Source organism: Cucumis melo, chromosome 2 (genome assembly GCF_025177605.1).
Source record: "Cucumis melo cultivar AY chromosome 2, USDA_Cmelo_AY_1.0, whole genome shotgun sequence".
NCBI classification, from domain to species: domain Eukaryota; kingdom Viridiplantae; phylum Streptophyta; class Magnoliopsida; order Cucurbitales; family Cucurbitaceae; genus Cucumis; species Cucumis melo.
In genome coordinates this window covers 5,550,397-5,694,575 of record NC_066858.1, presented here as the reverse complement: position 1 = coordinate 5,694,575, position 144,179 = coordinate 5,550,397, and the positions used below count along the sequence as shown (strand labels likewise).

The 144,179-nt window shown below is 34.5% G+C and overlaps 10 protein-coding genes and 1 long non-coding RNA gene across 22 annotated transcripts; 7 read left to right on the top strand and 4 right to left on the bottom strand.

The window, feature by feature from the left end:
- Positions 1 to 1,569: 1,569 nt before the first annotated feature.
- LOC103492032 (nuclear transcription factor Y subunit A-1-like) lies at positions 1,570 to 6,729 on the top strand. Of its 4 annotated transcripts, XM_008452200.3 has the most exons (7): positions 1,792 to 1,877; positions 2,064 to 2,184; positions 3,614 to 3,893; positions 4,409 to 4,524; positions 4,710 to 4,781; positions 5,461 to 5,622; positions 6,049 to 6,729. In XM_008452200.3, exons 2-7 carry the CDS (start codon positions 2,134 to 2,136, stop codon positions 6,238 to 6,240), a joined length of 873 nt encoding a protein of 290 aa, XP_008450422.1. In that variant the 5' UTR covers positions 1,792 to 1,877; positions 2,064 to 2,133; the 3' UTR covers positions 6,241 to 6,729. The 4 variants fall into 4 exon arrangements, with proteins under 4 accessions (XP_008450423.1, XP_008450422.1, XP_050936564.1 ...); XM_008452201.3 differs by lacking the exon at positions 2,064 to 2,184 and having other exon boundaries at positions 1,570 to 1,877; XM_051080607.1 differs by lacking the exons at positions 1,792 to 1,877; positions 2,064 to 2,184 and adding an exon at positions 1,898 to 1,980.
- Positions 6,730 to 8,609: 1,880 nt separating this feature from the next.
- Positions 8,610 to 13,707, bottom strand: LOC103492034 (uncharacterized). Its single transcript, XM_008452203.3, has 5 exons — positions 13,348 to 13,707; positions 11,284 to 11,598; positions 10,573 to 10,774; positions 9,399 to 9,627; positions 8,610 to 9,139 (listed from the first exon to the last, which is right to left on the bottom strand). The coding sequence occupies exons 1-5, from the start codon at positions 13,444 to 13,446 to the stop codon at positions 8,890 to 8,892; spliced, it is 1,095 nt and encodes a 364-aa protein (XP_008450425.1). The 5' UTR covers positions 13,447 to 13,707; the 3' UTR covers positions 8,610 to 8,889.
- A 30,962-nt stretch (positions 13,708 to 44,669) lies between these two features.
- Positions 44,670 to 48,433, top strand: LOC103492035 (pentatricopeptide repeat-containing protein At1g08070, chloroplastic-like). 6 transcript variants are annotated; one of them, XM_051081180.1, is made up of 4 exons: positions 44,672 to 45,133; positions 45,899 to 46,065; positions 46,626 to 46,961; positions 47,067 to 48,433. In XM_051081180.1, the coding sequence occupies exons 2-4, from the start codon at positions 45,939 to 45,941 to the stop codon at positions 48,236 to 48,238; spliced, it is 1,635 nt and encodes a 544-aa protein (XP_050937137.1). In that variant the 5' UTR covers positions 44,672 to 45,133; positions 45,899 to 45,938; the 3' UTR covers positions 48,239 to 48,433. The 6 variants fall into 6 exon arrangements, 5 of the variants coding, with proteins under 5 accessions (XP_050937137.1, XP_050937136.1, XP_016900885.1 ...); XR_007818917.1 differs by lacking the exon at positions 45,899 to 46,065 and having other exon boundaries at positions 44,670 to 45,133; positions 46,419 to 47,132; positions 47,812 to 48,433; XM_051081179.1 differs by having other exon boundaries at positions 44,673 to 45,133; positions 46,626 to 48,433.
- A 2,034-nt stretch (positions 48,434 to 50,467) lies between these two features.
- LOC103492036 (xanthine dehydrogenase 1-like) lies at positions 50,468 to 69,543 on the top strand. 2 transcript variants are annotated; one of them, XM_008452210.3, is made up of 14 exons: positions 50,473 to 50,995; positions 51,591 to 51,690; positions 51,787 to 51,895; positions 52,244 to 53,749; positions 54,483 to 54,725; positions 56,908 to 57,222; positions 57,894 to 58,133; positions 58,754 to 59,038; positions 59,158 to 59,379; positions 59,474 to 59,635; positions 66,269 to 66,403; positions 67,492 to 67,728; positions 68,467 to 68,640; positions 69,165 to 69,543. In XM_008452210.3, exons 1-14 carry the CDS (start codon positions 50,860 to 50,862, stop codon positions 69,405 to 69,407), a joined length of 4,107 nt encoding a protein of 1,368 aa, XP_008450432.1. In that variant the 5' UTR covers positions 50,473 to 50,859; the 3' UTR covers positions 69,408 to 69,543. The 2 variants fall into 2 exon arrangements, with proteins under 2 accessions (XP_008450434.1, XP_008450432.1); XM_008452212.3 differs by lacking the exons at positions 68,467 to 68,640; positions 69,165 to 69,543 and having other exon boundaries at positions 50,468 to 50,995; positions 66,269 to 66,457; positions 67,492 to 67,641.
- Positions 69,544 to 79,527: 9,984 nt separating this feature from the next.
- Positions 79,528 to 83,768, top strand: LOC103492037 (uncharacterized). The gene is made up of 2 exons (XM_008452213.3): positions 79,528 to 79,780; positions 82,795 to 83,768. Exon 2 carries the CDS (start codon positions 82,838 to 82,840, stop codon positions 83,393 to 83,395), a length of 558 nt encoding a protein of 185 aa, XP_008450435.1. The 5' UTR covers positions 79,528 to 79,780; positions 82,795 to 82,837; the 3' UTR covers positions 83,396 to 83,768.
- A 1,306-nt stretch (positions 83,769 to 85,074) lies between these two features.
- On the bottom strand, positions 85,075 to 87,742 carry LOC103492038 (zinc finger A20 and AN1 domain-containing stress-associated protein 4-like). 2 transcript variants are annotated; one of them, XM_051081649.1, is made up of 3 exons: positions 87,576 to 87,742; positions 87,379 to 87,414; positions 85,075 to 85,930 (listed from the first exon to the last, which is right to left on the bottom strand). In XM_051081649.1, the coding sequence occupies exon 3, from the start codon at positions 85,916 to 85,918 to the stop codon at positions 85,400 to 85,402; it is 519 nt and encodes a 172-aa protein (XP_050937606.1). In that variant the 5' UTR covers positions 85,919 to 85,930; positions 87,379 to 87,414; positions 87,576 to 87,742; the 3' UTR covers positions 85,075 to 85,399. The 2 variants fall into 2 exon arrangements, with proteins under 2 accessions (XP_050937606.1, XP_008450437.1); XM_008452215.3 differs by having other exon boundaries at positions 87,379 to 87,447; positions 87,576 to 87,741.
- A 2,392-nt stretch (positions 87,743 to 90,134) lies between these two features.
- On the bottom strand, positions 90,135 to 92,810 carry LOC127148082 (uncharacterized). The gene is made up of 2 exons (XR_007818707.1): positions 91,316 to 92,810; positions 90,135 to 91,184 (listed from the first exon to the last, which is right to left on the bottom strand). It is a non-coding gene; the product is annotated as an uncharacterized LOC127148082 (long non-coding RNA).
- A 1,015-nt stretch (positions 92,811 to 93,825) lies between these two features.
- On the bottom strand, positions 93,826 to 95,104 carry LOC103492039 (cytochrome c-type biogenesis protein CcmE homolog, mitochondrial). Its single transcript, XM_008452217.3, has one exon. It carries the CDS (start codon positions 94,906 to 94,908, stop codon positions 94,129 to 94,131), a length of 780 nt encoding a protein of 259 aa, XP_008450439.1. The 5' UTR covers positions 94,909 to 95,104; the 3' UTR covers positions 93,826 to 94,128.
- Positions 95,105 to 99,463: 4,359 nt separating this feature from the next.
- Positions 99,464 to 104,853, top strand: LOC103492040 (pentatricopeptide repeat-containing protein At2g22410, mitochondrial). The gene is made up of 3 exons (XM_008452218.3): positions 99,464 to 102,327; positions 102,413 to 102,477; positions 104,309 to 104,853. Exon 1 carries the CDS (start codon positions 99,656 to 99,658, stop codon positions 101,699 to 101,701), a length of 2,046 nt encoding a protein of 681 aa, XP_008450440.2. The 5' UTR covers positions 99,464 to 99,655; the 3' UTR covers positions 101,702 to 102,327; positions 102,413 to 102,477; positions 104,309 to 104,853.
- Positions 104,854 to 113,861: 9,008 nt separating this feature from the next.
- Positions 113,862 to 120,002, top strand: LOC103492041 (E3 ubiquitin-protein ligase BIG BROTHER-like). 2 transcript variants are annotated; one of them, XM_008452219.3, is made up of 8 exons: positions 113,862 to 114,318; positions 114,967 to 115,142; positions 115,587 to 115,818; positions 116,296 to 116,330; positions 116,448 to 116,492; positions 117,096 to 117,223; positions 117,958 to 118,066; positions 119,527 to 120,002. In XM_008452219.3, the coding sequence occupies exons 2-8, from the start codon at positions 114,996 to 114,998 to the stop codon at positions 119,575 to 119,577; spliced, it is 747 nt and encodes a 248-aa protein (XP_008450441.1). In that variant the 5' UTR covers positions 113,862 to 114,318; positions 114,967 to 114,995; the 3' UTR covers positions 119,578 to 120,002. The 2 variants fall into 2 exon arrangements, with proteins under 2 accessions (XP_008450441.1, XP_008450442.1); XM_008452220.3 differs by having other exon boundaries at positions 113,891 to 114,318; positions 114,985 to 115,142.
- A 5,587-nt stretch (positions 120,003 to 125,589) lies between these two features.
- LOC127148168 (extensin-2-like) lies at positions 125,590 to 128,814 on the top strand. The gene has a single exon (XM_051081189.1). The coding sequence runs from the start codon at positions 125,590 to 125,592 to the stop codon at positions 128,812 to 128,814; it is 3,225 nt and encodes a 1,074-aa protein (XP_050937146.1).
- The last annotated feature ends 15,365 nt before the right edge of the window (positions 128,815 to 144,179 follow it).

The window sequence follows — 144,179 nt, the reverse complement described above, 5'->3', positions numbered from 1 at the left end:
ATGTTTTTTCTTTAACTAGTCACTACTTGAGCTTTTTCAGCTCACTCTTTCAAATATTTTCATTTCTCATTTTTCCATGTAACAATCGTGATCCCAAAGTCTTGAAGCCTCTTCAAAGATTTTGAGCACGTAATGAATCCTCTTACATTCTTTCACTAAGGCCTTACAAAATATTAAACAATCATGAATGAAGAATAAATTTTGAGATGGAAGAACAATGATAATGAATATAGAGGGTAGGAATAAGAGAGAGATTTTCCCTTCTTAGGATCGTAGAAAGACCCTCAGCACATATCATAATTAAATAAGGCAACAAAAGATCTCATTAGCAGAGCCCTCGTTGAGGCAAGAAAATAGGTTGGCGATAATCATTAATAAGCACCGAAAACCGATCAAATTCAACACAATTCATGATAATCCAAACCCATTTCAAACCAGAACCAAGGGAAAGAAGCATCGCTTAACCACAACTCTGTTGTATGTCAAAGCTTGAACATAACCCTACCCAACCCTCTTTCCTTTTTTTTAATTATAATAAATAAATTTATTTTTAAATTAAAATTTTCAAACTAAAAATGCAACGTTTCGATGATAATTTGCACTTGAATTGAGAAAATGTAATGTTTAAAATATCCTTTTTTATTAATATTCCCTTAAAAATGACAAAAACAAAAATTTCAAAACATAAATTTGAGGTTTTTTTTTCAAAAGTAGAGCAAAACATGAAAATATTTTCACTGTATAAAACAATTTTGAAAATAAAAAAACCCACAAGTCCACCATGTAAAATAACAAAAATACCGCGCAATTAATCCGCTACACACGCGCGCAAAAAGATTGGTACATGATCGTTTAGATATTGGTACACAATCGTTGTGATCTTAGTAAAACAATCATAGTATATGATCTTGTATCAAATCTAATCGATATATCTTGGTACAAGATCTTGGTAATATCGGGACAGATCATTCAGATCTTGTACCAATATCATTTGGATCTTATACCAAGAAGAAAAAAGAAGATGAGAGATAACGAAGAAGGAGAAGTAATAATACGAAGAGAAGATGAATAGATCGCATTGAAGAAGAAAAAATGATGAATCGACCTATAATATTAAAAGCCAACAAGGGCAAATTGAGGATTTATGAAAAAGAGAATTGATTTCATAGAATTTTTCGTTACACAAGACCATAAATAATTTTGGATTTTATTAAATTTAAATTAATAAATAAAGATGTATTAGATTTAAATAAGGAAAGATGGTTGTTAGTAAGATTGTGAAATTTGGTATAATAGAATGAAAATGTTGATTCAAGCAAAAAAGAAAGGTAGAAATGAAGTGGATGAGGGAGAAAAATGGAAGATTGTGGTCCAATATATAAAATAAAAGGCCGAAGAAGTGGAGGAAGAGCCCACGTGGGGCAGGGGAAAGGAGAAAGGAAGGGAAATAGAGCTTTGGTAGGACCCAGAGTTGGGTGAGATTATCATATCCATTAGCTTTGTGATTTAAATACCCTCAACAAAAGTTGAAGCATAGAGTCTTCTTACTTCCAATTTTTCATTTTTGGAATTCACCAAAAACTGGATTAAATTTCAATCTCCCTCTTTTTTCCTTTCCCTTTTTCTACCCCTTTTTTTTTTTTTTTCCCTTCCTTTCATTATTATTATTATTATTATTATTATTATTATTATTATTATTATTATTATTATTATTATTATTATTATTATTATTATTATTATTATTATTATTATTATTATTATTATTATTATTATTATTATTCAATCTTCATTCTTATTTTTTAATTCTCTCCCATTTCCCTTCTCCCCCATCACATTTTTCCCTTCTCTTCATTTCCACCTTGCTCCAATTCCTTCCGGTAACCTATTTTTCTTCAATTTTCCTTCCTTTTCTTTCGCAATCTATGTCTTCTGTTGCTGTGTTTACTGTGTATGTATTATATCTGGTGTTTGATTTCTAGGGTATTCCCGCAATTCCCTTTTTTACGATTTCTTTTCATCTTTTTCGGGTTTTGGGTTGATTGATTTTTCTTTTTCGGATTTAGTTTTGGTTTTGCGATTGTTGAGGAAACTGGTGCTTGTGTTTTTGAAGTTTAAAGCTGATTTGTGTCTGCTATGGATGACAATTCCTGTGCTTCTTTGGGTTTCTTTCAGGGAGGATTTGAGGTGGGTTTTCTTTTCTTTTCCTTTTTTTGGGGCGGGGTGTTACTGGATAATTATGTGTCAGATGATCACCGGTTTGAATCTGGATAAAGCATTTTGAAGATGATGATGGATATAGGAACTGAAAATTGTTTTGTTACTTTTGTGTCTGTCTGGATTTCCTGATTCTAGCTAGTTTGAGTTACTGCAAACAACACTTAGCGGGTCAAATAATTTAGATTCTTTAACTTATGAAACTAGATATTGCTGTTGATGGGAATTTAGTGAATGAGTGTATTTGTACTTTAGTTTCTACTTTAACAACTTAAATGCGATATGAAAGGGGGACCAGAACTGAAGTTATGTTACCTGAGATTAATTTTTTGTCTTCTTTGTTTATTTTAATTCTAATCATGCACCAAGTATGCATGATCTGGCACTGTGTACTGTTGGATCTCTAAACGAGGATAAATAGTTCTATTGGAAGGTGAAGCTCTATCAATTCTCTAGAGTTGTGAATTTTTCAGGTTTTACTTCGTTCATTCATTTGTTGTATTAACTGATTGTAAGAATGAGATCTATAATTTAGTCTTACTTATTGGTTTTGTTGATTAATTTAAGTTTTAACTTGGAATAGATTCTGGGTTAGCTTTACATTTGCTTTTGTTGGTGGGAAATGAGCATTTGGTACAGATCTCAGTGATATGATGTGGTTACTGCTTAATACTTTTTTGTTAAGTTGTGTTAGATTTTTTCTGTCTTTTTGTTTCTCCAACTTAATGTGCTTTGCATTGTTAAATTAATTTTGGGAGAATTCAACCTTGAATTTTAAGAGATGTGAAGAGGGGATTGTAGCCATCCAGGGATCTAGATTGTCTTGTAGCCATCCAGGGATCTAGATTGTGTCTTACATATTGCATAAAACAAATGACACGTGGATAACAATTTAGTCAAAAGGCATTGAAAAGATGTAATAGTACTGGATTGAATCATGAATAATATTGTTATTGGAAAGATTTAATAGTACAGGACTGAATCACGAGAAAATGTGCTATTTTTTTGTTTATGTTTTTATGTCTCTTGCAGCTGCAATTACTTTTTACTCCCTGTACCTGCTAAAGTAGAGGTTGAAGAAAACTTTTCTCTAAAGAAAGAGACTAAAGAGTTTAAAAGCACCCCGGCTACCTGTGCAATTTGGTTAGATGGGGTTCTTTCATTTTGAACCATGATAAGGATCTGTATTACCTTAACAGTCATCATAAATTAAAAACCTCGAAACAATGAGCAATGGATGATGTCAGAATCTAAGATTACAATTAATATGGAATAATACTTAAATTGTAACTGGAGTTAGGAAAGGGTGTTCTATTTTATTATTATTTTTCTTAACCATTGGTATCAAAATTTTCATTTTGTGGTAATTGAGAACTTGAGGCTCTTTTGTTTGTTTCAGAGGGTTGAAGGTATGCAGTCAAAGTCTGAAACCAATAATCAGCTCGATCCAAATGGTGCACCATCGACGAGTATCTATTATGAACCCTGGTGGCGTGGCATGGGGTACAATACTTTTCCATTACCTGTGGTTGGGGGAAATGCTTCCAGTTCAACTTCTCTTGAATTCCCTAATGGTGGTTCAGAGTCAAATGATGGCCAATCTGTGTCTAATAATGATGTAAATGATGAAGAAGATGATGTTTCTAAAGAAGTGCAAGCTACTGGATCTCCACATTCTGGTACATCTTTTAATCCATATTTATTAGTGCAAGTTCTCTCTCCAATTAGCACCTCACAGTCCTTGAGTTTCTGTTTTGTGTCTGACAATATTGAATCTATCTTATTTGAAGGGGTTATTATGAAAATGGAGATAACAACTTTGGAATACAAAAGCTAACTTTGGTAGAATTATTTGTGGAAACTCTCTTAAGAAAAAAAAAAAAGAAAAAAAAATATGTAGCAAGAGATTGACTTTTGGCTGTTCTCAGATATTTGTGTTTGATGGTATCACAAGCAGCTATTCCATTCACAACGAAAATTATTAGGTTTACCATATTGGGATTTATTTTTACTACATTGTAACTTGTTAAAAATGGGTAACAGAGGAATGTGCAGGATAAGAAGCTTTCATATGGATGGTTGAACTCACGAATCGATGAACTATTATTATCATTATATTATTTTATTTTATATATTTTACAAAAACACTGAATGCCCCCTAAATTAACAATAACATACATCTCGATGATTTCAGCGGGAAGCTACAGACAGGATACTCGGAAGATGCAGCATGTTTCGTCCACTTTGCCAGCTATGCACGGTGAATGTCTGACGCAGTCTACACAACTCGAACTTGTTGGTCACTCTATTGTAAGTTCAATAGATGCAATCTTAGAAAGTTCTTTATCTTGTTATAAAAACTATTGTGCTTTTATTCCCAGATTTAAAGTTCCCTCCAACCCCCACCCCCCCGCCCCAACAAAAAAAGATAAGGTCAAATTACAATTTTGTATATTGCTGAATAATTTCTTGTGTTTCTTGATATACTGTTGCAGGCTTGTGCATCAAATCCTTATCAGGATCCATATTATGGAGGAATGATGGCCTTCTATGGTCATCAGCCCTTGGTATGTAATTATCTCGACTTCATACATACGAGAGACTGGTTTCACTGTCATGATCTTTGCCATTACTTGCCTGTGCTCATCTATTATACTGTTGAAATCAAAAGAAAAATGACACTTCTAATTCACACATGTAGCACTCTTGACCCTATTTAGAAATGGAACTTCAAGTCCCAGTGCTAAAGGGTTCGGGTCCAACTTCATGAAATTGGTGCTTTTGCTTCTATATCCGTGGAATGAATGTTGTCATAAATCAGTTAAAATTTTGTATTTACTTCAAAGGTTGTTTTCGTGGATGTTTCGTGAAATATTGTATTCACTGTTAAGTGGTAAATGTTGTTGATTTGAATTAGGACATACACTTTTACATCCAGTGCTCTTCAAACCACGATTAGCTTGCTCAAAGGACAATGCTTGTGAAATTTATACTCATTCAAATTTTATTGCTCACTGTGTAGTTTGTCTCCAGGGGTTTTCTACATTTTGTTCTTCAATTTTCATTTATTTAATGAAGGCTGCTCTTTTTTTATTTTTTTATTTTTTCTAAACCCTAAAAGGAACGTATCATTAGATAATTTATTCTATCCAATATAGCTTCGGAATACACATAGCGTTGATGTTTCCATTGCACAAAGTCTTAACAAAATTTTCATGCTTTGTAGTTTATTTTTGTCATGGACAGGGCTATCCCATGGTTGGAGGACCACATGCTAGAATGCCATTGCCCATTGAGATAGCACAAGACCCCGTTTTTGTGAATGCAAAGCAATACCAGGGAATTTTGAGGCGAAGGCAAGCACGTGCAAAAGCTGAGGCTGAGAAGAAATCGATAAAAGCCAGAAAGGTGGATTTTGTGTCTTTCGAGTGGACTAGATTGTTTTTATGCATGCATGTGTGTGTGCGGTGGGGGATGCTTGACTTCCTGAATTTTTATGAGTGATCTTTTAAGCAATTATCCAATCAAGATGTATATGCTCTGATAGACAATATCGATTGGTAGAATTGGGATATAGATTTAGCTTATACTGGATCATGTTAATATCACATGTTATTGTTCTAGTTTTCTTTTTGCAATTTAAACAAGTTAAAAAATCGACCAACTGCCAGTATTTTAATTAATAAACATGGAAGCCCAGGAGTTATTTTATAGTTGCTTAGGCTTAATTGCTTATCATAATTTACAACCACTGAATCAATTATAGTTATTAATCTCACTCGCAAAAATCCATTCTTTTTTTTGGTTATGTTGCTCACTTTTCTTATTTAACAGCCATACCTTCATGAGTCTAGACACCAGCATGCCATAAGAAGGTCGAGAAGTAGTGGAGGCCGTTTTGCAAAGAAAAGCGAAGCTGACGGAAAAGAAAAGCATTCTGATAAAGTAAGCGAGAGTGGTTACCGCCTAAATGACGGTTCTGAACAGCAGAAAGGAAGCTCCTTGATGAACAAGGCCTCTGAGTAGCAAGGCAACCTGCACTGAATGCCAAGACAATGGCCTGAATTGTTCAGTGGGGTAGGGATCGATTGCTTGTTTGTTAAAAAGTACCGAGTTCCTAGCAAAGCATGCTAGGCGGCAAATCATTCTTGGCTTTGTTGTTCTGTTGCTTTGTAGAAAAAGAAAAAGGGATGGTGAATGACATGTGACTTATAGGATCTCGTGGCTTCTTCAAAGGATTCCTCAAAAGTCCAAGAGATTTCTTCATTCGATTCTCTTTTTTTGCCTTTTTTGTACAGAGTTTATGATGACGTAAGGGAGTGGGAACTTTGGTCTCTTGTATTATATTAGCAGAGCGTGAAACTAAATGAATCATAAGGCTTAGGATAGATATAGTGATTGTGATTCATAAAGCTTAGACTTGAAAGATTTTAGATTTGAGTATCTAAAGTTTGACGGATTAGTGATGCAAATCATAATTTTCAGATACATAAATGGATAGAGTTTAAATGGCTACCTTCAGCTTTGACTTTGACTTATTTTAAAGCCTATTTGTGTATGGAAGGGAGGATTAATGGATGCTTCTCGCCCCCTCAACCTTGAAACAGGATGGCTCATTCTATTCTTCTTCTTTACTATTTCATGGGTCTTTCCACATTATTTTTATTAAAGATTTTACATTCCCAACCTTCTCTTTTACATATTAGCTGAGCAACTTTTTTTTTTTTTTCAATTCTCTTATTATTCGTTACTGTTAGTTTTTCTTCCATGAAAAGAGTACAAGTTTCTATTCTTTTAGAGTGTGTATAACAGGATTCTACTATTTGTGAAAGACAATTTTCCATTCTTTGAAATTTAATTTTTGTTTAGTTTGTTAAATATTCATTATTTTGTTAAGGTAAAATATTTTTATTATATTATACATACAAATAAAGAGTATAAAGTTTCGTTTTTTTTTTAAATTGTTTTGAATAACAAAAAAAAGTCCGAAACTATTTTTATGTATAACAAAAAAACAACTTTCATAGGTTTTATTATATTCGTAGATTTTTTTTTTTTCCCTTTTTCCAGTTGATTTAATTTGATTTAGATTGTTTTATTTTTATATTAAATAAGTTGTCAAAATAAAACAATTTTTCTGACAAGAACACAGAGGCAAAAACCCCACTAAAATAGTTAAACATCACTAGACATAAACTGTGAAGACCAAACAGGATAAGGAGAATGGAGAATTGAATACACAACATACTCCAAAGCTTTGTATGCAAACACTACAATAGATGTGGTTATAAGCGACGACTTCAACACATTGTTGCAATTCTTCACCTTTATAGTGAAATCTCCTGACAATCTTACTCGACCAAGAGTATAAATATAACCTTACTCTCAAACAAAATATTAACAATATAAATTTTAAAAACAAACTCACTTTAAGAAAAAATGGAGTTGAAAAACGGAATGATATTCTTTGTATGGAACATCCTCATTAATTAGAATACAAGAAACATTTTTGAGCTATAGTGTGGGTTAAAATCATCAACAACATTCTTTTTTTAAATCATGTTCACAATATCAATTATAACTATAAATAAGATAATTAGGTATATAATACTTATATCATAAATTATAGTTTTAAACAATCTGGTGCTTATATAAAATTTGTAACGATTTCTATTATATAAAATTTCAATAAGTCAAATGTATAAGAACCTTACTTACATTAAGTCCTAAAAAATTTATCAATCTTCATATGAAAAAGTTATAAATAGTTGTAAACATCGTTGTTATATTTGAATAAGTGACGGATTATAATAATTCACTCCACTATTAACTTAAAATTGATTTCTATAAAATACAAATATTATAATGTTATCTATTAACTTAAAATTGGTTTCTATAAAATACAAATATTATAATGTTATAGATTAAAGTTCAAAGACTAAATTATCACATCTGATAAAATTGACCCATGTACAAGTTTACTAGTGTTAACCTACAACATATGCTATTGTGTTCCATCATATTGTAAGTTTTGTCGTGACTATGTTCTATAGATCGTACAACTATGTTCTTGAAATCTAACTATAGATTGTTAAAAGTTCTATCCCTCACATTTTAGATCCTTGAGTGTGAGAAGAAACTTCATGGAAACAACAAGCTTCACCAAAAAATTGTTTAATGTTTCTTATTCCCAAAACCTCATCCAAGAATTGCGTCCTATGAGTGCTGTATGAGTGAAACCTGAAGATAGGTTGGGAGAGTGGTATAAATCTGGACATTTAATAAAATTACAAGCCAAGGATATGGAAAGACAGGTTCACAGAAGAAAAACTCAGCAAGGACTGATTGAAACCGGGGCAAGGTTGAAGAAACAGCTAACGGACACTGAAAACGACTGCCACAAAAGAAAAAAGAGGTGATTTGATTGGAAGGGTGATTTCAAAGAAAAGTTTTACATGTACATGTCACAACTCACAGATGATTTGTGGTGTAAATCAAGAAGGAATTTAGTAAGAAAATATCACTTTAGTTTAGATATAAACCAACTTCTGTGACTCCTAAAAAAGGTTATAAGTAACAAAAACCAACTGTTTTTTAAAACAAAAAATAATAATAAAACAAAGCTCATATAGGAACACGTTTATCATGGTTCTCTTCCTCAAAAGATTCACAGGCCTACTGATGTGTATGATCATCGTCGTGATTATATTGATCAGAATGCTCTACATGGTCGATAATTTCGGGCTCAGATTGGTCGGGGATAGAATCTGGACCTGTACTGTCACTTGCTGGGTTCTCCGCCGTGTTGGGGTCCGGATTTGTGGCATTGACCACTGTTTGCTGCTTCTCCATCATCCCCGAAAGGGCAAGTCTTGGAGACCATTCGAGAACATCATCGATGATATTCGATACACGCTTTTGGTATCTGCATTGGCCAACGCAGTTCATGACCGAAAAAACAGAAAACAAGTGAGAAATTAAATGGAGCAGATGCCCACACAAAACAGAAAACTTTCAAGTCAGATAACATTTGGCTGTCAAATTGAATTTCTTATCCTACACCGAAGTGCAACTGATCCACATTCTAACCTGCTAGGCCGGTTCTTAAAAGATTGTTATTATAGACTTCTCTACCCTATCTTCAGTTGTATGAAACTTTAGAAAGGTACGAGTATGACACTAACCTTGCTCTAGCAGCCTCATCGGGAGCATGGTGCCTCAGTAGCAATATGATGAGTACAGCCACCACTGCATAGAAAAGTCTAGTTGTCCATTTTGGTTTCTCTTCTTCATCTTTACTCGGCCAAAACCGGAATAATTCTCGCAACGTCGCTTCCTCAGCGAGAATATTGGGGAAAAACCACATACGTTTGCCCAGAAGAATGTACGATAAACCAAAAACTGCTCCCCTCACTACAAATTTAAACGAAAACATAAGATGCAGCATAAGCACTTCAAAGGTATGCTGATGTTTAATTCATCAATGCAACAATTGCTGTCATATATAAAAGTTTCTAAGCCATTTTGATAAGAACCACACAAGGATAGTAAAGGCTAAAGAAGTTCCAATTTACTTAAGCAGTTGAGCAATTCAAAGCATGAATTACTAATGCTCAAGCCAATTGGAAACCCCTAAAATAATAGAGAACCTTTTATAGTGCTAGCGAAGTGAATGTTACTCGTATACGTACAAAGAATAACCACGATAAATCAACAAATCAACCAAGACCAACCAAGCAACCACAAATAACAATCAAGAATTTAGAAAGAGTTGCAATCATTTGCTGACTTTGTCACCCAAGCTATCCAACAATTATTACTTTATGATATTGTCCCATCCTTAAAGGAACAACTTAAGGAGGTCAAAAGATTTGTGTTCCTCCCTTCTTATTTTTAAAATAATAATAAATAAAAATATAAAACAAAATTATGCTCTTGCCGTACACTACTAGAAAAGTACCAAAAAAATGTTGACTCAAAAAAGGAGAAGTCCATACCCGAGATGCACATAAACTGAGCCAATCACTCACAATATTTTTAAATTTTAAAAAAATAATAAAAAAAAAAGAGAGAAGAAAAAAGAGAAAGGTCAACCAACATAGCCAATAAAAGCAAACATTTATAACTTAAACATAGCCAATAAAAGTAGACACATTTAAAACTTTTTGATAACATCCTACGATAATGCTTCAGATGCAGCACTCCCAAAATTAAGTTATTAACAAAACTATATGATCATTTTTTGGGTAGAAATTGCTTTCATTGAGAAAAAAATGAAAGAATACAAGGGCATATGAATGATTTATCGATATATAAAAGAACAAAAAATAAGGCAGCGAAAAGGGCTGTATGACCTACATAAGAGAAGTGAGAGTATAAGAAGCAGAACCCCAGCGCATGAGTAAAGTATCAAAAGCTTGCACTGATGAGGATATACAGGAAACAAGCAAATTGCAAGAGTCAACACAGGCCAACAAAATGAAAGAAGTGTCTGCCAAAATGGCCTCCGCTTAACAAATGTCCAAGCAAAAAAGGCATCCTGTTCAGAGAACACCTGATCCTGCAAGAGTGAGTTGCACATTCAGAACCTGGAAAATGGTCGGAGAATATGAATATATGATATTAAACTAAATTATTGATATTAAACTAAATTATGAAACAGGTTGGTAATTAACTTTCTTGTTCAATTGCTTAGATTTGCATCAAGAAGGCTGAATTTATAAAAATATCCATATCAGCAAGTATATCATCTATTTAAGAGAGAAGCGTGGCTTGTTGGTGTGGGTGCATTATATGAGGATCTTTGAGGGAGAGTAACAATAGAGTGTTTAAGAGGCTTGAAAAGGGATATGATGGGTGTATGGTCCCTGGCTAGATTTCATGTTCCTATTCTTACTTTAGTTATCAAGGTTTCTCATAATTATTAAATAGGGATTATTTTACATGATCGGAGGCCCTTTGTGGGCTTTTTCCTTATGAAAGGTAGTTTCTTATTTCCTTTTTAAAGAGAAAATGGATGAGACCTCCAACTTTAAAAGAAATACATAATGCAAAAAAAAAAATCCGCACCGGGAATATCTCCAGATGTGCTGGCCATGTAGACAATTTTCTCTTTCCAGGACGAACAGTTTTCACCACACGATCACACCTAACTAAGAGATTCTTACTTAGCAATGCATTGCCAATATCTTCAGTTTCCAAATTTTTATCTGAATCAAGAATATCCTTGAGCTCTGGATGATTTCTCAAAAAACTAACAAAATCCTTGCCTCTAAAATACTCAACACGTGTCTCTTGTAAAACAGCCCATCTTGATTCTAAATCCTTGTGGTCTCTCACTTTCTCAGCAAACAACTGAAACACATCCTTCTTTGCAGCTTGTTTCTGAAGATTAAAAGAATACATGTGAGGATAACCATAATGAGATAACAGCAACAGCTAAAATGAAATAAACAAATTTAGAAACTTGATTTAAAAGGAAAAAAAAAAAAAAAAAGTAGAGACACCAACAACCAATTCATGACCTGCAGCTACTTGGAAACTCTTGGAAAGTTAAAATTCAGAAAAATAAACAAAACCATCCTCAATCTTCATCATACTTAGATAGTCACACAAAGATTATTAACTCAGTAATGTTGGAGATAGTTATTTTGTAATTGATAGCCAAAAGGCAGAAAAATCCAATACAAAAATGCAGCAGATAGAGGTTGTAACAAACATTATCCTTGCTTGTCTTAAAGGCTTTTGAAAACTATCCCCACAAACCAACACGGGCTCTTCAGCATACTTTATCCTCACTCACATGCATCTTAGGAAAATTCTCAGGAGGTCACCTAACATAGAATTGTTCCAAGATAAGCACGCTTAACCTTGGAGTTCCTATGATTGAGTCACCGAAAAGGAATGTGCACCTTGTTGGTATAGGTAGTAATTTTTAATTCTTTTAAGCCTTTCTTAACCTTACTTTCATGTCCTCAAGATCCCTCTCATGCAAATATGACATTGGTTTTATTCATAAACCCCTCCTAAACTCAAGGCGTGGGCATTACAGAGGTGATAGAACTTACTAGAAACAAAAAGCACACATTTCAACCTTACCCTCTCTTTTAACTCATACAAACTCACTTCCTAATAACCATCACACTGTCATTTAAGATGTTTCTCATCAATCTAAGGAAACTAAGAAGATTCAAGGGCTATTTAGGGAGCTAAAATGTCATCAGGATTACTAGAAATTAGAGGAGTGTTGAAAAATGTCAACAACCAAAGATGGAACGAAAATGAGATCGTGAAGCATGAACATGGTGAGAAAGAGGTTAGGTTAAAAATTGTTGGAATAGAACGAGTTTTGGATCACATTACATGACAAACCAATCCTATTATGGATCCCCAAACACACCATAATGTAAAAAAAATGGCCGCTTTCAGCACAATCATATCAGATTGTTGCTTGTTGCTAAATTACTATATGACAGATAACAATTCATTTCTCGTAACTAAAACATAAAACTACGTTCAAATTGCAAATTGATTCAGAGTGATGGAACCTCATAAGTCACACTTTTTCTACATTCAAACCATAAAATAACAATTAACAACGCCCATATGGGAGAAAGTAAATCTGATCCATTGTGGCCCAGGCTACTTTTACTTTTACAATTTGAACTTCTAGTTGCTCATCTACCTACACTACAAAGCAGCAAAACTGAGAACTACAGAAACCCTTTTGCAGTTCATTCACATTAATCATTCCTTTTTTCTTTCTTTTCTTCGCTAACGAACCAAAACAAAGGATGCTCGCTAGCACGATCATGGAAATGGGTGGTACAGTTAATGAATCCTCCAACCACACGCCACTACCCATTTCAGATTATGAAAACTTTACGTCCATCAATCATTTCTCGGAAAAGCTAAAAAGGCAAATATAAGAATCTAAAAGAGAGATTCATAGAACATGTCCAAAAACACATCAAATGCCCATATGGCAAGGATACGGCAATTGGGTCATGGTAGAATCAAACAAATAATCATACTGAAAGCAATGTTCTCTCTAGAAGGCAAGAAAAACCCAGATCAGAAAACAAAAAATTAGAGGAGAAATGAAGATGTTAGAGGGAAAAAAAGAGGGCAAACCCTAGGAGGGGTATCGGAATTGGGATCTTTGGCAGCATTTTGAACAGCAGTTGATTGCCTTCTGACCCTCTTCTTCTCGGTTCCTCCTGTTTTCCTCATCTCACAAACCGATTTGATTCAAAATGAAGAAAAAAGGGGAATTTTTTATTTGTTCCCGTTGCTTCTTCGCCCCTGTGGGTGCGTTTTGGTTGCGAAGAAGAAAAATTGGGGAACGCTCGTGAAAGCTTAACGAGGAAATGAAAGGAAAAATAAAGTTAATGAATTGAATTTCTTCTCTTTCAACCCTCTTTTCTCACCACCAACAAACACCCACAAGCATTGCCCCCTTCTCTTCATCACAACCAATCAACTTCTGCCATTTCACCATCTTGTCCTACCAACATTTCCTTTTTATATTTCAGAATATCAATATTATGATTTTCAAATTATTTTCTAAATCTATTAGATGAATATTGTAGTTCTAATTTTCCAAGATATCGTGTGGAGTAATGTCATCTCTTATCACTTGAAGCATTATCGTCTTTTGACGATATCACAAAGTAAAAGGTTTTAGTGCATTTCAAGATGACCTAATCTGTTCTTAGAAAAACAAAATTGTAGTGCTACTTTGATTTTCCATTCTTTCCATCCTTTTCTCTTCTCATTTTAATTCCAACGATTTAACTATTTGTCATTATATCGATGCTTATCAAAATTAGAAGGTTTGACATATTGATCACAGGGTTTAATGGATATTTGGTATATTATAAATACACATCATTAGTTACCAATATAAACAAAAATACTTACAATAAAATCTATTATTTATGTGTTAGTAGATTAAGGATTAGGCAATCTTAGGAATAAGTGAAACTTCCAACATGTAGAAGGATGACAAAGATATGAGATATTTAAAAATTAGCAAGTCACCCAACCAATCATTTTAATTGAACTTATGATCAAATTGGATATTTAAACTATTAGAATTATCCTTGTCTTCTATTAGTTGTCTTTTGAGAACCTTGTATCCTTATGGATTCTATTAATCAAAGGCATTAAAAGAATGAACTTTTGAATGTGTTTGGTACTTTTAGTGCTAATTGTACTTATTTTGTTAGGGAAGGACAACCATTTAACAAAGTTTGAAAAGCAAGAATGTTAGAAGAAGATTAAACATTTCTTGAGCAAAACACACGAGTAATTCATATGTAAACAAAAAAAAAATTCACTTATGAGCTAGTAGATACATGCTATGTGAACGATTTGACCTAATTAGCCCAAAAATAACTAAAGAAAACTGTTTTTTGAGACAAAATACGTAGGTGAAGTTTAGGACGTAGAAAAAAGAGCTGTAGAACAATGCTCCAAGAAAAAACTTTAGTTATTACTGCGGTAGCAAAAAACTTAAGTGTTTCAAATCTTTAATTATATCTATTTGTCATTATGAACTTGATGACATTCTATGTTTTCAGGTTTTTTTAGGTGACGATTTAGATGGTGTTATTAATATGAGTTTATGATTGAAGTGTAACCTCTCAGTGTAAGAAGGGGATATGAATGAACTAGTATCACATCTGAATAAGATGGATCCTAAGGACATGAAAGTAAGGTTAAAAAGACTTAAAAAAAATAAAAGTTACTATCTATACAAACAAGATGTACTTTCCTTTTCAGTGGCTCGACCATAAGAACTCCAAAGTTAAACGTGCTTAGCTCGAAACAATTCTATGTTGGATGACCTTCTGGGAATTTTCCTAGGACGCATAGGACAAACATGCTGAAAGGACTCGTGTTGGTTTGTGAGAATAACTTTCACTCTTATAATCCTTTAAAACAAGTGAGGATAATGTTGTTAGGTCGCAGAGGATGCAGAGGAATTTTGGGGATCCGATGTAACGACCCAACTTTCCGGACTAAGCTAAGGTCACTACTCAGTGCTAAGACTCGACCCCAAAACACAAAATTCAAAACGGACCAGTTACGATTCATTAAAAACGTTAGAAACATTACAAAAAAAACAGTTTCGGGCCCTATTTTAAATCACAGTCACAAAAGTTTCAAATAAAAACTCAAGTCATCAGTTCAAAATCACAAACCAAATATTCTAACAAAATACATAGCGGAAGCAATAAGAAAACCAGACGCGTCCATATGGCCTTCACGCGTCCTTCCTGCCTCTCGTCGGTCTGCCCCTCACTGTGCCCTTACCTGAAAAGTTTAAGAAGAGAAAAGGGGTGAGTATAAACATACCCAGTAAGGGACCCACTACTGGGCCCGTTAGGGAACAACAGTTAACTTCCTATTCAGGGGTACCCTACATAACAGTCTAGTGATTCCATAGAACGCACACATCAGTCTCATGATCCCGAAGGATACACCTATCAGTCTAGTGATCCCGAAGGATGCACATATCAGTCTAGTGCTCCCGAAGGATGCACATATCAGTCTAGTGCTCCCGAAGGATGCACATATCAGTCTAGTGCTCCCACAGGATGCACATATCCGTAAGGTACACTACCCCATAGATGAAGCTAACCGTCACCCCTCGGTCCATACTAAACCGTCTACCACAGTCATACCCCATCAACACTCATATTACAATTTCGCCATAGGCTTTGCCAGTCAGATAGTATAGGATTAAACAACTACACCCTCAGTTGCTATACGCGTTTCCAATTCGCACACCATTATGGTAACCCCTAGACCCAATCAACTAATCAATCAAAATCGGACTCACTGTCCTTCCCCGTCCAAACTCCATGATCAATGTCCAGACCAATGACTACCACGTACCTAACCGTAACTTTAAGGTCCATCGACATACAATTCCAATCTACAACGTAGCCCATTAACATAACCACACTATACCGAACATCCAGCATCGGGGTCTACTAGCAAGTAACTCCTTATACCCGATAGCACACAAGCTACAACTAGCGGTCGCGATACCTTTACATCAGACAAGAGTATAATAACAATGCTTAAAAGTCAAACACACATATATTTATTCGGTACAGTTACTAACGTGTAATCCCCTGTGGACTAATACGTTTCCAGCCTCGCTCCGAGGTCCAGTAGTAGGAAAACCCTTACCTGATTCTCGGTTATGCCCCTCGATCGAGTCCACGCTCAACGGATCCACCTAAACGAAAACACGAAGGTTTTAATCGATGATACTAGTAGGAGTCATTTTAAATGGTCCTAAGCAACGTCCGTTGACTTACCCAAGGAAGGGAGAGCTATCTCCGAACAAGCCTGGCGCGGAATCCGAGAACTTAAACGTCAACTCCTTAATACCTTCAAGGGATGGAAGATAGGACCAAAGCTTATTCCAAAATTCAACTCGAATCGGATATAGCAACATTATGGAAAATCATCAAAACAATCCTTACCGAAAACTCACCGTGACCCGGAGTGGAGGAAGGAAGGCTTAGGTGGCTCGGTGAACAGGGAGCTCGGCTTGGCTTGGAGGCGTTCGGCTCGGCTCGGCTCGGCTTGGCCTCGGCTCACAGCTCGGCTTGTGGCTCGGCTCAACTCGGCTTGCGGCTCGACTCGCGGCTCGGCTCAACTCGGCTCGCGGCTCGGCTCAACTCGGCTCGCGGCTCGGCTTGCGGCTCACAGCTTGAAACACGGGTCGGACTGGAAACGGGTTCTCGGGTCGGGTCGACTTGAAATCGGGCAACCACAACGACAAACCTTCGGGTGTTCGACGACGGAGATGCGTCGCGGCTAGGTGGAGTCCGACGACTGGCTCTACTTCAACGCGGCGGAGGGCGACGGTTTGACGGCGGACACGGTCGGACGAAGGACGCACGGCGGCGTCCGAGTGTTTGAAACCTAGAGGAGACCCGAAATGGTAGGAAGCCGCGGTGGACGAACACGATGAAGTTGACGACGTTGCCGACGCTGGAGACGGAAATGGAGACGGAACGTGACGGAGGAGATGGGGACGGAGGCGACGACGTGTGCGGAAGAGATGGTGGGCGGCGGCGCTGAAACGAAAAGGAAAGGATAATAGGCTGCGGCGGCGCGAGGGAGAGAAAACGAAAACGGACGAGGAGGGTGTGCCGCGCGCGCTTAGGGTTTTTTAAAAAAAAATTATTTTTATATATATATATATATACATATATATATATATATATTAACTTATAATTAATTTTTTTTTATAAATAATAATAATAATAATAAAACTAATAATAATAATAAAAACTAATATTAATATTACATTATATATAAAGATTAAAATAAATAATAATAATATTATTAATATAATTAATATTATATTATTATTATATAAATTTACAAATATTAATTTAGGAATTTCAAAAATTACTCAAAAATTTAAAATTTCCGAAAAAATTTACGCAAAACGATAAAAGTTTACCTCGAAAATTCGAGGCGTTACATTCTTCCCTCCTTAGGAAACTTTCGTCCTCGAAAGTTTTATTCCTCGAACAGTTCGGGATAACGGGACCTCATGTCATCTTCTCGCTCCCATGTAGCCTCTTCCACCTGGTGATTCCGCCATAAGACTTTAACTAAAGGAATTTCTTTATTCCTCAACGTTTTCACCTCTCTAGCCAGCACCTTAACGGGTTGTTCAGTATAGCTCAAGTTTTCATCAATCTCCAGTGGCTCGTAATCCACTACATGGGATGGATCTGGCACGTACTTCCTCAACATAGAAACATGAAACACATCATGAACTGTCGAGAGTGATGGTGGCAACGCCAAGCGATAAGTTACAGAGCCAATCTGCTCCAGAATCTCAAACGGCCCAACAAAACGGGGACTCAGCTTTCCCCTCCTTTCAAATCGTAAGACACCTCTCATAGGTGCTACCTTTAAGAACACCTTGTCCCCTACCTCAAATTCGAGATCCTTCCGCCTCACATCTGCATAACTCTTCTGCCTACTCTGAGCAGTATGCATGCATGATCTAATCTTCTGTATCGCTTCGTTAGTAGACTGAACTAACTCAGGACCCATCAATCTCTGCTCACCCACCTCACCCCAGCAAACCGGGGATCTACAACATTTGCCGTACAAGGCCTCAAATGGTGCCATGCCAATAGTAGCCTGATAACTGTTATTATAAGCAAATTCCATCAAATGTAAGTGGGAGTCCCAGCTACCTGGAAATTCCAATGCACACGCTGGCAACATATCCTCTAAAACTTGGTTCAGACGCTCAGTCTGACCGTCAGTCTGTGGATGGAAAGCTGTACTAAAGTCTAACCTCGTGCCCATAGCCGTCTGCAAACCCTTCCAGAATTTGGAAGTGAAACGGGCATCTCTATCAAAAACAATCGACACTGGCACTCCGTGTAATCTCACTATCTCAGACATGTACAGCTGTGCCCACTTACTAGCAGTATAGGTGGATTTACCCGGAACGAAGTGCGCTGATTTGGTAAGTCTGTCCACCACAACCCAAATCACTGTAAAACCCCTCAGAGTTCTCGGCAGTCCTGTAATGAAATCCATAGACACATTTTCCCACTTCCATTCCGGTATGCTCAAGGGTTGTAATAAACCCGCTGGTTTCTGCCTTGGTGCCTTAACCTGCTGACACACCAAGCATCTACTAACAAATTCTGCTACCTCCCTCTTCATGTTACGCCACCAATAAACCCGCTTCAGGTCCTGATACATCTTCGTACTACCCGGGTGCATGGAAAATGGGGAACTGTGAGCCTCCGATAATAATTCTGTCTTAACCGCACCATCTGACGGCACACAGAGGCGTCTCTCAAACAAAAGTCCACCATCAGAGGATATGGAGAACTCAACCGCTTGCCCTGCCTCTGCTAGGCCACGTTTCTCAACCAAATAAGGATCGTTACCCTGAGCATCAATGATCATTTGCCTCAAAGTCGGCTGTACCGTCAACTGGGCTAACTGCATAGTGACTGCCCCCACTGACACTGCAATCTCAGCCCACTCGAGATCCCGATGCAATGGGGCCTGTCGGGTAATAAGTGCTGCTGAATGTGATACCTTTCTACTAAGAGCATCAGCTACCACATTTGCCTTGCCCGGATGATACAGTATCTCACAATCGTAATCCTTCACTAACTCAAGCCATCTTCGCTGTCTCATATTCAATTCCTTCTGAGTAAAGAAGTATTTCAAGCTCTTATGATCCGTGAAGATCTGTATCTTTTCATCATATAAGTAATGCCTCCATATTTTCAAAGCAAAAACCACTGCTGCCAACTCTAAATCATGTGTAGGGTAGTTCTGCTCATGACTCTTCAACTGACGAGAAGCATAAGCGACCACCTTACCCTGTTGCATCAAAACACAACCCAAACCCTTCTTGGAAGCATCACTATAAATCACAAAACTGCCAGAACCATCAGGTACAGTAAGAACCGGTGCAGTAACTAGCTTCTGTTTAAGGTTCTGGAAACTGTCCTCACATGCCTTGCTCCAAACAAAAGGAGCTCCCTTCCTGGTCAACTGAGTAAGAGGAGTAGCTATACGAGAAAAGTTCTCCACAAACCGTCGATAATAACCTGCTAAACCCAGAAAGCTACGAACCTCACTGACTGTGGAAGGTCGGGTCCAACCGGTGACTGCCTCTATCTTAGCTGGATCCACAGAGACTCCAGCCTTAGAAACCACGTGGCCCAGAAAGGACACCTGCTTCAGCCAAAACTCGTATTTCGAGAACTTTGCATACAACTTATTATCCCGAAGAGTTTGCAAAACTATACGTAAATGCTCCTCATGTTCGGCCTCCGTCTTGGACTATATCAAGATATCATCAATAAACACGATCACAAAAGTATCTAGGAACTCCCTAAACACTCTGTTCATCAAGTTCATAAACACTGCCGGAGCATTCGTCAAACCAAAAGACATCACAATAAACTCGTAGTGTCCATATCTGGAACGAAATGCTGTCTTCGGTACATCACCATCCTTAATCCTCAGCTGATGGTATCCCGACCGAAGATCAATCTTAGAGAACACTGTGGCTCCCTGTAACTAGTCAAATAGATCGTCGATCCTGGGCAAGGGATATCTGTTCTTTACGGTTACCTTGTTCAACTTCCTATAGTCAATGCATAGACGCATCGATCCATCCTTCTTCTTAACAAATAAAACTGGCGCACCCCAAGGTGACACGCTCGGTCGAATGAATCCCTTATCAAGCAATTCTTGCAACTGCACCTTTAATTCTTTCAGCTCTACGGGGGCCATCCTATAAGGGGCTCTGGATATAGGAACCGTGCCCGGCTCCAACTCTATGGCAAACTCAACCTCTCTGTGAGGAGGTAACCCTGGAAGTTCTTCAGGAAAGACATCCGGATAGTCCCTCACCACCGGTTCTGATGACAGGGATACATCGACCTCTCTAGTATCCACCACGCTCGCTAAGATACCCCAAGTACCCTGACTGAGCAGTTTACTGGCCCTGATGGCTGAGATTACCTGAGGCAACAACCTTGACCCTTCTCCTTTAAACTTAAAACTGGCCATCGAGGGAGGGTTAAACGTTACCTCCTTACGGGAACAATCTATGCTGGCGTGGTTAGCGGCCAACCAATCCATACCCAGGATTACATCAAAGTCGAGCATATCCAGGACTAACAGCGTTACTTCAATCACATGGCCCGGTATCTCAATCTGGCATGCTTTCACCTTTTCCTTCGACAACATACACTCCCCGGAAGGAGTAGATACTGATAGAACATGGTGTAAGGGCTCTACCTCTAAGCGGGCATGCAACACAAATACGGAAGAGATAAAAGAATGTGACGATCCCGAATCAAACAAAACTAAGGCGTAATGCCCCAATACTGGAGCGTACCTGTCACCACTGTGTCTGCCCTCTCAGCCTCAGTCTTGTTGGTAGCAAAGACCCTACCCTGATGTGGAGCACCTGCTCCCTGATTCTGCGCGTTCCCCGTAAGTCTCAACGGACATCTATCTGCTGTATGACCCTCTTGCCTACACTTAAAGCAAGTCCTGGTCCCGAATAAGCAACGACCCAGATGGTGCTTTCCACAAGTGGTACACAACGGCTTCCCTCTGGCAGCTTCCCCTGCCTCAAAAGGTTTCTGCTGGAAGCGGCGAAACTCACCACCTGATCTGAAGTTCCGCTGTGGCACTGGAACAGGCTGCTGCTCAGCCTTCCTCTTCTGTCCCGATGTTGAACCTTTACCAGCGGTCTTAGACGAGTTAGCCCTCTCCTGTAAACTGAGATCCACTGCCAGGCGCAGTGCATCGGCATGAGTAGCGGGTCGGAAAGCTCGAACCAAACCCTGAATGTCCAGTCGGAGGCCTCTAACAAACTTATCAGCTCTGGCCGCCTCGGTCGCTATCATCTCGGGAGCGAAGTGGGATAACATGTCAAACTCCGCATCATACTGCTCCACTGTCATGTCACCCTACTCTAAGTTCAGGAACTCCTGCCGCTTGGCATCTCTCAAACTAGCAGAGAAGAATTTCGCATAGAAACTCTCCTTGAACTGTTGCCACGTGATCTGACTCACATCACCACCTAGCATTCTCTCTGTAGTCTCCCACCATGCAGTACCTCTGTCAGTCAACATGAAAACAACACACTGAACTTTCTGATCCTCAGGGCACTTCATGTATCGGAATATGGTCTCCAAAGACGATAACCACAGCTGAGCCCTGGTGGGGTCCTCCAAAGACCCATCGAATGTCGTGGGATTATACTTCCTGAAATCCCTCAGGTGCTTAGCCTCTGCTGACAACTGATCCGGCACAACCTGGGGCACAACTGGTACTGGAGCCAGAGCTGGAGCAGGAGCCGGTGCTGGAGCTGGCGCTGGAGCTGGCGAGGCAGGCTGTTGCTGCTCCCGCATCTGCATAATCAAATCCCTAAACCTCTGCTCCATGGCAGCTAGATCCGCATGAGTAACTGGCGTAGCCAGGTCAGTGGCTTGGGCTACAGGCTGCACCTCAGGCTGAACGCGTTCTGCTCCCCTTCCTCGGCCTCCTCGGCCACCCCTACGTGCACCTCTCCTTGGCGGCATTTCCCTAACAACCACCAATGATCCTTTTAGTCATAAATGGTAATTAACTTTGCAGTTTAACTTAGGTAAGGTAATGCATATAGAGTTATACATATAATTTCATGAGAGCGTACCTAACGAGTGGCAAGGATCGTTTTAGCCATAAGGACACAAAACACAGACTTACATTATAAGTCAGTCTACAGAACCTAAAACTTAGGCTCTGATACCAACTGTAACGACCCAACTTTCCGGACTAAGCTAAGGTCACTACTCAGTGCTAAGACTCGACCCCAAAACACAAAATTCAAAACGGAACAGTTACGATTCATTAAAAACGTTAGAAACATTACAAAAAAAACAGTTTCGGGCCCTATTTTAAATCACAGTCACAAAAGTTTCAAATAAAAACTCAAGTCATCAGTTCAAAATCACAAACCAAATATTCTAACAAAATACATAGCGAAAGCAATAAGAAAACCAGACGCGTCCATATGGCCTTCACGCGTCCTTCCTGCCTCTCGTCGGTCTGCCCCTCGCTGTGCCCTTACCTGAAAAGTTTAAGAAGAGAAAAGGGGTGAGTATAAACATACCCAGTAAGGGACCCACTACTGGGCCCGTTAGGGAACAACAGTTAACTTCCTATTCAGGGGTACCCTACATAACAGTCTAGTGGTTCCATAGAACGCACACATCAGTCTCATGATCCCGAAGGATACACCTATCAGTCTACTGATCCCGAAGGATGCACATATCAGTCTAGTGCTCCCGAAGGATGCACATATCAGTCTAGTGCTCCCAAAGGATGCACATATCAGTCTAGTGCTCCCGAAGGATGCACATATCAGTCTAGTGCTCCCGCAGGATGCACATATCCGTAAGGTACACTACCCCATAGATGAAGCTAACCGTCACCCCTCGGTCCATACTAAACCGTCTACCACAGTCATACCCCATCAACACTCATATTACAATTTCGCCATAGGCTTTGCCAATCAGATAGTATAGGTTTAAACAACTACACCCTCAGTTGCTATACGCGTTTCCAATTTCCACACCATTATGGTAACCCCTAGACCCAATCAACTAATCAATCAAAATCGGACTCACTGTCCTTCCCCGTCCAAACTCCATGATCAATGTCCAGACCAATGACTACCACGTACCTAACCGTAACTTCAAGGTCCATCGACATACAATTCCAATCTACAACGTAGCCCATTAACATAACCACACTATACCGAACATCCAGCATCGGGGTCTACTAGCAAGTAACTCCTTATACCCGATAGCACAGAAGCTACAACTAGCGGTCGTGATACCTTTACATCAGACAAGAGTATAATAACAATGCTTAAAAGTCAAACACACATATATTTATTCGGTACAGTTACTAACGTGAAATCCCCTGTGGACTAATACGTTTCCAGCCTCGCTCCGAGGTCCAGTAGTAGGAAAACCCTTACCTGATTCTCGGTTATGCCTCTCCATCGAGTCCACGCTCAATGGATCCACCTAAACGAAAACACAAAGGTTTTAATCGATGATACTAGTAGGAGTCATTTTAAATGGTCCTAAGCAACGTCCGTTGACTTACCCAAGGAAGGGAGAGCTATCTCCGAACAAGCCTGGCGCGGAATCCGAGAACTTAAACGTCAACTCCTTAATACCTTCAAGGGATGGAAGATAGGACCAAAGCTTATTCCAATATTCAACTCGAATCGGATATAGCAACATTATGGAAAATCATCAAAACAATCCTTACCGAAAACTCACCGTGACCCGGAGTGGAGGAAGGAAGGCTTAGGTGGCTCGGTGAACAGGGAGCTCGACTTGGCTTGGAGGCGTTCGGCTCGGCTCGGCTCGGCTTGGCCTCGGCTCACAGCTCGGCTTGTGGCTCGGCTCAACTCGGCTTGCGGCTCGACTCAACTCGGCTCGCGGCTCGGCTCGCGGCTCGGCTTGCGGCTCGCAGCTTGAAACACAGGTCGGACTGGAAACGGGTTCTCGGGTCGGGTCGACTTGAAATCAAGCAACCACAACGACAAACCTTCGGGCGTTCGACGACGGAGATGCGTCGCGGCTGGGTGGAGTCCGACGACTGGCTCTGCTTCAACGCACCGGAGGGCGACGGTTTGACGGCGGACACGGTCGGACGAAGGACGCACGACGGCGTCCGAGTGTTTGAAACCTAGAGGAGACCCGAAATGGTAGGAAGCCGCGGCGGACGAACACGATGAAGTTGACGACGTTGCCGACGCTGGAGACGGAACGTGACGGAGGAGATGGGGACGGAGGCGACGGCGTGTACGGAAGAGATGGTAGGCGGCGGCGCTGAAACGAAAAGGAAAGGATAATAGGTTGCGGCGGCGCGAGGGAGAGAAAACGAAAACGGACGAGGGGGGTGTGCCGCGCGCGCTTAGGGTTTTTATAAAAAATTATTTATATATATATATATACATATATATATATATATTAACTTATAATTAATTTTTTTTTATAAATAATAATAATAATAATAAAACTAATAATAATAAAAAAAAAACTAATATTAATATTAAATTTATATAAAGATTAAAATAAATAATAATAATAATAATATTAATATAATTAATATTATATTATTATTATATAAATTTACAAATATTAATTTAGGAATTTCAGAAATTACTCAAAAATTTAAAATTTCCGAAAAAATTTACGCAAAACGATAAAAGTTTACCTCGAAAATTCGGGGCGTTACATCCGAATTCCAAATCCTAATATGAATCTTGGGCATGAGATGTTACTTGAAGTATATTTGTTCAACTGATTTGTTTTATAAGTGCCCTTTCCCGTTTAAAATTGGCGTTTGGTTAACACCTTGGTTACTTTTCTATGATTTGAGAAAAATAAGAAAAACCATGTAACAAGTAAGCCTCCTTTTAAGTAACTGGCTTAAAAGAGAAGATTAGGAGTAAATACTCGCTTAATGTACAAGATACCATTGGTTTAACTCGTATAGGTTAATGAGAATCTATATATAGTATATATAAAAGCTCCTATGTGGATGAAGTTTTTTAGTCAATTTTACTCCTTTCAATTATAAATATTTTTACTACCATTTGATGGTAGTTTTTTTATTCAACTTCAATGCATGAGTAGTGAATGAATTTTAACCATTCATCTCTATTTCTACAATGGTTTCAATATTTGATTGAAAAATATTTATTACCTTAACTAACTTCATAGATAGTTAAAAGACTTTTTATGTGCATGATAATAAACTCAACAATGTCTTTCAAAAATTTTTAACTCACACTTTCTACCGATTTATTCAATATAAATATATTATATATATCCCTTTGCTTTTTTGAAGCAACAAGCCATTATCAAATGGAGATGAAAGTACAAAGAGATGAGAGTGCAACTATGCGGGGCAAGAAAGATGAGAAGACAAGATAAAAAGTGAATATTGAAAATTCCACCATCCATTAGGTGGAAAGAAAAGTGCAAGAAATATATAAATATCTTCTTCCATTACTTTGTCTTCCTTTCTCAAAATATTTACACTATATATAACAATTTCGAAAACAAAAAAAGCCACAGGTCCCCATGAAAAATACCAAAAATACTCCGCCAACCACGCATTCAATAACGCGTATAATATATTTGGTACATGATCGTTTAGATTTGTATAGCCAAATCTAAACGATTTATTTTTTCAATTCGATCGTTTAATTTGGTTACACGATTGTTTAATTTGGTTACACATTACACGATCGGTTGTTTAGATTTGGCTACACGATCGTTTAGATTTAAGGCCAAATCTAAACGATATTTTTTTAAATTTTGGTACATGATCGTTTAGATTTGACTAAACGAATTTTTTAAGATTATTTATACATGATCTTCTAGATTTGGTTACTCTAAACGATAGAAAGACAATGAAAAGAAATCGCAGCGAAAAAAAAAAGAATGACGATAGAAAGAAATCATATTTGGTTACTCAAATCTAAATGACATAAAAAAAGAAAATGAATAGAAGAAAGACAATGAAAAGAAATCGCAGCGAAAGAAAAAGAAAGACGATAGAAAGAAATCATATTTGGTTACCCAAATCTAAACGACATAAAAAAAGACGATGGAAAGAAATCGCGCGAAAAAAAAAAGAGGAAAAGAAGAAATACGACAGAAAAAAAATCACACCGAAGAGGAGAAGAAAGATAGAATGGCAAACCTGAAATATTTAAAAAATGACTAACTTTATGGGCTTTGTTACACTAGCCGTAAATATTTCAATTGTTTGTTATATTTATGAAAATTTCCCAACATAATATCAACTTCTTCTTCTTTTCTTTATATATATAAAATTTTATTTACTTTTCTCTTACTTTTTCATTTTCGCTAGGTATAGAAATTTCTTTATTTTCAACAACAATTTGAGGGGTATAACATCAACTTTTTGTGTTTATATATTTCTTGAACATGTCTAGAATGTGATCAATCACGATAATATCTTTCTTAGCAAATATTGTTGTAAAATTATCAAGAGATAATTATTAGTTTAACATTTCTACGTCTTACACCACTTGAATAACATTTGTCTAGTAATGTATTGAAATATCTCTTTAGGCCAATTGATTTATGTTTGTAATCACTTATGTAATTTTAATCTCATTTTTCAGTCCATCATCAGGCTCGAAGTTCAAAGGTCGTGTAACGACCCAACTCCTTATACTGAATCGAAGTCATTACCAAATATAGAACAAGTGGTTTAAGTCATAAAAATTTTTAAAACGCATACGGTTTAAGAAATTTCATTTATAAAATTCAAACAAGGTAGTCATGCAAAAATGTAAAAGCGTTCTGAAGTCCTACTCGGGCCCTATCTACATAAAAGATGGTAAGTGATGAAAAGTACTCAAATTCAAATGCGAAAATCTGAAATAAGAATAAGCGGAAGCGGTAGTCCCTATGGCCCTTCACGGTCTCACTTCGGGTCGCTCGCCAGCTTGCCCTTGCCCTTGCCTCGTCCTCTACCTGAATACATGAAATGAAGAGAGTGAGTATAAAAATACTCAGTAAGGGACCCACTACTAGTCCCACTAGGTGCCTGTTAGCTTCCTGTTAGAGTCCTGATAACTGATACCCAATCTCTGGCACGTTCCCGAACACGTGCAATCATGCGCTCCCGTAGGAACGTAATTCTGGTCTTCGGTGCCCCGGGGGACACCTAGGACAGTCGGGATGCGAGGACCCCGTCGAGTCACTCGAGTCACATCTATATCCATGCTAGACTGGTGTCCCGTCGGACCACACAGTCCTCAATAGGTGGTGATCCCGAAGGACACCCATGCAGGTACGACTCTAACAGATTAAGCTAACAGGTACCCTAATTGCAGTATACATACACATGGCATCAGCATATAACATGTCACATAAATCATCTCTACACTCTCCGTCCCGACATTCGTCGTAACCATAACAGCTCTTGCCACACATAATAGATTATAGCATAACTATATCGTCATTTACATCATACTAACGTTTATCTCAGACAACGTACAGTCTAATCCTTAACATGAAAAATCGGGGCATACATGGTCTCATACTTCTAAACATGAAGCTAGTAGTAGAATCTCTTACCTGGAGATCTACTTGTCGAGTCCTAACCGCGAGGCAGTACGCTTTCCAAGCGACGAAGTCCTAACTGTTTGATATGCCAAAATTCGTAATTAGGTCGCCAACGACTATCGGTTCAAGACTCATTTGAAATAACTTACCCTAGAGAGGTTGCAGTGCTCGAGCCCCCCTGCTGAAGAATTCCCGCGCTGCAGCACTTACTTGGTCCAAGACGTCCCTTAAGGAAAATAACTAAATTTTAGTCCCAATTTAATTTAATTGACGTCCGAAGCATGGAGTCTTACTGGGAAATGCCACAATAATTAATTAAATTACCAAAATCTAGGTGGATGGAGCCAATTTGGTCTTGGCGGCTCGGCTGGAAGAAGACAGGGACCGGCTCGGCTTGGCGCAGGCGCGGCTCGGCTCGGTACAGGAGGCTACGCGTGCGGCTCGGCTTGCAACAGGGAGGAGATGCGGCTCGGCTTCGCGGAAACGCGCGGCGCGGCTTCCCACGCGGACGCGGCTCACACGCGGAGAGGGCTGGACGCGGCGCGGCTTCGGTTTCGGCTTCGGACGCGCGGGCGTGGAGCGGCTCCGGGTTCGTTCGTCGGCTGGAGGCACGCGCGGCGGATCGGCTTCGAGTGGCGGCTGCGGGAGACGGCTGTGCGCGGATCGAAGCGGCTCCCTTCGGCTCGATCGGAGCGGCGCGGCTGGCTGAACTTCTCAGATCGACGCGGCGCGGCGAGCTTCGGCTGCACAGATCGGCTTGCTCGATTTTTCCGACGCGGCTGGAAGCTCGGCGGCGGCTCGGTTTCGACTTGCAGGCGCGCGGCTGGTTGGCTTCGGCTGTCTCGGCGAGTTTCGGCTGCGCTGCGTCGGATCTACGCGGCGCGGCGTGGCTGGCTGCAGATACGGCGCTCGGCTGCGCGGATGAGGAGCGGCTCCGGATTCGGCTTGCAGACGCGGCGCGGCTGGGATGGTGGTTCGGCTCTACTACGGCCGGCTCCGAGGGTTATTTTGCAGCTGGCGGCGGTGGCGTGCGGTGGCGTGCGGCGGCGTGCGGCGGCGGAGAGTGGCGGCGGCTAGGGTTTTTTTTTTCTTCTTTGGGGAGATGATGAGTCTCACATTTCCCAATGCCTCTTTTTAAAAGAATTAAAATAATAAAAGAAATCCCTAAACCCTCTTTTCTCTCTCCTCAATTAAACCACCCTTGACCCTTTCCAAGGCAATTAATTTATTTGTTAAGCCATTAATTGATTATTTCACCCCCTAACTTCAAAAATTAATATATAAAAACCTTAGTTTAATAATAATAATAATAATATTAACCACACTTAATATTAATATTAATGGTCAAAACAACAAAGGAAAACCAAATTGTTGGGCGTTACAATCTTCCCTCCTACAAAAACTTTCGTCCTCGAAAGTTCTAATTCTCGAAAAGCTCGGGGTGCTGGGCTCTCATGTCCTCTTCTTTTTCCCACGTAGCCTCTTCCACTCCATGGTTCTGCCAAAGGATTTTGACCAGTGGAATTTCTCGACTGCGAAGCTTCTTGACCTCCCTTGCCAGGACCTCGACAGGCTGCTCCTCGTAGCTCAAGTTCTCGCTAATCTGCAGTGGCTCGAAGTCCACCACATGTGTTGGGTCTGCGACATATTTCCTCAGCATGGAGATATGGAATACGTCGTGCACTGCAGCAAAAGATGGGGGTAGCGCCAAGCGGTAAGCCACGGGGCCAATCCGCTCCAATATCTCGAACGGCCCTACGAAGCGTGGACTCAGCTTCCCCTTCTTCGCGAACCTCAGAACACCCTTCATGGGTGCAACCTTCAGAAAGACCATATCTCCCACTTCAAACTCGAGGTCCTTACGTCGTACATCAGCGTAACTCTTCTGTCTGCTCTGGGCTGTCAGCATACGAGCTCGGATCTTCTGTATGGCTGCGTTGGTCGTCTGCACTAACTCGGGGCCTAGCATCCTCTGCTCTCCAACCTCGCCCCAGCAGACAGGGGATCTACAGCACTTGCCATACAGAGCCTCGAACGGTGCCATACCGATGGTAGCCTGGTAGCTGTTGTTGTAGGCAAACTCCATCAGATGCAGATGGGAGTCCCAACTTCCTGAAAACTCTAGTACGCAGGCTCGCAGCATGTCTTCCAAAATCTGGTTCAATCTCTCTGTCTGACCATCAGTCTGAGGGTGGAATGTCGTGCTGAAGTCCAACCTCGTACCTAATGCGAGTTGAAGTCCTTTCCAGAACTTCGATGTGAAACGGGCATCTCTGTCTGAAATGATGGATACGGGTACTCCATGTAGTCTCACAATCTCTGTCATATATAGCTGCCCCCACTTACTGGCAGTGTAAGTGGATTTCCCTGGCACGAAATGGGCCGACTTCGTGAGTCTGTCGACCACAACCCAGATCACCGTGTAGCCCCTTAGGGTCTTGGGCAGTCCCGTAATAAAATCCATCGACACACTCTCCCACTTCCACCCTGGCACACTCAAGGGTTGCAACAACCCTGCTGGATGCTGCCTAGGTGCCTTCACCTGCTGGCACACCAAGCATCTACTGACAAATTCTGCCACATCCCTCTTCATGCCCCTCCACCAATAGACACTCCTTAAGTCCTGGTATATCTTCGTACTCCCAGGATGCATGGTAAACGGGGAACTGTGAGCCTCAGTCAAAAGCTCCGTCATAACTGCGCTGTCTTCCGGCACACACAGGCGTCCCTCAAACATAAGGCCATCGTCAGAGGATATGGAGAAGTCTTCACCTTGCTCTGTCTCTACCACACGACGCTTCTCTGCCAAGTAAGGGTCATTCAGCTGAGCAGCAATGATCTTTTGCCTCAAGGTTGGCTGAACTGCCAACTGAGCCAACTGTGCGGTAACCTCACCTACTGAGACTGCAATCTCGGCTCTCTCAAAATCCCTGAGTAAGGGGGTCTGCTTGGTGATTAGCGCTGCTGAATGTGCCACTTTCCTACTCAGCGCGTCAGCCACTACATTTGCTTTGCCTGGGTGGTATAGGATCTCGTAGTCGTAGTCTTTCACCAACTCGAGCCACCTCCTCTGCCTCATGTTCAACTCCTTCTGAGTGAAGAAGTACTTCAGGCTCTTATGGTCGGTGTAAATCTGAATCTTCTCACCGTACAGATAGTGCCTCCATATCTTCAGTGCAAAGACTACAGCTGCCAACTCCAAGTCATGGGTAGGGTAGTTCTGCTCATGGATCTTCAACTGGCGGGAGGCATAAGCAACTACCTTACCTTGCTGCATCAGGACACAGCCCAGTCCCTTCTTGGAGGCGTCACTATAGATTACAAAGTTTCCCGAACCATCGGGCACTGTCAGGACCGGTGCAGTCACTAGCTTCTGTTTGAGCTCCTGAAAGCTCCTCTCGCAGGTTGGGCTCCAGACAAAAGGGGTTCCCTTTCTGGTCAACTGGGTCAACGGGCTGGCTATACGTGAGAAGTCTTCCACGAACCTCCTGTAGTAACCTGCCAAGCCCAGAAAACTTCGAATTTCACTAACCGTGGACGGTCGAGTCCAGTTGGTCACTGCTTCAATCTTTGCGGGATCTACTGAAACTCCCTCACTGGAAACCACGTGGCCAAGAAACGTCACCTTCCTTAACCAGAATTCACACTTGGAGAATTTGGCATACAACTTGTTGGCTCGAAGGGTCTCCAAAACCTGGTGTAAGTGCTTCTCGTGCTCCGCCTCAGTTTTTGAGTAAATGAGGATGTCGTCAATGAAGACTATGACGAACGAGTCTAGAAAGTCCTTAAACACCCTGTTCATCAAATCCATGAATACTGCAGGAGCGTTAGTCAAGCCGAAAGACATCACAACGAATTCGTAATGTCCGTACCTCGATCGAAAGGCCGTCTTGGGAATGTCACCGTCCCTAATCCTCAACTGGTGATAGCCTGATCGCAGGTCGATCTTGGAAAAGACAGTGGCTCCCTGCAACTGATCGAACAGGTCGTCAATCCTGGGCAAGGGGTAGCGGTTTTTGACCGTCACCTTGTTCAGCTCTCGGTAGTCAATACAAAGGTGCATCGACCCATCCTTCTTCTTCACGAACAATACTGGGGCTCCCCAAGGCGACACGCTGGGCCGGATGAAGCCTTTGTCCAGCAACTCCTGTAACTGGACCTTCAACTCCTTTAGCTCGGCTGGAGCCATTCTGTAAGGGGCCCTCGAGATAGGGGCAGTGCCCTGCTCTAACTCGATGGCGAAGTCTACTTCTCTGGGAGGCGGAAGTCCTGGGAGTTCGTCTGGGAAAACGTCGGGGTACTCCCTCACCACTGGTTCAGACGATAGGGAAACTTCTGGCTCTCTAATATCCACTACGCTTGCCAAGATGCCCCAAGTTCCCTGGCTGAGTAGTTTACTAGCCTTCATGGCTGAGATGACCTTGGGTATACATACCATGCCTGCCCCCCTGAACTTGAAGCTAGCCTCGGAGGGAGGGTTAAAGACAACTTCCTTGCCAAAACAGTCTATATTTGCATGGTTGGCTGACAGCCAATCCATGCCTAGTATCACGTCAAAATCCTGCATGTCTAACACTAGCAATGTCACGTCTAACATACGATTCGCTATCTCTACCCGACATGCCTTTATTTGTTCTTTGGACAACAGGACCTCCCCCGATGGAGTAGAAACCAACAAAACACTACCCAAAGGCTCTACCTCCAAACCCACATGCTGAACGAAAACGGAGGATATAAACGAGTGGGATGACCCTGAGTCAAATAGCACAAAAGCATAATGCCCCAAAATTGGGAGCGTACCTGTCACCACTGTGCCAGCTCGCTCGGCCTCCTGCCGGGTGGTGGCGAAAACTCTCCCCTGCTGGGACGCAGAAGGCTGGGGCGGTGTCGTCTCAAAGGGTTTCCGAGGACACACATCAGCAGTGTGCCCCGGCTGTCTACATCTGAAGCAGACTCCACTTCCAGCTAAGCAACGACCTCCGTGGACTCTCCCGCAGGTAGTACAAGCGGGTAGCTCTCTCAGAGTCCTCCCGGCTGCTGCAAGCTCCCGTCGGTGTCTCTGGAAGACACCTCCTGACCTCAGTGTTCGCTGCGGTGCTACGTCAGGCTGCGTCTCAACCTTCCTCTTCTGTCCCAAGGCTGACCCTCTGCCGGCAGCCTTAGACGAATCGGCTCTCTCAGGCAGGCTCAAATCCAGTGCTATACGTAGTGCATCAGCATGCGTGGCTGGACGGAGGGCTCTGACAATGCCCTGAAGGTCTAGCCTGAGTCCTCTAACGAATTTCTCTGTCCTGGCCGCCTCATCCCTTACCATGTCGGGAGCAAAGCGGGACAGCATATCGAACTCGGCGTCGTACTGCTCCACCGTCATGTCGCCTTGCTCCAAGTTTAGGAACTCTTGCAGCTTGGCGTGCTTCACATTGGCAGAGAAGAACTTAGCATAGAAGTTCTCCTTGAACTGTTCCCAGGTTATTTTGCTGACATCGCCCCCCAGCATTCTCTCAGCGGTCTCCCACCAGGCGGTACCCCTGTCCTCCAAGAAGAAGACTGCACACTGCACCTTCTGGTCTTCTGGGCACTTCATGTACCGGAAAATAGTCTCTATGGACGTCAACCACATTTGGGCCTTTGTGGGGTTGTCCATGGATCCGTCAAAGGTCTTAGGATTATACTTCCTGAAATCCCGTAAGTGTTTCGCCTCGGCCGACAGTTGAACTGGTACTGGTTGAGCTTCCTCAGGGGCTGGAGGAGCGACGGCCTGGGCCTGAACAGGGGCGGTCTGGTTCTGCTGGGCGGCAAGGAAAGGCGCCAAAGCAGCTTGCAGCATGTCCTGATAACGCTGCTCCATCGCGGCGAGGTCCGCCTGGGTGACCGGTGCGTTTGGGTCGACTGCCGGTGCAACAGGTGGCGCCTCCGGCTGGCCACGACCGGCTCCTCTGCCTCCCCTACCACCTCCTCGGCGTGCACCCCTACGTGGCGGCATTCTCCCTAAAATTCACCAACAAACTTTTCACCACAAGAACTTAACACCTTATTTCTAGGTCTTAGACTATTCAGGCAAAATTGTAATCTTAACATTAGCAAGGCTTTAGACATACCTGGCGAGTGCCGAAGGACCGTATAGCCATAGGGTGAAGTAAACCAAAACAAAAAAATGACTTACATCGTAGGTCAGTCTACAGAACCTAAAACACTGTGCTCTGATACCAACTGTAACGACCCAACTCCTTATACTGAATCGAAGTCATTACCAAATATAGAACAAGTGGTTTAAGTCATAAAAATTTTTAAAACGCATACGGTTTAAGAAATTTCATTTATAAAATTCAAACAAGGTAGTCATGCAAAAATGTAAAAGCGTTCTGAAGTCCTACTCGGGCCCTATCTACATAAAAGATGGTAAGTGATGAAAAGTACTCAAATTCAAATGCGAAAATCTGAAATAAGAATAAGCGGAAGCGGTAGTCCCTATGGCCCTTCACGGTCTCACTTCGGGTCGCTCGCCAGCTTGCCCTTGCCTCGTCCTCTACCTGAATACATGAAATGAAGAGAGTGAGTATAAAAATACTCAGTAAGGGACCCACTACTAGTCCCACTAGGTGCCTGTTAGCTTCCTGTTAGAGTCCTGATAACTGATACCCAATCTCTGGCACGTTCCCGAACACGTGCAATCATGCGCTCCTGTAGGAACGTAATTCTGGTCTTCGGTGCCCCGGGGGACACCTAGGACAGTCGGGATGCGAGGACCCCGTCGAGTCACTCGAGTCACATCTATATCCATGCTAGACTGGTGTCCCGTCGGACCACACAGTCCTCAATAGGTGGTGATCCCGAAGGACACCCATGCAGGTACGACTCTAACAGATTAAGCTAACAGGTACCCTAATTGCAGTATACATACACATGGCATCAGCATATAACATGTCACATAAATCATCTCTACACTCTCCGTCCCGACATTCGTCGTAACCATAACAGCTCTTGCCACACATAATAGATTATAGCATAACTATATCGTCATTTACATCATACTAACGTTTATCTCAGACAACGTACAGTCTAATCCTTAACATGAAAAATCGGGGCATACATGGTCTCATACTTCTAAACATGAAGCTAGTAGTAGAATCTCTTACCTGGAGATCTACTTGTCGAGTCCTAACCGCGAGGCAGTACGCTTTCCAAGCGACGAAGTCCTAACTGTTTGATATGCCAAAATTCGTAATTAGGTCGCCAACGACTATCGGTTCAAGACTCATTTGAAATAACTTACCCTAGAGAGGTTGCAGTGCTCGAGCCCCCCTGCTGAAGAATTCCCGCGCTGCAGCACTTACTTGGTCCAAGACGTCCCTTAAGGAAAATAACTAAATTTTAGTCCCAATTTAATTTAATTGACGTCCGAAGCATGGAGTCTTACTGGGAAATGCCACAATAATTAATTAAATTACCAAAATCTAGGTGGATGGAGCCAATTTGGTCTTGGCGGCTCGGCTGGAAGAAGACAGGGACCGGCTCGGCTTGGCGCAGGCGCGGCTCGGCTCGGTACAGGAGGCTACGCGTGCGGCTCGGCTTGCAACAGGGAGGAGATGCGGCTCGGCTTCGCGGAAACGCGCGGCGCGGCTTCCCACGCGGACGCGGCTCACACGCGGAGAGGGCTGGACGCGGCGCGGCTTCGGTTTCGGCTTCGGACGCGCGGGCGTGGAGCGGCTCCGGGTTCGTTCGTCGGCTGGAGGCACGCGCGGCGGATCGGCTTCGAGTGGCGGCTGCGGGAGACGGCTGTGCGCGGATCGAAGCGGCTCCCTTCGGCTCGATCGGAGCGGCGCGGCTGGCTGAACTTCTCAGATCGACGCGGCGCGGCGAGCTTCGGCTGCACAGATCGGCTTGCTCGATTTTTCCGACGCGGCTGGAAGCTCGGCGGCGGCTCGGTTTCGACTTGCAGGCGCGCGGCTGGTTGGCTTCGGCTGTCTCGGCGAGTTTCGGCTGCGCTGCGTCGGATCTACGCGGCGCGGCGTGGCTGGCTGCAGATACGGCGCTCGGCTGCGCGGATGAGGAGCGGCTCCGGATTCGGCTTGCAGACGCGGCGCGGCTGGGATGGTGGTTCGGCTCTACTACGGCCGGCTCCGAGGGTTATTTTGCAGCTAGCGGCGGTGGCGTGTGGTGGCGTGCGGCGGCGTGCGGCGGCGGAGAGTGGCGGCGGCTAGGGTTTTTTTTTTTCTTCTTTGGGGAGATGATGAGTCTCACATTTCCCAATGCCTCTTTTTAAAAGAATTAAAATAATAAAAGAAATCCCTAAACCCTCTTTTCTCTCTCCTCAATTAAACCACCCTTGACCCTTTCCAAGGCAATTAATTTATTTGTTAAGCCATTAATTGATTATTTCACCCCCTAACTTCAAAAATTAATATATAAAAACCTTAGTTTAATAATAATAATAATAATATTAACCACACTTAATATTAATATTAATGGTCAAAACAACAAAGGAAAACCAAATTGTTGGGCGTTACAGGTCGATTCAAGTCCACCTCAATCTCGATCCAAACTCCATCCAAAGTCAATTAATGACCAACCCCGTCCAATCCAACTCATTCATATATTGTATTGGATATGGATATCTTTTTTTTACATTAACCTGTGGGTCGACCCATCTGAGTCGTATTTGGATCGAGCCTTTGAGCTGGCCCAAAAGCCCAATCCAATGTTTCAAATTGTTTTATATAATTATTAATATTAATGGATAAGTATTACTAGATTAGAGTTTTGTTATAAAGAAAACAAATGTATTTAAATTTAACTACCTACACGTGCATTAGAAAAGAAAAAAATAATGAAATGACAATTATTTAATTAAATAATGTGTGTAGGGAGTTGGAAGGAGAAAACTATAATTAGTCATCTTATTTTTGTCCCACAGTCCAAATTTTAAAGGAATAATATGATTTTAGACTCATTAAATAAGTTTTTTTTTTGTTATAAAATAAAAACAAAAAAAGTTAAATAAGAACAATGAAACAACACAAAAAAAGAATAGAGATAACAATTGAACTCAATTGTGGTGTAACTTATAAAAGCACCACGCACCTCTATTTATAGGACATTTCATGGTGTATGTTACATTATGAAATTTAATGGGATGAATGTTACAACATGGAATTGAATGAGAGTTATATGAAAATTGGTAACCTATATAGGTTATGGATATCTACATTTATAATATATAATTATATTTACAATACTCCCCCTTAGATATCCATATTATATAAAAATAAAATGTCTTGTTAAAATCTTACTAGGAAAAACACTTCGATGGGGAAAAAAGTTCTAATGAAGGAAAAAGAGTACATCATTTTTATACATTAATAACTGACTCATTAAATAAACTTACTAAGAAAAGCCAATGGAAAAACTATAGTCAAGGGGGAAATTTTGCAATATTTTTATTCCTTAAGAGCAATATTTCTACTACTCCTTATGAATATATCACTTGAGTTCTCTAAGTCGTCGCATTCCAATGTTGTGCACCAGTTTTTCAAATGTTGATGTGGGTAATGTCTTTGTGAATAAGTCCTCCAAGTTGTCTTTTGAATAAATTTGTTGAACATTGATGTCACCATCTTCAAGGTCATGTGTATAGAAGAGTTTTAGTGAAATATACTTTGTTCTATCTCCTTTTATATACCCTCCTTTGATTTGTGCTATACATGTGGTATTATCTTCAAATAATATTGTTGGTAAATTTTTACTAAAAGACAAACCACATGTTTCTCGAATATGATGAGTCATTAACCTCAACCATACACATTCTGTACTAGTTTCATGAATTGCAAAAATTTCTGCATGATTCAATGAGGTGGCTGTAATGGTTTGCATTACAGATCGCCAAGATATAACAGTTCCTCCACATAAACAGATAACCTGTTTGAGATCTTGCTTTGTGTGGGTCAGATAAATATTCAGCATCTACATAACCAACTATATCAAAATTTGATTTGTTTGAATAAAACAAACTCATATCAATTGTCCCTCAAAGATAACGAAATATCTGCTTAACTCCATTCCAATTCTTTTTGTTGGAGAAGAACTATATCTTGCTAATAAGTTTACTGAAAATGTTATATTTAGTCTCATGTTATTAGCAAGATACATTAGTGCACCTATTGCACTAAGGTGTTGTACTTTAGAACCAAGTAATTTTTTATTATCTTCTCGAGGTTGAAAGATATCATTTTTCACATCTAGTGATTGAACCACCATTGGAATGTTCAATGAGTGTACTTTATCCATGTAGAATCTTTTTCAAATCTTTTCTGTATATGTCGACTAATGAATAAAAATTTTATCGGCTAAATGCTAGATTTGCAAGCTAAGGCAAAATTTTGCTTTGTCAAGATCTTTCATCCCAAATTCTCTTTTAAGATATTCTATTGCCTTTGAAAGCTCTTCAGGAGTTCCAATTATATTTAAATCATCAACATATACAGCTATAATCACAAATCCTGACTGTGATTTCTTAATAAAATCACATGGATAAATTGGATTATTTTGATAACCTTCTTTCAATAAATATTCACTTAAGCAATTGTACCATATTCGTTCTGATTGTTCCAATCCATATAATGATCTTTGTAATTTGATTGAACATAATCATCTAGAGTTTGAATATATGATTCAGGTATCTTAAATCCTTTAGAGATTTTCATATAGATTTCATTTTCCAAAGATCCATACAGATATGCTGTAACTACATCCATAAGATGCATACCAAGATTTTCACATACAATTATACTAATTAAATATCTTAATATAATAGCATCCACCACAAGAGAATATGTTTCCTCATAATCAATGTCCGGTCTTTGAGAAAATCCTTGTGCAAAAAGTCGTGCTTTATATCTAGTGACCTTATTATTTTCATTTCTTTTACGCACAAATACTCATTTAAATCCCACAAGTTTTAAATCTTTAGGTGTATGAACTACTCAAAAACTTCACGTTTCATAATTGAGTTGATCAATTCTGCTTAGATGGCTTCTTTCCACTTAGGTCAATCCTTTCTATTTTATGACATTCGTCAACAGATTTATGTTCATAATCCTCATTTTCATGAATGATATTTTGTGCAACATTATACGCAAAAATGTTGTCCAAAACTACATCAGTTCTATTCCATCTTTTTTCTGTCATGGTATAATTTATCGAGATCTCATTATCATCTTCATATACTTGAGTATCTTCAACATTTTTACTATTAGTCGTGTCTAGGACTTTTTCTTAAATGTTTCTATTGTCAATTAAGTCATTTCAACTATTGATCACTTTTCTTTTTCGATGGTTTTTATCCTTTGGACCTATTAGTCTACCATGTTTTTGGCGCAACGCTGATTCATTAATTGTATTAATTTGCTGAGTTGGAATTTCAATTTTAAAGGGAGCATTTGCAGCTAAAATATATGACTTGGTTATTTTCTTAGTATCTATAAATGCATCTGGTATTTGGTTTGTCACTTTGTAAATGAATTATCTTTTGAACTTTTAGTTCACATTGCTTTGTACGAAGATCTAAATGAGACAATAACGATAAATTCCAGGCAATTTCATTTTCCAACTTCTTAATTTCTCCCCTCTAATGTTGGAAAAGTTGTTTCACTAAAATGACAATCAGCAAATTGTGCAATAAATACATCCCCTGTTAGGGGTTTAAGATATCTAATAATTGATGGGGATTCAAATCCGACATATATTCCTAACCTTCTTTGAGGTCCCATTTTAATACGTTGTGGTGGAAAAATTGGAACATATACTGCACAACCAAAAATTCGTAAGTGAATTTTGTTCCTCTAGGCAAAATAAGGTTTAATTTGCTTTACCAAAACCTTCAATCAAGTTTGCAAAACCTGATATTGTATTGACATTTGCTTTAAGCATTGTCAATATAGAAAAATATTTTTTACTTTTAAGTATTCAAACATAAATCTTCATTATTCATCTTGAGTCAGCTAAAATATGAGAAATGTCCATAACTCTTCATTAAAAAAAAAACAATTACAATAAGTCTCTTGGTAAAAAAAAACTAACCTTGAAATGTAAATAATATAAATAAACTGGTAAATATTAAATAGAGAAATTAAAATATAATGCAAATATTAGTTTTGGACATTATCATAATTAAAAGAAGTATTTGCTACCCCTTCACTAACATCAGTTTTCTCTTAAAGAGATTTAAAGAAGTCAACAACATCAAAATGTGTCACGTTGGAAGGATCAAATACTTTATCTTGATAGGAAAATTTTACTTCCACATTCTTTCCTTTTTCCTTCAATGAGACTTGATAGGACTAAATGCTTAGATGTACAACAAGTACAAGTTCAATGACCATTCATACCACAACGGAAGAATTGATTTTCACCACTTTTAAGTTTCTTATTTTGTGGAGTCTTCCTTCTATGATTATCATTTGTGGTTTTCTTGAAATCTGAATGAATATTACCACGTAAAGTATAATAACTTATTCCTCTACCACGACCATGCCCTCTACCACGACCTCGACCTCGACCATTATTATTTAAAAATACAGCATTTGCTTCAGAGAATGATGTTGCTTCAGTTGGTCGAGATTCATGGTTTTTCATTAATAACTCATTATTTTGTTCAGCCACAAGAAAACATGATATGAGTTCACAATACTTTTTAAAACCTCTTTCTCAATATTGCTACTGCAGAAGAATATTCGAGATATGAAATGTTGAAAAAGTTTTCTCTAACATATCTTCGTCAGTAACTTTTTCCCTGCATAACAATAATTTTGAACAAATTTTAAATAATGCAGAATTATAATTACTTACTGATTAAAAATCTTGCAACCTTAAGTGCATCCAATCATATCGAGCTTTAGGAAAAATTACACTTTTTTTATGAGCATACCTTTCTTTTAAACTTTTCTATAGTTTATAGGGATCTTTTACCATAAGATATTCAATCTTTAGTCCCTCATGAAGATAATGTCGAAGGAAAATCATGGCTTTTGCCTTTTCTTGACTTGAAGTCGTGTTTCCCTTTTTAATCATTTCTTCAAGATTCATGACATCCAAATGAATTTTAGCATTAAGCACCCATGATAAATAATTATTACCATTGATATCAAGAGCTAGAAATTCTAATTTAGTAATACTTGACATAGTAAAACTATAATAAAGAACAAAGAAACAAATTTCTAATAGAAATTTAATAAACATGTCAAACATGCATTCTAAGACAACTTAGATAAATATTATACTATGCACATGATACAAAAATCAACGTGACTAAGATATAATAATTCAACATTACAAATAAAAATTACATATACATATTATGGAAAATTAACAACAATACACACCAAAAATATTAATTTTACAATATACTTAGATAAATTGATAAAAGCATTTAGATCATAAAAACAATTACAAAACTTATACTACTAGAAAGTAGACAACTAAATCATAGACACAAATCATAAATAACCCGTATACTATACATAGATCTTAAAATAAATAAAATAAGAACCAAACGTAAACAATCACATAAACTATAAAGAAATTAAGATTAACTAAACCAAAATCTTATCATGAACTAACAATATTTTTAACAAACAATAATCATGTAAACATAATATGTAAAATTACAACATACAATAAGTATAAAAGATTACATTCTCAAACATTTAAACTATACATGGTTTATATATAGATTATTTCATGCAATGTTCACAATTACCAAAACACAAAGAACAAACTAATACTATAGCCTACCTTTTGGAAATGATAAAATTGTATAACCTCGTGTTGATAACGTGTTATAAAATAAGAATAAAGAAGCTAAATAAGAACAATAAAACAACACAAAAGAAGAATAGAGAAGAGAGGAAATAGAGAACAATTAAACTCAATTGTGGTGTGACTTACAAAGGCACTACCATCTTTATTTATAGGACATTTCATGGTGTAAGTTACATTATGAAATTCAATGAGATGAATATTATAACATGAAATTAAATGAGAGTTATATGAAAATTGGTAATCTAGGTAGGTTATAGATATTTATATTTATAATATATAATTATATTTATAATACTGTTAAGTTTCAAGGTTTTTAAAATAAAAATAAAAGTAAAATCCAAGGGTTAATCTAAGCTCAATCTAAAGGGCTATTCCAAGCCCATTCCAATTTTGACTCATTCATCAGGGTCTATGGATTGGACTATGGATTTAATTTTAGAGGTTTTAACTAAAAGAGCCTAACTAGCATAGTATATACTTGTGGTTGTTTAACTATTGTACTTTTCTTTAAATGGTACCACGTACTTTTCCTTCCCGACTTTAGGGTAAATAGTTAGTGTTCCTTTAAATGGCGTTTCCAAGACTTAAACAAAGGATTATACCCTCTCTATGGCACAGAGGGTTTCTGTTTAGTGATTAGACCATAAACAGATTGTTTATTAGAAGAAAACTAATATTTAAGGACTAGAAGTAACCTAGGGTTCAATGGTAATTTGACCGAATTGGTGTCACGAACATTTGTGAAGGACTAACTTATTATTTTTAGTATATATCCATGGACACAGAAATATATCTATAGTAAGAAGAGTTCAGTGGTGAGTCTTTACTGTTATTGGTTTATATCTGTGGACATATAAATCTTTATTATATAAATTTAATTTTGAATATGATTTAAAATTAATTTATGAGAGAATAAAATATTTGAATGATTTCAAATATTAATTTAAGGTGAATTAGATTCATATTAAAATTATAGATTAAAATTTAATGCATATATGATACACCTTAAAATTATAGATTATAGAAGAAATTTATATTTGAATATGATTCAAATTCGGATTAAATTAAATATAACATATTTAATTTACCAACTAATTAATTAATAGTTTAGGTTAATTTTATGTAATTAAGTCTAATTTAATTAAATTCAAATTATAAGTTATATAAAAGATATTCATTTAAATATGATTTAATTAATTATTAATTTAATTTAGTGTAATTTAATTTAAATCAAATTAATAGGGAACGTGAGTGGTTTTCTCACATATCTCACTATTCTCTCGTACTTCCTCTTCTTCGATCTAAAGAATAGGGGAGATTTTTTATAGAAGACAAAGGTGCTTCTAAATTCGGTAACCCTTGTATTCTCTCCAAGAAAAATCTTTCCTAAAAAAATTCCTTTTCAATTTTGGTTCCCATAAACCAAGATCTCTAGCTAAATGGTAGTGACCAAATTTGGTGATTGATAGATACATACTCGTTAACGACATAAGTAATTATTTTCTCTTTTCTCTATTTTTTTTTATTTCTTTTAAAAGCATGTTTAGCCTCATAGAAATCAGTTTTCGTACGTTTGCCAATGCACCAACATTCTTAAAATTCCAATTAAAATTGAGTTAAGTTCTGTTTAAAACTTATGTTGTAGGACTCTTACAAAATGATGGACTTGAAAAGCCACGATCATGTAGTTCATCTCTCTCTACAACATATTGGAAAAAAAATACAAGATTGATGATTGATTAAAAACAAAGATAATATTAGCATAAGTATAATAAAAAGGAATAATAATAATAATTGTATAACAATTATCATAATTTTAAAATAAAACATAAAAGAAAAATTGCAGAAGAAGAAGAGAAGGAAAACACCGTTGATGACCACTATTGTGAAGAAAATCGGAACCAAAGAGAGAGAAATCGAAGCCGTGCAAAATTTAGAAGCGACAGATGCAAATTTAAAATATTAAAAAAAAAGGATCGATTTTATGAACTTTTTATTTTATTATACACACTATACATATTTCAGTGTTTTGTTGTACTTATGAAAATTAACCCTTACAAAATCTATTTTTAAAATCCATTTGGAAATTATGCTAAAGATTTAAAAAACAAATTACTTAACAATTTGGTGTAATATTATGGGTCTTTTCAAAAATATAAAAAGCGGCAAAATATTTACCTTGTATAGAACAATTCGGAAAATGAAAAAAGTCCGGAGGTCCACCGTGTAAAACCCGTCAACAATATGCCTAATATATTTGGTAACGTAATTTACTATTTAGATTTGACTACACCATCGTTTATATTAAAAGAAATTTCAAATTTTGATATAGGATTGTTTAGATTTGGCTACATAATCGTAGATTTGCCTACACGATCGCCCCAAATCTAAACCACGATTTTTTTTCCTCAAAATTTGGTATAAACGATTTTTTTTTCTCAAAATTTGGTATAAACGATTTTTTTCAATATTTTTTATAAACGATCCTTTAATTTTGGTTACTCTATTCTAATTTAAATGCTTAACTAATTTTTCGTTTGTCTAAAAAAGAAAAGAAGAAAGACTTATACACCATCTGTTTAAAAAGAAAAGAAGAAACAGAATGAAAAAAAAGACTTATACACCATCTATTTAAAAAGAAAAGAAGAAACATAATGAAAAAAAACAAAAATAAAAAAAAAATAGATTTGAGTCGAATCTAAAAAAAGAAATATGGAAAAAGATAATAAAAAATCGAAGAAAAGAATGGTTAGAAAATATCTAACTTTTGCTATAAACTAAATATTTTGAGTAGTTTGTTATATTTTAGAAAGTCTCTCCTAATGTTAAAAAAATATAAGAAGATTACATACAAGAATTAGTAAATGTGGATTCGTTTCTATAGTTATATTTCTTAAATATTTTTAGATTTTCCACGTCCCTTTCTTAATTTATATTTTAGATTAAGATTAAGAAGAAAAAAAAAATAGATGCCCTACTTTCACCATCTTCTTCCTCCTCCTATTAGAGCCGTCGACCACCGCATCTGCCGTCTTGTCTTTTCGCCGGCGACGAGCAGCAGTCTCGATAACAGACTCAGGCCACCATTTTTCGCGTCTCATACGATTCATACCGACATGCTCTTCATCCACGTTCGACACCGGAGCTAGCCCACCCCGTTAACACCCACTTCCAACAAGTTTTAAAGCACTTTTTCTTCTTCGTTTGAGACTCCAGCGTGATGCGTCACGTTTTCGATGGCTGGTCATCTTGCAGCAACTTTTTGACTTGGACTTAGGCTTTTGATTGCTATTCCATTGGCTTCAAATCAGTTTACTTTAAGCTCCATATCTGTAAGTTCAGAGTTTTTCGGTCACCAATCAGCAAGGTTCCGACCCTTTTCGGTAAGAGTCGGCAAGGATTATTGCTATAATTTCTTTTTCGAATTGGATTTAAGTATTTGAAGATTCATATGAGCTATTGGAATTCGTTTGTTGTTCTGTTTGGGTATATTACTAACTGTCTGACTAAGATTCAGCAAGGTTGAACACATTTTGGACTAATTCGGACTTGATCAAGATGTCTTAGATCAGTTTTTGAACCATGAAAGTTTGTTGGGCGTAGTTCTGAATTAATTTGGAGTGATCAATTGAGGTTTATGGTGGATTTTGGATAAGTATATTACTTTTGAAAATCCCAGTGTTGATTAAGGTTGAGATTTATCATTTAGGCTTTCTAAAAGTTGGTATTTCTTCAAGTAAGTGGAATTTTGGATTGAGAATTATATGATCGTCGAGCTAAATAGTTTCCACATCCCTTCTACAATGTAAATTTTGATAAAAATATGTTTTAGTTGGCTGTTGAGATAAGTTAAACGGGTATAGGTGTGTTTTGGATGTTCGAGAGCATGTTTTACACCATTTGGAATTGAATGAATATGTTTTTGGATGTTTTAAATGTTTTCCTATTAGAAAACATGTTTTATGTGATTGTGAATCAACTGAAAGTATGTGTTATATTTTTAGTTGATTTTGTCAAGTAAAAATTTGTGATTGTTTTGAATGATAGTTGAGAGTGTTTTGACTTAAGTTGAAAGTGTTCATGTTTTGGATTTCATGAGTTCGGCTGCTGAAATTGTTATTTGAAACTTTAATGAATTATTCGATTAGGGTTATCCAGATATGCCCATTTTTGTGCTTTGGGGATTCAATGGTATTTTGTTGTAGCCAAAATTGGAATTGGCAGTACACACTTATTTGTGAGAAGATACATTTTTGGGGTTCTACATTCTTTGGAATCAAGATTCATGTTTGTGTTGTACTCACATGGCCTCACAGTTAAGTAATTTCTGTTGTTCTCGTTGGTTGTTAATCAACGTTTGCTAGCATTTGAAAAAAAGTACGAAGTTATATTTATTAAAAGTTCTAGAAGTTTATTTGAACGTTTTGATTTTTTTTTTTGAAAGACCTGGAAGTTTTCGCTTGAAACATTTGGTGTTGAAGTTGTATTTGCTTGGAAGATCTTCAATTTTAAAGTATTGTTTCTAGCAAGTTTTAATTGAGAGTTCTACAATGTTTTGTATTTTATCTTCAAAAGTTTTGAAAGACAATGAATTTCAATGGCTGATATGGGAATTGCTTATTGAATATTTTTGTACTCGTCTTTTATTTTTTTCTAAAATGCTTTCAGATCAAGGATGAGGTGAGGTGATAGATTGAATGAAGTGAAGTTTTATGGCATGGTGCAGGAGATCAAAGGATGTTTACCTTAGGAATTGATAGTTTTACTCAGAAATTATTTATAATAAGTTGCTTCCGCTGAAGTGTGTAAGTTTTAGAAGCTTCCATTTGCTATGTTTCTTACATATTTTTATAATAACTGTATTGGAAAATACAGGCGGTTATAAGTGTTCAATTCATCATTTCCAAGTTCTACACGAATGGTTGAGCAATAGCATGCCATTGAAACCTCTGAAACCCTCAATTTCATTTGCTCAATTTACTCAAATCCATGCCAAACTCCTCACAAATCCAAAACCCCATATTTTCAACCCTTTGCTCGGTTCTTTGGTAAACTCCATTTCCCCTGAAAATGGTCTCTTCCTCTACAACCAAATGCTTCACTACCCATCTTCCCACAACCACTTCACCTTCACATATGCCCTCAAAGCCTGTTGCTTCCTTCATCAAACCCAAAAGGGCCTCGAAATCCATGCCCATCTCATCAAATCAGGTCATCTTTCTGACATCTTCATCCAAAATTCTCTGCTCCATTTCTACATTCTCCATGGTGATGTTTCTTCTGCTTCTCTAATCTTTGATTCCATCCCTAACCCAGATGTTGTTTCTTGGACTTCAATCATTTCGGGTTTTTCCAAGCTCGGTTTTGAAAAAGAAGCTCTGGGTAAGTTCTTGTCCATGAATGTGAGGCCTAATTCTACTACTCTTGTCACTGCTTTATCTGCTTGTTCTAGTCTTAGACGTCTCAAGCTTGGGAAAGCTATACATGGGCTTAGATTGAGGACTTTGAATGAGGAAAATGTTAGTTTGGAAAATGCCCTTCTTGATTTTTATGTTAGATGTGCGTATTTGAGGAGTGCAGAGAATCTGTTTGAAAAAATGCACAAAAGAGATGTAGTGTCTTGGACGACAATGATTGGGGGCTATGCACAGAGTGGATTGTGTGAAGAGGCTGTGAGGGTATTTCAAAACATGGTTCATGCGGGAGAGGCTATACCCAACGAAGCCACTCTAGTTAATGTATTATCTGCATGTTCTTCCATATCTGCTCTGCATTTAGGTCAATGGGTGCATTCATATATCAATTCTAGGCATGATGTGATAATTGATGGAAATGTTGGAAATGCTTTGATTAACATGTATGTCAAATGTGGCAATATGGAAATGGCAATTTTGATCTTCAAAGCTATTGAGCATAAGGATATCATATCATGGAGTACAGTTATTAGTGGGTTAGCCATGAATGGCCTGGGAAAGCAAGCTTTTGTTCTCTTCTCACTCATGTTAGTCCATGGAATTTCTCCAGATGACATAACATTTCTTGGCTTGTTATCTGCTTGCAGCCATGGTGGGTTGATCAATCAAGGCATGATGGTGTTTGAAGCCATGAAAGATGTTTATAACATTTCACCTCAGATAAGGCATTATGCTTGTATGGTGGACATGTATGGAAAGGCTGGGCTATTAGATGAAGCAGAGGCTTTCATAAAGGAGATGCCTATGGAAGCTGAAGGCCCAGTTTGGGGAGCTTTGCTTCATGCTTGTCAAATTCATGGGAATGAGAAGAAGTATGAGAAAGTTAGGGAATGTTTGCTTGGAAGTAAAGGGGTTACAGTGGGAGCTTTTGCTTTGTTATCAAATACTTATGCTAGTTGTGATAGATGGAATGATGCTAATGATGTTCGAGTTGCCATGAGAAGTAGAGGGTTGAAGAAAATGGCGGGATGTAGTTGGATTGAATTGGTCAATCCTTCAAATCCTGTAGGTTAAATATAAGAGAGATGGATTAAGTTGGGGTGGGAGATTGAACCCTCCAACTGGTAGGGATGGAGGTCATGTTAATATAGTCGAGATAAGTTCATTTTGACATATGTAGTAAGTTATATTTTTTTTGGTTAAATTGTATGTGTCATTGTATTTTTCTATTGTACATTTTCAAGTCGTATAGATTAAAAATTTTGAAAATATTTAGGGCAAGGCAAATTTTTTTAAGTATAAGCTAACATAAAAAAGAGATAAACTTTGAAGACAATATCTAACAATCAATTGTCTATATTGAGAGTTATGATATGAATCGGGAGGAAGAATAAGCAAATAGAGAAATTAAAGACCACTACACTCATGGTTTTCTTACTTATAATTTATTATTTTTGATAATGAGAATAAAGTTTACAACTCATTTTAAAAGCACAACTGAAATTTTACTCAATTTTTTAAAAGTTGAGCTTTTGCTTATGTCAAAACAACGTAACAGTGTACATGTGAGTTGGGAGCTTACTCATCTGGCTTCTTAGGGTTTGTGTTTTTTACTTCAGTCTCTTTATTTTCGCTTGCTACTCATCTTGATCTCATTTTTTAACTTTGCTTTTATTTTTTTCAAAGGATTAAAAGGGAGTGAATACCTAGAGTAGTGAGAGTTTAGGGTAGCAATCAAAATCAAGGATTTATGACAGTGAGTGACTAAGGATTAAAAGCAAAGATGTATCAAGTACGAGAGTCTAGAGTCGAACTTGTGCATGATAAGGATTGAAAAGAAAGTGAAGTTGTATTAAGAATTGGGAGTCTAGTGTCGAACGTGTGCATGATAAGGATTGAAAGGAAAGTGAAGTTGTATTAAGAATTGGATTGAAAGTGAAGTTGTATTAAGAACTGGAATTTAGTGAGTGGCCGGCCAACTGAAGCTTGATGATGCAATCATAGGTCAATACAACTTCAGCATTAAACAATGGAACAATTTCAATTTTAGGTCAATTGTACAATTATCTCAAGAACTATTTTAATTTGTCCATCAATCGTTCTTTTTACCAAATCTATCTGTCTTCTACCAATCATATTAAATTCATCACACAAATCTTTTTCTTATGGAGTTGTTGGTTTATTCTCATGCATTTTTATCATTTCAGCTAAAATTCTAACTCTGAAATCCACTTCTTCTATAATGGAATCAAAAGCAAAATTGAATCACCCACTTGTTTATAATAAAGATTAAAAAAAAAAAGGACACTCAACCCAAATATAACTTAGACTATTTGGTTAAGAATTCTTAAGAAAAAAAAGCATTTATATAGATAAAGTAATAATATGTATTTGATGTTTAATTTCTTTGAAAGGACCAAAGTCAACATTTTAAATGCAAGAGATCTAAATGAACATTTTAAATAAATATATGGGCACTAAAATGAAAAAATGTAAAAAATATATTGGCTAAAGTAGTATCTAAACTTAATTATTATTGTAAGAAATATAAACTATGAATATATTTTTGAAATTTGTAGCTGCTCTTGAATAACAATTTTTTTAAAAGAAAACATATAAAATTTGTTGAAAGTCAAATACTAAAATTAAACAATTTTTAAAATATAAGGATCAAAGTAATATTTTAACCAAACTTTAAATATTTTATCCTTATTAGTAGTTGAATCAAGAAAAAAAAAAGGATAAATACTTCGCCTTGTTTAACATACAAAGATAAGATTTAAAATAAAAAAATCTTTTTTTAAGAAACAAAAAACTACCATGTGATAGTTTTTCTTAGACAAATTCTTATGCTATCAAGAAATAGGTGCAACTTAGGAAGACATTATTTCCTTTTTAATTATTGATTACGAGTCTATTGTTTTGGAAAGAGAGCAAAATAAAAGTCTCAAGGAACTTTTTCTAGTTGGATCAGGTTGTAATGGATGTTAGGTACAAGAGAGGTAACACTTAGATGCTATTAATTTAAATGTCTAGACTTCTATTAGATTCGAATTTCAAATAATAATAATAATGTAAAGAATTTCTTTTTTTAAAGAATGTTTCAATAAAGAAAACTACCAAAAGTGGCAAAGGTAGAAGAGAACGACACTTGAAAGGATAGGAACAAAACAAACTCCAATTGCGAAAGTCAACATATGGACAAAAAGAGCCCAAGAAAAGGAATTCAAACCAATTTCAAGGACTCAATAACACACATGCGCATATCATAGTTTATAAACATGACACGCCAAATCAAGATTATACCCCGAAACAAAATTACCATTTAATGTCACTATGAAACCAAAGAGCAACTTTTTTCATCCAATTGATTAGGAATGGATGACTTTATGTGTCAGCAAGGGCGTGGAGTTTATCTTCTTCTCAATTGCATGCTTCTCGGTTTTTTTTACCAATAAGTTAATGTACAGCTCAGCTTTCAATGTTTGCGAGGAAGAAGAGACAGTGATCCATTTCGTTTTCGCCACCCCAGGATTGAATACTCAAATCCCCTCTTATCGTTTAGTTCGGTTCTGATCGATTTTTGGGCACGTGGGTCTTACTCATCATTTCCTTTTGATCATTGAAGTCCTCTTTTAAACTGCTCTTGGTTCTGAGAATTCGATACCTTCGGCTAGTCTTCTTAGTGAACCCAGATGGGATCGTTGAAGAGTAAAGAAGATATGGAACAGATTGGGGAGGATCCGAAGGAGGCAATTGTGTACGTTAATGGGGTTCGGAGAGTTCTTCCTAATGGATTAGCCCATTTAACTCTTCTTGAATATCTTAGAGGTAAAGGGTTTTCTGGATTTGTTTTGTTTTGGCTCTTAATAAGCTTGGTAAGAAGTTTTGTGTTGAAGTTTAAGAGTAATTTGCTTCATCAAGGGTTTCTTATGTATCTTTTATGAGGAATCCTGTATGCTCACGAAGTGTTTGTTTATTTGCCTTGGTTTGATGCAATGTATCAATCAGGTTGCTCTCCGCTTTAGGTTTATATGATATTTTTTCGTCGTTTTGAGTTTATGGATCTTGGAATGTACTTTAAGATCAAGTTTGGTATAAAGTTTAATTAGAAACCCTTTTTGCTGGTTTGGTTAATTTGAAACTATTTTGAAAACATTTCAGAACTCAGAGGTGAGTTACAGGTGACTTTTGAGAGGGTGAAAAAACATTATTTTAGCCTATAAACCATTACTATTAAAGAAATTGTTAAATTTGATTAGATGATGAAAAATAATTTTTGAAAATACTAAAAACGATTAGAATTTGCCTTTTGAAGTAGCACTGATTGGTGTGTATAAAGAATACTTTGATGAAAAATCATCCCAAACTCACTGCTATTGTTCTGAATTTTGAAGTTGGGTTATTTTTCTTTCTGCTGACGTAGATAATGGTTTGACTGGGACGAAGCTTGGTTGTGGCGAAGGTGGTTGCGGAGCATGCACTGTTATGGTTTCTATTTATGATGCAAATTCTAAAAAATGCATGTGAGTCTGTATTCGGTTTTGAACATTCGTTATTTGGTAAATCTATTGTAATAAAAGTATCATACTGAACTTTGCATAAACACTATCTTCTTTCAGGCATTATGCTGTTAATGCTTGCTTGGCTCCTCTATATTCTGTAGAGGGGATGCATGTAATAACAGTGGAGGGTTTGGGAAGTCATAAGCGGGGATTGCATCCTATCCAAGTAACGCATTCCACTTTTCAGACTCTTTCAAGTGCTTTAAATATTTGTGTTGTTTTTCAGTATTAAATTAGACTGGTTTTGGTGATAACAATTTTAACTCTGTTGTGAAGACTCTGATCCTTTTATTCAATTTCATTTGTAATTATGGATCGAATTATTCTCTTATTGTAATAATGCTTTTAAAAACTCTGTATCAAAGTTGACTAGGACTCTAAACACTATATCCTTCTTGAGTCATTGTTAAGAGGGTTGGGAATAACAAAGAAGACTTTAAGCTAGCCATGTTCAACCACCATTGTAGTTCTATAAATCAGTTTTTTCGACTTTCTCTAAATTAATTCATTACAGGAGTCATTGGCAAGCGCTCATGGTTCACAGTGTGGATTTTGTACTCCTGGTTTTATCATGTCTATATATGCATTATTAAGGTCAAGTAGAAGTCCACCTAGTGAAGAGCAAATTGAAGAATGCCTTGCAGGAAATTTGTGTCGATGCACAGGTTACAGACCAATCATTGATGCTTTTCGGGTTTTTGCAAAGACTGATGATGCAGTATACACAAATTCTTTGAATACTAGCGAAACAGATGAATTTGTTTGCCCTTCAACTGGGAAGCCGTGTTCTTGTAAATCTAAATCTGCGAGTGAGAAGGTTGACTGTAGAAAAGGTATAGCTTGTGGCAATAAGTGTGGGCCACTTTCTTATAGTGAGATTGATGGCAGTACATACTCAGATAAGGAGCTTATTTTCCCTCCTGAGCTGTTTCGAAAGAAACTAGGTTACTTGAATTTGAGTGGGTTTGATGGGATTAAATGGTTTCGGCCCACAACACTTCAAGAAGTGTTAGACTTGAAGGCTAGATACCCTGAAGCCAAGTTATTGGTTGGTAATACTGAGGTAGGAATTGAAATGAGGTTGAAGAAAATGCAGTATAAGGTTCTGGTTCATGTTATGCATGTGCCTGAGTTAAATATTATGAATGTGAGAGATGATGGCATTGAGATAGGAGCTGCTGTACGGTTATCGGAACTTTTGAGCAATCTAAGAAAGGTTACAGCAGAGCGTGCTGCATATGAAACTTCATTTTGTAAAGCATTTATCGAACAGTTAAAATGGTTTGCTGGGACACAAATAAGAAATGTTGCATCTGTAGGTGGGAACATATGTACAGCAAGTCCTATATCAGATTTGAACCCTCTCTGGATGGCTACAAGAGCAAAGTTCAGAATTATTAATTGCATGGGAAAGATAAGAACAACATTGGCTGAAAATTTTTTCCTGGGATATCGAAAAGTGGATTTAGCGGATGATGAATTCTTACTCTCTGTATTCTTACCATGGAGTAGGCGTTTTGAGTATGTGAAGGAGTTTAAGCAGGCTCATAGACGAGATGATGACATTGCCATTGTAAATGCTGGAATGCGTGTTTTTCTTAAGGAAGAAGGTAAAAATTTGGTTGTTTTGGATGCATCCATAGCTTATGGTGGGGTTGCTCCATTATCACTTTCTGCAATAAGGACTAAAGAGTATCTAATCGGGAAAATCTGGGATCAAGTGCTACTCAAGAATGCATTAAAAGTCTTGGAAGAAGATATATTGTTGCAGGAAAACGCTCCTGGAGGTATGGTGGAGTTCCGGAAATCCTTAACTTTAAGCTTCTTCTTTAAATTTTATCTTTGGGTTTCTAATGAGATGGATAGACATAGTCTTATTGGGGAGAAAGTTTCATCGTCGCATCTTTCTGCCGTAAAGTCATTTCAACGGCCACATGTTATTGGAAGTCAAGACTATGAGATCAAAAAACATGGGACGGCTGTTGGCTCTCCTGAGGTTCATCTTTCTGCTAGACTTCAGGTATTTACAAGTGTGTCACTTTATATATAGAAATAAACCAGATACATACAAAACTTACCAACATCTAATATACATCCACGGTCACTCTCTTAATATAACAGAATGTTCACTTTGCATAATGTTTTTTGCTATGTAGAGTTATTGTCTTGTAGAATTACTGCATTATTGTCTTGGGAATGCAGATTACAATTTATTTTACTTGCAGTAGGTGGGTTTATAGTATTCTAGACTCATTCCCCTCACACTGGAAGGACATAACCAATGCACTTGTACCATTTTGCCAATGCACTCGTACCATTTTGTCATAAAATATTGATCATCTTTGATACATACTCATAGTAAATTGTTATTTTTATTGTCATTTAAATTTCCAAAACAATATAAAATTACATACCCATGCTTACATAACATAAAAGATTAGGTCTTATGTAAAGGATCATCTTTTATTTTACTTAAAAAAATATGAAGATATTTCTTGGATTATTCTACTTAAATGAAACCAGGTTGGAAGGCTAATTTCGAATTTGAATTGATTGTTTTATTTGTTTTAATTTTTGGAATTATCTGTCTTAAGAAAAAAAGAAGAAATATGTAACGGAGGGTAATTGCTTAGTTTTTCTAGATATGTTGACTGACTAATTCTCGATGCACTTAAATCAATTAATAACAAACTTGGTTGATCTTGTAGAATATATCACGGAGATTAATGTTGATAGAGTACTTATAATTTTAGGTCACAGGAGAAGCAGAATATGCAGATGACATACCTTTACCTCCTCATGGTTTGCATGCTGCTTTGATTCTGAGCAAGAAACCCCATGCTCGCATACGTTGCATAGATGACTTGGAAGCCAGAAAATCTGCTGGTTTTGCTGGCTTCTTCTTGGCCAAAGATGTCCCAGCCGATAATAGGATTGGGGCAGTTATTCATGATGAGGAACTTTTTGCTTCAGAATTTGTCACTTGCGTGGGACAGGTAATGCTTATTCTACGTTGCCATTCCTAACTATACCATGACTTATGACTTAATATGATATTTTTCTTCTCTTTGCCATTCCTAGCCTTATTCTTCCTTTAAAAACAATAATAATGAATAGGGAAAATGAAATAACTACGCTTGAATTGGGATGGTTGTTGTTGCAATTGCACCCTCAAACTTTTAGTAGTAAAAGTTAGACCTTCAAACTTTATCAATTGTTAAAAATTGGACGCTGTTAGATTTATAGTGTTTGCTGTCGCTTGGCTCGATGTTTTAGCAGCAACTCGATTGTCACCTTGAAGCTAGCCTTCCATAACCACAAAGTTAGTCTTCCTCTGCAAATTTTGAATGAACAAAGGATGGATCCAATGTTAAATTTGTAGAGAATCTGAAATTTGGATCTTTTGTAGGCCATTTTAATTTGTTAAAAACTGATCCATCCTCTGTAAACAGGAATTTTTCAGATTCTTTTGTGCCCAAATTCTCATATATTTGTAGATGAAAGCCATAATTCCATATCGAACTAAAAGGAATAAGAAATACCAAACTTTCAGACGGTCAATCCAAGGGGTCACATGGACATGGATGGGAACAACAAGAGATTATGTATCCCTTGTTTGGTACAAGGTTTAGAGGATTGAGCATGGGAATGGAATCATTCCCATAGGTTTTGTATACCCATGAGCAAGGATATTTGTTAACCTTGCAGAACCATGGGTTTTCAATTTTCTTCGAGCTCTTCTCTTTTCTCTTATTTTTGTTATTATCAAACTTTATTTTAATACATTTATTTATTCTATTTAAATTATTTTTATAATCAACCCAATTATGTGAAATGATTTTATAGAAATGTATTGAGCTGACCTAATTAACTCAATTAAGGATTAATTTGATCGAGTCAAAATACACTGAAAAATTTACATTTATGGAAAAGAGGAAAAAAAATTCAATTTTTATCCCCAAGTTTGTTAAGTTGTATAAATTTCTACCCTAAACTTTTAGTTTTAATTTGTTGAAGTATTGATAAAAATTATACTAAATTAATGTAATTGTGTATTTATTAAAACTTCTAATAAATTAGTTATCTATTAAATATATATAACTTTTTAGTGATATAATATTAAATTTGCCTTCACCCACAAGCTTAAGGTTTTAGATTAATCGGTGATTTAAGATGATACTAGAGCATGGGGTCTAGAGAGATCTTGTGTTCAAGCTCCTGCAATTATATTTCCTTTCCTCCTCAATTAAAATTGATTTCTACTTGTTGGGTTTTCTTCATATATCGAGCCGGCAAGTGAGGAGTGTTGAATGATATAATATTAAATTTGCCTTCACCCACAAGCTTAAGCTTTTGGGTTAATTGATGATTTAAGAATAATTAATTAAAGTAATTTAGTCTATGGAATTTAACTGTTTCCAATCATTTACTCAATTAAAATTATGTATCTATTGTGGGAAATTATTTGAAATGAAAAAACTGTTGAAAATATCTATCAATAAATTTTGCTATATTTATAAACATTTTGGTTCATTTTGCGATGTTTGAAATCAACCTATCTAGCATCTATTAAGATCATTTAATATCGATCTATTTGTGAGTTCATTAACTAATTTATAGAATTAATATCATAAATATACAAAAAGATCATTTATTATTATAAAAATTAGCATTCCCAGGTGTACAACCAAACACATAATCTATGATTTCCTACCGTCTAATTCTCAGACTTGAAAAATCTTGAACTAAACAACCCCCAAGTTTCTAGCCATTGGATTTCCAATTGGAAGAACCATGTGTCTCTTTGGGCTTCGATTTCAAAATACTTTTGTAATTATTCCATCGGTGACATTCTTCTCGGTTGGTCTCCTTCTTTTAGTTGGGGTGCTTTTGTGGGCTGGTTTCTTTGTAAGCCCTCATATTCTTTCATTTTTCCTCAATGAAAGTTGTTTTTCTCGGAAATGGAGCTCGGATGGCAGTACTAATGGTAGAAGATGAAGAGGCACCAGTGTCCATCAGAGAAAATGTGCAATTAATATCTAATCACTTTCATAAGACTCCCATCAGCAATCCTTTTACCTGTCACTATCTCTAAATGCTGAGTACTTTGTTTTCAATATTTAATTTAATTTTCTCTGTTCTAACTTTTCTGAACTAAATACAACTTTTTTTTTTCAGATTATAGGAGTGGTTGTTGCTGATACTCATGAAAATGCAAAATTAGCAGCAAGAAAGGTTCATGTAGAATATGAGGAGCTCCCTGCTATACTATCAATTGAGGATGCTATCCTTGCTAACAGTTTCCATCCCAACACTGAGAAGTGTTTGAAGAAAGGGGATGTGGAATTTTGCTTCCAATCAGGTCAGTGTGATAAGATAATTGAAGGTGAAGTTCGAGTGGGAGGTCAGGAACACTTTTACTTGGAGCCAAACTGTAGTGTGGTATGGACATTGGATTCTGGTAATGAAGTTCATCTGGTGTCATCAACACAAGTATGGTATACCTCTTTTTTGTTACTTACATGTTTTCCCTATTTTTGCGACGTAATACTGCTCTTTTAGAATGATGGGTTCTGACAGCATCTTTGAAATGGAGAAATATAATGATATATATAAGAATGATGAAAATTACCTCGTTTCTAGACACACCCCTCCTTTTTCCTTGCAGTATTCCATTGCTTATGTTTTCTGTTTGAACATTTTATACATGGTATTGAGTCTGGTTTCTAATTTTATTTGTGAACCTTATTGTAAGGTGTATTAGTGGTAGCCTTGTCTCATTTGAAAATTTATAACCAATCAGAATTTTGAATTATTTAATAGAAAAGAAAAGAAAAAAGAAGAGAAAGAAAAGGAAAAAAAAGGCAGTAGAACTCTTTTTGATATAATGAATACCTCTTGTATAGGTTTCCCTTTCTGCTATATTTTTTTATATACAATGTATTGAATTTTTATTTAGTTTAAACTAAAGATGTAGAATTTTAGTTTTTGAATGAATTTTTACATCCTTTACTTTTAGTTTCCAATTTCTTCCAACAGTTTGAGCTTCAATGCTCTTGTTCTTGGTCCGTTCTTAAGATGTTTATTCAGTTTTTTTAAATAGAAAATATTGCTATTTGGTACTTTTTCTAGTTTAGCGTATTGTCCCAATTTTCCTTGTGCAGGCTCCTCAAAAGCACCAGAAGTATGTTTCTAGTGTTCTTGGGCTTCCAATGTCCAAAGTAGTTTGCAAGACCAAACGCATTGGTGGTGGATTTGGGGGGAAGGAAACAAGGGCAGCTGTGTATGCTGCGGCAGCATCTGTCCCCTCATTTTTGTTGAATCAGCCCGTGAAGTTGACACTAGACAGGGATACTGACATGATGATTACAGGGCAGCGGCATAGCTTTCTCGGAAAGTATAAGGTGTTCTTTTACACTCTGACTTTACTGTTGGATTTTAATTTGACGTTGATCTTTACAAAGTTGGGAAAATAAGCACGTGAATGGGGTCAATGTTGTATCATATAATTTGGAAGAAACATTCCCTCTTTCCTGGACATTAATATATAGCAAGCCAGTATGAAAAAGGGAGAGACTTCCTCCTCAATAACTGGTTAAGCATATAGTTAGACAAAAATACTTGACAATGCCTTCTTTTGTATTCTAAATCTTTTACATATGAATTTTTTTTGGAATCATAGAGGGAGAAGATAGGGCCTTTTTTAATCTCATCGAGTACCAACGATCATGTTTAATAACCATTAAACAATATACTCAATAGCACAAGCTGATACTACGGAAAATTTAGTTTCTTTACTCTTCCCCTGATTTGTGGTTTCAAAAATAACATCAATGAGAATCAGTTCTAATTAATGAGAAAATGACCTAACAGAAGTTTGAACACATGACCTCCTACTTGATGATTCATGGTCAATATAATTTCTTAACATATCAATTGGTTGCTTTTGCTTTTGCAAGTATCCTTTCTTTGATTGAAATGTTATGAAACCATATAACAATAAGATTTTTAACAACTGACCTAGGTTGGGTTCACAAATGAGGGAAAAGTGATGGCTCTTGATTTGGAAATCTACAACAATGGTGGAAATTCATTAGATCTATCTCTTGCTATCCTTGAACGTGCTATGTTTCACTCAGATAATGTATATGAGATACCAAATGTGAGGATTCAGGGAAAGGTTTGTTTCACAAACTTTCCTAGTAATACTGCTTTCCGTGGATTTGGTGGTCCTCAAGGCATGCTTATTACTGAAAATTGGATTCAAAGAATTGCTGTTGAACTCAAGAAAAGCCCGGAAGAGATAAGGGTAAGTTTCATAATGGTGATCGTTATTACTGTGTTATCTTGTTAGTAATAGCGATAATTGTTCTTAACGTCGCTCTCTTGGCCCAGTGACCATTACTTTAGCACGCTATATTTATGTAGGAAATCAATTTCCAAGGCGAGGGGTATATGCTTCACTATGGTCAGCAAGTTGAATACTCTACCCTGGCCCCACTATGGGATCAACTTAAGACATCTTGTGACTTTGCTAATGCTTGTAAAGAAGTTGAACAGTTTAACAGCCAAAATCGGTGGAGGAAGCGTGGTGTAGCTATGGTTCCTACAAAGTTTGGCATATCATTTACACTAAAGCTAATGAACCAGGTGGGAAAAGACTCTTGCTGAAAATACCCGTGCTATTATCTGGGTAATATTTCATCCATAAGAAATCTGACCTCATACATTTTATTGACCGTAGGCAGGTGCTCTGGTTCATGTCTATACTGATGGGACAGTTTTAGTTACGCATGGAGGTGTTGAAATGGGCCAAGGATTGCATACAAAAGTTGCACAGGTTGCTGCTTCTGCCTTTAATATTCCTCTAAGTTCTGTCTTCATATCAGAGACAAGTACGGACAAGGTAATATGAGATTTATTTGTAATATTTATACCTTTTTAGTTGGATACTTGAGCAATGTATACCATTTTACAGGAAATTCAACTTGATTTCACTTATACACCAACTATATTTTTCATAAGTTCACACAAATTTTATTTGTGGAGATATGATTTTCAATATTTTCTCCCAATCACAGAAAATTTATATGAGATATCTCATCATAAATTCTTACTCCTAAAAGTGAGCAGAAGTAAAATATTTATCAATCTTCCCTATGGCTTTGATACTTCTCTCCGTAATTGTCTTCTATGGATTCTTGGAATCACAGTGTTATGCATACTATTTCCTGGTATTAGAACCATCAATTATTAGAGAACTGAGAAACATTACAAAATGGACTCAAGGACCATAGAAATTATCTAGTAACGACTCTGGATTATACAACATGGACAACAATGAGACTAAAATAGGACCCTAATCCTTCTTTCCTTTTTTTCTTGGGATGAATAACCGAAAGCTAGGAGTTACGACAATAATCTCGTACAACAAATAATGGGGAAGGGATGGAAATAGTCAGAGAGCTTGAGAGTAAAGTTGAGTTGCTTCCTAGAACAATGTCAAACTTTTTAGAAACAGAATTGCGCTGCCAGATTGATTGAGTTGGTAAAAAATTTCAAGGAGCAGAAGGTAGGAAGTAGTTATGGCAGAGTGTGGGTGAAGTTCTCTTCATTTCACTGGTAGGTTGCGGGAGATCAAGGACATGATAGTGTGTTACATCACCAATTGATTCAAAAGGTTAAGTGAGGACCCAACAAGTAAAAATCAAAGTTAAGAAAATAACTTTATAGGGGTTTGATTTAACACAAAGCATAGAGTATTATTAATATCCGATCAATTTCATTCCGTGTTTAGTGTGAACAATCCTCAAATTTGAAGGATTTATGATCGAAATGCATTAGGCATCAATTGTGTGCAACTAAAGACAAGTACAAAGAATGAACCATGGATTCTAATTCAAGGATCGTTGCCCAACAAGGAAATAAATTGCTCTGACACTAAAATCCGGACCTTGATAGAGGCTAGAAGAATGAATCCTCCATTCTCTGTTGGAAACTGAAGAAACCTCAATTTTGGAAAGCTCTTGGCAACCCAAATGCACATCAAAGGCTTTTTAATGTGTGTAAAGCTCTCCTGAGTTATTTGTAAGGTACCTAGATAAGTATGATATTAGGCAAGAGGGTATAATGGTAATTATATTAGTAAGGGATATAATGGTAATTAAATAGGGTGTAGTTAGTGAATCGTGTTATAAATAGGAGGGTGAGTAAGTAAAGGTGACATGTTTTGTGTTTCTTTAAGTTGTGGAGAATATCCAAAATTGGGAGAGTACCACCCTCTCGAGAGGTGGCTGTTGTAATCATTTCTGTTATTATCAATACATTATGACGTCCAAGGTAGAGTCTTCACATTATACAAAAATGCGTTCCCTTGTGATCCCTGGTCTTAGTTGTAGCCTTGCAAAATGTTCCATGGAGTAGAGCAATGCTTCAGTGGCATAGGCATCAAGGAAAGAATTTTGAAGCTGATTTTCACTCTGCCTATTGAGAGTTTTGGCCACTATTATGGAGTTTCCACAAAAGCCAACTCCAATATTAGATTGAATAATCCTTGCCATCCGTTAAGAGGTGAATTCCTAATATGAGAGTAGTCTATCATTCTCTCATTGGCAACCTAGAAATGTAAACCCCCAAAATTCCTAAGCAACCCACTTATTCTTCTAGAGTTCCTAGCACCTGCGGAGCTCTCTTTGGTAAGAAAAATTTCCTTTTCCTGGATCATCATCTTTACTCGTACACTTATAGTGTGTTTGGCCCAATGAGTTTGTGGGTCCCATTGCTAAATACAAATAATTTTATACCTTATCAACTTCTTACATTGTGGTCCTAGAAGTTCACAACTTTCTAGACTTCATAACTCAATTTTTTTTAAAGGAAAATACATTACACACTTATCATTGAATTAATGAAAAGAAAGAAAAAATTCTCCTAGTACAAGTACATACTAGGATCAAAGGTGCACTTGAACATTTTAACTAGATTGACACCCCCTAACACCCTCATCATATGTAAAAAGAAAATCAAAATACATAAAAGCTCCAAAGTAAAGCTCTCTATAACTATTACAAGAGAAGAAAACTCCAAAGCACTAATAAAACAGCATCAGCAACAGTAAAATCAGAATTACAAAACAGAGAATAAAACCAAAAATAGCGCAGCTTCTAAAAAGAGGAGAAGATAAACGCCTGACAATTTTAGGTTGAGCTCTTGTATTGAGTAGTTTTGGAATGCTTTATAGAGAGTGCACCATGAAGAGGCATTTAAATGAGCAAACTCAAATCGGTCTTCCCAGTGGGAGAATTTATCATGAAAAACTTGCTGGCTTCTTTCAAACCACAGCTCCACGAGTTTGGCCTTCGCCGGACTTCATAACTCTTTACTCCTCACCATTCAACTCCTTATCCCAAACACCCCCTTAATCTTCCATGTTTGAGTACTATTCAACAATTTTATTTGGGAACTTTCAAGGCTTCATGAACTCCTATCAAGGAAAAAAAGCACAAGAATACACACAACAAGTAACAGGGGAAATATATTGACAGAATTCCAGCACTAAAGATATACTCCAAGAACTCAGTATAATAAGAGGGTTGTATTCTCCACAAGGAACTATTGTTCATCCACAGGAAAACACATTAATGAAGATAACTAACCCTAGCACAGAACACCCAAATATCTACTAACATTCCCCTCAGCCCCGTTAGAACAAAGGACCACCACAACTGCCCTTTTGTCGAGGGTGAAAAACCCTTTCTACCCCTCCTCTTATATACTTGCTTAATGGGAGGCCTAGCAATACCATCATGGAGAAGAGATACCTTGTCCTCAAGGTGAAGATCAGAGAACTGGGTTTTAACGACAGCGTACGCCTCTCAAGTAGCTTCATGGCAAGGTTGGTTCTTCATGTTAGTGATATATAATTAAAGTTGCTTTTAACCATCAGCTTAACTTTTTGGTTGAATTGGTAGTTCAATATGTATCAGAGCAGATGGTCCAAGTAGGTCCAATGTTTAAGCCCCTGCATTGTCGTTTCCTCCCCAAATTAAAATTAATTTCCATTGGTTGGGCCTTTCAAATATTTCAAGCCCACAAGTGAGAGGGGGTGTTAGTGATATATAATTAAAGTTGTCTTCAAGCCCACAAGTGAGAGGGGGTGTTAGTGATATATAATTAAAGTTGCCTTCAACCATTAGTTTAAAATAATTACAATGTAGAATGGAAATCGAATTGTAAGATACAATTCGATAGTAACTCACTCTCTCTCTCTACCGTAACCCTATCTCTCAAGAGTTTACAGTGAAGACTTCAACAGAAATTCTCACTCCCTCTCCTTCTCTCTCATTCTTCTATTTATAATACGCAACAGTGGTCCCCCCTCCTAAGCGACCTAACTCCTATCTTCCTAACTGACTTGACACTTCTATATATTCTTTTTTTTATTCTTCTTTCTCCTACTATACTGATGTATAACCGGTGGTTTAACATACTTCCAACAAACCAAACATTCCCAGTCGCCCTTTACTTCACTCCACCTCATTTAAACCACTTTTTCTGGCTCCAAAACCCACTCCATCTGGTCATTCAACAATGATATGTTCGGTTGCACCTGGTGCTTATCTGTCACAACCTTCTTGAACTGTGAGACTTGAAAAGCTGGATGAATTTTTATTGTTGTTGGGAGATTCAGCTGATAGGCCACCTCCCGCACTCACCCCATAATTTCATACGAGCCAAAAAAATTTAGGAGATAGTTTCTTGCAACGCTTCTTAGCCAAAAATTGTTGGTGATACAGTTGAATCTTTAGATAATCCCAATCCCCTACATCATATGCCACATTTGTACGACGAACAACCGCAAACTTCTTTATTTGTTCTTGGGTGTGATTCAAGTGTGACTTCAATGTCGACAACACTTCATCTCGGGTTTGTAAGTGATGCTCTACGGAGTCATTGGGAGTGTTATGAGATTGCCTATACGAAGTGATTGGAGGGAGTGGCTGCCCATAAACCATGGCGTAGGGGGCAGTCTTAATGGATGCATGGTGAGTCGTGTTATACCAATACTTTGCACAAGTCAGCTTCTCACTCCAAGTTTTAGGCTTCTCATTGCAAAAACATCGTAAACAAAGTTCTAGGCATTTGTTAACCACTTTGGATTGGCCGTTATTTTGCGGATGGTAGGCAGTTCTACGCTTCAATCGAGTCCCTTGTAATCGAAATAACTCCTTCCAAAAGTGACTCTAAAAAACTCTATCACTATTTGATACAATGGATCGTGGATACCCATGGAGTCTTGCCACTTCTATAATGAACACCATGGCCATTGTCTTTGCTGAAAAAAGGTGTGCCATGGCCAAGAAATGGGCGTATTTGCTCACGGTCCACTACCACCAGCACCGTATCAAAACCCTTTAAGTGAGGTAATTCTTTCACAAAATCCACCGAAATGGCCTCCCAGATGTGACTCGGAATAGGTAATGGTTGTAACAACCTAGCAAGAGATTGAGCTTGAACTTTGTTTTGTTGGCAAATAGAGCACTGATCTACGTATTTTCTAATATCATTACCTTTACCTTCCCAAAACAGTTCTGTCATAATACGCTTGTAGCTACGCATATGTCCCGAATGTTCTTCTATCACCGAATCATGAAAGGTGTGGAGAATCGTAGGGATCAAATTGGAGGTTTTTGGGAGAACTAACTGCCCTCGGTTCAATATTCTTCCTTGCTTAACGGTATACTGTGAAATACAATTGGGATCCTGAACCACATGGTCGTAAATCCCTTTCAACTTGGCATCGACTTAAATCTCCTCCTCAACCACACTCACATCATGTAACAAAGGCACAATTATCACATTCAATTGGGCCTCCTTTGGCATATGAGAGAGAGCATCGGTTGCCTTATTTTTCGATCCCGATCTATAAAAAATTTCGAAGGCATGCCCCATTAATTTCGTCACCCGTTTTTGCATCTTGTAAGGGGCTTCTCTCTGCTCAAGGATGTGGCGAAAAGCTTTCTGATTAGTATATACCGTGAATTGGTGACCTAATAGGCAATGTTGCCACTTCCACCGACAAGACAATACCCATAAGCTCCCTCTCATACGTAGATTTCTCCTTGTTTGTTACTGAGAGTTTCTAACTAAAATATGCCTTCGGTTTCTTATTCTGTGACAAAACATCCCCTAGCTCGAACCCTGACACATCAGTCTCAACTTTAAAGGGCAAATTGAAATCGGGAGGAGCCAAGATCGGCAACGTTACCATACCCTCGGGGGGTGTTTGGCCCATGGGTTTGACTTTAGGGGAGTTTGACAGTTGAAGCCAAACCCATGTTTGGACCATTAGAATAAAATTCCTGGGATTAAGAAACCAAACTCATGGGTTTGGAATATGTTTTTTCTTATTGAATGTCATATGTGTTAGAAATTTTTTTACTTCAACCTCTTACCATTGGTCATTGATGATCGTTGACAACAAACGTTAGCCAACTTGACGATCAACCATAATGATCGATCATGACCGATCGACGATCACGACGATCAATCATCTTAACTGTCGACTCCAGATCATCTTGATTATCGCCTTTGGATCGTCTTGACTGTCAATTATCGATCATCGGTGACCTACAACTTTGGACATTTCTGTCGTCGGGTGAACATCTTAATCGACGACGACCAATCGTTATCGTTAATTATCGATGTTGTGTCTCTTTTCATGATGGTCAATGACCAATAGCCATGACTCTTGGTGACCGATTGTTATGATGATCGATGACTAACCAATTGTCTTAATTAAACATTGGCGATCATATTCACCATTGATCAACGACCGTCTTCACCAAGGCTTCTTACACTCTTTCTCATGGGTATGGTAAACACTATTCAAGCTCATGTATTACCTTTTTTTTTTTTTTCTAATTCAATCTAGAAAATTCGTTGGCCAACTCCGAACACCACCTTCGGTGACCATTGTCGGCCGACTATTGGGTGTCATTTCTGCAACTCCGTTGACAAACTTCCGACCACCAACTCTGGCAACTGCCGCAAACCTTGAAAAAGTAATAAAAAGTAACATTCCCCTCAGCCACGTCAGAACAAAGGACCATCACAACTACCCTTTTGTTAAGGGTGAAAACCCCTTTCTACCCCTGCTCTTATATACCTGCTTAATAGGAAGCCTACCAGAACTTTGCTTCACAAGTCTCCTAAGTTCCATAACGGTGCACTTTGAAAATTTAATCACGGAATATTGCCACTTTTGCTCAATGTTGGAAGATATGTAGGTTCTTGAATCACCTGGAACTATCTTCTATACTGAACAGTATTACTTCTTCGGAGTATGTTACTATCATGCAAGTTTGTACTTCCCGATAGATCAATTACATTTCAAAATATTTTGACTAGATGAATGTTTTCTCCATTCCATTTGATTTTTAAGCCTTTAGTTGACCTATATTAATTTTACATTGAAGAAAGTACGGCTGGTATGTTTGATGGATGGTTTGTTTTACCCCCTTTTCTTTTATGAAAACAGGTTCCTAATGCATCTCCTACTGCAGCTTCTGCCAGCTCTGATATGTATGGAGCTGCAGTTTTGGATGCATGTGAGCAAATCAAGGCAAGGATGGAACCTATTGCTTCCCAGCATAATTTCAGCTCTTTTGCAGAGGTATTGTGTATACTAAGGGTCTGGTGAAAAAGGAAATAAGAACCGACATTTTTGGTAATTTTTTTAGGTTTTTTTGTTTTATTTTATTGAAAATAGAATTAAAAATGTTTTTGGTAACCATTTCTATTGTCTCGTTATCTATAATTATTTTTACCAAAAGATATTTTTAAAATATAAAATGGTCAAAATTGTAATCTCATTTTGTTTTCTTGATTTTTTTTTTTTGTATTTATAATATATTTTATAGGTCAAATTGATGAAATAAATTTTTTTTAAGTTTTAAAAACTTTGAAAAGCAGTAAAAAGAAGCCTTTTTTTTCCAAAAATTATGTACAACTATAGAATTATTTCTTAAAATTCCTTTGGAGGACAGAGTATTTCCTAAATTTGTGAAGCAAAGTATAAAAACCGGTTATGACCAAAGATGTTTTTCTAAAAATGAAAATAAGAAACAATAAAGATAAAACAAAGCATTACCAGAACAGTGTCTTAAGATTTTTCTGTCGAACACATCTATCCTACAAATAGTTTATAATTGGATTGCAGCATCTACTTACAACTTGAAATGTTTGTACTGTGGTTTTAACGATCCTTTTTATGTTTTAGGCAGAAACTATTTTAATTCTGGGTGGGTGAACATTTGATGACGGTGTTTTATTCGTAGTCTTGATGCTTTAATTGTCAATACTACGAAGCAGCTGGTAGTGACGTATAATGTAGAACGGCTAATGTATAGATGGCTCATGAAACCCATTAGTTAATAATATATGGTAGTGTAACTATTCATGTATATAGGAAATAGAAAGAATGGGCACTTTCAACGTTCTTTTACAAATATTATGGTAGTATGTGAGCTTTGTAATACCTAAAACACATCCAAACGAACCGGCACCTCTACAACAATCACATGCTGCAAGGCTTGGGAATCAAGTTGCAATAAAAAAAATTGCAATTCTGGAACACTGAATTGATTGCATGTTTTAAATGGCACAATTCTTTCACTTGCAATACTCGTTAATACCCAGCTACTCGTTGTTCTGTTTTCAATTATGATATCATATCATGTGATAGTCATCTGTTGTTTTCAGCTGGCATTTGCATGCTACGCTCAAAGGATCGATCTATCTGCTCATGGTTTCTTTATAACACCTGAAATTGGGTTTGATTGGACAACTGGGAAAGGAATTCCCTTCAGATATTTCACTTATGGTGCTGCATTTTCGGAAGTAGAAATTGACACGTTAACTGGAGACTTTCATACTCGGTCAGCAAATGTTTTCCTTGATCTTGGACATTCTCTCAATCCAGCAATTGACGTTGGCCAGGTAGTACTGAATTTCCTTTCTCCCATTTTAGTGTTATATATATTGGTAAAACACTAACTTTCACTGAGTAAGAAAAAAAAAGGGAATACAACAAACAAACTGTGCACCCTAGAGGAAGTGCCTCCAATTTAACAAAATGAAACGTAGCAAATAATTACTAGAGAAACTTTTAACCAAAGTTGAGAGAAAGATTACAATTCGCAAGGAACCATCAAAAGAGTTCCTCTTTAATCCTCTAAGGATTCTATTATTTCTCACTTTTCAAATAGATAAAAAAAACACAACCAACTTTCATTATTATTTTATTGAAATGCTTTAGATGCATTCTTATCACAGCCTTTCCATAATCTATGTTTGTTTATATATTAGTACTGAATATTTGATGAGATTTTCTCTTTTTAGAGGAGAATGGTATAAGCTATATCCTTAGTTACTTGGAAAGAGATAAAATTGTTGATAAATTCGTTACTAGATGATAAGACATCTCAGGTTGATGGTGCTAAGAAAATGCAGTTTGATACTAAGCCACCAACAGGATAGACAGCAATTCAGTAGCAATTTCAAGTTCTTATTTGATCCTATTTGACTCAATCTTCAAAGTTGTTATTTCCTCTTGGTGCTTGAGACTTCACTATTCAGTTTACGTTCTCAAAATATAAATTTATTTCATATCGTAGATGTGATGCGTTGTCAGAATCTCTTAGAAGAACTCTTTTGTTCCTTTCATTTATTCAACAGATTGAAGGTGCATTTGTACAAGGATTGGGTTGGGTAGCTCTAGAAGAATTGAAATGGGGAGATCCAGCTCATAGATGGATTCCCCCTGGTTCTTTGTATACTGCTGGACCTGGAAGTTACAAAATTCCATCAATCAATGATGTCCCTTTCAAATTTAATGTTTCTCTTTTGAAGGTATGCTAATTTCTGTTATTTTGTTGTTTCTCACATTTTCTTTTCTTTCGTTGCAACTAAATGTGAAAAATGTTTCCACTAAAAAGTGAAATAGCTATTCATTCTTCGAAACTAAGTCTTCTTCACACTTATGACATTAATGTTAAACTACTCTTAGATGCGATATTATTGCATCATGATGCTTGAGTATACGTTCTAATAGATTATTCGAGCTTTTGGGTTCATTGGAGATTTAATATGGTGTCAAAGCATGAAGATATGTGTTTGAGCCTTTGTAATACCTTTTTTACTATTGATATTGATTTCTACTTCTGGACAAATTTCTAAGCTCATGAGGTGTATGAAAGTATTAAAATATTCTTAAAACATCAAATTTATTGTGACCCATCATTTTAAGCTAGGGCTCAATAGTTGTGATCTTTATATTTTGATGTTGTTTGAAGCTTTTATCTTTGGTTTCAATGTTTGTGGTTCATCAGATGCATTTGTTTTGCATACTAATCACTTTGATTAATAATCGATAGGGTCACCCGAATGTGAAGGCCCTCCATTCATCAAAAGCAGTGGGAGAACCTCCATTCTTTTTGGCCTCTGCTGTCTTTTTTGCAATTAAGGATGCCATAATCGCTGCAAGGAAAGAGGCTGGGCATGACGATTGGTTTCCTCTTGATAATCCTGCTACACCGGAGCGAATCCGAATGGCTTGTTTGGATGAATTCACTACTCCATTTGCTGGTCTGGATTTCCGTCCCAAGCTTAGCATATAACGTAGTTGTATATTATTAGTCCTCATGCTTTAGGAAACCATGCAAAACAAATATTTTTCATGTGTATTTATAACAAAACTTTGGAATAAATTTGGATTATAACTTATAAGCCAAATATATCTTTTTCATTTTTCCAGATTTTCACTCTGAATTTTAGTAAGGAAGACAGACCGAATCTATGACTGCTCATTCATATTTTCGTATTTTCGTAATGTAATATTACCTTGAGTATGATAATATCAATATCGATAAAAATATTGAGGCTTTTATTTTGTCGATGGACACTTTTAAAAATTTATTAAAACAAACAAATTAAAATAAAATATTCAAATAAATGTGTTAATTTTTTTTTTCACTTTTATTGTTTTACTTCTCTCATCAAAACCATCATGTCATTGAGATATCGATATTCGGACCATTTTCAAAATGAAAAATTTACCAAAAGTAAAAATCTACCCTTTTTCTTCTCAAGTTGCAACATCAACTTTGTGTTATATTTCATTATTTATAAAATTAAAAGTTAAATCCATTCAACACAAAATTGAATACTTAGTTAAATCCATTGAATGAACTTGTTTAATTATAAGCTCTAAAAAGTATTAGCTAGTAAATTGCTCTTTTTAACTTTTATTGCCATTTTGAATTAGTCATGGAAATTATTTTAAAACGAAGAATTATATAAAATAAATATTAAAAACAATTAAAAATATAATGTCATGTTATTTTTTTCTTTTTTGAAAAAACAATATCTCATGTTTTAAATCCAATTCATCTTTTTAAAAAATAATATGTATTAGGTAATGTTTTACAAATTATATAATATTACAAAATAATAATTATAAATCCTTTTATCATGAATCATATTTATAAATAAATTTTATGCGCTACCAAACACATTTCAAATTGGAAAACTCATAACGTTATGAGTTGTTTGATATTTTCTTTATAATCGCAGTATAAGAGGATGTGTTATTAAGCTATTTTCTTTCCCACTATCCTGATTCGAAAGCAACATAACATAATGGGCTATTAGGATATTTTCTTTACCAACCTAACATAAAAAAATAAGTTATTAGGATATATTTTCTTTACCATTATTCTAATTAGAACACAACATAAGACAATGAATTATTAGAGTATTAGAATATTTTATTTACTCTTATCCTAATTGGAAAACAACATAACATAATGAGTTATTATGATATTTTCTTTACCATTATTCCTAATTGGAACACAAAATAAGAGAATGAGTTATTATGATATTTTTTTTACTATTATCCTAATTGGAAAAGAACATAACGTAACGAGTTATTAAGATATTTTTGTTACCAACACATTATAAGAGAATGTGAGTGATATTTTCTACACCATTATCCTAATTGAAAAACAATATAACATAACGTTATTAGGATATTTTCTTTACCATTATCTTAATTGAAAAACAATAACAGAATGAATTATTATGATATTCTTTTTATCATTATCCTAATTGAAACACAACGTAAGAGAATGAGTTATTAGATGGTTTTCTTTATCCCCGCTCCCTTTTCCTAATAACCCATTTTGTTATGTTGCATTCTAATTAGGATAATGATAAAGAATAGAAGGAGTGCAAAAGTTTTGAGAGAAAAAGGAAAAGAGAATTATGGGGAAGAAAATAGAAGACGAGGAGAGAAGGGTATATAGAAAATATCATATAGGTAGTTTGTCTAAAATCTCAATGAATAAAAGTCATGTGTAACGTCAATATTAGTTGGCTTTTATTGATAGACACCAATATAAGTCTATCCGTGTCAATCAATGTATTATTGATAGGATATAAAATTTTTTTTATATTTTGTAAGTACTTGATTAAGAATGCTATGTTTGCAAATGTTCATGTAATATTAATGCTTACGAAAAAATACAAACATATGAATTAAAATAATAATTTGTATAAAATTGAATAATAAGTAAGCATTAATATTCACTTCTTATATCATTTAAAAAAAACTATCACTTCTAATATTATTTATTTTCCTCTTTTTCACTTTTTTATTTATACTTACTTTCTTATTTTCAAATCTATCTTTTAAAACAAAACTTCGAACCACTTGAAAAATATAAGCTAATATAACTATATAAGTAAGAACGTTGAAAATAACGTAATGTTATTATACGAACCTTGTTAACACTGGTTGATGTATATCCCCCAATACATTGTTTCATCCCTTGTTTTAATCTTTTCATTCCTTCCATTCAAATGCTCAAAAAAGATTAGAAAGATTAAAAAAAACATATTAATTAATAACAAAATAGGACAAAATTATAAATAATTCAACCGTTCAGAAAAAAATTCAAACATATGAATTAAAATATTTTTTTTGGTGCAGGAAAAGTAAAATAATAATTGCAGAAAATACAAAATTCGCAGTAACCTCATTTAAATAGTTTACTACTCGTATTATTATTATTAACACTTCTATAAAATGTTTTTCTTTTCAAGTACAACTTGAGGTGGAGAAAATGAATTCAAGACCTTTCGTCCTCAGAAACATATACGGATGCTAGTTAATTTTCTCTAAAAACTTTGAAAAAAGAAACTTTTTTCTGAAAAGAAATCAAATATGAAAATAATTTTTTAAAAAATTCTTAGAGGTCATAAACTAAAAATATAAAAAGGGTTACAAATCAATATTTGGGTTGTTACATTAACTTTGTAATTGTAACGACCCAACTCCTTATACTGAATCGAAGTCATTACTAAATATAGAACAAGTGTTTAAGTCATAAAATTTATTAAAAACGCGTAACGTTTAAGAAATTTTATTTATGAAAATTTAAACAAGGTAGTTATGCAAAAAGGTGTAATGCGTTCTAATGTCCTACTCGGGCCCTATCTACATAAAAGATGATAAGTAATGAAAAGTACTCAAACTCAAATACGAAAGTCTAAAATAAGGATAAGCGGAAGCAGTAGCCCCTATGGCCCTCCACGGTCACTTCGGGTCGCTCGCCAGCTTGCCCTTGCCCTTGCCTCGTCCTCTACCTGAAAACATGAAATGAAGAGAGTGAGTATAAAATACTCAGTAAGGGACCCACTACTAGTCCCACTAGGTGCCTGTTAACTTCCTGTCAGAGTCCTGTAACTGGTACCCAATCTCTGGCACGTTCCCGAACACGTGCAACATGCGCTCCCGTAGGAACGTAACTCTGGTCTTCGGTGCCCCGGGGGACACCTAGGACAGTCGGGATGCGAGGACCCCGTCGAGTCACTCGAGTCATATCTATATCCATGCTAGACTGGTGTCCCGTCGGACCACACAGTCCTCAATAGGTGGTGATCCCGAAGGACACCCATGCAGGTACGACTCTAACAGATTAAGCTAACAGGTACCCTAATTGCAGTATACATACACATGGCATCAGCATATAACATATCACATAAATCGTCTCTACACTCTCCGTCTCGACATTCGTCGTATAGCCATAACAGCTCTCGCCACACATAACAGGCTATAGCATAACCATATCGTCATTTACATCATACTAACATTGATTTCAGGCATCGTACCGTCTAATCCTCAACATGCAAAATTGGAGTATACATAGTCTCATAATTCTAAGCATGGAGCTAGTAGTAGAATCTCTTAGCTGGAGATTTACTTGACGAGTTCTAAAAGTGAGAAAAGGTGTGCTTTCCAAGCAGCAGGGCCCTAAAAGATTAGAGACAACAATTAAACCTAACCTTCAAGGAACAGAGACCCAAGAGTCGTTTGAGGCAACTTACCCCGAAATCAAGGTTGCGCTAGTCCCCTTTAAGTCGAGAAATGATCCTATGCTCCAACACCAATTTGTCCAATCGGCCCCCTTTCAGAAAGATAATTTAGTTCAACCAATGAGTTATTTTTAAAAAACTAAAATTCCTCTTCGTTGGGTATACCAAATCCCAATTATTTTCCAAAACTTACCAAGGAACGTGGGGAACGGCCAAAATCTGTGTGGCTCCAAAGGTAGGGATCGGCTCGGCTTGGTTTGGCTGGAAGAGCAAGGATCGGCTCGGCTCAGCAGCAGGCGCGGCTCGGCAGCAGGCACGGCTCGGCTCGGCGCAGGAGCTGCACGCGTGCGGCTCGGCTTGATGGGCTGGACGCGGCGCGGCTGCACGCTGAGAGGGCTGGCCGATGCGGGTTCGGGTTCGGCTTCGGGCGCGCGGATGTGGAGCGGCTCCGGGTTCGGGCGCGCGGATGTGGAGCGGCTCCGGGTTCGGGTTCGTCGGCTGGAGGCACGCGCGGCGGATCGGCTTCGAGTGGCGGCTGCGGGAGACGGCTGTGCGCGGATGCCCGGCGTGCGCGGATCTAAGCGGCTCCCTTCGGCTTGATCGGAGCGGCGCGACGCGGCTCGGCTGTCCTCCTCAGATCGAAGCGGCGCGGCGAGTTCCGGTTTCGGCTTGCTCGGCGAGTTCCGGCTTCGGCTGTCTCGGCGAGTTCCGGCTTCGGCTTGCAGACGCGCGGCTGATCGGCTTCGGCTGTCTCGGCGAGTTCCGGCTTCGGCTTGCAGACGCGCGGCTGATCGGCTTCGGCTGTCTCGGCGAGTTCCGGCTTCGGCTTGCAGACGCGGCGCGGCTGGGAGGGTGGTTCGGCTCTACTGCGGCCGGCTCCGACGCTTGTGTTTGAAGCTGGCGGCGGCGGCGTGGAGAGTGGCGGCGGCTAGGGTTTTTCTTCTTTGGGGAGATGAGGAGTCTCACGTCTCCCAATGCCTCCTTTTTAAAAGAATTTAAAATAATAAAAGAATTTAATAAACCCTCTTTTCTCTCTCTTCAATTACCCTCTTTTCTCTCTCTTCAATTAAACCACCCTTGACCCTTTCCAAGGCAAATAATTAATTTGCTAATCATCATTAATTAAATTATTTCCCCCTAACTTCAATAATTAAAAAAATAACCAAGGAAAACTTTACCCTTACATTAAGCATAAGGTCCACAATAATCCAAATCCATAACAATTTGAAGAAAAGAAAAGAAAGAAAAAAAACTCTAGAGGTGAAACTCTAATTTGCTGGGGCGTTACAGTAATTCACTTGTTGATATTATTAAAGCCGACCTACCTTGAATCTGCCAATTGAAAATAAATATAAATTATTATTTGCTTAGTAGAATAGTAAGTTTCTTTAAAAATGCATTAAATAGGATTAAACAGGCAAAGTTTATGTTATGATGGAATGTATATTTATTCATTGTTTGTTTTAGAAAATGAAGTATTTATATTCTTTAGTTTAGGAATTTAAAATGTTAACAAATGTAAATTTGTAAAAAGTATAAAAATACTTGAAAGAAAAATTTGTAATAAAATAATCCACTACCAATTATTATTATTATTATTTTTTTTTTATTGTACAACTTAAATTTTTTTATTAATACGTTTTATTTTTTATATTTATTATTATTTAAAAGAATCTAAATACAACATAAGAAAGAAATATCTGTACACCTAAAACAAAACTCTCTTATCTTAAAGAAAATTTAAAGCACTCTTACTTTGTAGTAATAATAACAAAGAAAGAATTCTTGAATTTGATTTATTGACCATGCATCCATTTTCGTACTTTTCTAACTCCTTCGCTTAAATCCCAAAATATTAACCTATTTGCAACACAAAAGTCAAGTTAAATATGAAAGTTAGGTTAATCTATATAATAGAAGTTCTACAAATAAAATGTAGAAGAGAATTTCAAATATTTGTAAATAAAGATTTAAGAGAGTTGTTCATGTAGTTGTAGAAAATAAAAAGTTATAAAACCTTTTGAAATATCATGATTAAATGTAAACCGTTTAATATTCTAACATATTTTATCTCTTAAATAATAGGTTATGTACAAAGTTTAGAATATGAAGAGATAATAAAGGGTTAATTTTATATCTCTTTATTAAATAAATAATAATAATAAACACAAATCCATTTGAAAAATAAATAACATTGAATAATTTTTAAAATGGATATTTTAAAAAATATAACAAAGCGGCAAAATATTTACACTGTATAGAACAATTCTCAAAACGAAAAAAGTCCACAGGTCCACAATGGAAAATACCAAAAATGTCCCATCAACCACGTCATCAACAACGCACGTGGATAGCCAATGGTACACGATCGTTAGATATGGATAGCCAAATCTAAACGATTTGTTTTTTCAATTCTATCGTTTAATTTGGTTACACGATCGTTTAGATTTGATTACACGATCGTTTAGATTTGGTCATTTAGATTTGGTTACCTCAAATCTAAACGATTTTTTTCAAAATTTGGTACACACGATCATTTAGATTTGACTAAATGATTTTTTTCAAGATTCTTTTGGTACACGGTTGTTTAGATTTGGTTAATCGATTTTTTTAAAATTCTTTTGCTACACGATTATTTTTTTACACAATCATTTAGATTTGACTATTTCAATCTAAACTATTTTTTTCAATGTTTTTTATACACGATCTTCTAGATTTGGTTACCCTAATCTAAACGACGTAAAAAAAAGAGGAAAAGAAAAAAGACGATGGATGCAACGAAAAAAAAAAAGAGAAAACGAAGAAAGACGATAGAAAGAAATCAGATTTGGTTATCCAAATTTAAACGACGTAAAAAAAGAAGAGGAAAAGAAGAAAGACGATGGGAAGAAATCGTTGCGGAAAAGAGGAGAGTAAATGAAGAAAAATGATAGAAAAAAATTGGCGGAGAGGAGAGGAAAGACAGAAGGGCAAATTTGGAATATTTAAAAAATAACTAACTTTATGGATTTTGTTATACGGGCCGTAAATATTTTAGTAGTTTGTTATATTTATGAAAATTTCCCTTTTTAAAACCCTCCATAAATACATACATGGTCTTTTTATATTAATTAAATAATAATATACATAATCAATTCTAAAAAGATAATAAATAAATTTTTAAAACCCTTCGATAAGTACGTGGGTAACTTTTTTTTTCTTTTTCTTCTAAATTTCCTTTTATATACTTAAAAAAACATTTCGGGAGAGTTCGAAGAAAGGGGCAATTTATGATAGTCCTAATGTTATGATAATCCTAATATTATAATATGCATTTGGGGGAAGGATTATGATAGATATTGTTATGATAATATGCGTTTGGGGAAGAATTACGAGGGTGTTATGGGAGAATTTCACAAGGATTAAGAAGATGTATGGGGGATTAGGAACCCTAATCCCCAGTTTATCATATTTTGGGTCTCAAGCAAGGAGTGAGTTTATGTAACGTCCCAAAATAAGGGAACTTTAAATTGAATTACCTTAAGTTTAATTTTAATCATGTTGAATTTATTTTGGGTGTTATTTGAATTAATTGATAGAAATTGTTGGATTTTATGGAGATTATGATTAATTAAATATTTTTGGGAGAATATTTAATAAGTTTGGAGATTTGAAATTTTTGGTGTTATGAAAGATTTGATCTGAGTGGAATGTTATTGGTTAATTAAATTGGTGAAGTTTAGAGAATTTTGGGTAATTATATATATGTATATATATAATTAAATTAGTTATTGAAAATAAGAATAAATTATATTATAGAAATAATATAATTAATTAAGGATTATGTGTTATTTTGGAGAGAAGAGAAAAGGAAATAAAAAGGAAGATTTGATGAAGAGAGAAAATTTTTGTTTGGATTAATTGAAAAAGGAAAAGCAATTTTAGAAAATAATAATAATATTATAATTATTTTCATTAAATAGAACCTCGTTTCTCATGCATCAGTATTCATCTTCTTTCTCAAAGAAACCCTAGAAACATCATCTTGTTCTTGAACAAAACCCTAGCCGCCAACGTCGTCAACCACCACCTCCATCCGCCACCTTGCTTCATCTCCTTCTACGATTGTTTCATCGTAGCTATCACGTTCTTCGCCTCCTCCTTCGTCAGCCATCAAGTCGACCTTCTTCAACCGAAACATCTCCATCTGCTTCCTTAGTTCCAACCGACTTCGTGGTCGATGAGCCGTTCACTTCTCAGTCTCCGATCGTCTGCATGAACCCGAGCTGTTTTCCTTTCATAAGTCGTTTCTACGTCGATCTGTTCGTCCGAGCTGTGTGGGTGTAAGCGAGCGGCCAGCTCCTTGCAAGCCGCGCAACCCAAGCCTCTACTCTATCCCAAGCTGCACGCTCAAATGTTGAGTCGCGAGTCGCCTGAGCCACCTCTCCATTCACGCGAGCCGACCCCTTCTATTCGAGCTGAGAGCGAGCTGTCGAGCCGATTTCCTCCTTTAGCTGAGCAACATGAGCCACCTTCTTCCTAGTGAGCCAATTTGAGCAACTTTTCTATTTTTGTTTAGTTTTGGTGAGTATTTGATTGGGTTTTAGGTATGTCCATCAAATATTGAATTTTCAGATTTTAAATAATTTAATGTTGGATTTACGTTGGTATTTCCTTTAAGTTGGACTATTTTTCTTGAAGGAGCTTTTAGTCAAATTTTTGGAGGAACTAAGAGCTCTAATTTTCCCCAATTAAGGTTGAATTGGAATTCAATCTCAACTTTGGGTAAGTTAAATTAATTTGATTTTGGGTCTTTAAGCAACCATTCAAATTATTATTTTAGTTAGTGGGTTCCCTTGTTGTTTAGGACTTAACTGTTTGGAAAGCTTGACCGTGACTGTTAAGATAATTTTGTTAAGATAATCTCGAAGTAAAAGATTCTCCTACTAGACCCTCGTATTGAAGTTAAGGGTTTGCATGTGATTTCTCTATTATGCATTGATGTAGCTAAAATGCATAATGTATTGATGACATATGTTGATGATTGATAGTTATGACTAAGTTATGTTGATGATGATGACTGATTTATGTTAATGATGATGCATGAAATATTAATCTCATGATTAGAAACGTTATCATTAATATTCATGCCATGTTTATGCTATTATGATGTGCTATATGCCATGTATAGGGTGTTCTGTTAACTTTATCTATTAGAGTCGTATCCACATGGGTGTTCCTCGGGATTACCACCTTTTTATGACTGTGTGATCCGATGGGATCACTAATCTATCATGAGATGTTATCTATATGAGTGGTCTGATGGGATCACTTACAACTTGATTGTCTTAAGTGTTCTTTCGGTTTCACTAAAGACCAGTTTGTCTTAGGTGTTCTTTCGAGTTCACCGAAGACCAGTTTTGTCCTAGGTGTTCCTTTGAGTTCACCGAAGACCGAAAATGTTCCTACAAGATTAGATTGCATGTGTACGAGAATGCGCCAGTTTAGTGGTATTTTTTTACATGACTCTAATGGGAAGTTAACAGACACCTAGTGGGACTAGTAGTAGATCCCTTATTGAGTATATGTTTATACTCACTCTTTTTATGTTTAAAGGTAGAGGTAGAGATAGAAGGAAGCTGACAAATGAGAAGAAGTAATTGCGACTTGCCATAGGGAAACTTTTTGCTTCCGTTTTTACTCCACGGTTATAATTTTAGTATTTTTTGTATTATTTGATTATTTCTCTTTTAAAACTAGATAGAGCTCATTTTATTTTTAGAGGTTTATTTCTACATACTTTTATTTATTTAAAATATTAATGAGAATTTGAGGTTTTCAGTTAAAATTAGTGTTATTTTTCCATTTTGGTTAAGAACGTTTTTATTTTCTTTTAGTATAATGGTTTTAGCTTAGTATAAAAAGTTAGGTCGTTACAGTTTAGATAACTCATTCCACTCCTACCTAATCTAAGGCCCAAACGGACAAGATTGTAATTTTTTTTTGTTGAGAAGTAAAGTAATCTAAAAATGATTATTTCGTTAAATCACTTTGTAACTTTATAAGGTAGTATGATTTAAGATTGTAATAACCTTTACATTTATTGAAACATTGATATCTTGTCTTTAGTTGCAACGAGGAAGGGAGTGTGAGCTCTTTATCCCCTTGTTATTTTATTCATATTAGTGGTTCTTAACATGTGAAAATAACTTTGGAATATGTTTTTATTGTTGAAGGTTGAATAATTTTGATGAGGAATTTTAGAAGTAATTTGGAGTGGATAAAAGATTTGGTAAATGTTGGAAAGTATTAAGAAAAAAAAAACAAAAATGAAGTTTAGTTTTTTAAGGTGGAGGGCATTATAGTCTTTTCTGTTAATTGTTTAATAATGTTATGGACAAAGAAGAGTTCTCCTTCGTCTTCTTCGTGCTAATCCAACACAACAGCCTCCCTCTCGAAACTTTCTCTCACATCAACTTCCTCTCTCTCGTTCTTCAACTGGCCACCGTGGACGCCGCTAACCGAACTCTGACCACCGTTCCGTCGCTCGACTCACCGTAAGACGACCAGCACGCCGCACCGCAACTTTTCAGGCCGATTTGAAGCCGACGGCCTTGAACGGTGTCGCTCTGTCCGGGTAAAATTTCTTTGTTTTAATCGGATTTCTTGAAGATTCTCTACTACCCATTAAGTTTCGGCTTTGATTTCACAATACCCGTTACATTTTGACGATAGATTTGGATTTTTGGGAGCATTTTGGCATAACTTGGGTAAGATTCTAAGTTTATGAGTGGGTGATGAGTATCCATCTAATTTTGGTGCTAATATTGAATAATCCATGGTATTGGATGCTAAATTTCAAACTTAGAAGGTCGGTAGATTGCTGTGCGTTGGAATCAAGGCTACTTTGATAAGTGTTTGGTAAGATTTTGGGTAATTTTAGTAAGTTTCGTGAATACCCATTTAGTTTGACATGACGTTACCTCAAGATTGGAAACTTGGAGAACTCTAAAGCATTGTTCACCCCACTTAAAGATTGTTCGGGACGCGTTTGGGTAAGCTCCTAAGTTATTGATTAGTCAGTTTGACGTTGGGATTGTGAATGTATCTAAATCTTTTAAATTGTAAATATTGGGTTGGGTATAAGAGCTTATTTATATAAAAGACCCATCAACTTTGAACGAAGTTTGGATGTTCATTTGGTTAAGTATTTAGATTTGAAGTCTAAGGGTTCTTAGGTGGAAAGTTTAGTCTAAACTAAGAAGATTTGAGAATACTTCAATTTAAGAATAAGGGACGAGAATTTAAGGACTTTTTCTTTTGAAATGAAGACAAGCCTCTTTATTATTAATAATAAATGAGTCTAATGCTCAAAGTACAAGAGTATTATACTAAGATCAAAATAAGAAAAGGACAAAATCATCCAAACAAACTAAACAAAGATGAACTCGAGCAATACAGAAGGGAAAAAGACCAACAAACAATCACAAAGAAGAAACAATGAAAGAACCAAAACAACATAGAGTTGAAACATTAGTAAAGAGCTTAATAACAAGAAAATATAAACATTTTGACGAAACAAATGCACTTCAGACTGAAGTTTTGAATTTCACATGCTTCGATTTGAAAGGAGAAGGGAGCACGCACCAAGAAGAGGCAATCGGCTGTTTCAGAACTATCGAACCCAAATAATTTTTACCTAGAGATCTTTTCCCTCCCCTGATAATCATGATGGCAAAGACAAAACATCCGAAAAGTTAACTTTTAAGCTAACAAAATCATTCAGAAATTTTTTCTCTTTCTTGAATATTTATAGTTCTGAATTAAGCGTTCAAGAGACTTGAATACCAATCTCTTTATCTGCAACCTTCGAATCTTATAAAGTACTCAATTATTGGACCAAAAGGTGACTGAAATCAGATCTCAAATAAAAACTAATTTGCATTTTTCTACTATCAACTTTAAATGGGCTGGAATTTTGCAATACTTAGGCTGAGAGGGGTTTCGAGATGTTTGATTTCCATTATTCAAATCTTCTTCATTTTGAAACAAGTCGTCGAGATCAGTTTCTAAGTGGTCCTTCAAAGAATGGTCCTCTAACTCATTTAGCTTTCCCAAATGATCATCTTCGACATTGCTCAGGAGACTCAAAATATGAATCACATTTCTATTTAGATGGAGGGCCCGGAGATTGGCAAGGGGAGCCTCTAAAAAATTTTACTTTTGAGGAGGCTAGGGAAAAAACATAATATTTAAGATGTGGAAAGCTGGATCTATGAGGGGCTGATTCAATTTGAAAGAGAAGGAGCTTGGATTTGTGTAGAATTAACCTCCAAAGAATCAGGGTTTTGTTCTAAAATCAAATCTGCCCTTAAGTAACTCTTTTTTGAATTCAGGATATCTGCCCTAGTTGAAGATGAAGAAGCCTGGCCTTGAGTGTCTATTACCTTTTAAAAAATCAGAATTATGAGGAGTTTGGGATGACAACATCTTCGTCTTTACAAGAAAGAGATCCTTCGGCCTCCTTCCAACAAAATGCTTGGGCAACGTCTTAAAAGGGAAGCGGGGGTTTCTTTGATTTTTTATGCTTTTCGGAAGTACCTCTTGGATGGCACTGGCCAAAGAGACCCGAGATGAAGAAGGTAAATACGCAGATGAAGAGGAGAGGCTTGAGACTTTTTTAGAAGGAGCTGTGATGGACGCTGACTCAGCCTTTGCAGAAGGGAGAACTGGTGCTGAAGACGCAGGAGAGAGAGACCTTCCAACGACGGAATTTGAAGCAGCAGAATTCTGGCAATTAGCCGATTGGACTAAATCAGAGGAGTTAGGCTGAAGGTTCTTGGGTTCTTGATGGCAAATAAAAAGGGAGCAGTCAAAGAACTCTCTTTCCTCTTTAAAATGCAACCCATTGGCTTTCGCTTCATTGTTCCCTCCAAAAATGTTGATTAAACTACGTGTCTTAGTGCGCTTTACAGCTGTATGGGCATTGATTATGGCTTTTGGAGGGAGGGAATTAATGCTCGACTTCCCTAATGGCTGATTGACTTCCTTAGTAGTGTCAGGCGGCTGTACCGAAGAATCCATCCCTTCTTTAGGATTGCAAGGTTCGGATTGATCTGAAACAATTATTCGTTTGGTACTCCATTCATTCTCTAAAAATGAGAATCACTTGAATGAATGTATTGGACAAATAGGTGAAGAAACAGAACTACAAGAATGATTATTAGAAGCAACACGCCAACACCTCCCTTCAGAAAGTGTGATGAGTTACAGGGAAAACTACAGTTTGACGATAAAATCTGTTTCTGTGATGAACTATTATGAATTTTAAATAACTTTTGGTGGTTTGATCAAATAAAGTTTTACTGTTCCCATTTATTTGATTTATGCACCTGTGATCCCCAAGTTCTTTAGTTTTTTCTTGTTGCTGTCTTAGATGATGTATAATGTTTACTATTATTTTTTTTTTATCTATGTTACATCGCATGTGCTGTCCTGTCTTGATTTTAACGTCTTGTACATATTCATTATCTTCATTGATGTTTTTATTTTCCCTTTTCCATTGCTTCTCCGCTGAATCATTAGACGTACAATTAATTTAGCAGTGGATTTGTAGGCGTTCAATTAATTTAGCGGTTTGTTCATATGCAGACTAACTTTGCTTTTAAGAGGGTGAAGGTATCTGAGAACAGCAATGGTTAAAGCATACTCTCAGGAGTACACTTACAAGCACCCATGGGAACGGGTCACTTGTGCATCTTGGCGTAAATTTGCTGATCCCGAAAATAAACGTACATTGTCCCATATTCTTGAAGTTGATACCTTGAATAGAAAGGTAGATGCTGAATCTGGGAAGCTATATACAACTCGTGCTATCACCATCCATGCCCCTGGACCATGGTTTGTTCGTAAAATTGTTGGTCAGGATATTTGCCATTGTGTTGAATCCACGGTCGTAGATGCTCGGTCACAATCAATGCAACTCACCACTCGGAATATTAGTCTCCAGAAATTCATAGAAGTGGTTGAGAAAATTAGGTACGAACCTCACCCAGAAAATCCGAACGGATGGACTATTTGTAAACAGGAGACTAGTATTCGAATCAAGCCATTGTCAGCACTGGCATCGATGGCCGAAAAAGTGGAGCAACGGTGCGCAGAGAGATTCGTCCAAAACAGTGCCAAAGGTAGAGAAGTGATGGAGAGGATTTGTAAGTATCTTGAAGCAGAATCAAGTGGATTCGCAATCTAACTTTTACTTCCTCTCCCTAATCATGTACCGGTTCAAAGGATCGATAAGAACATGTGCTATTTCCAGGGACAAGGTGTTTTATGCCAAAATAATTCTCATGGAGAAAAAGAAAGCATCATGTTAGGATTCTTCCCAAATTTTGATAAGATGAGATTTAATTATAGAGCATCATGTACTTTTGGCTATGGAATGTTTCCCAGCTTTTAGTTGATTGCTTGGAAAATGGCCTTGATTTTCATCATAAGCTCTAATAAATATGCTTACAGAATATGTAATTTCTTTTTTCAGGTGCTCTCTGGCAGCATCAGCTATGATACACTGCTATTGTTTGTTCCATCTGTAGGAAAAAAGAAAAGGAAAAGAGTTTCAAATATGTTCTATTTTTGTTCATATTTTAGTGTTACAGAAGTTTGAGCAGTGCCTGAAAGTGATGTTCTAAACAAAATTTTGACTTCATGCTGATTCTTTTGAATTGGTGAATATTTTTAAACAAAAAGTTTTTAGCTGATTTGTTTTAAAAGATTTGCAACTGTTTTGTGGTATTCTAATTTTTTTTTTAAAAAAAAAGCCTCTCATGCTTTATATGTAAATATACATTAGCCTTTTATAAATTCTTAAGAATTTTGGTTGTGTTTCAAAATTTGCGTGAATATTCTTTTTTATTTAGTGTTGCTAATTTTCTATTTTAGAATTTAAGGGATGGAAAGGAAGGAATTATCAGAACAATTATTTTGGTCTATTGATTTTCAAAATTTTCTGTTCAGTGACTATGATTTCATATTTAGTTTGATGTATTTGAAATTTTTGCTTGTTTCTCTTTAATTTTTTAATTAAGGTTTTACATTTGTCAAACAAAAAATTTATAAACTTCTAAATAAAAATAAAATAACTTTTTGAAGGAAATTGTTTGTGAATAGAAAAAGGAATCAAACTATTTATAAAATATATAAAATTAAAAAAAAATCTTAAAAGTAATCGAGATTGGTAGATTTTGTTATATTTTATAAATAATTTTAATATTTTATTATTTTTAAAAATAAAATTACGCTTCGGTTGTTATAATAAAAAGAATAATGATAATGATAGCAACAACGGACTTTAAAAATGAACTTTGAATATTTTGAAATATAAAAAATTAAAATAAAGCCAGAGAAATCGTAAAAATAAGAAGATAAGATAGTTACGATTTTTTATAGTAATTTATTTTACGCTGTAATGAATTTTTTTAGAAATTTTATTATATCTTTATACTATTTTTATTTTTGAAAAAATTTGTTTAAAAAAACTCATAAAACAAAGCACCACAACAAAGCTTATTCAATTCATTCATTTCTACGTCCAATTTAACCTTTTTTTTCTTACGAGCAAATTAATTAGTGAATGACGGTAATTCTTTTCTATAAGATATCTAATATATTCAGACGTACAACTCCGCACAAATTTCTCATCATTAATACCAAAGCAGGTTTTTCTCTATTGATACAAATATAGCGTTAGTAAAAACCATCACGTACCAGGATTTAAGAACTAGAATTACAATACAATACTACCATCATTTGAGTTAATCTAATTAATAAGACCAAATTATTTGTTATTGATTCGGATTAAGCCAACCATGTAAAGATGACCGAGAATAAAATTCCCGTTCAGTTAACAGTTCAGAGTGCAACTGGTGCTCATAAACAAATCAAACAAGGGCAGCATGCATTCATATATGTATTCCTCAAGACACTTTATGACGATACAGTAACGTAACACGCTAATGTTGATAACGTTAAACCGTTGTAAGAACAAGAAAAACAACGAAACCGGCGTACTGCCTTCCTACATTTTCTTTCAGACTGCAAAGATGCAAAGATTTTTCCATACCCTCCCCTCCAAATATAACAATACACAACAGGTTACAAGATATGCATGCAGCAAAGCAGAAATCATCTAGGCGATGACGACGACAAAGATCAACACATTATAAGGGGTCCAGCCCGCCTTTGGCCTGATTTTCACTTAGATCTTATCAAGCTTCTCTGCCTTCACAATCGGGTTGGCTTTAGCAATTGCATCCTGTGCAGAAGTGCGGTAATCAAAGGGGCAATTGTGTTTGTCAGAGTAACGATGAATGGCGCAGAAGATGTTACCACAACGACAGTCAAATCCCATTAATCCAACTCGCTTGTTGCAACTATTGCAACGTCTAGGCCTGTCCTTTGGCTTCGCTCCACTGTTCTCATCAGAAATAACCACGGGGGATGCCTGCATTGACGTGATCTTAGGCTCCACCAAGCTAACTGGATCATCCACACTTGCGGTGGCAAAGGTTTCATTTTGGTTAGAACTAGATGATCCATTCATGATACTTCCAAAAGTCGAAGCACTGAGTTTAGCCTGTTCTTGTTTCAACATCAAGTCCTTGTGGCACTTAGAACACATATTCATAGTAGCTGCACTTCCGAAGAAGCCACAGTTGTTGATGCATAGAAAGGGACCCTCAGGGGGAGCTTGACAGCTTGCCTCGTCATGTTCCATCTTATCAATCTCCTGCAACACATTCACATGAATTTGTTTCTTTTCCTTGTGGGTGGGAAACAGAACTATACATAATTTCATTTAATAGGTAGACTGTACTAAGAATCAGGATGATGCCATGATTGATATCAAATACATCTGCTATTACTAGTATGAGCTCGAGGATATCAAACTCTATACCACACAGATGACGATGATACAGAATGTAATTTATGCATGTTTGAGGTACCAGTAATGCAATTAATTAGGGGTATGGAAAGGTAATGTATAATTCTTAGGCTAATCTCATTCATAGGCATTAACTACAAGCCGGGAAAATGGAGAAACTACACAAATTATAAATTGGAATTCAAGGAAGAATAAAACTTGCTACGAGGATAAAATCATAAATTATAGAAGAGAAGAAAAGCATGAACAGGTAGCCATAAAAGGTTGTCCTCACATAAGTACATGACTTTGTATCAAAAGAGACTCGCATCTTATCCACGAATTGTCTTTCCTACATTAACAGCAGAAACCAAGAAACCAAAAAGATGACCAAAAGAATCAAGAGACTTCGGCGCCATTTGATCATCATTTGATTTTGAGTTTGTGGTTTTTGAAAATTAAACACTAAAACACTACTTCCATCAATCAATTTCTTTGTTTTGTTATCTACTCTTTAGGAGTTCTTTCAAACGCCAAGCTAAGTTTTAAAAACTAAATAACAATAATTTTTCTTTTTGGGGGCTAACAATTGAAGTGTTCATTAGGAAAGATGAAGACTATGGTAAAGAATTTGTGAGAAAACCAGCATAATTATCAAAAGCGAAAAACCAAGAAGACCTTAATTTAATTAATTAATCACTATAGAGATAAAAACAAATTCCATCAATGCTCTTCTTATAGTTTCATGCCACCAATGAGAAAAATGGCTATAATTTCCCAGTCTTCATATCTTGAACACTCTTGAGTTAAATTATAAATCCATAGAATACTCATCAGAAAGAAAAAAAAAAAAATCTGAACTCCAAAGCAACATATTATCCATCCCAATCAACCTTCAACCCAAAACAAGTCGTGGGATATAAAAACAACAACAATAGGATGCTTGAATCCACAACTGAACCTTAATCAAATGACTCATGTACTCATAATAACATAAACTCATAACAAAAAATTGACACCATCCAACTATGATTTCAAAAACCCAAATCTATAATGAAAATTTAAACACTTCCTAAATCATCTTTATCGGAGCCTTGATCAGTATACCATCAGCAACCCACAGAGTCCGCATTAAACAATCAAAATTCAAGAGTGAAACAATCCTGACACACACACACATATATCTATACTTCCATCACTAGGCTCATAAATAACATCCATATTCAAACATTTCTACCAACACATATCTAGTTATTCAATCAGTAGAAACGTTACAACACAGGCATAGAAGAAGAAAAAAGAAATTATCATACCCCTTTAACCCTTAAAAACAAGGGTTTTTGACCGATCTTCAAGATGGAATTGGCGTGCAAGCAAAACCCCTGTGTTAATTCAAAGGAGAAATTAAAAAAAGAAAAAGAAAAAAGGAATAAAATTAAGAGAAAGCAAGAAAAAAAAAAAAGATGCAAAAAATTGGAAAGGAAAGAGAAAGGGGATTAGAAACCCTAACCGTAGAAGAAGAAAGGGAATGGGGAAGGTAGAAGAAGGGAAGAAAGAGAGAACTATGTGTGATGCGTGGTCATCTCCATTTTCGAATTGGCTGAATTTCTCCGGAGGGAACAACAACTGTGGCTACTGATTGATGGCGACCACCAGAACCCAAACTTTTTCTTTTTTACTATCAAATTTGAAAATGAAAAAATAAAAAAAAATAAAACTATTTATTTAGTAAGATATATAGATATCCAATAAAATTATGTTGAGTAGGGATTCACTTTATTTTCGGAGAATCTTAAGTTCCTTTTCAATTACCTCTTTGCAAGAATTTGTCTTTTGGAGTAAAAAATTTTCAACCAGAACTCTTCTTTTTATGAGATCAATCCTTAAAATTTTAGGCTAAATTAAGTTTATTTTTTTGATTTAATTAAATTTTAATTCAAAAATAATATTTAATTGAACTAAAATAATTAATTTGATACAATTATGATAAAAGAGACATGTGACATCATTAGAATTGTCCAATTTGTCATGTCAACTTTACTTAATCTCAAATACAATTATTTTAGTAAATTACGTAACAATTTGTAATTGGTTCCAAAATTTCTTATTCAATAAATTCCTTTCGAGATTTATGGTATGTGAATTTCGAAAAGATAAATTTAAAGTCCAAATGCGTACATTTTTTTTTTTTTTGCTCAATTTGACGTATCAAATTAATCAAACTATAAAGGTTGGAATATGACCAATTCTTAATTTGAGAAAAGTTCGAGGTTTTATCCTCGACTTACTTTGATTCAAGGATAAAAATATAAATTTGATAATGATTTTTTTTATAAAATTTGAAACAATATTTTAATTTGAGTTAAGAATTATATTTCTACCATACCCTAATTTGTCTTGAGAATAAAATGACCAGATTTAATTTTTGAGATAAATACAAGATCTTAGTCTTGGGGTAAAGTCAGATTTATAGCTCCAATTTAAATTTGAGATAAAAATGAATGTAAAACTAAAATTTTTGAAATATTAAACAAAAAAACTTCTCTTTCTCCCTTTTTTTTTAGGAATTAAAGTTGTCGTATCTCTTTTTGCTTCCAAACGCATCTTCAAAAAGTTAGGATTTTTTCTTCTTTCCTCTTTTTTTATTATTCTTTTTTTTTTTTCGCAATCATTTGGAGAGATGACTTCGCCGTCAGTGATTCAACTTCTACTTGGGGACGATCGGGCTTTTGTCAGATCCACCGCCCTGGTAGGAGCGATTGGGCGCCTTCGTCGTTTGGAGAGATGGAGGCAAAACTGTACCATCGACGCCGTCTTGGAGAAACATTTGAATGAGCCTTTATAAAAATCTTGAACTCGAATTTGAAGAAACATCAACAAAGCCTCAGAATTTGATTTTAAGGAACTTCTAAACTTACTTCTAAACTTGGTGATGGAGTGTTGAACTTCAGAAGAATGATGCCACTATGCTCCTAGTGCAACACCTTTTTGATTTGTTATATTGCCTCTAACATGGCATCTTCAACTTTATTGAAAATTGAAAAAATGTAACCAAATTAAAAGATCGTATAACAAAATTAAACAATAAAATTGAAAAAATATATTACGTGTGCGTTGTTGACGGCGTGGTTGACAAAACACATTTTTTGTATTTTTCATGGTAAGCCTGTGGGCTTTTTTTGTTTTCGAAATTGTTTAATACACCGTAAATATTTTGCCGTTTTGTTATAATTTTTTAGAAAACCTCTTATCTCAAATAGACTCTTAGTTTAATAATAATATTATTTTTTAACTCATTCTTTTTTTCCTTTTTGAGATTTTTTCTCCATTATTATTATTATTAGGTTATCATTTTTAAATTATCTCTTTCTTTCTTTTAATTTAAAATTAGTGTGCAGAGGATAATACTAATGTATTTGTGTATATATATATAAAATAAACTTCACATACAATTCTTATTTTTCTACTAATATATACATATATACACATACATACATATAATTATATTCATTTAGCTCCATTAGAAATCACTAATATAGTTTAATAACAATTTTCATTTTTTCGATACTCAAGTTAACATACTCAAAAACATAGAACTATCTTTCAAACTTAAAAATTAAAGTGTTGGAAAAAATTTAGAGGCGAAAAATTGAAAATAAGACCTTTATGATTTTTATTATTTCTCTAATATAACTTGATAAAAAAAAAAGAGTATAATTTCCCCTAATTGAATGTAAGATTAAAATACTAGTTTATTTCAATTTGAAATTAGCATATTATGATTTAAAAAAAAACCATGATTTTTTCAAAAGAGTTACGACAAAAAGTCATTTTCAAAACCTAGTAAAATCTAAAAATCATATATATATAGATAATATTAAATTTATCAAATGAATAACATAATTAATAAAATTTAATAGAATCACATATCAAAAAAGGTTATATTATAAAATTGTATAAATTGGTAAAATGTATAGTTTAAATTATGTTTTTTAAAAATGATATTCCATGTACCTAAATATATATGTATGACAAAAATAATAGTACAAAAAAAACTAGATATGATCTAAGATAACCAATATTTATTTTATTGAAGACTATAATTTAGACTATAATAATCTACACTAAAAAACATATTATCATAACTCAAACTATAATTCTGCACCTCACAACCTATAATAAGACAAGACTATAACACTATTAACCTCAAATACATATTATTATAACACAAAATTGATAATAATCTATAATAACCACATACCATAATGATTCATTTTACATCTTCTAAACTTTTAAAACCTCAAATACTAAAACGAAAAGATTCAAACCAAAGAGCAATAGTTTTGTACAACTCTTCAGGCATCCCCTCAATAACAAAGAGAGAATCTATTAAAAGAAATTAAAACGAAAAATTTGTCACGTGTCAAACATGTAACTCACTTGGGTGAACAAAGTTAAGTGTAGCCTGAATACACACAGGCATCTGCGATGGTCAAATTAATGCACTACCAAATATATGAAAAGTAGAGTTTTGAACTAAACCTTGATGAATTTTAATGGTTTGTTTAAGAGACTAGAAGGGAATAAAGGTTACGATGAAATGTTAAAATTGGTATTAGAATGACACTGTGAAGCGTGAAAATGGTGGGAAAGATGAATGTGTTTGAAAACAATGACAAGTGAATGGAAATTACAATTTGCCCTTCAAATCTGTTTCACATACCTATTTGACTCAACGCAAGGTTCTATTTACACTAGTGGAGTGGATTGAGATTAAGCTTTGCATTTTCAGCAACTTCAAAATCTAGTAATAACTATACTGAAGCCGCAAACCAAAAAACAGGGTACAAAAAGATTCTATTTACATTCAATAATATCTAAAGTAATAAAATCAAAAAGATGAATACAAAGTCCACTGGCCATTATTAAGTAAAGTTCAATTAAAAGGAAAGTAGTACTAAGGTAGAGTGGCATTAAATGAGAAGCAAAACACAAGAAACACAAAAATGCTTACCTGATACCACAAAATTACTCAAGTTAGCTGTGGGAGAGACATTATAGGGCCCTGTGAGCAGCAATGTCAGCTGACATGTCATCTTCAAATGGAGCTGTAAGCCATCTAAGAAGCAACATCACGATCAGTTAACTCAAATTCATGAATCACTAACAATTTAATCTCTAATTCATCTCCATATGCCTGTATAAATATTGGTTCTCTCACTCCTATCTGCAGCAGCAATTTGATATTACCTTCAATTCGAGTTTTCTGTGCAGACATTAATGGCAGGATTCAGCATCCACAGGGCGATGTGGCTGTTTGTGGTGACTCTGGTGCTCCTGCTCGCAGTGGCCAGAGCTCAAGACGGTGCAGGACTTGCACCATTACCTGCTATGGATGCTGGGACTGGATTTCAGGTGACATTTTCGAATGGTGGAATTCTCCTATCAATGTTCATCTACCTCGTTGCGCTTCTCTGGCATTAGATACAAGATCTTCCTGCTTTCTCATTGATCAGTATGATTGGTTTTTGATGTTTTGTATGTATGTGTTATTGTCATTGTACTGGCGCTATTTTTTTGTTTATTTTTGGCCATATATTTGGGGCATTATTCTACATGCTTTTGGTCTGTAACCTCAGGGGTATTATCAATAAAGAATTGTTCTTGACATTGAGTTTCTCCAAAAAGAAAAATATGTTTCAGAGGATGATAACACTCCGATAGGAATCGGTAGTGCTAACAAAGAACAATTATAAAGAGAAGAAAAGCGTTTCTGTCGAAGTTCCAACAAATCAAACAATCCAGTACTGAAGTTGAAAGCACCAAACAGAAGAATATGGATTCCCTAAAGGATCTAATCGGAAATCACTATAAGTTTACTATCAATAAATACCACTAAACTAAATCAAAATATCGCAGTTACCAGCAAGTGTCTTGAGAGTCGAGATGATTAGCTACAATCATAAGACCTTAGAGAAACATACATTGGTAATAAAGGCTCTAAAACATGTAATAGATAAAATAATCCAACCCACTTGAGTCAGAGGAGTATACACAACAGTATGAATCTAAGTTCAATCTCTTCTATCAATCTATCTATCTATTATTGCTCAAACAATGCATAAAATAAGGAGATGAGTAACTTTCAGAAAAAGAAAGCACATCATTTTCAATAGGCACAGCTGAACGTGAAGATAGAGTACAAGAGGAGAACAACGGGCCTTTCAAGTTTGAACCACTAATTTTCAGAATCTTACGTTAAAATCAATTTTTGTGTTCAAGAAAGAGAGACTGGAACCTGATGCCTGAAAGCCACGTATAGGATTATTTCGAATTGTTATTTTGTCGATAGGATCCAATGCAACAAGCAATATCAAAAGAGGAAAAACCAAACATCCAATATAGCTTAAAATAATGATTAAAAATACTCTTCAATCTGAACAGATAGCATTAAATGGTAACAGAAATTGAAGTGAAAGCTCTGTAAGGCCCTTAAAACAGCACAATTTTGACTCTTACCTAGTCATTGTTACCAGGTCTGATTATTAATACAACATACTCCCAGCAATATGAAGTTATGGAACCTACAATTTTTCAAACGCTTCCTCTTACGAAACTCTTTTGCCAAATTATTCGAGGTAATTTCTTTCATAGACCAATAAGAAATTAGATAAATATGTGAGACCTTACAAGAAAGGAGCTGGTGGGAAACTCTCTTACGAAGGCAAAACTTAAAATAAAAATAGAAAAAAGTGGCCAAACTAGAACAAATAGAAGAGAAGGTTCAAAACAAAGTTTAAAGTCTACCATTTTATGACAAAAAGAAATTCCATAATAATATACAGAGAAATAGATAAAAATGTAAAAACTATACTACAAATAGTGTCCCATTGAAAAGACATATATAGGATGAACCATTTATAAATCATACTCGTAACAAATGCTAGATAAGCCAAAGTAAAGACACAATTAGAAAGATGGTGAAAATGAGGTTCTCTCCTTTGCAAACCAAGCATTCACTTTTCTAACCCCATAGTCAGTGTTTCTAAAATGCCCAAGGTGTAATAGGCGCAAGGTGCATAAAAAGGTGCAGTTTCCTTTTTTTTTCTTGGTGAGGTGCATTGCATATGAAAATATTACCAGTCGAAGTGGAAATATAGAAAAAATGACCTCAAACTCAAGAATTTTTGTATTTAGGCTTAGTAAACTTGATTCTTTTAGTTAATAAAGAAGGAAAACCTTTAATTATTACTAATTTTAAAAGAAATGAAAAAACCCCAAACCCCTGGGCTTTGAGCCTTGGGGCTTCACAAAAGGAGTGTGCCTTATTTTGTGAGCCACGCCTTTCCAAGGCGAAGGGCTAGACCTGCGCCTTGAGCGTAGGCGCACACCCAAGAAGGTTTTTTAAAACAATGCCCATAGTCTAAAAAGAAGAAACCATAAACATACACACAAGAGGGAAACAAAAGTGACAAGGATACAACAATACACCACTCTAACGACATGCTATAAGAATTTGTATATCACCAAAAAGTATTAAATACACTGAAAATACATCTGAATCTATAAATTATGCTAAACTTTTTCTCATCGTGTTTCAATAATTTTCATGCTAAAAACTTCCATTATAAATTAGGACGTCTGAATGCAAGGATAATTGCATACCACCTTCACTCTCTGGTGGTTTGTCAGAATAAAAGGATACTTACATCTGATCTGAATATAAGAATAAAGAAACCAGTTCAAAAATGAAAAGGAAATTGTAAGAAAAGGACATAACATCCATCAGTAATTTCATTTTATTCAATGTTATAAGGAATCACCAAAGATTTTGGTATTACAAGAAAAAATTGAGATGTCGGTCAGACCAGATGCCTCAAATTCAAACAAAATCAATTGCTCTCACCCTACCCAAAGGATATACTACCTCACAAGAATTTTGATTAAGCAAGTTCTAACTATAGAGTACAACAACTCATCATGTTCTCCAAAGATATTGTTGTATGTATACCGAAACAAATATCAGGGGGAAAAAATAATTTAGAACAATTGTACCCATTGAATCAAGCGTGGTTCACCCCCAATTCTCCTTCCTCGATCTTCTTCCTGTTCTTCTCGATTGCCGCCCCAACCTCCGCCGGCATATACTTCTCATCATGCTTTGCCAAAACCTCAATAGCCGAAAAATAATATTTCTCACTTCTCGCTTTTTCCGAAACACTCTTCGTAGAGATCTCATTCCTTATCTCATCGGTAAATGGCTTAAGGAAACCTTCCACCACCACCGAATGCCCCTCTCTAAACAAATCCGGCAGCGACCCTTGATGTCGAACCAACATATCAGTAATCAAATCCGTTATCACGAACTCCATCTGAGAAGACGATGCTGGATGCGTTACACTGCCTTCAAGTACCAAACCACCGAGACGAAACTTGTTCTTTGCGGGATTCGCAGAGAATTTCTCCAGCGCATCGGTGGGTGTCACATAGAACATCAGATGCTCTTGAAAATTACTGAGAACGATGACGACGAATCCCGCGATGCAGCTGAAAGTCAGAGCGTAGGTCCAGAGCCGCCGCGTCTGGAGTTGCCTGGCACGAGCTCCGATGTCGACGTGCTTGGGACGGGTCAGATTCCGCCGGGCAGTTGAGAAGAAGCGAAATCCAGAGAGATTGAAGATGGGGTTATCGGGTATTCGACGAAGATCGGAAAGTGCAGAGGAGATGAGAGGGGAAGATTTGGGGATGTGGGGGGATTGGATTTGATGAAAAGTGGTGCGGAAACGAGATGAGGACTGCAAAAGGAGACGTGATCGGAGTCGGAAAGCAAGATTTGTAGCCATTGGAGAACTGATTGAAGGTTGAAAACAGAATTTGGATTTGGATTTGAAAGGGTTTAGGGTTTTGGTGAAGGATTCGGAAAATCAAAATCAAAGACCGGCGAGAGGAGCAAATGGGACAATGTGGAGAAGAGACCGGAAGAAAATTTTCTTCTTCTTTTGTAAAACGTTGAATTAAAATGGAAAATTGAAAATTTTGCCTTTTTGTGAATGACAAAGAACCCAACTTTTTTGGAAAATTAATCAACTTTCTCCTCATTGAAAAGCTTTTTTTCTATCAAATCTAACATTTTACTTGCTTCATATTCCAACAAAACTATCAAAATACTTCTTTGAACATTTAATAAGTTCATTGTAAACTTTTTTTTTCCTAATTGATTTATGATTCTTTTATACGTTCATTATCATTTAAAAGAAAAAGAAAAATAAATATATGTTAGCATGCTGTCACATGATCTCTAAGTGGATATTTGGGGCAAGAAATGAGTTATTATAATGTTAGGATATTGTAGTTTGATTAGGATAGTTTATGTTTTAGATGTAGATTATGTTAGCTTTGGTTATAATAGTATGTATTTGGTATGTAAACTATTTTAGTTTGATAAGAACATAGTAAATATTGTAAAAAATAATAATAAAAATGATAAATGTCAACTAGTAAAAGTTGTAGCAAATAGTAAATACCGTAGCAAATTAAGGGTTTTGAAATAGTGTTTACAATAACTAATTGAAAGCTTTTAAATAATATTTACAGCCTTAGATAATCTTTGTCCCAACCGTTCCCAAAATGTATAGGCATATAATACACCTAAACATTTTCTTTTGTAAGAATTAGTTGAAATATTACGAGGATCAAACTCTTTTGAACCTATGTTTAACCAAGTTGTTCACAAGTATGATTATGTTTTCAATTGTTTTCAATGGGACCTTCACAATAATAATAATAAATAAACCATGGAATTCCATATTTTCAACTTTGGAGTAAATGATTGAATTTTGTGTGTAAGTAATAAGTTAGCATTATTTTTAAAAAATATGGAATGAGTTTCAAATTTTTATCATTAATATCTTAGTGAACGTCTAAACCTTTTACTAGTCCACGTCTAAATTTGTTGTTATGTTCATTTGGCTTTTATATAATCTTAACCCTTGTTTTAACCTTAACCTCCTCCTTTAACATGGAAAAGCATCCTTGCGGCAGGGATCCTTTATGAAGGGGGTACTATGTAAAGTGGAAAACACAACCCACATCTTAATTGCTAAAGATCCTTGGATGAATGGAGATAAAGCAAATTGTAAACTTTTTTGGGTTAGCAATGATCTCAAAAGAAAAAGAGTCGAAAGAGTTACGTGATGACTTAATTGGCTAGAAGGTTTCAACTATTAGGAAGAACTTTCTGATTATTGTTGTTGAGGACATTCTCAACACCCTTCTAGGAAATTATCTCTAAAACTCTGGAGATTATTTAGAATTAACAAGACAAAAAATGTTTGTTATCTAGTACGTGTTTACCACCTAGCTACCCAACTTAATTCCTCTAAAAGTGGATCTTCTACCTTGTTGAGTGGAAAATCTCCTCTTTAGAAGGCTTTTTAGAATATAAAGACGATTCTAAGAGCCAAAATTTTTAGGTGAAGGATCATCAACTACTCCTCTTCCCAACTTGTGATGATATTGGAAAAAAGAGATTGATTTTAACATTATTTTTGTCTATTTTGTTGGAACTTAAGGGAGAGACTACAAGTTATATGGTTCAAATGTGTAAGTTTTTCCAAAAAGCTTGGTGTGTTGTGCTCCCTCTTTTACTTGGCTTATTTGCTGTTTAGGGAGGAGTGGTCGGTAATGGATTGCTGAACAATCTTCAAAAAGATGACCTTTTGAAAGCATTAGTGTGATGTGGAATCTGTAGAACCATAAAAGTTACCTTCTCAGTTTGGGATCTAGTTGCAAGAAGTCTGACATTCAACAAGTGCTTAATATGATCGATAATTCTCTTCCCAATAGTCCAGTTGAAGGGTTTGTGTTTTATATGTCAACGAGGTACAAGAGATCCATGAATTATGATAGTTGATAGGTTGTCCCCCTCCAAAGGAGAGTTGGAGCTTAATGTTCATGCCTTTGGAGTGGTAAAAAAGAGTTTTAAGGGTTGTGGTGAATCATTCATGACCCTTGTGGTTCTTTTATCTATATTGGTCACAAGTTCATTGATCGTGGCTGATCTGTATAGAAGTTTTGGAAGGTGGGGTCATCAGAACATGTCTTTTATCATTCATCTGGACTTCAAAGTTTTTAAAGATACCTTAATTGTTGAATCTGATTCAATCGAGATTAATATTGTCATCAAGTTATCAGCTAATCCTTTAGAGACGAAAGATGTGGTTTATGCTACATTGAGACCTATGCATCATCTAGGTGTTTTTTCTTTTGTTAATTGTAATCTTGCTTATAATTTTGCGGCTCACTTTCTTGCCTGCATCGTTTAAGATTTTTTGATGTCTTGCCTTCTTCTTTTGTTCAAAAAGTGCATGAGGCCTATTAAGATTTTTGTTTTCTTGAATGGTTATCCACTATTCTTCTTGAGAACTTTCCTTGTGACTAATTTGCTCGGTTTAATAGAGTTTGTTTAAAAAAAAAAAACAGAGTTTATATATTACCGTAAGTAAGTAGTTAAGACATCATCAAATACATTCACCAAAGTTGATTTCAACTTTTTCCCTAGTATAATTATTTTTAGTTAGGCAATTGTAGAATACGAGATCGAACTCTCACCTTGTGCTCTCACATTGATTATGAACTCTTACACTGATCGAACTATACATATTTCTTTTAAAAAATGGTATTGGGTAGTAAAAATGATTAGCATTGAATTTACACTTTTGTCTTGATTATTTTTTCTTTTTTACCTTTGCAAATACAGAAAAACCAATAAAATTCTATTTATCCTTTGTCTCTCTCCCATACGTCTAAAAAATAATAAATTAAAATAAATCTTCTCCTCGGAGTTTTCTTTCGTATTTTTTCTCTTCATATATTTCATCTCACATGCAACTAATTTTAGTTTATTTTTCTCCTTTTTTAACAATATATCAAAGTCGTAGAGTACGTCAGTATTCTATTAAACATCAAACAACTAACATATTACATTTTCAAGTACAAATCAATAACGTATGAGATATCAGTAAGCAAACAAGAACAAGAATATTAAATATTCTTAATATATCAAATATAAGACATTTGTATATATTCGTCATCAAATGCACGTGATACTATTTTAATTAATGAAATTGGAAATAATTTAGTTTAGAAGTTTGCATTTTATCAAAATTTAGATGTTTTCCTAAAAGAAGTTGCAACAATAAGATATTTGACGGCAAATATAAATAAATGGAGTGTATCAAGAGGTATCAATTGTGTATCATGTGTTTATCAATAGTGTATCAAGTTCATATCAACGGTATATCAAAGATATACCAAATGTCAGATATATAAAGTGTATCAAGAAGGTATCCCGTGTATTTGTGCATTTTTTATATTTCCTATTTTAAAATGTGGTTTGAGCTTGCTATTTTTAACCGACCTAATTGTTTTGCTCATTATACAATTAACCCTATTTCTTTGGATTCAGAATTCAACTTTCTATCATTACAAATTGTCTGAAAAGTAATAACTCATACTTTTTTTTTTCAAAGTTAGATTTGTTTATGCAACAATAGTGGTTTTCAAAAAGGCAAATAATACCATTTATATCTTTTCAAAGAATCAAAGCCAACTAATATTAAACACCATCAAATTTTGTGAAAGGTTACACACTATCCGTTTAGTTTGTGTATTTTATGTTAAAATTATTGGAGTTTCAATAAAAATTTTATTTAGTTTATTGATGATTTTTTTTTCAAATTTTTTTACATTTAGCAATATATTCACGTCTGTATTTCCTAAAATTATTAGTATTATTATTTAGCTATTAATAACCAAAATGATTAAATTTAAAATATATTGAAACGGTAAGAGCTAAAATTTGACATTTTAGAAAAAATACTACTGAAAAAAATAAAATGTGTACTATAATTTTCACTAGACTGATTTAGTGTACGCTACACATTTTTTCATATGCAATTGTTATAACTTACGGCTATTATGGGACATAGAGTTTTGAATATTACCTTCTTCCTCTTTTGCATGAGTATGACCCCTCATGCCACGTTGTACCTACACGACGGTGAACATTCTTAATTATATGTTTAATGACCCATTTACTCATTGACGAGTTTTTATCCACAAATCTGATTTATTCAAGAAGTTTTGACACTCACTCACATTTTGATTTTTCTCAAATTAGTTTACTTATAACATTTAAGGTTGATATGATATTGTTCATGTTAGGCATAAACCCTCGTAACTTTACTTCTTTATTATCCAAAGAACCAAAGGTCATCTTCATATTTAATCTATGTGGAACTTTGATCGCATTTCCAACACTACCTTGATCCATTATCTTTATAGTAAGATCTAACCAGGATTGTTGCTCTTAACTCTTATTTTGAATTGAGTTGAATTGGAGTGTTCAAATGTTTTATTTTGAAGTCATGGAACTCATTTATTTTTAGTTTTCTTTTGTTTTTTTGTTATAATAGTGTGCATTGGAGAATCCAAGATTCAATTTTGAACGTGTAGGAACTCTCATCTTCGATCAATCGTTTGCCACCATATTTACATCCTTCGTATCGTTCTCACTTCAACTTGGGCTTCATGATCAATCTTAATGTCAGCAATCTCATCTTTAGATATCTGCATTTCGTCCCAAGATCAACATTTCAAATCCCCTTCATTTTCCTACTCCACACTCACTCTCTTCCACATCACAAAGATAAACCCACCAATTGGAACGCATCTCACGTTCTGATTCAATCCAACCCACTTCTCTCCCTCTTAGAAGCATGCTCTTCTATGGCGCAAATGAAGCAAATTCACGCCCAAATGATTTCAACTGGCTTGATCTCAGATGGGTTTGCTCTGAGTCGCCTCGTTGCTTTCTGTGCGATTTCAGAATGGCGAAATTTGGACTATTGTGACAAAATTCTTAACAATGCTGCAAACCCAAATGTTTTTTCTTGGAATATGGCGATTAGGGGCTATATAGAGAGTGAAAATCCCAGATATGCCGTTCTTTTGTACAGGAATATGCTTAGAAAAGGTAGTGCGACTCCTGATAATTATACGTATCCTCTGTTGTTCAAAGTTTGTGCCGGTTTTTCGTTGAGTTGCACTGCTAATGAGATTCTTGGGCATGTAATACAGTTGGGTTTTGATTCGGATTTGTTTGTGCACAATGCAATCATTCATGTGTTGGTTTCGTGTGGAGAATTGTTAGCTGCACGTAAGGTATTCGATGAAAGTTGTGTGAGAGATTTGGTTTCTTGGAACTCCATTATCAATGGATACGTTCGGTGTGGTCTGGCAGACGAGGCGTTGGATCTTTATTACAAGATGGGGGAACTGAATGTGATGCCAGATGAGGTCACAATGATTGGAGTCGTTTCAGCTTCTGCTCAGCTTGAAAATTTAGCTCTTGGAAGAAAGCTTCATCAATTCATTGAAGAAATGGGTTTGAATTTGACCGTTCCACTTGCCAATGCGTTGATGGATATGTATATTAAGTGTAAGAATATTGAGGCTGCGAAAATACTATTTGAGAACATGCCAAAGAAAACTGTTGTTTCATGGACTATAATGGTTGTTGGATATGCCAAATTTGGGTTGTTGGAAAGTGCTGTGAGGCTGTTCAATGAGATGCCAGAGAAGGATGTTGTGCCATGGAATGCTCTAATTGGTGGCTTTGTTCAAGCCAAGCGTAGTAAGGAGGCTTTGGCTTTGTTTCATGAAATGCAGGCCAGCAACGTTGCCCCGGATGGGGTTACTGTCGTTAACTGTTTATCTGCGTGCTCTCAACTTGGAGCACTTGATGTTGGAATTTGGATGCACCATTATGTCGATAAACACGATCTTACTATGAATGTTGCCTTAGGAACTGCTTTAGTTGACATGTATGCTAAGTGTGGGAACATTAAAAAGGCTATACAGGTTTTTGAGGAGATGCCAGGAAGAAACTCGTTGACATGGACAGCTATAATTTGTGGTCTAGCACTTCACGGACAAGCACATGCTGCCATATCTTACTTCTCAGAGATGATTAGCATTGGACTAGTGCCTGACGAGATCACCTTCATTGGGGTCCTATCAGCTTGTTGTCACGGTGGCCTGGTTGATCAAGGACGAGACTATTTTTACCAAATGAGCTCTAAATTTGGTATTTCCCCAAAACTTAAGCATTATTCTTGTTTGGTGGACCTTCTAGGTAGGGCTGGCTTCTTGGAAGAAGCAGAAGAGCTTATTAGGAGCATGCCTTTCGAACCTGATGCTGTAGTGTGGGGAGCATTGTTCTTTGGCAGCCGTATTCACGGAAATGTTCATATGGGAGAAAGAGCCGCTTCTAAGCTTCTTGAGTTGGATCCTCATGATAGTGGAATTTATGTTTTGCTTGCTAATATGTATGGTGATGCTAATATGTGGGAGCAGGCAAGGAAGGTAAGAAAGATGATGGAAGAAAGAGGGGTAGAGAAAACACCAGGTTGTAGTTCGATTGAGATGAACGGTTTAGTTTATGAGTTTATAATTCGTGACAAGTCACATCCTCAATCGGAGAAAATTTATGAATGTTTGACATGGTTAACAAGACAGCTTGAAGTTATTGAGGTCGATACTTCTTTATTCAAAGAATTTTCCTCTTGGTGTTAATCTAGGTTGCCAGATTTGAGTTGAGAAACCTACCAAGCTCGCTCTCACATGCTTGTGCTTGAAAGAACAATCATGGATAGCTATCTAGCACCCTGAAGGATTTCCAGGCTACAAGGATTTGAAAATTTGGACATATCCTTTGAAATCTTGGGTTCAAGCCTCTTGAGACTTAAACCATTTCATTATCTCCCACAGATAGGCCTTGAGTGGGTGAAGTCTATCTGAAGATTAATGAGAGATGGGCTATACGTATAATACAAGGAGCCGGGCCCTTCGACACCCAGTTTAAAAAATGTTAGTTAATAAAAGAAAGTTTTCTATTCTAGTTCAAGGATTTTTGGGGCAAGGAGTTGAATAGTGAGTTCCTAGAAATTATAGGGAGTTTTGAACTCTTAGACCCACGATGTAATGAGTTGATAAGATATAAAATTGATGTTTTTTAGTGGGATCCACAAACTCCTTTGACCAAACAAGGAGTGGAGTTCACAACTTCTACTTCGCAACTCCTTGGGCCAAACACACTCAAATTGATATGATTCTCTTTGTTAACGATGATGATGTTCTACCTCTAGTAGTCCAAAAAGTGCTTCTGCAGGAAGATCTTGATTTGAAGAAACTTCTGAATGGTATGAAAATGTTCTTTAATGTACGTAATGAGTTCCTTTCGGACATTTCAGTTTCTTGACTTTTAACTTGCATTCCCTTGCTCAGTTATATTTGAAGCATGGTATCGACTTGGCAAGAACTTCAAACAGTTGAACTGAAATGTTAGCCAGGTTCGGATTCAGCTCATTTCTTGCCTCATCTTTTTTAAAGCAAGTCACCAGCGAGTTTTATTTATATGCTTCCATGTAATGGTAGTTGGTGGGTTATGATGATTAAGGTTTACGTGCTCAACATGCTAGTAGCATCTCAATTTTTTAGCCATGTTTTCTTGAATTCCTTTGCATGAAGCAAATTGAGGGGAGATAAAGTGCAAATATACTTTAGTTCTATTTTGTTCTCATGTACATTTGATTTTGGTAAGTTAAACTCCAGAAGATTATATTGAAGTCAAACTTTGCGTGAAAAACCCTTTTAGTCTTTGTTGTCGTTACTTGTTTTTTGGTGTTTTTTTTTAAAAAGGGTTCCTAAGATTCGACTTAGAAGTTGAACTTTGGTAACATTGGGTTCTTGAATTTTCAAACTTGATATTTGTTATCTTTTAGTTATTGTAGCTAATAGATTATGGCTGGATTTTTTAATTTGTTTTTGTTTTCTTAAGCTTACTTGACATTTCTTTATTTAAAATTAATTTTCATTTTTTAAACTAGAATTAAAATAAAAGGAAATTAAGGCTCAAGGATACAAAAACCCTCAACAGAGTAGAGAAACAAAGTAAACTAGAGGAAGATAATAATATCGAGATACAATGAAAAAAGAAGACTCCACAAAACGACGAAAGCAAACCCTTATAGTCCTAACGAACCAACAAACTAAAAGTATCACGTTGTTGTCGATCACAAAAACTTTGAAATTGATACCAACAAAAGAAGAGTAAGCAACTGAGAAAAAGAATCCTTGAATATGTTGAAAAAACCAATAGCCTGCAAACATAGCTAATCCAACCCTAAGGTAGTCATTTCTTTTATGATATAGATGAAGAATCAAAGGTTGGATACAATTTTGGATTTCATATGTAATGGAATGTTGAATTTTTAATGTGTTGAGTAAACTCGTTTATTTTAAAAAATTTGAAAATTCTAGGCCTAAATAAGTAATTTTAAAAGTTTAGAGACTAAAGTTGTATTTTAAAAACTTAGAGATGCAGAGATCAATTTGAGGACTCATTATAGCTATTTTTCTCTCTTTCCAATTTGAGGGCTTTCCTGTAATCACCCCTAGGTGTTGGGCCTTCCCTTATGTCATCAACCAATGAAATGTTTCTGATCCAAAAAAAGAAAAGGAAAGAAAATCCGAACCTTAGAGATCAAAGGGTGAGGGGAGGGTTTGATGTCATGTTGAAAAACACGTTAGACTTCCTCTTAATAGAAATAGTATTAAAAAAATATAGAACATTAGAAAGTTTTATTAAGAAACTATAAACAAAAAGGTGTTTGTGGTAAGAAGTAAAGAGTTATGAAGTCTAGGGAGTTGTGAATTCTTGAGAGCTACAGTGCAAGGAGTTTACTTTTTAGTATGTTGAGAGGTTCAAATCTCCCACATCTAGAGTGGGAAGTCATGCCAATCAGCACATTTTGGTGGACCCACCAACCCATTGAACCAAAAAAGGAGTACCAAAAAAGGAGTGTAGTTCACAACTCTCCACTTTCCTAGTCCTACTTCCAAACTCCATTGGGTCAAACACACCAAGGATTTGTTTACTAAAATAAGATTTAAACCACAAATAATAGTCTATATTATTGAATATGATTTGTGAGATTTCTGGTAAAAAACAAAAGAAAATTCATTAAGTGGATTTTGTATGCTACTTCTCACTCTTCTTACTCATTCTGGGCAGGAGAACTCAACTATATATAGATTATTAAGGACCTTTAGTTCGTCTTCTTTGACTTTTGTCTTATGACATCGTCTACTTCACAATGTGATTATATGCTCTTTCCCCAGATTTTGAAGATGGCCTACTCAATGTTAAAAGTGCTCTTTGGGATGTATGCTCTAAAAAATGATCTTGTGGTAAGGATGGCACTTAGAAAAAAAAATGAATCTTACTGGGTTTAAGGGAGTTTCCAGTAGAGTAGTGAAATGCATAGAGATATGAAAGATTACAACGAACACTTGCACTTTGCTGGCCCGATACAGACACCGAGTGGTAAAAGCTAGGGGAGTTTATGAGATTAGATACCCACAAAGCACTAGCTGTAAGTGATGAATAGTTGGTATGTTGTGTGTGTTGATTTGTTCGGTGCTAGAGCCAACACACTAAATAAACTTAAAAGAAATTGATGGAGTCCACACAAAATCTTTATGGTTTCTCGATGGATATTCCTGAATATCGACATTGGAAAGAAAAAGGCGAGGAGATGATTGGCCTTGGTTTCTCATCTAAGATGTCAGAAGAATGATGGAAAAAGTCACATCCAATCATCCCATAACTATATATGACATGAGGTAAGTTATTTCTTTCGAATCAAGTGTCATATGCAACTATAGATACCAATGTGTCTACATAAATTTTAGAATATAGTTAAAAGTTCTTTTTCTTGTGACGTAAGTTAAATTATAATCGAAATACGAATTTGCTAGTAACTACAAGAATTGTAATTCGAATTCCTCTACCCAATTGTACTAATATATATTTATGTGTATGTTTCAAGTAAAGAAGAATGACCATACAGAAGTTAAAAAGGTGAAGATCGTATTTGAAATAAGAATGTGGAATATAATGTCGGTTGAAAAAGACAAATTTAACGCAAGGCTAGAGTTTTATGGGTTAGATTATAAGTTTGGTCATTTACTTTTAAAATTATTTAATAGTCTCCAAACTTTTAGTTTGCCTACCGATCTTTCAATCTTCCCAATAAAAATTGAAAGTTTAAAATTTCATTAGATCATTCAACCAATTTTTTTCTTTGAATATGCCAGTGATCTATTAGTCATATGAAAGTTTAGAAACCAATTAGACATATTTAAAAGTCTAATAATCAAATAAACATAAATCTCAAAAGTTTATCGACTAAACTTGTAATTTAACCTAGTTAATACATAATAGTTATAAAAAGCTCTAAGAACAAGCAAGTCTAGAGACCTGGCCAATAAAGTGCACAAGTATTTTTTTTTTCTTAAAATAAACTTAGATTAAACTTAGAGTTAGAGAAGGAATAGTAACATGTCATAATGCCAATAGACATATTACAAGAAATAGGGGTATAGACCTTACCATAATGTCTACGAATATAGACCAATATCAGTAAGTTAGTTCTTCACAAGTGTTTGTAACACCATTTGGGTCAAATTATTGTTTTACCCTTAAGTTACTTCATAGTTCTTAAAAACCGGAGCTCCTCTAATGAACAATCTGTTTATGGTCCAACCACTAAACAGAAACTCCTCTCATGCTATAAAGAGTGTAGGACCCTTTATTCAAGTCTTGCACCATTTAAGAAAACACTCATTTACTTATAAGTGGGGAATAAGTGAATTTTATCTTGTGTGATTATGTTTCCAACTCTCTGCTAGGTCTTGTCTCCAAAATGATAAGCATATTGAGTCAGCAATCTGGTCACTCTCATCCGTACAAATCAAAGGATAATTACTCGCGAACAGGAGTTCATAATACACTTAGGATTAAGACTAAGTTAGTTAAGTCATTCTAATGAAATAGAAACCTAACTAGTTAACGGAGTTATATCTACACGAACGCATTGGATCATTAAGTTTGTATCAAATACAATGTGAGTTGTATCCATAGTATTACCAGGATAAGATACCCAATCTTATCCCTATACTATAGACCCTTTGAGTTGTATCTCAAATATTGATTTTTGTACGTCTCTATATACTATTTAAGACTCATCAAACAACTTAGGATGTTGGTTTATTAGATTAAGTTATTAATACAAAACCAATAATATAATCAATAATGATTTATTGAAATCATAATAATAACACTATATTAATAATGGCCAACGGATTACATTTACTATCTACGAGTTTCAGGACATAAAAATGAACGATGGGGACCAAGTGATCGACGAAAATTCTGCTCAGACAATACATTCGCTAGATTGGCTTGAATCACATTTAATTGATCTATAGTTGTTTGTTTCGCCAAGCAAGTATCATACGCAATAAGTAAACTCCGATCATCTGCAATAGAAGGGCGATTAATACGATTTTGAATTGTAGTTACAAATGGGTTATACACATTGCCAAGTCCTTCAAGAATGTATTCCAAGTGATCTCGATAAGATAATGGTTCAATAGTTTTATAATAAACTTATCTGATAGATGAAGTATCTTGAATTACGAGATCACACCCATATAGATTGTTTAGGCTCCCATAAACTTGTTGCTACCTGTTTCACAATCACCTCCGTAGTTGGGCTTCCTATATATGAATAAGCTTACTCTAGTAGTTTCTGAATTAGACTCCCCCTAACTCTTATTAATTCTTCCTGTGCCCAATCAATTGTATTAACAACTCAAAGACTAAGTTGTAGAGAAAACTTTTAACCTGTTTTAAGGATATGATCCTTACAGATAAACGTGTATAGATCCATAACAAAGGGCTCAAGCATACCCACCAAATCATATATAAAAGAAATTAACCAAAAAAAAAAAAAAGAAAGAAAGAAAAGAAAAGAAGAAGATAGCCTCTAGCAATCAATACCAAACACCAGACAGACGAAGGACGTAATCTAACAAAAAGATAAAAGATGGGACAACGTCATAGCCCATTCAAGACCTTCTAATTCATTAAGATTAATAATACATCTGAGATACAAATCCCAAGTTTTTGTATCCCCAATGATCCATGCATTGCCCATCTTAAAGTCAAGTTGAAATGCAATACGAAATATAAACGTGGGAAAACATTGAAATGCAGACCACAAGTCAGTCAAAGATCCTTCAGAAAATAAAAGCAAAAGTAGAAGTAATCACCAACACAAAATTAATAACATTGATTTACTACCCAATTTCAACTCTTTGAAAGAGTGAAACTGATTACTTTAGCATCGTCGTAAATAAGCATTATGCTCAGATCGAAAAAGAAAAAGAAATAGAGTGCAATTAGAGAAGAGGATGAATGTGTGATGCGTGAGAGTCCACATGAACAGTTGTGGCAGATGAGGAAACACAAAGAATAAAGAATAATATTCAGTGTTGTCCTTTTGCTTTTATCTTTTCACATGTTATAAGGTCTTAATTGATCTCATTGAAAAGAAGCTATAAATATATATATGTATATATATTGTATGTCCCCATTTGGTAAGACTTGTGCGATTGCTTTCACCCATGCCAGACAGCATCATCCAAATTGATTGGATGTCCACACCCATTATCACACTCGATGACAAGTATATAGTATGTTTTAATCATCATCCTCTTCATGGTTTCTCACATCACCTTTTGGTTCTTCTACTTTTTGTTGTTAATGATAAAGTTTAGTATTTGAACTTTCATACATAACAGAATTAATCTTTATTAGGATTATATTTGAAAACCAACAATGCGTTAATTCTTATACACTATATTTACTTAATAAAAAACATTATTGAAGGCAGTTGCGAATCCAAACGTTTTGTTTGACGAGGTGTCTCGTAGTTTATACTTTAGAAAATTAATAGGAAAAAAACATAACAACTCAGGATTGAACTTGGATTTAAAGGGGACTAGATGATTATTTTACCACTATGATAGTTACTAATATTAATATAAAGACAATTTTTATATATGTATATATTATATAAAGTGTAATTTTGGAACTCTTGTTTAATCTCATGAAAAATTTATTATATAGTAAAGTCAATTCTATAATAATGGTTTTTTTTTTTTATTTTAGTACACTCAATTTCATTAGGACTTCCACTTCAATTCAACCCATCACTTGAAACAAAAAAGCCCTAAACCTTTTAATGCACTTGCATAAAACTTTGTCTCCCTATTCTCTTTTTTCTTTTTAAAAAAAAACATTGAGCTTTATTTTGGAATTCCCTTTTAACCTCATCAAAAACCCTATATTGTCCAATAAAATCAATTTTCTCTAACATACATTTCTATAATAATTGTTTTTTTTTTTAATTTTACACTCCATAAATTAATTAGGAGTTCCACTTCTATTTCAATCCATCACTTGAAAAAAAAAAAGGCTCAACTTCTTGATGTACTTTCATAAACTTTGTCTCCCTATTTTCTTCCAAATAAAAAAAAAAAAAGGAAAGAAAAAGAAAAAGAAAGAAAAAAATCATTGATCTTTTTGAATCTTGAATCACTTTTTGGATGGGTACTACATATATATACAAATGTCTTATAGACATTATTACTTCTTATTCATTGCTATATACAAAAGTTATGATTAATTATTGAAAAATATGTAAAAAAAAAAAAAAGTATATCAACTTACCATGCATTGAGATATAAGAAAATATTTTTAAAGCATATGATGACATTGAGGAAAAAAAACATATAAAGTATGATGATAGGTCGGGGAATAAAATACATGTTTTTTTTTTTTAACATAAATATAGTAGACATGTTTTCTTTAAACTTTATGTTATATATTATAGATATATACAAGAAACTATCACCTGTAACTTTAAGAGGTCGATCTAAGTAGATTAGTTGGGACATATGAAACGATCACTGGAAAGACAGATGAGAATTTTAGTAGAACTCATGGAAGAGCTAAGACAGTTACTCATGGTAGAAGCTTAAAAGACGACCCAGAGGGAACCTTAATAGGGCTATAAGAAGACCCATAAGAGAAGTAGATGACCCAAACGGAGAATTTTAGTGTCTCACTGAATGACATTAGCATGATCCATAGAAGAATGGATGCCTATATAGTCTCTTACCCATAGAAGACTTAAGTCACATAAAGAACATTGGGATGCTCTACGAAAGATCTTGGTAAAACCCATATTGAAGGTGCTAGGTGTTACATGTAGGACCTCAAAAGTCACATATTGGAAAACCTTAAGAGGACCCTAAGAAATGTTGAAAATGACTTGGATATTTTTTGCCCCTGTAACAAAAAGTAAAAGAAGTTTTTGAGGAAAAAGTGGTAGGTTTTTCCACATCCAAAGATTTGATTTGCTAAAGGATTTATACACAAAGACCTGTAAGAGAGCTTCCAAATTATGGTTGCATAGGAAGTAGAAAATCTCTACACAAGCCAGTTGCTGCCTCCTGATCAGAGGAGTTTGGGTAACTATGTTTGCACATGAAAGAAATAACTTCTTACTACTTTTCTCTTCAAATTATTTTATCTTTTTTACCAAATTTTATCATTTCATTAACATTACAAGACCATTTCTTTTGTGTTGTTCTCAGTTGATTTTGGATATGAAGCTGTTCTTATATCACAATCTAGCAAAGTTTTGAGAAAATAAATATATCCAAAATATATTTTAAAGTATGTGGTCAGTAGCTCAAACATATATTGTTTGTACTATCGAACTCGTGTCAATGACAATTTTTCCAACTCACACTTTAATTACAATAGTTTTGAAAGAAAATATATATATATATATATATATATATATATATATATATATATATATATATATATATATATATATATATATATATATATATATATATGGTTATTTATTTGTTACGAATAAGGTAACCATTTAATTTCAGTTAAGTATACTTCATTGTATATAATTAATTATAAATTCTATTTACATCTATTAGTTTAAATTAAATAACCTAAAGAAATATATTTTAATAAACAATATATAAAAATTAAGGTAAGAAAAAGAAAACAGCAATTTATGTCGATTAAATAATTGTATTCATTTAATAAATGAATATGAATATTTATTTGAGTTTTTCTTTTCAAATAGAAAAATTAACCAACTCATACAAGAAAAATAACAAAAAAAGTTTCTATGAAGTTTAAATATATTGACTTTATATATATATATATATATATATATATATATATATAATTTTCCTGTTTTTAAAAATTAAGCAAGTAATTTAACAAAATATTATTGATTTAGTAAAAAATTTAATTTTGTTAATTTTTTAAAATTAGTATTAACAAAATTAGTTAACTATATTTGCAATAAATTATACAAAATGAAAGACAATAAGAGTGAGAGAAGAGAAAATCCATTGTTTTGGAAGGAAAAAGGAGATGCATAGGAATAACGCTTATGTATGAACAAATATAAAAAAAATTGTATAACAAACATCGGTTTATCATACCTATATCAATTCTCGTTCAAGAATTTTTTTGATCAAACAACCCTTAACATACGACATATATTAAAATTCTTAAGTTATAAAATCTTTTGGTGCTTCTATTATTCTTTTTCTTATCGTCATGGTTCAAATACAAGTGGACAATTTTATTTAATTATTTTAGAAGGTCAAACACCGAACTAAGGATAAGGGGAGTAAGAGAATTTGAAGAAGAAAATGGAGAGAAAAAAAATGGAAAAATATAGAAGCAAAGGATTCTTAAATTTTATTTTCATATAATAATATTAAACGTATATTCTTAAATTTTAACCTTAAAATACTTTGAGATATTTTTTACGTAGAACATTAATAGTTTCCATCCGAAATTAAAAAGATTTATTTGAAAAAAAATTCTATAGCTTAAAAGTATTTTTTAAACTTTGAAACGTTCACACATATTTTTGGCAAAATTACAAATGTTAGGATTAAAATACAATTTAGCTAAACATAGATTTCTCTATCTCTGACTAAATTAAAGAATCCAAGGGTATGTCTATATGAACAAAAAGAAAATGAAAAGAGAGAGAGAGAGAGAGAAAAGACATGAATTACTTTTAATTATTTATTAGGAGGAATGATTCTCAACAAACCTCCAACAATCACCAACTCAGCTTTTAAAAGAGTCAAGAATGGTGAGATAATGGTGTTGGCCATCCTTCTTCAACCACTTCTAATTAACACATATAATACCAACAAATTTGGAATTTTGTTTTCCCCATGCATAAAGTTGGTAGGATAGTCCATCCATTTGGCAATCTAACTTAATACTAACTTAAAAGCATTCCAAAATTTGATTCTGCCTTCCTTAAAAAAAATATTATTCAAACAATGGAGATGGGTGTGTAGATGCATGCCAGAGATTTAAGCTTCTAGCTTCTTTTGATAACTTTTTCTAGGAAAACAAACATTAAAAAAAAAATAAAAAATAAATAAATAAAGAATTTACATCTTTGAGCCGCATGCCGAACAAACCATTTACGGTTTGGTATGTGAAGAAGAGAAAAAAAGAATACATTTTTCCAACTCCTTAGACGCTCATGAATGTGTAAAAAGACTGTAACAACGCATTGCATAGGGGAAAAATGAGATACCACTCATCTCATGACTTTGTCCCACCGAATGATTTTAGTGAGTTCCACAAAAACAACAACATTGTTTAGTAGGTTACGTTAATCACCTCCAACACTTTGGCTCAACCAAAATACGATGGATGCATGCTAGGCGGTATACTAAAATTATGTACCTCATGAGATGGTCTCAGACATCGATTTTAATTGTAATACATATTCATTCCATTTATTAATTATCTAACTAAATTCCAAGCAACATGAGAGTTCACTTTCCAATAACTGTTTGTAAGGGAGATCACAATTGGCAAGTAAAGGCAGAATAGGAGGAAAAAAAATGAGGACTTTGCCATGGCAGAATCCAAACACAAACTCATATCTTCTTCTTCTTTGGTAATCGAGTAACTGATGGAGTTTGAATCTAAATATACCCTCCCTTAGAGTAACCTCTTATGCTTTATCACTTCCCAAATCTTCCCTACAATGATCAATACTTTACCCACCTCAGAAGAAGAAACACACCATCAAGAATCCAATTAAGCACAACCATATCCTAGTTGCTTCCACCTCCTCCTATCATCACAAATGATATCAACATTAGTAGCAACAAAACAAGGTCAAAGTTTGTATTTTTTATTTTTGTCTATAATGTGACCATGAATTAACTAACATTGATTTAGTGGAGATATGTGATAATCATCTTAAATTACCGACTTACCCAAAAACTTAAATTAGTAATTGAAAACAAATTTAGTATTATAGTCATCCAAATATAGAAACTATAATGAAATGAATAAATTTGAAACATTTTGTAGTAGTTTTAAAAGTCAAATGTTTCACCTTATTTTGTTTTACTATATTCATTTAATTTTCGTTTAGAGAGATAGTTGAACAATATCATTTATTTAGTGATAAAAGACTAGATAAAATTATAATTTAAAGTTCCAATTAATATGCAAATGAAAATTTTAGTATAGAAGTTCTATATATTTGGATTGAATTAAGAAAAAAAATTTAGTTCACCGAAAAATTTATTTTTATTTCTAACTCTTTTGTTTAAAAAATATTTAAATATACTTTAAAATTATTTTGAGTATTTGATAAACATTCCAAAATTTTCCAAAATGATATATATTTTAAATTAAACACTTGAATATATTTCAACACACCCTAAATTCTAGTAGTTAAAAAAGTCAATTTTAATTCATATATTTTTAAATTTTAATTTGTACACATTTTCGTTTTAATCATTCTAATTTTAAAACGTTAACGGTGATTGCTATATTTGTAAAAAGTCATTTTTTAATGATTTTTATTTTTTTTTTAATGATTTTTAGTTTCTTTTAATATTAATTATTTTGAATCAAAATTTCAAAAAATAAATATAGGAATAACAAAAAATAAGAACTCAAAATGGAGGTATTTTTTTTGTTTGGTTTTAATTAGAATACAAGAAATAAGAGTAGAAAGAAGTGAAAATTTAATTAGTAATATAAGTAATAAGATGTTAATTAGGTTAAATTAATAATTTGAAAAATGATTAGACCAAATTAGATCTAACTGTAATACTACTGTTTTTAATTCATCTTTGCTACAATGTTTACGACTTCTTATAGTACCTATTATTTCTTACTCTATTTTCTATTCATCTTTTTTTCTTCTCTCTTACAACATTGTTTATTTACTTTTACTATTATTTTTCAATATTTTTTTCTAGTTAATCAACATGTTAGGTGGAGATTCAAACAATGCTCATTTTAAACAACATAATCGTATAATTTGATTAGCTATAAGTAAAACATTGATTGTTAATCGAAACATTGGTTAGGCGGTTAACTAGTTTATTATTTTTTTTTAAAAAAAAAAATTTGTTAATTCTAACCTTTTTACTCTAAATTTTGAAATATGTGTTATTTTATTTCCTGAAAATTATTGTTATTATTATTTAATCAATTTTAGAACAAATAATTTTGAAGAACTAAAGGAAAGGTTTGATCAATTTTGGTAAATATTATTAACTTTACTTTTTTAAGGACTAAATTTAATATTTTATTGATTAAAATTGGAGAAGATTGATATTTGATATTTTAACATTAAAAAAAAAAAAAAGTGATAAAGTAAAGTAGATTGAAATTGTTACTTGTTAGAGCATATGAACAGAAAATTATATAGAGAATGGAGATTGATTAGATGAGATGGAATCTGTTGTTGCACGCAATCAAAGAAAACTGAGAGAAGAAGAGCTAAAGAAAGCGAGAGAAATTCTCTATACCTTCGTCCAAATTGGCCGAAGAAACCTACAGAAACCAAACCAACCACAATCATTCAACCATAGACTCTCTCTCTCTTTTTCCCCATCAAAGTTGATCATTGTCTCTTTCTTTCTTTAATCCCTTCCCTCTTCCTTTCGAATCAATCCCCTTTTCCTTTTCCTTTTCTTCTCTTTTCTCTTCTCCCACTTCATTTTCATCTAGTTTTCCAGCATCCCTTTTGTTTTTTTCCTTCATCTCTTTCACTTCTTCCTCCAATTTCGATTTTTTCTGCTGACCCACATGTTCTTTTGAGCTTTTCATTCTTTGGATTCGGCGTCGGAGCTGCTTGTTTGTCTTCTGCGGATCGCTCCGTCGTTGAAATGTGAATTTCTAACCACCTACATTTTGGGTTTTCTTGTTTTGTTTCTGTTTGTGTTGAAGCGAGTGGTGGTGGGGTTCCTTTAATTGTGTTTAATTTTGATGGAGTAAGGGATATTTGGGGTTGAGTGATTTCTTGTTTGATTTCCCTTTTTCTTTTCAGCAATTGCGAAATGTAGAAGGGATTGTTAGGGAGTTTAAGTCCGATGGAACTCTTTGATTACGTTTCCTTCGTTAATTGTTGCTTGGTTTTAAAGAATTTGGATTTTATCTATTTTTTTTCTGGGATCTGGTAGTATATAGATGTGCCGAGACATGGTTTTGGCTGTGGCAGATAGATAGCTCTAAACCAATTGTCATGTCTGATCTGTGTAATTTGTGCTTGTGTTTGTTTACTCTTCTTTAGTCTAGGACATTAGAAAACTTTAGGGGCTGATTGTTCATGATCTGTTTCTCACATTTAGGTGTAAAATAATACTTGGTTTGCTTATTTTTCTCCTTTTTCAAGTTGTATGTTGGAAATTGGAACGGTTTAGTTTGGTAAACTTTTGTAATGGGTTGGCTTTGCTGAACAGTATGGAGTGGGAGTTTGCTCTTTTAGTTTATTGCCTGGAATATTCATTTGGTTTCGTGATGTTTCTGCATTTTACAGAATATTTGTTGAATTCAGTTGTGTATGAAATGAGTTGGAACAACACGCCGCAGACAGAAGTTCATCATGTTAACACCAATTATCCTTATAACACTGCCGGAAGTTTTCTGGAATACTTTGAAGGACTTACCTACGAACATGTAAATTTCATTTTTTCGGGTGCTTCACATTCTCAGGTACTTTAAATCTGCTTGCTTCTGTATTCCAAACTCCTGAACTTTAATTTTTTCTTGCTATTGTACTATTCAATTGATTATTTATTTATTCTTATTTTTTTAATCTTCTCTGATGTTCTAACTTTAAGGAGAACACCTTTACAGCGCATGATTATTTTCTTGTTTGTGAAATGAAAGGTCTTCGTATATGCATCTTTTTGGGGGCCAGTAACATTTATTCTATAAGGAGTGGTCTTGGGAAAGTTTCTTTGCATTTCTTTGGTTTTTTCTTCGTCTGTCTTTCCTTCTTGAGTTTTCTTTCAAGTTGAAAATTGTCTCTCTCTTTATAATTTATAAGCTGGCAAAAAGTATACTTGAACGTAGTGCTCCTCTCTACCGTTGCTTTAATTAGTTTTGACTGTGAATGGAAAATGGCAATATACTTATTAAGTTTCACACTTGCAGGAGAATGTTTATCCTCCACTGAATTCAAACTTTTACAAGTTTGGGTTTTCAGATTTTGGGAGTCCTTCCTATTACAACCCACCTCAAGCTTATAGGATGCATGATCACGAGCCCATAATTTATGAACATAGAAGGCTAGAAAATTCTGCAACTCAGCCTAATTTACAGAGTACCGTAAATCCTGAATTTGAAGAAATTACAAATACTATAGCATTTGACAACCATGTAGAATGTAAGTGATGATTCTCGGTAATTAGATAATTGTTTCGTATCTGTTGGGTTCACCATTGAGGTTTCCTAGAAGCATGCAAAATATTTACTTTTGCAAATGTAACAATGTTCTTGGTAGGAGTGAAACATCAAACACTGAAGGGGTTTTTTTCTAATATAAAAACGTAATTTTATCATTAACATTCGCCAGCATAGGGAATATCAGTATTCATCTTTGTACTTGTTTCTCAAGAGTTCAGTGCAAGCTGAATGTTACATCTTGAGAGAACACTGCATACATGGATGAACTTAGAACTCTTGTAGAAGACTCTTTCAAGTTTTTTTTAGTCAAATACCAAGAAGGAATACGGTTCTTGAAATAAGACGACCTTTGAATTTTTAGCTTTTGGTTTATCTCTAAATGCTGCATACTTTTCCTCTCTCTGTTAGCACTTTTTTCGACTCTCGCTGTTAGCACTAACAACAGATTTTCGCTCAGGTCCAAGGAGACACCATAATTCACATGATTTTCAGGTTTGTGGTTATTTACATGGTTTGACAAATCAACTTTCTACTTGAAATATGAAACTTGTTTGGTCGTGTGTTTTTGGCCAAAATTATTGATGGATGAATATTTATGATTACGTGTAGGTTGTTTGGCAAGACAATGTAGATCCTGATAATATGACTTACGAGGTTAGTGCATTTGACAAACTTTTTGTGTACTTGTTTTTTTCCTTTTATTTGTTAGTGAAAGTATCAATTTCCATCTATATATGGAACCCCATAGTTAGAAGAACCTAGTAATGCAAGTTAAAATGGTCATGTAATCTCCTCAATTTATGGGGACGAATAAACCAAGGGAGTTTTAATATCAATTTTGATGATTGCTTACCAGATGCTCAAAGCTACCTTTGATTTAAAACTTAATGTGATAGAATAACTGTAAGGAACTTGGAAAAAAAATCCTTGATTGATGAGACATTAAAATGTGTAAGCTTAAGTAAGCTTAAGAAAGTTGTTCTTCCAAACCAAGCATAGGTCAGATGGTATTCTCAACCTAGAGATCAGATGTTCAAATCTCTTGCCCCATGTTATTGAACTCAAAAAAATAGATTAATGAGGATACCCGCTCTATGATAGAGCTGCTGAACTATTATTCTGGGGTCAAGTTTTTATGTTTGTTTTTTGAACAAATGTTAAACAAACTTCGTCATCTGCCATCTTACCTGATCGTCCAAAATGTATGTATATCTTTTCTCAATATTTGAATAAAAATCTATAATATTTCAAGTTCAGGAATTACTAGAGTTGGGTGAGACAGTTGGAACTCAAAGTCGAGGTCTATCTCAAGAATTGATCGCTTTGCTTCCGATATCAAAGTACAAATATGGTTTCTTCTCAAGGAAAAAGTCACGAGGAGACCGGTATAACTTAGCTTATGATGTGCATTTGATGGAATGTGTTAAACTTTTTTCCTTTCCTTTCGTTGCCATTAACATTGAGCTGTAATCATTATCCTCACATTTTAGTTCTTAAGTAATGGTGTTGGCAAGTTACTTAATTTCTTAGTGGTACAAGTTCTCTGACGAATGAGACTTCGTAGCCTGTTTGATGCTAGTTTCATCTTGAATCAGTGGTACGGGAAAACAAAATTTGATTATCAGGCATTCAGATATGGCTTTCTTTAAAAAAGGAGGGAAATTCTAATAATTTCATGTCAGACATATGTCCAAACTATGTTTACTCATTCTTTCGCTCCATTAAGACAAGAAAGAGAATGGCAGCATGTATATTTTTATCTCTGAATATCAGATTTATTAGGCTTATTCCCATAATGCATTGATAAAAGACTTGGGTATTCATATTTCTATCAATTTATGAGAGCTCACAATTACCTTTGATGTCCGATAGATTGCCTCACTCTACCGAAAGATCTTTCTTTTTTTTTTTTTTTTTTTTTTTTGAAATATGTGATCCAAGTATTCAAATAACAATATGTACCTTAACTGCTTCTAAATTATGTCTTGTACTTGTGGAAAGATGCTAAATGAACATTTTGGACTTGGGCGTTTCTATTATAATAACCTGATACTGGTTGAGAGTCCAGTTTGTGCTTTTTCCTTTCGAGTCTAACTTTGTTCCTCTTAATTGGATGTAGATGTGTGATATGCCAGATGGAATATAAACGAGGTGATCGGCGGATCACTCTGCCGTGCAAACATATCTACCATGCTGGTTGTGGAACCAAATGGCTTAGCATCAACAAGGTATTATTATTAGTTCATTGCATGTGCTGGGATTGTTGATTGTTTTATTGGTTATAACTCACAGACTGATTCTTACGTGGTTCAAGATATCATAATAAGTAATAACCATGTTCATTTCTGTAGTTAAATTGGATATTTAAACGTAGGTTTTTGGGTGTTTAGCAGAAGAATAACATGATCTGTTTTAAAACTTTGCGGAGTATGTTTATTTCTATTCTTAGAAATTGCTAGACAAATGCATTGTCACCTGTGCTAACCCTGTAGGAATTAGGATTTGGATAACTTTTCTAGTCAGGTTTTTTCTATTTCAAATCATGTACATTAGCTTTTCACCCCTATAATCTGTAGGTTATAAATGATATATTAAGCTAGTTGATCGTCTTTGCTCTATACTAAGATTCCATTTGATAACCATTTAACTCTAGTTTGATGATAACCATTTGGTTTTTGACTCTTAGTTTTCTAAAATTGTGTTGTTTCTTACTATTCTCTTTTCCATAGTTTTCGTCTTTCCTAGCTAATCACTGGATTTGAGAACAATTCCAAAATAAAAACCGAGGTTTTAAAAACTGTTATAAACAAGATTCTAAAAACCACTTTCTCATTTTCCATTACTGGGCTGGGCTAGTTTTATTTGTGTTTATAAGCTTAATTTTCAAAAATAAAAAATAAAAGGTTAAATGAGGCCTTAATTTGTTTGTTAGTTATGAAAATTAAGCTTCTAAAAACTACCTCCACTCAAACATTTCTTGGTTATGTGTTAGTTAGGTTTCGAAAAGTAAGGCTTTCTTGAGTAACCATTTTGTTTGTTGTTTTTGGTTTTTGAAAATTTCTCCCAATTTTTTAGTCATGATTTTCATTTTTTTTTAATGTAAACGTATAAATTCTTAGCTAATTTCTGAAACCGCTTCCTTTTAGTTTTAAGGTTTTATCTTTGATTTTGAAAACGCTCATACAATGTATAGATAAAACAAACCATAAAAACCAATAGATGGAACTTGGCAGTGGTGCCTATAGGCTTTAATTGTGGAGGTTACCGAAAAAACCTAAAAAAAAGGTAGTTTTTGTTTTTGAAAGTACTAACAATTCAAATGTTCCAAAAGGATTAGAAAACCACGGTGAGAAAGTGAACACAATTTTTGAAAAACCAATAATAAAAAACGAGAAGGGACTCAAAATTTCTCATAGAGCTATTTTTGAAATGACTTGTAAAGGCTGAAGTTATTGTGTACTTGGATGATTGTTTGAGCTCCATAATCTTCTAAAGAAACAAATGAAAAATAACTTTCAGAAAACAATTTTGAAACCCAACTCCGAAGCAACTTCAGTTCTTGTCTTTAATAAAGTAAGGATGCAGATGATCTTTAATTGATTCTTCACCTTTTCTTTTAGGTGAGGCAGATCCAGGAAGAAGCTTTTTCATTGAGTAACTAATTCTATTATATGGTTTTGTTGTGCAGGCTTGCCCCATATGTTACACAGAGGTGTTTGGTGATACTTCAAAACGCTAAGTCTTCTTCTCACTTCACTGTGTTAGATGACAGAAGAACATAATCTTTGTTATTGTTTATTATTTTTAAAATTTTTGTGAAAAAGAAAGAAAGAATATATATATATATATATATAAATATATTTATATATATGGAGTGGCAAGGCAATCACTTGATTTTTCTTTCTTAAATATTCCCACTTTAGTAATATGGCAGTGCTGAAGTGAATAAAGCTTAATTCCCCTTGTATTAGCTTTATCAGTGTTTGGTGTTTGGATTGGCTTTTTTCTTTTCTTTTTTTCTTTCCCTTTTTTTTTGGCAAAGGTAAGAGATGTGTAAGGATTGGTAAGTTTAGGAATGGGAAACAATTAGTTTCTTTAGCTTCTTATGTATCCATGAAGATTAGTATTTTATAGAAATTTTGTAATTGATAGTCTTTTTGTTATTCTACTTTAATTTTGAAAACATTGTGTTCTTTTTTACCCTTCTAACTAAAGTGAGATACTTAGACCATAATTTTATTTTTCTTTCTAGAGGTTACAGGTTCAGTTCTGATTCTGATCCTTGAGATTATAGTAGTGTTGAACTGATGAGATAGAAGGTATTTAGTTGTTGACTCATTACTATATTCAATGTTAATTAATGATGTCAGTTGGATATTTTTGTTTGTCAAACTTTATATAATCCACATTCTTTTAGATTAAAATCTCAATATATGTCGTTGTTTAAGAGGTCAAGGTTTTGAACTCCCACAACTTGTTTGAACACTGTGTATTTAAATTTCATCAACTTGTTTGAACTATGTTTTTAAATTTCATCGACTCCTTTTCAAATGCTCTATCTATTTGAAACTTATTTTATTTTTTAGCTCCTAGACTTTTTCTTTATTATCTTAAAACTTCTTTCTATCTTCTTATTTATTTTTTATTTTCTTATTCTTTTACTTGCACATAGTCTGGCAAATATTTATTCGAATAGTTAATTTATTTTATTTGTCATTATTTTAAATAACAACATTTGAAAATATTTTCAATTATAGTAAAATATTGCTATCATTGACAAACAATGATAATCAATAATAGATCCATAAAACATTATCGAATTAGAAGAAAATAACGAAGATAAATATAAGATAAAGTGAATTTCGATTTAAATAAACTCAATTGACGACTAATAAAATTCTTCACATCCTAATCTTAGGATGATGGTAAAGTATATGTAATTTTTCTTTCTATAAATGCATTATTATAGTTTCATACTATTAGAGAATTTTGATTTCCTCTAAAGTTCTCTAGCTTCCATATCATTTCATTCTTTAACTTAAGCATTAAAGTATGTGATAAGTGCACGTTTCTCTCTTTTGTTGACCGTGATCTTTTTTCTTTAAACAAATTTACTATTGGTGCCATGTAAAGGTTGTGTATATTTCTCGTGTTCAAAGTTTGACAACAATTGGCATTGTATGAGGGGAAGAAATTGTTCTCTCCTAATGATCTGGATACCTTACAAAATATGAACAAAAGAGATTGGGATGGAATGTATATATATGACTTTGACTAAGATATAAGGCACGTAAGAAGAACAAGAGACCATATACACCACCTTAGCCTCATCAAGCACAGAAACAAATGAAAGGAATGAGTATGCATGATCTTTCTAAAGAAAAAGCTTCCTTAGTTGAGGATGTGAGAGAAACAGACTCTCATGTCCAAAACCAAAGGAGAGATTGATATTATGTGGAAACAACTATAGAAGGTAGGCAGCCTGAGATATAATTCTCTCAAACATATCTCTGTCCTGTTAAATTAAACAAATTAAAAAGCAGAAACTGTAGAACCGACATGCTTCCTTATTGTAAACAAAAAAAAAAAAAAAAAAATGTAGAGGATATGTGTCCTTCCAGACAAGAACTCAACAAAATTTAATTATTCATAGGAAAAAAAAAGTATTATTATAACCCAAACAATTTTTTCTATACATAAAACTATAAATAGCAGACTGGGAGACTAATTCAGCCACAGTCAGAACAGAACAAAGGATATGTTTGAAGGATTCTTAATCTCTAGGAGTGATTCTATAATACTTACAAAAATGTCAACTTTCTTGTTTGTTTTATTTTTTATTTTCCATCTTTTTGTGGTTAGGGTTAATTCCTGGTCTTTAGTTTAAGTTCAACTGTCTTATAAAATGGAAACTTACAATTTTCACCTAACATTTGTGATGCCATAATAGTAAAAAAAAATGGTTAGACTAATAATTTTAAGTTGATAGTTGTGGGTCTGTTTTAGGTTTTCCAATTTTTACAAGTTTCAATTAAAATAAAATTATTTCATTTTGATATTTAGGAGTTCTTAATTAGTATTAGTAAGCTTATTCCTTAGACGATGTTAGCCTCAATAATTTTTACTTGAGAATAATAAGTCTAATATATGAATTAATAAAGACAAACAAGTAAAGGAAAAAAAAAACTCAATTTATGTCCATATATAAGCTTTGAAAGCTTCCCTTCAAATCAATAACAATATTACAACATTTCGTTGATTCAACTACACCATTATCTTTTGGTTCAACGTTAAATAATATATGGAGTGGTGAGGTTTAAATCTTCTCCTTTTGGTTAAGAGTGCACGATTTGTACTACGATTTATACCAGTTAAACTATGTTCGAGTTAAAAAATGAACAAATTTTACATTGAAGTTTTGAGCGAGCCCATATTTGTGGGTAACATTCTTTTATATAAAACATAAATATATATATATATATAGTTGAATAGGAGACAGGTATGTTAGCTGTTGATATTGAAGTCAGATGAAAAAAAAAGAATAATAATAATAATAATAAGAGGGGGAGAAAAAGAAAAAATTGAGAAAGAATGTTAAAATAATAATTAAATAGGGTTGTAAATTGTAATAGATAATTAAATAATATGGCACAAGCAGCTGTATGTTGCTCCCCCATGTGCTTCATTTCCAACCAGTTTTCTATGTCAAACCATTTCTCTCAATCATTACTTCATATATTTTGTTTTATTAACATATTAAAAAAATCTCATTATTATTCCTATTCACTTCTAGAAATTAAATGAAAAAAGTATGCTTTTTGGAAGAAACCATAGTTGTTTGTTTAATTCAAGGAGTTTGAAACTCATGAACCAGAGTTGTTGTGCAGCAATAATAATAATAATAATAATAATAATAATAATAATAATAATAATAATAATAATAATATTTTACCTGTACATTTATATATATATATATATATATATATATATATATATATATATATATATATATATATATATATATATATATATATATATATATATAGTTGTATGTTTGGTAAATAAATAAGTAATAGATGAAAACTCCACTTTGATATTTAATATTTATGGAAAAGAATAATCAATTTTTAGCCTCCTAATCTCACGAAGTTGTGTATCAATTTGAAGTACTATATGTATTTTAGCTTAAACGAACTCTGATAGCAGTTGCTTTTACCTAAAGAAAAGTAGCACACATTGCAGATATCAAAACTTATTTGTTGATGTTGAAGTTTAGAGAATGTTGGGACTATATTGTATGCTAAAAGAATTTGAGAAACTACAAACCTAAAGCTTTATTACTGTTTATCTGGAAGAATCTCCTAATATTGTCATAAGAATAATTTAAAAATAAAATAAATAAATAAAATTAGAAAAAAAAAAAAACAAGAATTTAAAATAGAGGAATTGTAAAAAAAAAAAAAAAAAAAGACAAATTTTATAAAATATTTACACAATGTCTTTCAATTTTATAAAATATTTACACAATGTCTTAAGCTCACCTAACATTATATTGATGGAATCCAAAATTTTATATATAAAGATTTTGGCTAACTTTGCTATTTCCTTATTATAATGTGATACTTTTTAATATACAGGTTAAAAAACACATTTAAACCCTAAACTTTCATAAAAACAACAATTTAGTCCTTGAACTTTGGTTTGTAATGATTTAATTAGTCTTTATATTTAATTTCAATTTTGTAACAATTTAGTCCCTTAACTTTAAGTAGGTAACAATTTAAAAACTTATGACAATTTAATCTCTAACATAAAATAATAATCATTAAAATTAGATATAAATTTTTATCGTTACAATATGGCATGTGGATATGTTTTTTAAACATGATTTTAATTATAATTGGTTTAATATAATTATTGTAAAATATATACTCACCATTAGTTATTTTATTTTATTTTAAATTTCATTTTAGGATTAAGGTTTATGTTTTGCTAAATAATAAAATCATATGTATATAAACAACCAATTTGTTAGGCTCAAAGGGACAAATATGCAATTGTGTCAAACTATAGGATGATTATATTATTGATTTGAAACTAAAATAATTTTTTCAGTATTCTTAAGCAAAATCAATTAGTTTTCTAATTGGCTCCTTAACATTTAATTAGAACATTGAATATTATAATGTCTTCCAACTAATTAAATGTTTAAAAATGTCTCTACTTCTAACTTCACTTTGCAAAATATTAAATATATATATGATACTATTTCTATATATGGGAATATATGGCTTGACTTTTACCAATTAAATAATAATATGATTAAGATATATCTAATGATATGATTTTTGTTTTGTTTTTTTATTTTTTTTAATTTAAATTTAACATGTGAAGGTGTGACTTTATTTACCTCTAATCTTACCAATGAGTTATATATGTTTATCTTGATATTTAAAGATAAGAATTTGGCACCATCTAAGTTAGAAAATATGTACAAAAGCCAAAAATAAGTTTGGACCAAGAGGTATTAGCATGCACTCCATTCCAGAGGACGTAAGTTCAGTCACTCACTCCGTGATTGTAGTACTAAAAGAAAAGTAAACATTATAAAAATTAATATGTATTGTATTTCTAGACATTATTATGCATTTTGGAGTTTAAACTTTCGATTGAGAAAATATATACGTCTTAACAGGTTAAACCATAATCAAGTTAATTGATATATAACCATGATATAGTTTCAGATATCATATCTGAGTTAAGATGTACAAAAACTTTTTAAAATTTTGTATTTTTTAAAATAACGTAAACAAAACATAAAATTTGTCATTACAGTTTTTGTTTCGAAATCCACGTATCAAAATATCTGTTCATAATAATTATAGTAAACATCAATGGATGAATAAATGAAGGAAAAACTACGTCCATTTTCTCCCATTTCTATTACGACAAACTGCGAAATAGTTGAAAGGGTAAAAGAATATCAAATTTGAACATGTGTATATATGATCAAACTCCTTGTTTCTTAATAGAGTAAGCAAAGGGAAAGGATATGAAATGAGAGCATGTGCATATGACGATTCAACTCTTCTTTAACCCCAAACAAAGTGGTGTGCATGTCCCAACACCAACAAAAAATTAAATATATTATTTCATATACATAATATAATTCATTTTCATTATGGATTTTATTATATTTGTTTGACTTTGAATCATTAAATGAAAAAAGAAAGAATTTGATTTTGACATGTATTGTTTGTTGCTAATTGTTGGCTAGTGGTATGTTTGTCTTTGCGTTTGTGAGACATTAAAATCTTCTTCGCCGACAATGACCTCTCCAACCACGTCTTTGTCTTTATTTGCCATTTGGATGAATGAATTTTTCTTATTGGTGCCTTTCCAACATATATAATATATTTTGAGTTTGATATTTGAAAATGTGGTTTTTATTCATTGAATTGTCAATGAAGAGTTCTTTTAAATTATTAAATCACTTCCCAAGTCATACAATTTGAGACAATATATTTTTAACAAATTGTGTTAGAATTAGTTGGAGCCGATTGAGATGTTTCATTTCCTATATTAAACAAAGCATGTCTGTGTGTCAAGGGATACTCACTATAAAAGGAGCTTATAACTTGGTTACTAAACATAATCTTTCAATCACATTTGTTCTCTCTTTTCCATTAGAGGAAGTTTAGAGGGAAAAGATCAGATGAAGATATCAAAACCTCCGGGACGTTGGCTCCCGATGTTTTCTGCCATCACATTATGTCTTCTTGCTACTACAGTAGTGGCTGGAAAAGACACTTATGTTTATGCATCACCACCACCACCACCATCTCCTTATTATTATAGTTCACCACCTCCGCCAATGAAATCTCCACCACCACCATCACCGTATTATTACAAATCTCCACCACCTCCCTCACCTTCACCACCTCCCCCTTATGTCTATAGCTCACCTCCTCCACCTTCTCCATCACCGCCACCTCCATACATTTACAAATCACCACCTCCACCATCACCTTCACCTCCACCTCCATATGTCTATAAGTCTCCTCCTCCACCATCTCCATCTCCACCACCTCCATATGTTTACAAATCTCCTCCACCTCCATCACCTTCTCCTCCACCTCCATATGTCTACAAGTCTCCTCCTCCACCTTCTCCATCCCCACCACCTCCATATGTTTACAAATCTCCCCCACCGCCATCTCCATCTCCACCACCTCCATACGTTTACAAATCTCCTCCACCACCATCACCATCTCCTCCACCTCCATATGTCTATAAATCTCCTCCTCCACCTTCTCCATCTCCACCACCTCCATATGTCTATAAATCTCCTCCTCCACCGTCACCATCTCCACCTCCACCATACTATTACAAATCACCACCTCCCCCATCACCTTCTCCTCCACCTCCTTATTACTACAAGTCTCCACCTCCACCATCCCCTTCCCCACCACCACCTTATGTATATAAATCACCACCTCCTCCCCGTGAGAGACCAGAAGCACCAGAGTACCGAAAATCTCCACCTCATCCGTATGTTTATAAATCTCCCCCACCACCATCACCGTCTCCACCACCCCCATACATTTATAAATCTCCTCCACCACCATCACCTTCTCCTCCACCTCCATATGTCTATAAGTCTCCTCCTCCGCCATCTCTATCTCCACCACCTCCATATGTTTACAAATCTCCTCCACCGCCATCAACTTCTCCTCCACCTCCATATGTCTATAAATCTCCTCCTCCACCGTCACCATCTCCACCTCCACCATACTATTACAAATCACCACCTCCTCCATCACCTTCTCCTCCACCTCCTTATTACTACAAGTCTCCACCTCCACCATCCTCTTCCCCACCACCACCTTATGTATACAAATCACCACCTCCTCCCCGTGAGAGACCAGAAGCACCAGAGTACCGAAAATCTCCACCTCATCCGTATGTTTATAAATCTCCCCCACCACCATCACCGTCTCCACCACCCCCATACATTTATAAATCTCCTCCACCACCATCACCTTCTCCTCCACCTCCATATGTCTATAAGTCTCCTCCTCCGCCATCTCTATCTCCACCACCTCCATATGTTTACAAATCTCCTCCACCGCCATCAACTTCTCCTCCACCTCCATATGTCTATAAATCTCCTCCTCCACCGTCACCATCTCCACCTCCACCATACTATTACAAATCACCACCTCCTCCATCACCTTCTCCTCCACCTCCTTATTACTACAAGTCTCCACCTCCACCATCCTCTTCCCCACCACCACCTTATGTATACAAATCACCACCTCCTCCCCGTGAGAGACCAGAAGCACCAGAGTACCGAAAATCTCCACCTCATCCGTATGTTTATAAATCTCCCCCACCACCATCACCGTCTCCACCACCCCCATACATTTATAAATCTCCTCCACCACCATCACCTTCTCCTCCACCTCCATATGTCTATAAGTCTCCTCCTCCGCCATCTCCATCTCCACCACCTCCATATGTTTACAAATCTCCTCCACTGCCATCACCTTCTCCTCCACCTCCATATGTCTATAAATCTCCTCCTCCACCGTCTCCATCTCCACCACCTCCATATGTTTACAAATCTCCTCCACCACCATCACCATCTCCACCACCTCCTTATGTCTATAAGTCTCCCCCTCCACCATCTCCATCCCCACCACCTCCATACGTTTACAAATCACCGCCACCACCATCCCCATCTCCACCACCTCCATACATTTACAAATCTCCTCCACCACCATCTCCATCTCCACCACCTCCATATGTTTACAAATCTCCTCCACCGCCATCACCTTCTCCTCCACCTCCATATGTCTATAAGTCTCCTCCTCCACCCTCTCCATCCCCACCACCTCCATATGTTTACAAATCTCCTCCTCCACCATCTCCATCTCCACCACCTCCATACATTTACAAATCTCCTCCACCACCATCACCTTCTCCTCCACCTCCATATGTGTATAAGTCTCCTCCTCCACCATCTTCATCTCCACCACCTCCATATGTTTACAAATCTCCTCCACCACCATCTCCATCTCCACCACCTCCATACGTTTATAAATCTCCTCCACCACCATCACCTTCTCCACCACCTTCATATGTCTATAAGTCTCCTCCTCCACCTTCTCCATCCCCACCACCTCCATACGTTTACAAATCACCCCCACCACCATCTTCATCTCCACCACCTCCATACGTTTACAAATCTCCTCCACCTCCATATGTCTATAAGTCTCCTCCTCCACCATCTCCATCTCCACCACCTCCATATGTTTACAAATCTCCTCCACCTCCATCACCTTCTCCTCCACCTCCATATGTCTATAAGTCTCCACCTCCACCGTCTCCATCTCCACCACCTCCATATGTTTACAAATCTCCTCCACCACCCTCACCACCTCCTTATATCTATAAGTCTCCCCCTCCACCATCTTCATCACCTCCTCCTCCATATGTTTACAAATCACCTCCACCACCAACCTCATCTCCACCACCTCCTTATGTCTATAAGTCTCCCCCACCGCCGTCTCCATCTCCACCGCCTCCATATGTTTACAAATCTCCCCCGCCACCATCTCCATCTCCACCACCTCCTTATATTTATAAGTCTCCTCCTCCACCATCACCATCTCCTCCACCTCCATATGTTTACAAATCTCCTCCTCCACCTTCTCCGTCACCTCCTCCTCCATACTACTATAAGTCTCCTCCTCCACCATCTCCATCACCACCTCCCCCCTATGTTTACAAATCTCCTCCACCTCCTTCTCCTTCACCACCTCCACCGTACTACTATAACTCACCACCTCCACCGTCTCCATCACCACCTCCTCCATATCTTTACAAATCTCCACCACCACCTTCACCATCTCCTTACATTTATAAATCCCCACCCCCTCCATCTCCATCACCACCACACCCATATTATTGAACATCACACTCTCCGCATACAAAGTCTCAACCTTTCTCATACTATGAAGTCTAGTTGCCTCCGCCTCTCACATATTAAAGATTCTCTTTTTAATCTTTACATCCATGCAAGTTCCTGCCATATTATTCGACGGAATATTTGAATTCATAATAAACAAATTGAGTTAATTACACTGTATAAGTTCTTATGTTGGAGAGAATTATCAAATGTATTATTGTGTTTGATTTAAATTTGAATTTGATTATGTTTTTTTTTTATATTGAGACTATTTTTGCAAATGTTTGTATTTGAGTTATATATTTGAACAATCATACTTATTTTTATTCTCCCACTTCAAAGCTATGACATCTCTTACTCTCTTCTCCTCTGTAATGCTCAAAATATCAAACCAAGACCACATCGTTTTTCTCTCTTAAATTCAACATATTAATTTACGTAGCAATTGCCCTTTGGAGATAGGCTTGAAAGCCATAAGTAATTGATTCCATTCCAGTACCATTCAATCTTCTCAACATCTCCAAGTGACAAATAAATTGGAGTAAAGAAAAGACGTTAGAAAACAATCTACAAACTAAAAGATAAAAAATATTGAAGGTAAAATCATGCATGAAAAATAAAAAAAAAAAATAAAACATAAATATAGAATATGTTAAAAAATTAATTATATGAAATGATTAAAAATTTGAAATGCTAGATGGATCATTTTCATTAAGTTTCATTTTACAAAGTTAAAGCACACACATCCATACTTATGCATTTTCTTTTTCTTCTAATTTTTCTTGTTTATAAAGGAATATTCCACCACCACAAATTCTTCTTGTTTTGATAAATCACCTTCAAAATTTGCCAATCAAAGAAATGAAGGCTTATTATGGTTTTAATGCAAGTCAAATGGGGCTTAGGAGTTTTGGACTCCACTATTTCTTAACAATCTCCCACTTGGAGTCCCAAACCACTTATCATTTTGACAAATGCTGAGGCCCGACATAAAAGCTATAAGATCAACAATCTAACCAAGCAGGAAAACTATCAAAAAGTAACTATTCAAACACCCTTCACTCCTCCAAATTTCTTCTTGTATTCCCTCTCTCTCCTCCTCCTAATCCTCATTTCTCCATCTCGTAATCCCCTTTTCTCCTCCCTCTCCCCTCGTACTCCCTCTCTCCCTTCGTTTTTTTTTTTTTTTTTTTTTTAATTTTCGTTCTCGAGGCAAGAGGACATCATAAAAAAATTTCATACTTCTCTCTTTCCCTCTAACACCGAACTCGCTAAGAAGAAGGCCGCTTGGACTTGAGCTGCCCAAGTGGCAGAAGTGGAAGTCGCGAAAGTCGTCGCATACAGAGTGCGCGATTGTAGAAGGAAGTGGAGATGAAAAAATAAAAGGATATAGAGAATAGCGAGAAACAAGGCACGGAGTGGTGGCTGTCCAAAACACAAAAAAAAAAAAAAAAATCACATAAGAAAAGAAAAGGAGGGAGAGAGAGAGATTTTGCAAGTGGCGGTTCTTTCGTTCTTTTTCTTTTCGTTGATTGTGTGAGGCATTGTGAGGAATTTAGAGTTGATGGGGTTTCGATCTTGTGAGTGAGGAAGCACTGAGCGGCGGATGGAAATGGAAAACTCTTGTTCTTAGTTCTTCCTCTTCATCCTCCTCTCTCTCTCTCTGCTTCTTTCTTTTTCCTTTCTATCTTTATTTTTCAGTTTTAAATTTGTTAATTGAACTTTAAAAATGAAATAAAAACAAAACCAAGAAAGAGAATGATTTAAAATTACATACTGTTTCTGTGTGTTGAAATGAAATTGAGAGGAAAAGAAAAAGGAGAAATTTAATTTCAGCTTCACTTTAAAAACACACTCACAAACAAAAATAAAAATAAAAACTTTTAGAAAAAAGATTTTAATTCATCATCAAACCCCATCTCTTTTCTCCTTTTTCCTTCTTCTTTTTTATTTTTCAATTAAATTAATATATAATAAGGAGCTTTTTCGAAATGAATAAATTAAAATTATTGTTTTAATATATTCTTCTTTTAGTTCAACTTCAACCATTACAGGATAAAAACTAATCTTTCAAGAAATTTTGATATTTAGTTATGTTTAATCAAGTAGTCTTATTTTTGTTTATTAAATTATTCAATTAAGTTTAATATTTTTCCTCAAATCATTTTAATTTAATCCTAAAATCTACGTACGATTCCTATCAATCTTATCCAAATATTTTAATTTCAACTAATGGAGGCCTTGTTTTCTAACTAAATTAATAGAAAATTATCTTGGATTTTATTATTTCTTTTATATAAAAGCCGGTACTACTACTGCATTTTGTTTAAAAAATATTTTTCAAGTTATATTAATATTCTTAACATTTTTAAAAGTTAAAAATACCTATCGCTAGTATGTGGTAAAAAGGGAAAAAAATGCTTAGATGTAATTCAGGTTTTTGTAGTCATTTTTTGTGACAAAATTAAAAACAATGATCGATGCTTAGATAGATCTAAAGATGCATTCATCTTTATGTATCTCATTTTTCATCACACACATGAAACATGAATTAAGAACATGTTTATTTTGAAGGAAACATAACTATCAATAGTAATTGGAAAAGTAGATGTAGTCCATTTGATTATGTTTGTTGTTGTGTTTTATAATTACAATGAAATGCAAAATTCTTAGCTTCATGTAAGAAAGTTGTGTAATTTCATGTATAGTGAAAAACCCAGTTTTGAAGCTAAAATTATTAAATGAACATTTTAATTAACCAAATTTAATAAAATTAATTGAAGAAAAATGTGTATTTTATGTATAATATATATGGAGAAAAAAATAGTGAAAATCACAAATTATAATAGTCTCTACCTCAAATACAACTTATATTAACAGAGACTATAATAGTAATACAAAGTATGAAAATAGACTATAATAATCTGCACCCTAAAAGTCAGACTATAATAACACAGATTATAATAACCTTCACCTCAGACGAATACTATCATAAAATCCTAACTATTATAATCCCTAAAATATTTGAAAAGTATGTTTACAATTTGCCCTCCAAAAGTTGTGTACTAATAATGGTGTCTTAGGTGGGCTTCTTCTTATAACTTTGGGCCCAAATGTTGCAAATTTACAAGATTGTTATAGGAGGCTTCAATCACACTATTAACTAAACCAAAAGGAAACTTCAAAAGTATTATATCCCTAATTACTTTTTTTATAATAAACCTTATCCATATTAACTAATCACTGATCATTGTGTTAAATTAGTTGATTTATTGTTTAATTGTTTATTTCTCGCATTTAAATTGGCACGTACCCCTTTCTTCATTCATTAATCACAAATATAAAAGAATTTGTAAATATAACAAAATTTAACTCTATTTCTCAAAGCATATCACCAATAAAGAATCTGTCGGTGAATTTATCATTTAACTAGAAGACTACTAGCAATAGATCACATCATCAATAGATTTGGTTATATTTGCAATTCTTTTAAAATATGATACACCCTTAAAAGTATTATCCGTTTGAATTGTCCTACTAACTAGAGATCGCAATAAAATAAAAAGGTATAATTTACCCATTTATATTATCTTTTTTAAAATTTTCATTTCACATATTCATGTATTCTTCCATGGACAATTGCTTCAGAGATTTTTTCCCCCTTTTGTAGCTTTTGGGCATAAACTATCTTCTTTTTTTTTTTTTTTCTTTTTTGGTAAAATAAATGAACTTTTTATATGTAAAGAAATAGAAAGTTTTTTAGAATTATTTTTGTTTATTTATTTTGTTAGGGTTTTCCCCAATTAGAAAGAGAATATATTAATTGTATATTTGTCATAAACCAATGACATGAAAGTGAGAGTTGAAAGGAAAGGGACAAATCATTGGGGGGTTTTGTCTATAAGTTTTTAATTTTGGTAACTTTTGGTTCCTCACAATTTTAGGAATTTTCCCAAAAATTGCCATAACCTACATAGTACTTCTTCAGAATGTTTGCTACTTTGTTCTTCTCAATTATAAAATCTAATAACTAATTAATAAATAAGTTTCTTTGTGGAATAAACTTTGGAAAATGAAACTATATATATATATATAGTATTCTCTAGTTCCAACTTCTTTTTTCTATATTTGATTATATCATATATATAATCTTTTTACAAAAAGACAAGCAACCTTTGATGATTTGAACTTAGGAAAAAGATGAAAAGTTTAGACAAATTAAGTATCATTATTGGGTGTTGTCTTGTTATATAATATATATATATATATATATATATATATATATATATTCTTATGAGTTAATATATTTGAGCTACAGTGAGTTTAGTTGGTATGATATTTTATTTTAAAAATGAGAGATTTGACATGATTAGAGGATTCGAACGAGATGAAAGGTCATGCTAATTTAAGTTGACCTAAACTCTTTTTAATAATTAAAAAAAAAAAAACTCTTGGTTTCAGAACTCTTATGAAAGTAACAATTTTGTCCCTAAAACTTTAGTTGGTAACGATTTAGTTCTAGACTTTTGTATTTGTAACAATTTAGTCTCTCGTCTTTAATGAGCGAATGATTTAGTTTTTTTGCTTTACAATTTGTTACGATTTAGTCATTGTCATAAAAAGTATTATCTTACCACGTAGATTCATTAATTGGTCAAGAATCAAGTTTATTTATAAACTATGAAGGTTAAATGGTTGTGTAATAAAAACTAACATTTAATTTTGATAAAGAAAAATTGACCATAGAATCATTTCAAACTATAGGTTGATTAAATTGTGAGAAATTGAATTAATGTATCCTTTTAGATGATAATAATAAATAAATAATAAAATAAAGAAAATTTATTCTAAAGAATAAAATGAATGAAAATATTTACAAATATAACAAAATTCTAAAGGATATTAACGATAAATGTCTATCAGTGTGAATCAATGATACTATGCTATATTTTATAAATATTTTGATTTATTTTGTTATATTTAAAAAAAAAATTCCTTATTTTTAAAAAAGAAATTAGATGCATGAAAGTTCTTTCATGGGATGCCATTTTTCATTTGAGTATTGTTACTAGTAATTTTTTTTTTTAAAATAATAAAGATTGCAATATTTGAAGATTATTATAATAGATGATATTATATAAATTTTTTAATTATTTTGTGTCATCCAAATAGTTGGACTGCAAAACAAAAGATTGAACCTTTTAACCTTTAGATACAATTATTGTTAAGCTTATATAAGTTGATTTATGGAATGAGAAAGGTTTAATATTTGTAATTGTGTGCATTAAGATTATTCTATCCAACCACTAACATTCAATTTGGCTACTTTTTTCACTCTTTTTTTATTTTCCATATCTGTCTTTAAATAAGTTATTTCAAAGATTTGCATATAAAGCAATAAAGTAAATTGATCTCAAAATATGTTCCAAAATAAATAGTTTTCTAGTAAATTAAAATAAAGGATGACCAAACAAAGTGGGCAATAATAATATATATTTATTTCAAAACCACAAATTAAAATATATTACCAAAAATAGATAATTCTTAGAACTTATGAGTTTTCCTATTAAAGAAATTAAAGGATCTATTACTATATATCAAAAAGAGAAGAAATGATGGGTGGAGTCTATTATTTTGCATTTCAATATTAAATTATTTGCTTCCTATTTCAATAGTAAAAGATAAATTAATGATCATTTGGTTCCTCAAATAATTTGGAACTTTTCTCCTCATATATATATATATATATATATATATTCCCTACAAAGTTTAAATTTATGAATAGTAATAAGATGAGTGGTGGTGGAGTGCTTAGAAAATGAGACAGTGATCGATCACCATATGAAATAATATAAAACTAATAAGCATCACCATATTTGTTAAAAATGATCGCATCCCATAATGCTACATAAGTTTTAGGCAGTCAATTGACCTCAACAATTTTAATTTAACTTAGGAAACCAATTAAAATCATAATCAAAACACTTCAAGGAGTATAGGAGGTATTTGGCCCATGACCTCTAGTTCAACGAGTACACAATATTTGATCCACTCACTTCACAACCCAACATCAAATAACTTAACTCTACCAACTTCAATAATTATTACAAGAAAAGGGATCTTACGATGTACGCCTACAATCGTTAGAAAATGGCCTAAAATGCATAGGGAGATCCTCTCTCAATGACACTGGTATCCTCGGGAGTGTAGTTGGGAAATTTCTGTCAGGAGAGCAATTCTACGGTGTTGGGAGTTGTTTTGAACTCCTGACGAGATATCAACTGGTGAAGGAGTTATTTTGAACTTTGGACGAGGTGTTTAACCATCAAGAGATTCTTAATTGCTTTTAATATTCATTATTAACATGATTATTATTTTAAATTTTGATCTTCATAACTTAAAATTTATAGAACCCATATCAATAATAATTAAGTGAATTTTTCACATACACTCAAAAAAGCAACCAAAAGAGAAGCGTTTTTATTTACATTAAGATTGTTGTTGCTTATAAGAGAGATAGATATAGTAAATAATAGTAATGTCTACATATGTATAGAGTACAATTAGATAGTGTGTAATTTACATGTAGCTTGTGATTCCGAAAGGCACTTTCAAGGCATCAAATTTACCTACGATATAACTAAAGCGGCCATCACATTAGTAACAATTAGTAACATTGCAAGCATGTATATCATAACAAATATTAAGAATATATATATCATAGAAAACTCTAAACTAAAATTTAGACAAAACTATAAATGAAACTAAGATTGTTTTAAAGGTTAGGATCTTAGCTAGAACAAGTCTGGAAAACTAGCTAAAACGCTCAAATTTGATCCAAAAAGAATTTAGAGCAACATTATCATCTAAATCTTAACCAACCAAAAGAACATCCAAAGTGTTTAAATCTTTTGAATATGAAATTTTGTAAGATAATGATTAAGTCACTATTATTACCACATTTATTCCTCGACTCAAAATAAAAAAAAGAGCTTATTTAATCTATTGAAAGCAACAGAGAGGAAAATGCTTTTATAATATTCCTCCACTTTACTAACAAATCAATTTATTAGGAATTCAAGTATCTATAAAAAAAAAAAAAAAAGATGATTTTATAATATTTAAATGTACACTACAAATAAAGAACCTAAAAATCGCACGATGGTTTCTCAAATTAGCAGCCACAAGTCTATCTTACACATTGATTAAGTCATGTGCTTCTAGTAACAAGATATAAATATACACTTCTTTAACGTCAAAATAAAATGGTACTTTCAAGACTAAACATTTAGGTAAGAAACGCAATGATGTTAGTTTGGAGATGGAAATTCGAAACAAAAACATGAAATTATTTACTCAAATACGAAATTCAAATCCAACATAATCTGCAACACAAAAACACTAGACATTAACTCAAAAAAAAAAAAAGATTACATTAAAACAAGAATTTTAGGTCATTTGGAACCCTAAAACATGCCAAAATTGATTAATAAATGAATATTGAATTCATCTCATTAGACATAAATCCCTTCCCTTGAGAACCACTTAGTTCTAAGACTCCATTATACATAATGATCAAAGCTTATGAGTTTTCACATGAAGTACACCTAAGCAAATAAATATGAATAAATGAAGCTTAAACTAGTAACAAACTTAACTCATATCAACTCATACCGTAGTTTTCAAATCATCATTAACAAATTACAAAATCTAGGTTACATTAAGAGCCATCAAAGTAATTAGTATAAAACCTTCCGAATTTACTAAAAACGCAAATATGTTCAAACTCCAAATTTGGAAGGTTCTTAGCAACGCATAACTACTAAAAACCATCTGCATCAAAAGTTGTCTTTTAAAACCTTCCAAATTTACAAACCAAATTTGGAAGGTTCCTAGCAACGCATAACTAATTGCGTCAGGAGTTAGTAGGTAACTCTCGATACCTTTACAAACTTCCTCAAACATTGCCTTTTTCTAAATAGAACATGGTCCTAAACAATTTAACACATATACTTCATGCATTACCAAAAAAAAAGATATGTTAACGATGTTAAATAAAAAATGAATGAAATGAATTATTTAAATAATATATACATAATAAGAATAGACGAATAAAATATGTGAAGTTGAAACAAAAATATATCGATGATAAGTAGTTAATATATTTTCTAATGAAAGGCAGTAACTAAAAAGTGTATATTGATATTGTTCAAATTAATACAGATATCCATTTCTATATGTTTTTTTTTTCTTTTGCTAGGAACGATAATGATATCAAATGGACAATGTATATGTGAGAAAAATGAAAAAATTTCAAAAATACTTTTAAATAATCCATATAAAACGAGGTTTAGGTCTTAAATAAGTATCAATCATAATAGAACGAATCACTTTATATTATAGTTGACCTAGGAAAGATGAAAAGCATAAAGCTTACATAAGGTTTGAAGAAAAATAAGGAAATAAAGGAAGAAATAGGTTGAAGAACCTTTGCCGTTTTGGTTGACCAAAATGTTCCAAAATTAGATTTGAAGACAAAAAGTGTTGTTAAGTTCAAACAATGTTATATATATATATATATGGATTTAGCGACGTGTCAAATTGGATGGTTTGATGTTGTAACCATTTTTTGGTTTATTAATTGACTTGTGTTTACTAAAAATCCTAAAACGGAATACAGAGATAATTAAATGTTTAATTTAAAATATAGATCCAAAATAAATGTGTTTTGCTTCCAAAATTTCCAAGTATAAAATTTATGAATTATAATCTCTTTTTGAATTTGGCACAATATCGAAAAATATGTATACCGAAAGAAATAAAAATGAGTATGATCAAGTTCTAGGTCAACTAACCAAGTTGGAGAATATATATGTTCAACCAGATATAATTGAGACAAACTTGGCCTAGTGATAGCCTCTGAAATTTGAACTAATTAACCTTACATAGTTGAAGATTTGAAATGGCACATAAATAACTTAAGGTTACATCAGAAAGAGCATTATAAATAGTTTCATTCAACAAACTCTAAAGAGTGTAAGAGTAAATAATCTTCAAATGAGAGCTTTAATCTTCCTTTCATGATTAGTCAAACTATACATTTTTTGTTCTAACTTAGTCATCAAAGTGTATTAAGCTCAACACCATATCAATGCAAAGAACTCTCTCATGCAAGTCAGTATGGAGAACGAGATCAAACCAAGGAAGCAAACCAACAAACAAGACCATAGGAGGCTTGCAGTGACAATGTACACGTGCAAATTTTCCACACCAACACAAACTATTTCAAAAAATTAAGAGATCAAAATAGATATAATTTTCAAAGACTAGTTGGTTACCAATCGAAATATTATATTTTACAAGTTTCTAAACCACTAAATGATGTACTAAAAAAAAAAGTATATTTCTCTTATAGAATTAGTTGAAATATATATATATATATATATATATATTTAAGTTAAAGCTCATCAAACACATATATACATTTTTTTTTTCATTTTGTAGAATGTTTATTTTTTGTTATGATCATCAATCTTTCAAATTCACCCAACAAAGCTACAACATTCACAAGTGTTGGGTGCCCACATTTGACCTTGGGGTATGTATTAATGAGTTTTCAAAAGATGAGCTACAATTTCAACCATAAATTTCTAAATTCAAACCAATTAAATATTCCTTTTCTTCCTAGATCTAAAATGGAGAATTGAATCTTCAACCAAAAAATAACAATAATTTATATTGTTTGTTCTCGAACTATGATCGAATTCATCATTGATACTACATCATATTCGTAAAAGTAGTGAAAAACATGTATTGTTTGAACCAATCGAAAGAATGTAGTAATTGGTGATTTTGTTTTCGTTGTTTATCTTTTAAAATTATATATACTTGTTTTATCACTATTTTTTTACTATATTTTAGATTCTTTATAAATATTAATATTGATTGGATTATCCTTAATCAAATACCAAAAACTAGAAAATTTATATGAAAAAACCCCTTTCTTTTTTAAATTTTTAAAACTAAAATAAGATAACCATCCTAAGAAATCGATAATTGAAAAATAGAATTAGCTATAAAACTAAATTCTCAAAATGTAAATAGGAGTTTGTGTTAACGAGACATTTGGTTTATTGAATACGTGTGTGTGTATATATAAACTCAAAAAATAATAATCACGAAGGTTATGGGACTTGGGGACAAAATAATATAATAATCCATACTAAAAAAGTTGCATACATAAACAAGCCTTTGTCTTTTTGTAATGTGTATTCAACTATTGTTTTCATAGGGACTAGAGAGGGAAGCTCCTAATTCAATTTAGATGTCATTTCAAAATTATTAATACCCTTTTGTATTATGAACCTTACCTTTTGGGATTCAACTCTTTTTTCTCAATATATCATATCAAGAAACAATAAATAAATAAATAAACTAGAACCTCCGTCATTAACTCAAATCCTCCCCTCCAATTTCCATCAGATAGATCAAACTAATTAAAATAGTCTATTTATTTTTTCGAAATACGAAGAAATGACCCAAGATTCATAAGAAGATATTTCATGATTTAGATTTTGCTTCTAATTGTTTCAAAATTTCTTTGCATTCCTTGCGACCTAACTTTGTTATTCTTTCTTGTCTTGTGCTGCTCCTACCAACTTATTTCAAAGGGGTTTCAGTCTCTTAAAAAGTTCAAATAAATGGAAACTGAAGAACACTGTTATCAAAGATTTTACTTTAACGAAGTAGTTTTGATTTTAAAATTTTGATGTGAGTATATGATAAAAAGTAAATAAACATTAAAATAATGAAAAGGGGAAAGAAGAAACGACAGAGCTTAGTGGTTAGGCATTGGAGGATTGGTTTTAGGTATTCACAAAAAGAAGGGGTGAAAGAAAGAGAGAATATAAATGTGTAAAGGAGGAGTCAGGAAATGATTGGTTGGGTTTTATTAAAATTAAGTTATATAAAAAAAAAAAAAAAAAGGGATTGTGTTTGCTTTGAATGAATATACAACATTATCTAATTATTTTGAATATGGTAGTGCTTCGTTAATATAGTATTTAAAATCAAATTATTCTATTCCCTTGATATTAATAAATTAAGTGCTTGAATTATGATGTCCCCATCTTTGATTAGATTAAATTAGGGTTCACTCCTAATGAATAGGGGCAGCTGGCAATGTCACTTTTCCCAATGTCATATCAATAAAACTTTGTTTTTATAGTTTATGGTAAAGGCCAAGGGGATGGGATCTGTTTGAATCGGATACGCACGGGGCCTTCTTCTTTCTTATATATTCAATTAATATATTACTCTTTCTTTCTTTCTTTCTTTTTTTTCTTTTTTTTTTTTAATGTAACAAATCTATCTCTTCTTCATTATTTCTAAATCTCTTAGTAAAATTTTAAATTAAAGAATATAGTAATTTATTGTTTTTGAAAAACAATTATATCAATTACGATTTATATTTTTTTTTTTTTGTATTCTCCTTTTTTTTTTTTAAGAAAAAACATTAAAACAAAAATCACCAACAAAATGGGACCACTTTTATGTGTTTTTTCTTTCAAAATTTTATGCTTATAAATATTATTTCTTCCTATATTTTCTTTTTTTTTTTTTTATCTGTTTCTTTTTATGAATGTTTGCAAACTAAGTTAAGCCCTTGAAAATCATGAAAATAATTTTTTAAAAAAATAGTTATTTTTACGTATCAAAATGAACCTAAATATTTACTAGTAAAATATTATTGTTAGGTATTGATAGATATTCATAATCATTGATAGATGCAAATAGATATTAATTAATACTAAAACAAAGGTGAGGATGATAGACCAAAAAATTGAGTCAACCTAATAAAATAAAGTCAGTTGGAGAAAAAGGAGAGGATTTCGTAGGTGCAGGTTATGGTAAATTTCAAAATGATTTTTTTTTATTTTTTTTTTAAAATTAAACTGATCGAAATTTACTTTTCACGTTTTGTGTCGAATTTAACATTTACTAAATTGACTATAGTCGATTCAGTGGCAATTTGGTTAGAAAATTAATTCTGATCCACTAATGCTCACCCCTAACTGATAGACTACAAAATTTTGTTATATTTGTAAATATTTTTAATATTTTTGACATCTAAAACCATTTTTTCCTTTAAAAACTTGTTTTTACTTTTAGATTTAGCCAGGAGTTCAAGTGTTTTTTTAAGAAAAATGTGAAAAATTTTAATCTTATTTGATAACCATTTTGTTTTTTGTTTTTATTTCTGAAAAATTAAGCATATATACACTATTTCCTCCTTTACTATTTTCATTCTACCAATGGTTTAAAAAATCAAACCAAAATTTAAAAACTAAAAACCATAAAACAAAATGATTACCAAACAACATTATCACATAATTAAAATATTAGGAAGGAACAAGCTATCTTTCAAAAACAATAATTTTGTTTAAAACACTTTTTTTTCTTTTTGAAAAGGTTTTATTAATTAAAGACTTATTGTTCTCGAAAACATACAGATGTCAGTTGACCTGAACTCATATTAACAGGGAAAAAAAATATTTAAAACTCACTTTCCATCATCACCGTCCATTTCACTGTTCATGTTATATATATATATATATATAAAATCATTCTACATTTTAAAAAAGAGCAATGAGTTCTCTTAAATAATTTATTTTACAACATTAAATGAATGTTAGAAAAAAAAATCTCACACCATTATCATAGAAAAATAATTAGAAATTTTTAAAAAATAAAATTAGAAAACATAACAATTTTAATTAAAAAAAAAACTCCAACTCAAGAAAGAAAAAAATCAAAGCCTACTGGAAAAAATCCACCCTCAAGTACAAGTTTTCTCTCAAAATGTTATATTGTTCTCACCCTTTACAAACTACTCATAGACTTACATAATACAAAACCAAGTTTCGTTAGAGCCAAACATATTCAAACTTTGTTTTTAATCGGAACAATATATGTTTCTGTTATCGCATATATATAGAGTTCATCTGTCTTTTTTTCTTTTTTTTTTTTTTTTTTTTTTTTTTTTTTTGTTTACGTTTTCAATGTACAATTAGACTTTTAATATTTAACCAAAATCTAACTATTTATTCTTCGCACGAAGTCTATCTTTTAGAAAGAAATTTAGTTCAAATTATTCTAACAATCATTTATAACAAAATGAAGAAAATGGAAAGGAGGAAACAATAATGAGAATGGAAAAAACAATTTCCAAAAAGCTTTCAAGTGCATTTGGTAACCTATATTTATTAATTTATTGACCTTTTAATTTTGAAATTTTGAAGAATATTTATTATTTTAATTCTTTAAAATCTATATGTTGGGAAATTCTAAAGAATACAAAAACATGTTAAGTGCTTTTTTTTTTTTCTTTTTATGATTATTAGAAACCAATAGATAGTTTTCTAAAGTCTAAGGAGAAATTATCATTTTTTTTCAAAAAAAAAAAAAAAGAAAAAAAAAGGAAAATTATTATTTTTAACAAGTAGAATAATTATATAAAAAATATAATGTTATAATATTCTTTAAAATATAATTTCTCAGAGAACATTATAAAATTATTTTCAAACGTTGGATAAAATTTTCATCCTTTTGCACCTTTACACATTTTGACTAATAAATATTATATATAAATTGAATCAACGTTTTCATCATCTTTTTTATGTCTTTTTTCAGTGTTTCTTACACTTTTATCATTGAATGGTAATGACTTTTATACCATTGAAAATAACTTATAAGAAATTATAGGTATGATTTGATAAAAAGACGGAAATAACGTGGTTTTAATTCATGGTAGTCATCTACTCGAGATTTAATATTTTATAAGTTTTGTTGACAATCGGATGTTGTAGGATCAAAGCAAATTATTCAGTGTAATTAGTCGAAGTGCACACAATCGAACTCGAACACTCACATATATCAAAATTAAAGTATAAGACCTTAGAGAGTAGAGGTGTACAACAGTTGGTTGAAGTCAATTTTTCAACTAAATCATCATCGAACCAACCATGGTCAATTTAGTAAATGTTTAAACTGATTTCAATTGTCGAGGAATACAAGTTTTGTCGATTTTTTTTGTTGTTTTGGTCACTTAAATTCCTTAGAATTCTTTTTCGTTTTTGAAAATTATCGATTTTAATTTTTCTTACAGCGAACACTAACTGAATCTCTCTTCTTCTTTGGCTAATTACTTTCTATTCAATTGATTTTGATCGATCAGTTTGATTTTTCATTCTATCATGCTCATCCCTATTAATAGAGAGAATGTCGTTTATTATCACTAAACTAAAATTTGTATTCGGTAATGAAATATTATATTTTGGTAGGAATACTAAAAAGTTTTTGTGATTAAATATTATATTATGGTAAAAAGTCACAAAGGGTTCCAATATATTAGATTAAACTTAACCTCTTTTTATGGGAGGGGGAAAAAAACAAAAGGTTGAAGGGTTTGGAGTCACATGCCTTGTTCAAGTGTGAAAGAAATGTCTTCCCATATATGTCCAAAAACCCATTGAAATTTGGCCTAGCTTTTAGACTTGACAACCATATTATATTATTTCTTTCTTTTCTATATATAATCTTCAACAATTATATTATTCCTATTTGAAATCGTCTCTTTCTAAATGATATGCACAAATAAATCTATTTTCAAGTCAATTAAATTCAACTTTCATATTAGAGGTTCGAATTCTTCGGTTCCATACATTAATTAATTTAACATATGTTTTTAAAAAAATATAAATAAGTATATTTAACCTAATTAAAAGATATTGTACTAGAACTAGAATTACCATTTAACTATATATGTGGTTTCATCAAGTTGAGATTAGAGGATTGTACATGACACACGTGCTTCATTTTCGACGAATACAACTCTAGTGATATCTATCTCTATAGATGATCAGGGTAGGGTTGCATTATTTGTTGGTTCTACATCATCCTCTTGTGTTGATGTTAATTACTAAAAAAAACATGATTTTGCTATGAATTGAAACCATATAATTTGATCGAAACTTTACACGGATTATAACAAGGAGAAGATCATATTCAACAACTAGCAGTTAAATTAAACACTTGAAGTTTTAAATTTTAGATTTATTTTCTATTGTCGTTTATAAAAGTATGTGTTCTTTATATGTTTTGCATTGAAACCTTTACTATCTTTTTCCTCTCTACATATATCTATCACAACCCACTTGGCACGAGCGCTGTGAGGTCGTCTCGACAAGTACTATACAAGAACTAGATGAACGACTGCTAGTATTTTAATTATTGATAAGGTAGCTTTGTAAGATAAGGATGGAGATGAAAATGTTAAGTGCATAAATAGCTTTTGGTGTTTTAATTTT

What these genes read in the sequence shown, in the direction of transcription:
- LOC103492041 (XM_008452219.3), top strand. Translation starts at nt 114,996, where the DNA reads ATGAGTTGGAACAACACGCCGCAGACAGAAGTTCATCATGTTAACACC. An exon ending in ATTTGACAACCATGTAGAAT is followed by an intron (nt 115,819 to 116,295) that starts GTAAGTGATGAT and finishes ATTTTCGCTCAG; the next exon opens with GTCCAAGGAGACACCATAAT. An exon ending in ATAATTCACATGATTTTCAG is followed by an intron (nt 116,331 to 116,447) that starts GTTTGTGGTTAT and finishes GATTACGTGTAG; the next exon opens with GTTGTTTGGCAAGACAATGT.
- LOC103492039 (XM_008452217.3), bottom strand. Translation starts at nt 94,908, where the DNA reads ATGGCTACAAATCTTGCTTTCCGACTCCGATCACGTCTCCTTTTGCAG.
- LOC127148168 (XM_051081189.1), top strand. Translation starts at nt 125,590, where the DNA reads ATGTTTTCTGCCATCACATTATGTCTTCTTGCTACTACAGTAGTGGCT.
- LOC103492035 (XM_051081179.1), top strand. Translation starts at nt 45,939, where the DNA reads ATGGTATTTTGTTGTAGCCAAAATTGGAATTGGCAGTACACACTTATT. An exon ending in TGTACTCACATGGCCTCACA is followed by an intron (nt 46,066 to 46,625) that starts GTTAAGTAATTT and finishes TGGAAAATACAG; the next exon opens with GCGGTTATAAGTGTTCAATT.
- LOC103492038 (XM_051081649.1), bottom strand. Translation starts at nt 85,918, where the DNA reads ATGGAACATGACGAGGCAAGCTGTCAAGCTCCCCCTGAGGGTCCCTTT.
- LOC103492032 (XM_008452200.3), top strand. Translation starts at nt 2,134, where the DNA reads ATGGATGACAATTCCTGTGCTTCTTTGGGTTTCTTTCAGGGAGGATTT. An exon ending in TACTGGATCTCCACATTCTG is followed by an intron (nt 3,894 to 4,408) that starts GTACATCTTTTA and finishes CGATGATTTCAG; the next exon opens with CGGGAAGCTACAGACAGGAT. An exon ending in AACTTGTTGGTCACTCTATT is followed by an intron (nt 4,525 to 4,709) that starts GTAAGTTCAATA and finishes ATACTGTTGCAG; the next exon opens with GCTTGTGCATCAAATCCTTA.
- LOC103492040 (XM_008452218.3), top strand. Translation starts at nt 99,656, where the DNA reads ATGATCAATCTTAATGTCAGCAATCTCATCTTTAGATATCTGCATTTC.
- LOC103492034 (XM_008452203.3), bottom strand. Translation starts at nt 13,446, where the DNA reads ATGAGGAAAACAGGAGGAACCGAGAAGAAGAGGGTCAGAAGGCAATCA. An exon ending in ATTCCGATACCCCTCCTAGG is followed by an intron (nt 11,599 to 13,347) that starts GTTTGCCCTCTT and finishes TTTAATCTTCAG; the next exon opens with AAACAAGCTGCAAAGAAGGA. An exon ending in TATACTCTCACTTCTCTTAT is followed by an intron (nt 9,628 to 10,572) that starts GTAGGTCATACA and finishes TTAAATTTGTAG; the next exon opens with TGAGGGGAGCAGTTTTTGGT.
- LOC103492037 (XM_008452213.3), top strand. Translation starts at nt 82,838, where the DNA reads ATGGTTAAAGCATACTCTCAGGAGTACACTTACAAGCACCCATGGGAA.
- LOC103492036 (XM_008452210.3), top strand. Translation starts at nt 50,860, where the DNA reads ATGGGATCGTTGAAGAGTAAAGAAGATATGGAACAGATTGGGGAGGAT. An exon ending in TCTTCTTGAATATCTTAGAG is followed by an intron (nt 50,996 to 51,590) that starts GTAAAGGGTTTT and finishes CTGCTGACGTAG; the next exon opens with ATAATGGTTTGACTGGGACG. An exon ending in CAGAGACAAGTACGGACAAG is followed by an intron (nt 59,636 to 66,268) that starts GTAATATGAGAT and finishes TTATGAAAACAG; the next exon opens with GTTCCTAATGCATCTCCTAC.